This window comes from Nelumbo lutea, chromosome 1 (assembly GCF_056320005.1).
Source record: "Nelumbo lutea isolate HS-2025 chromosome 1, American lotus-T2T, whole genome shotgun sequence".
Classification (NCBI taxonomy): Eukaryota; Viridiplantae; Streptophyta; class Magnoliopsida; order Proteales; family Nelumbonaceae; genus Nelumbo; species Nelumbo lutea.
In genome coordinates, this window is record NC_142684.1 from 63165165 (window position 1) to 63309343 (window position 144179).

The following is a 144179-nucleotide window of genomic DNA, read 5'->3' on the forward strand; positions in this document are numbered from 1 at the left end:
CCAACTAAGCTCATCGTGAACTCCCCGCGTCGGTTTAGGACCCCTGCCGCCAGGAGTGGGGGCAATTGATGAGGAGTAATTTGGCATGACCTAGTATATAAATGTCACGTGGACACGATCTACACGTAGGATGACAAGTCAACAAGGGGAGCCTAGTCAGCGCTATGCGGAGCTCGGCGTGAAGTTACTTCGGCATAAAGTCACTTCGGCAACAACTCACCTCGGCGTATTGCCACCTCGGCTACTGAAGTGACACGTAAAAAATCCCAATAGACTTCGGATATTGCGGGATCATACCGCATAATGACAAGCCTTATCTTCTCCCCGTTCAAATCAGGCGGCGATAATGAAGTTCATTGACTAATACGTTACTCCCCAACTAAAGCGGGAACAGATCTTGCCCGTTCAGGCCACAGATCTCGAAACTGTTCCAGGAAACCCGCAATAACTCGGCTATATAAAGGCGTCAACCCCTCCATGGTCCAGGTACATGCGCGATTACTTGTATTGAAGCTCTCTAGCACTCAGATTCTATCTTGCAATCGCAACATGGTACTGACTTAAGCATCAGAGTGACTTTGCTGGGTTAACCACCCTGTGTGCTCTAATCCTCTATCTTGGAGCTTGGTCCAGCTCGCTACACGACTAAGGTTCAATTCATCCTCTAGCGAGGAGCTTCCAGATAGCGCACCATCACCTACCATCTAAATATAGAAATGGTTTCATTTTCAAATTGGTTTTAAATTTTGCACTTCATTTATATCATTGATAAAATAATTATTATTTTTCATACTTATTTTTGTTTATATTATTAGTATATAATATAATAGATGTGCCAAAAATTGTTTCATATTTTTTGTATTATTCTATTTAAAAAAATATTTTTAATTATACATCATGGGCTAACGTATTTGACCTAAGTGGTTGAACCACTAAACTACCCCCTATATAGGAAGATGGTTTAATTTCTCATCGGTTCTAAGTTGTATATTTGATGTCCACTAGAAATAAATCTATGTCTATTTTATCATACTTATTTTTTAATATGACAAATATATAACAATAGAAATGTGTCCAATTTTTTTCAAATTTTATTTTTTATATATATTTTTTGTATTTTTTATATTTCTAAAATTGTATTATTTATTTATCACCATGAAATTATCCATTTGACCCAAATGGTTGAAGTATTTATCCACGACTTAGATAGAAAATATGATTTCCTTTATAGGTTTATTTTAAAATATAAAATTTCATTCTATTAATAATTATTGTGTTTGGATTTATTAGTGGAATTTAATAATGATAAACAAAAGTATTTTTTATATTTTTAAATTTTTATTATTTATTTATGACAACATGAAATTATTCATTTGACCCAAATGGTTGAACTACTTACCCACCACCTAGGTGAAAAATATGATTTGATTTCTATGTTTATTTTAAAAACATAAAATTTCATTCCATTAATAATTATTGTGTATGAATTTATTAGTGGAATTTAATGATGGTAAACAAAAGTATTTTTTATATTTCTAAATTTGTATTATTTATTTATGACATCATGAATATCATTTATGAAATAATTATTGTTTATCAAACTTATTTTTATTTATATTATTAGTATATAATATTATATATGTGCCCAAAATTGTTTCATATTTTTTGTACTATTCTATTTTGAAATATATATATATATATATATATATATATATATATATATATACGTCATGGGCTAACCTATTTGACAAAAAAGGTTGAACCACTAACCCACCCCCTATATATTTCCCATTGGGTTTTAGTTGTGTATTTGATGTCCACCAATAATAAATTTATGTCTATTTTATCATACTTATTTTTTAATATGACAAACATACAACAATAGAAACCTATCTAATTTTTTTCCAAATTTTATTTTTTCTATATTTTTTGTTTTTTTTATATTTCTAAATTTGTATTATTTATTTATGACATCATGAAATTATCCATTTGGCCCAAATGGTTGAAGTGCTTACCCGTGACTTAAATGGAAAATATGATTTCATTTATAGGTTTATTTTAAAAATATCAATTTTTATTCTATTAATAATTATTGTGTTTGGATTTAATAGTGGAATTTAATAATGATAAACAAAAGTAATTTTTATATTTCTAAATTTGTATTATTTATTTATGACATCATGAAATTATCCATTTTACCTAAATGGTTGAACTACTTACCCACCACCTAAATGAAAAATATGATTTCATTTCTATGTTTATTTAAAAAAATATAAACTTTCATTCTATTAATAATTATTGTGTATGGATTTATTAGTGGAATTTAATGATGATAAACAAAAGTATAAATGTTGGATTCAATGAGAGAGAATGTGATTTATTTAATGACTTAAATATAAGAATTAATGAGTGGTAATTGAATGTACTTAATGGTATTCTTTTAATTACATTTTCTGCCATTTCAGTGGAGATGAACTAAATTCAAGATGAGGGGTATTTTAGTAAAGAAAATTCCAGAAGTCAATACCTCATCATTCTCACTTTTATAAGTAGTATAGATTATCCTATTGTTTTAAATAATTAATTATGCTTTTTATGCTTATGACCACTTTGAACCCCGTGTGGACCCCACCTATTAAGCCTGGGAGAGGGGTGCCTAACCCCTTTCCCTCTCCTATTTGAGACTTACCCATACTAGTTTGGCCGGTGCCTCGGGCTATTGGAGTCGCCATTAAAACAAAACGGTTTTGAAAATCTTTATTGAATGTCTCATAACCTCCATTTTTTTACTGATGGGTAGGGTTGCTCAAATTCGGTTGATGAACTAAAAACCGAACTGAACTAGACCAAATACAAGTTCAGTTCGATTAATTTGGATATCGATTTGGTTCATTTTTTGTTTTTTTTTTTTAAATCGATTTTTGGTTTCGGTTCAGTTTGGTTGATATTTTCAACTGAATCGAACTGAAAACCGAATTAGTGTTTATTTAATGAAGTATATTAAATTTTTAATGTGATCCATCTATTTAATACTTTATGCTAATTAATTATTATATTTCCCAATGACCAATTTGGCAATTTCTCATTAGGCTTTAATTGATTGTGAATAACTTTTAATTAATAATTGTTAATTATTAATTGTTTTTGAAAAATGCCTAATTCACCAATTCCCCATTGTCATAGGGCTTTGGGCACAACCCTAGTTCTGTTCAGTTGGGCATTGGGGCATTCTAGCTTTTAATTAATAATAACGGTCAATTAAAACCATTGGGTTATGGACTATTTTAACTTTTAATTAATAGCACTTATTAATTATAAATTATTTATTACTTGTTGATCAATGTTTTTCATTTATGTGGAATTAGGGCCTAACCAAACCAAATTGAACCAAATTTGGTTAGGGTCAGTTCAACTTTGAACTCTAGTTTTGCTTAGTTCGGTTTGAGAAAAATGGTCAAACCGAATAGTCGGTTAGGTCCTCGATTCTAACCAAATCAACCGGTTGTACACTCCTATTGGTGGGTGGCAACTCCAAATCCAACCCAAGTGAGCCATTTTTTGACATTCACAAATAGTCATCATGATTCATGACTAATCCACCTTGAGTTATGAAATGTATATTATTTATAAAAAAAGGAAAATAACACTTTGAGAGTTAGAAAGAAACATGGCCACATTCTTTACTTGAAGTTGAGTTTGGAATGATATTAGTCATGCCATAAGCCATTTGGATGAGAGAAAATGCAAGACAATCCTTAATCAGAAATCTATCAAGACATGATCTTAGGCTCCTTTTGAAGATCCTGCCATAATGGCCAATGCTGGTTAAGAAGTTGACCCCTTTTTAAAGCACTAGTAAGTATACATGTGGCAATTTTTAATGATGATGATAGTAAATAATATATTTCCAAAAGTTTTTATATTTTTTCATATTTCTATGTCTATAAAATTTATTATTATTTATCATGCTAATTTTTGTTTAATATTATTAATATATGATATTAGAGAATTGCCCAAATATTTTGTACATTTTTTTTGTATTTTGTATACGTTTGTGTGTTTTCATATTTTTTAATTGTTGTTGTTATTGTTTAAGTATGTCATTAATAGTTCATACATTTTGACCCAAAGGGTTGGATTATTGACTCACCACTAAATAGGAAAACAATTCCATTTTTAGATTGACTTTAAATTTGTATTTTATTTATATCAATACTAAAAACAATTATTCTTTGTCACACATTTTTCTTTGATATAGTTAATTATTAATATAAGATTCAATGAAGGAATGGGAGTTGATACACTAAATATAAGACTTAATAGATATAATTGAAATGTAGTTCAAATTATATTTGATGACCTCAAAATTAGAGAGTAAATTCAAAAAATAAGGACATTTTAATCAATAACAATATTTAATAAATGTTTATAATTATATTTCTATCCCTATAATTACAAAGATACCAAACTCAAAATTTGGGATATTTCAATGAAAAAAAGTTCGACACTCTTGTTCACCCTCTTGATAATAGTAATCTATTTTCATTTTTAATTAATTCCACAGTTTCAGGTTTGTTGGATTTATGATTGGACCGGTCTTCTCTCTTTACTTTTTTTACTTCTCTCATTGGTCAAAATAATTGGACCGGATGAACCGGATTCATCTACTTGGCGCATGCGCCTACAACCTGACCCGATCCACTTGGCGCATGTGCTTACAACCTGGATTTGCACGTACCACCGCCTCATTATTTACTTTAGAAGTTTCTTCACTGTTGGGGTTAATAACAGGCAACAGCTACGCGTCCTTGAAGGAAATACTTTTTTCATGAAACCGCTTTGACTTCAATCAATTAATTAATTAATTTATTTATACAGATAACAGATTCCTATATTATTGCTATATATAACTTGAATTCTATGACCTGTTTAATGTTTAAATTAATTATCATCATACTCTCGTTTTCTGTTCTTCGTGTTTGTTCACACTTTCCTCTGAGCATCTCATTTCATTCTTCAGAATGTCGTACGCATATCTCTTCAAATACATAATCATCGGAGACACAGGTGATTTGCTTCCATCAATTCCTATTTCCTTTTTTTTTTTCCATAAAGTAAACACGTTTGAATCATGATTTGTTCTGTTTTATGGGCATATGTTTGATTTCGGCGTGGAACATTGTTCGGGGTTTGGGAACGCCTTAATAAAAATATTTTATTCGTACTCCGTTTGTATGTTTTCTTGTATATGATAGAATTGGCCAGATTTATGAATCTATGATAATTTCATATTCAAAAAATATTTCATGGGTTTAAATGTTCTGTTTTTTTTTTCATGAAATTTAGGATCAGTTTTCTGTGTAATCCTAATTCGTGAAATGCTTGCAAGTTCCGTTCATAGTTGGGGATCTTTTTGTTTCAAATATAGAGAACTTTTTTAGTTTATTGTTGTCTTGTAAACCTGTCCGTTTTTAATTGAACGTTTTACGGGTTTATTTTGTTACTAGTTGTTTCTTTTCTGTCAATATTGTTAAGTATTGAACTCTGTAAATCTTTGGCACTTTGCACGTTTTCTTCTCAATTTTCTACTCCACTGTCTAGAAACCTTGGTCCTCTGCTTTAGCTTTACCCCTTGTTAATTTCCATAGCCAATTTCCCATACCCTACCATAAATTGGATCTTCTCTCAAAGTGTTCTCAATTTCTGAAACATTTGTTTCTAACTTTATCAGTTCAATTCAATGAAACCACACAAGAGGTACTGGTGTTCTTTTTAATCCACGATAAAATTGTATTCACGATCAAATGAAGATAGAAGTATAAGACTATCAAGTCAAAGAAATGGAGGCAGCGAAAGATCTTAGAAAGGCCAACAATTCAAGAGATGACCAACAAAGATAACCTGGTAAGAATGATCCTCAATCTGGCAACATTGTCAGCCATCAAGTTCGCTACTTGGGGATCAATCTGCGGCAGAAGTGTATTCTTGATGCCTAGGCTTTAGCTTTTCTAATAAGTTGTCTCAGACTCGAGGAATCCTGAAAGCCATGTAGCAATGAGCAAATCACAACCTGAAAGTTCACTTATACACCTTTAAAAACATAATGTATAAACAATAATTTCTAATAGCACCTAAAGCCAAATTGATGACTTCAGTTTCAGAAGTTGCTGTGTGCTAAAAAATTCTATTGTTCCTCTCGTTCCATATAGCCCACAGGATTGCCAAAGGAATGGAAGACCAGCAAACTTCCCCTTTCTTGGTTAATCCAGAAATGTGTCATTCCTCCAACAAAGCTTTCACTGAAACGGGTATGTATCAGCTCAGGTTTAGGACCTTCAAAAAGTGATTCCAAACTGATGTACTGAACTTGCAACGGAAGAATGGATGTCTTGAAGACTCGACCTCCACATTGCAAAGACAACATCTCATGTACCCTTCTTCAATAACATTTCTTTGGTAAGTCATCTCTCCCAAGTTGTCACCCAAACAAAAGACTTGACTTTTGAAGGAGCCACTGTCCCACTAGATAATTGTAAAAAAATTTAACAGAGAACTCTCCTGACTTATTCCACTTCCAAGTTCTTGCATCATGTTCTTTACCGAATCTCCCAATCATTAAAGCCCCTTCTAAAGGAAGGAGTCCTGCAAATACCGTCATCAGCCATCAAAAAAGAATTGGCTACCAAGGCTTCCTTGTCTACTACCACATTGAACAAGGCTGGAAACAAATCTTTAAGAGTGCTGTCACCAGTCCAAGGATCTAACCAGAATCTTAGCCTTCTACCATCTCCAATCTTGTAGCTTATTCCTCTGCTGAAATGTGTGAAAGCGTTATAGATTCCTTTCCAAACACCTCAGCCTTATGTCATTGGGGGAATTCTGGCATCCCAACCATTCTTCCTAGACCATATTTCTTGTCTATGATCTTCCTCCATAGGTTATCTGGTTCATCAGAAAACCTGCAGAGCCATCTTCCCAGTAGCCCAAAGTTGAAAATCTTTATATGTCTGATCCCCAAACCACCTTGGGACAGGGGGCTTATAATCCTGGTTCCAACTCACTTGATGGTACTTGGGAGAGTCTTTCCATCCCAACCATAGAAAATCTTCCATCTTCTTTTTCCATTTTATCTGCAACCTCTAAAAGAACTGGAAACAAGGACATGTAATAGCCCGGAAGGCTTGCCAAGACACTTTTGATGAGGGTTACCTTACCACCTTTAGGTACCTTGCTTTCCAAGTAGCCAGATTTTGGTCCATCCTTTCTAGGATTGGATTCCAAATGACTTTGGAAGTGCAAACCCAAACATTTGGAAGTCTTCCAACTTTGCATCCCAACAAATCAGCCAGCACCTGAATGTTGGGAACCTCCCCGACAATTATCATTTCACTCTTTGATTAGTTCACCTTCAAACCTGAGACTATCTCAAACCAAAAGAGAAGATATCTCAGGTTGAGAACTGTTTTCTTGGTAAAAAACACAGAAAGGATTCAGAGCATTGAGAGAAGAGAAGAGAGAAGAGATTTGAAGTCAAAACTGTCATTGGTGGTGCCAGTCTTTTTAGTATTTATATTAGGGCGACCCACTCTAATAATAAAAGGATAAAATTACATATGTGCCCCTTCAACACCAAAATAAAGAAAAAGCTGACAGATTCAACACTCCCCCTCAAGTTGGGACATAGATATCAATCATGCCCAACTTGTCACATAAGTCATTGTGCTGTAAGTGATGTAAGCCCTTTGTAAAAATGTTTGTGAGTTGCTCCTTAGAACTAACATATGGAGTACACACTTCCCCATTAACAATTTCCTCTCTAATAAAGTGTTTGTCTACCTCAATATGTTTAGTTCTATCACGAAGAACTGGGTTAGTTGCAATGTTGATGGCAACCTTGCTTTCACAATACAAGGACATGGGGCTATCAACTGGAAAACTCAGCTCGCTCAACAAGTTCTTTATCCATGTAGCTTCAGCCACTCCATGGGACATTGCTCTATACTCAGCTTTAGCACTAGACCTAGCCACAACACTTTGTTTCTTCTTGCTTCTCCATGTGACTAGGTTTCCTCCCATCAAAGTACAGTACCCACTAGTGAACTTTTTGTCATCAATTGATACGACCCAGTCAGCATTTGTATATACTTCAACCTTCAAATGCCCGTTCTTTTGAAATAGTAAACCAACTCCTGGAAACTTCTTTAGATACCCGAGGATTCTTTCAGCTGCCTCTAAGTGTGTGGTCTTAGGAGCATGCATGAATTGACTAAGTACACCCAAAGCATAAGCAATGTCTAGCTGGGTCATGGACAAATACAAGAGCCTGCCCACAAGTCTCTGGAATTGCTTTACATCCTTGATAATCTCACCACAACAATCGCCCAGTCTATAATTTGGATCCATAGGAGAGTCAGCTGGTTTAACTCCTAGTTTTCTTGAACCCTATAACAGATCTAGGATATATTCCCTTTGAGAAATGAAGATCCCCTTTTGTGAGCGGGCCACTTCAATTCCAAGGAAATACTACAAGGGACCTAGATCCTTCACCTCAAATTTAGTGGCCAAGAGGTCCTTTAGCCTTTGAATTTCAACTTTCCAATCACTTGTGATCACTATGTCATCAACATACATTATCAAGGTTGCAATCTTTCCTTCTCCTCTTTTCACAAATAATGTATAGTCAGTTTGACATTGTTTGTAGCCAATTTGCTGCATAGCCAGATGCAACTTGCTGAACCAAGTTCTTGGTGATTGTTTTAGTCCATACATGGGCTTTTTTAACTTGCACACTTTTTGTTCTTTGCCTTGGGCACTAAACCAGGGGTTGTACCATGTACACCTCTTCTTCAAGGCAACCATTCAAGAAGGCGTTTTTAATATCTAGCTGATGAAGATCCCAATCAAGATTTGTAGCAAGAGAGAAAAGAACTCTGATGGAATTCATCTTAACTATTGGAACAAAAGTCTTTGCATAATCTACTCCATACACCTAAGTAAACCCTTTTGCCACCAACCCGATCTTGTATCTTTCTACTCTACCATTAGGCCTATGCTTCACTATGAACACCCACTTACACCCTATCGGTTCCTTACCCTCAGGAAGATCCACTAACTCCTATGTACCATTTTTATGTAAGGCATTCATCTCTTCTGTCATTGCATCTATCCATTTAGGTACTGAGAGGGCCTCTGCCACTTTTTTAGGGATAGGGACACTATCAATGGAAGAAAGGAAAGCACGAGAAGAGGATGAGATGTTCTCATAGAAGATAAAATGGGAGATAGGATGCTTGGTGATACAAGACCTAACTCCCTTCCTTTGAGCAATAGGGATGTATAGGTCATTAGCAGATGAAGTATCAATAGCAAGAGGGTCATAAACATCAATAGGAATAAGAATACCTGGTTGGATAGGATTTGTCCCCGATGAGTCTGATGATGTTGGTGGTACAACTCAAGTTGCTCCACAGCTCTTGAACTTGGTTGGCCCTTGCGGTGATGAAGAAAACCACAGAATGGAGTAGGGTGGGGCAAAGGAGGAAGAACCTGGACTCCTTTCTCCTCCACCTTACTCTTCCCCTAAGGAGAAATAGGGAAAAAAGGATCACTCTCAAAGAAAGATACATCCATAGAAACATAATATTTTGTGGAAACGGGGCCAAAACACCATAACCCTTTTGAGAAGAGGGGTAATCCAAGAACACACAGGGGATAGTACGAGGATCAAGTTTACCACGAGTAACTCGCAAGATGGCATATGGTTGACAATTAAACACACATATAGGAATGGAGAAGAAGGGACTTTTAGGAAATAGGAGTTGATGAGGGTCCTTGTACCCTAACAAGCGAGATGGCATACGGTTGATAAGGTAGGTAGCATATAACACAGAGTCTAGTAAAAAATGTTTAGGAACATTCATGTGTATGAGTAACCCACGAGCAACTTCAAGGAGATGGTTGTTTTTTCTTTTGACAACACCATTCTACTGGGGGGTTATAGCATAGGAGCTATGATGGATGGATCCACATGAAGCAAAAAACTTCGTGAGATTACTATGAAAATACTCTTTGGCATTATTTGATTGGAAAATTTGGATCTTTGTTTGAAATTGAGTAAATATCAAGCGTTGGAAATTTTTAATAATTTTGGATACTTCATCTCTAGACCGCATAAGATACACCCATGTATATCTTGAGTAGTCATCAATAAGTGTAATGAAATATTTATAGCTAGTCTCAAATGGTAAAGTAATAGGACCCCAAACATCAAAATAAACAATACGGAAAGGAAAAATCAAATTTATTATTCCTCGAAGCGAAATGATTTCTACAATGTTTGCTCAACTGACAAGTTTGACATGTGAGTTCAGACACTAACACTGACTTAAACAAGTCTGGAAACAAAACTTTTAACGACTTAAAAGATAAATGGCCTAAAAGACTATGCCATTAATAGACTTGACTCTTACTAGATGGACTCTTGGACTCAATAACCGTAATACTAGCTTTATTCTCCAGCATGTAGAGACTATCCACCATACAACCTCTACCAATCATCTTCCCCGAGGTCAAATCCTGTATCACACAAGAATAAGGGGAAAAGGTTACTGAACAGTTTAACGAATTTGTTATACTACTGATAGAGAACAAATTTATAGGTAGTTTTAGAACATGTACATTAGAAAGGGTGAGTCCAAGAGGAAGGGAGATGGTTCCTTTTTTTTTATCAGCAAAAGAGAATTTTATTTGAACTTAGGGTTAAAATAAGGTTTTACAACTGAAGGGAGATGGTTCCTTGACCAGCAATGGTGGAGAAAGAGCCATCAACTAGTCTCACCTTGTCCCTACCAGATAAAAGATGACAAGTTTGAAAACAAATTGACTTACCAATCATATGGTTCGAGGCTCTAAAATCTATTATCCAAGGGGAGTTTGAGGGATGAGAGGACACATGGAAAGCTGCGGTAGAATTACCACTGATGTAGACATAAAGGAAGTCGAGGGGGGAGGAGTTGAGTCCACTTGGTGGATTGCTCTCCCATACAGTTCCAAGTGGTCATGGGAAGAGTTAATGATATCTTCCTTGGGATCAGTCATGGAAGGGAGGTCCTAGCTCAAGGTAGTGGTAGATGATTGAAACTCCTAAGAGGCCAAGTTTGCTGCATTAAACTTCTTCTGACCTTGCTGTCTTGGTTTCATATTTTGGTATGATTTTTTACTCAGCTCCTGGGCCCACTTTGGCTTCCCATGAAGTTCCCAACATGTATCCCGAGTGTGTCTAGACTTCTGAAAATGAGTTCACCATAGTTTATCCTTGTCATCAGCTTTCTTCTGGAAATCACTCTTTTAAAGGAATTACCACCTCCTGTAACTATACTCCCTTTAGCTACTAATGAAATCTGCTCCCCCTTAGAATTATTCATCACATTTCGTTTGCTCTCTTCTGATTGTACTAGGGCATACACTTCTTTTACTGATGGGAGATCTTTACTCCCCAATATTTGGACCCTGATAGACTCATATGTAGATTTCAGCCCCAAGAGGAAGGCAAAAACCCATTGTTGGGAAACCAGAGACTTGTAGGCTTTAGCATCTGCATCTAGGGGTTTCCATGAAAAACCGAAAAGCCGAACCGAACTGGAAAATGCGGTTAACCGAACCAATCGATTTGGTTTCAGTTTGGTATTTTTGAAAAACTGAAGGACCAGTTCGGTTTTCGGTTAACCTACAAAAAACCAGCCTTTAGCTGAACCGACCGGTATATATATTTACATGTATATTTTATATATATTTTTAGTATGACACATATTTTTTATACATTATATATAAATATATATTCATTATATAATTTATCAAAAAATAATCTATTTATAAATATATTATATATAATATATATCATTTATTATTTATAAGATAATATTATACATATGTTTATATAATATGTATTATAAATATAAAAAAACCGAACCAATCAAAAACCAAAACCGGTGGAGCGGTTAATCAGTGGTACCGTTTTGGTTTCGGTTTGGAGAAATGGAAAAACCGGTGATACCGGTTCGGTTTGCAAAAAGTGCCCATGGTTCGGTTAAATGGAAAAACCGGTGGAGCTGAATATGTAGATTTAGCCTGCTCCCAAATCTCATGAGCTGCTTCTGCCCACATGAAGGTCTTTCTCACTTGTGGCAGCATGGACAATAACAGCCATGACATCACCATGCTGTTTTCCTGGTCCCACCTATCATGTTCTACACCTCCAAACTAAGGTTCTTTGGCTTTACCATTAATATACCCCACTTTTCCCCTTGGAGTTATGTAAAGCTTGATTCCCCTTGACCATTCTAGGTAATTAAGACCATCAAAGGGGATCACAGCCAGGGGAAAACTCAAGTCAAATCCTCCATTCATTCCACTTTGACTAGAGGTCACACTAGAATCCTCAGAAGACCTGGTATTTGCTCTCAGTTCAGTCACAATTCAGTCAAGGTACTTGTTCTCAGTTCAGTCACAGTCTCACAGTTCAGCCAATATACTTATTCTTAGTTCAGTCACAGTTCTTAGTCCAGTAACAGTTTAGGCACAAATCAGTTCTTGTTCTCACACAGCAGAGTTATCTCTGACCACACAACAGTACTTTTTCTCAGACTACCACCACACTACAGAACCAGTTTCAGAGGCAAAACAGATCAAGTTTAGGTCTGAACAGTCCAGTCCCTACAAGTAACGATTCACCAGATTTTTTGACAGATTTTTACCACACAATTCACCAGATTTTTTGCCACACAACTACTGCAGTTTTAAAAAATAACAATGAAAAAAAAAACTGCTGTCACAGCAGTTACCAAGCATTCATACCTCAACAGCGCACCTTTCGGGGCACAAAGAAGGATCACTTGATCCACACAGGCTGAGAAAACACAACCTCACAGCAGCCACTGGTCATCAGACCTACATATCACACTTACCTGGGTACGGAAGGATCATTTGATCCACAAAGATGAGAGAAAAAGCAGGGGACCACCTTCACAGCATTTGGCTTCCCTCCCTTTGGTGTTTTCTTGGCACATGACCAAGAGGAAAAGGGAATAAATACACGAAAAGGCTTCTTAGGTCAACCCGTTGCACCCTTTCTTGGATTTGATCCACAGTAGACAGAAAAAAAATCTGGAGAGAAAAAAGCTGATCGCACTGCTCCTAATCACAGATCTGTCACTCTGATACCACGTTTTCTTGGTAAAAAAGTAAAAAACACAGAAAGGATTCAGAGCAGTGAGAGGAGAGAAGAGAGAAGAGATTTAAAGTCAAAACTTCACTGGCAGTGCCAGTCTTTTTAGTATTTATATTAGGGCGACCCACTCTAATAATAAAAGGATAAAATTACATATGTGCCCCTGCGGCACTAAAATAAGGATAAAGCTGACAGATTCAACAAGAACCTGGTCTGCCGAGGCATTATAGAAGAAGAGGGTATCATTTGCAAACTGCAAGATAGAACCCTTGTGCTGTTAGTGCTTACTTTAAAACCTCCCAAACATTCCAAATCTGAGGCCCTTGCTACCATTTTACTAAGACCGTCCATCACAATTAGAATGAGCAAGGGTGATAGAGGGTTCCCTTGCCTCAAGCCTCTTGAACTTTTGAAATTGCCTCTTGCTGGCCCATTAAATAAGATCGAGAATCTTGGGGTGGTTATGTAGACTTTCATCCAACTTCTCCATTTTGATCTGAAATGCTTTCTTTCCAACATGTAGTGCAGAAAAGCCCAATTAACATGGTCATAGGCCTTTACTGGGTCTATTTTACACACAAGCCCATTCCTCCCACTTCTCCTTCTTGAGTCAATAAGCTCATTGGCTATAAGAACACCATCATGGATGTGTTTGTTGTGGATGAAAGCTCCTTGATATATAGAGATCAGTGGGTCCAACACATTCCTTGGTCTTGTAGCCAGAATTTTAGCCAAGATTTTGTAGACACTACCAATCAAATTGATTAGCCTAAAGTCCTTCAACTCTGTAGTTCCAATCTTCTTGGGAATGAGTGAGATTAAAGTTGCATTCAGACTTCTTTCCAGGGCTACAAAGTTATGAAATTCCTCAAGCACTTTTAACAGATCATCTTTGATTAACTCCCAAAATTTCTTGTAAAATAAGATGGTAAAACCATCAGGGCCTAGGGCCTTTTTCTGTTCCACATCATCTCAAGCCTTCTTTACCTCTTCCTTAGAAAAAGGGTTATTCTAAACTTGTTGCTTGCTGCTCAGAGAGGAACCCAAATTGTAACCCATCCAAATTTGGTCTTTGCTTGTAGGGGTCACTAAAAAGCTGTTTATAAATACTTATGAAAGTATCTGCTATTTCCTTTTCTTGCTCCACTATCTACTATCCATCCTCCATTTTCCATCTTCTTTATGGAATTGACCCTTCTTGCATTAGTTAGCTTGTGGAAGAAAGTAGTATTATTTTCTTCTGCTTTCTGCCACATTGCTATTGATTTGTGTCTCCATTAGCTAGCTTGTGAAAGGAAGTTCCCTTTTATCTGAATTAGTTAAAGCCTAAGGAGAAAATGGAAACTTGAAGTAAGGTCATAACTTTCAAGAAGTCAATGTCATCAATACCATTGCTGGAAAATGCTACAAGTGTTAGACAATGTATGCCTTCAACTCCAACCAGGTTGATGTAATATGATATTTATTATTGAATGAAATCAAAGCATTGCTATTTCATGTGTGTTTCTGTGTTATACCCCTTAAGCTAGACATTTATGAGACTCATGTTAACTTAAAATTTTCTTTGTCATTTGATAAGCTCTCCAAGTTTATCATGTCAAGGCTGACACTTACTACTGAAATGGTTGAGCAGTTTGTCTCAACTGCTAGGGTTAGACTTAAGGTACAATGAGTGGGTGTTTAGTGAAACATTAAACAGGGACCATTTCCAGTTACGCCCTGGACTTTGGCAAAACTGGAAAGTTGCATTTAATCCCAAACTTGATAGTGATACTTCACTAAATGTTGGATTGAGCTGCTTTTGATATGACAACCAATGAGATCACTTAGGGTCAAATACTTGGGGTATGCTGGAGTAGTTTAGAATAGCATTTGAGTGGGTTATCATTTGATAGGATTAGCCACTTTGTCAGACAAAGAGAATATATTGGTTTACACCCTCTCTAATGGAAACCTAAAACTGCTGACAATGGATTTCAACTTGTTTTGAAATTAGTTTGCAAAATGTCTTTGTATCTATAAATAGTTATTTTATTAAATGTTTGTAAAAAGTTTTAATCCTAGGATCCATCTAACCAGAGGGTGTGACACTACATCTTCCAGTTAGGGAAGAGGTCCTTCCTTGTGGGCAGTGTACTGATATTATGGGCTGAGAGGTTGAGAGCAAGTGTCTACTTGGGTTAAAACCTGATGGGCACTTTTCTCAGCATTTCCCCTTCCCATCAATGCCAATGCTGGAAAATGCTACAATGACATTGCCCTTTTCTTTAACCCACACCAGAAGTCCTTAGGGTTATTAACAAACATCCATCAAATTTGAGCTCACTGGTCCCTTGTGTTAGAAGGGATCAGTTCTGTACAGGACACTACCTCCTGTAATGATGTTTATGGATTTGTCTATTTTAAGATCTAAAAGGCTACTCTAATCATGACAAGATTAATAGTTTTCTATGAATACTATACTCCATTGGAGAAAATTTGAGAACTTCTTTCCTCCCAAATGCTCCAAAAAGTAGTATCACCATGTTCTCTTCTAGTGTGAGGTGATACAAGACCATGCCAGAATTGGCTGGGGTTATTTGCATGGAGTTTCCACCATGAGTGAGCTGATTTAAGGTATGATATTAACTTCTGGTAGTGAATTCACTGTGAATACTGAGGTGATTTAATTGACTCCCTATTTTCTTGCACAAAATGCTAATATGAGAGATGATTTTGAAGTTTTTTATTTATGCTAGTGTGCACCACTTCTCAACATGAAGCTATATTTGTTGGAACTCTGGGGCTTGAGTTGCTTGACCAAATAGCTTCTACCCATTCTTTTTAAGAGCAAGAAGTATAAGGTTCTTAGAGCCTTAGGTGCATAGTGTAAGGTGAGCCACGCACCTAAATGAAGTGAGCTTCCACTTTGAAAAAAGAACAGAAAACTTAAAATACAAGAAAATATGAAATCTAAAATTTCAAAGGATTAAAATATTTCAAAAATCTTAGTTGCTCAATTGGTTAGTGTATCATCTCATTAAAATGAAAGTTCTAACCTTGTACATTCAAGTCCTACATAGGAGAAACTGTTTAAACTCTGTAAATCATAGGTAGTTAAGTACACCCTGCAAGCTACAGTATACTAAATTATGGTTCCAACATTGACTTCAAGGTTAGTTCATCTAAATGTAGCAACAAGTTAGGTAAGGTGCACACTATAAGATATAGGCCTTGATTGTGAGCCTGGGTGCACCCAAGGGACACCCTTTTGAAACACTGCTTCTACCAAACACAGAGGGCATGGAGAACCTAGAAGAAAGAGGAGAAATATAGGAAACTTTTAGGTTTAGGAGACAGTGGGACATTTTTTAGCTCACTGGGTGGAATTGGAACAAAGTTGTCTTGGTTTGGACAATACAGTGGCAGGGGTTTTCAGCTAAAATTTATGTCATGCATAAAAGCTGATGGAATGAAGAGTTTGGACTGACAACTGAAGTGCCATGTTTAAGATTATTAGGTCAAATTTGTATTATAAATATTAAACAATAAACCTCTACCCTTAGAAGTGGTAAGATGCTGGAAGTGGTGCAGATTCTTCATCAGAAGGGACTATCTGGGTTGGCCATGTTACCTTCACATGCCATGTCAACCCATACCCAACATTGTATTTGAGCTTTCCTCTAGTGATATTAGTGGTCCAAATGTAATTGGTAATTAAAAATACCAGAAAAAGGTCAAAGTTTTTAGGATTTTAATACATGAAAACCAAATAGAAGGGTTTTTATGTTGGACAAGTGTCAAGGACTTGCAGGCTGAAACTTGCCCCCAGAGTGGGTGATGGAGAGTGCAGACAAGCAGGGGTGATAAATCATGCTGCCACATGGAGTACTCCTGTATTTTTATACATTTATCTGCTCTCTCTCATTTATATGGAAATTTTCTAGTTGAATTGTTTAGGGAACTCCAAAGGGCTCCAAATTCTTTGTTTTGCTGCCCTTTATTCATGGGGAAAATTTATGCTCCAAAGCACTTCCCATGTGTTCATGCTAGGTCCTTGTTGGGCAAGTTTTGCATTATAAATATTACTACTTTGAATGGCTAATATTTATTAAGGAACTACTAATATAAGTTGGGGTATGGTGCTGATGTGGACCAGAGGACTGGACACTTCCAATCCGGAGGATACCTTACCTATTGGACAGTTATGATCTGCCACACCATTTCTCCTAATGGCAGCAATAGGGTAGGTCAGAGGGAAACTCCCTAGTTGACCTGATTAAGGAGTTGTTTTCACATGTACATAGTTGTTGCATGGTTAATAAGTCATAGTTGTCTCTGTTATTATGTATAACATTCGGTCAACTTCTCAGTTTTGCATTCTCTATGCATTCCTTCTATTCTCGCTTTGGCTTCTGGGTTCCATTTTAATCCTGCTGTCATGTTATTTTTCTTTCCTTTTATTATATACTAGAGAATGACCCCTGTACCAAGTACGGGGTAACTAAATGTGTGTATAATTTAGTTTGAAGTTTACTATTTAGTTATAACAAATTAAACTAAAAAAACTAATATGGGTCTTACATCTTTGTAATTAACAATTTATTCTGACCTATTTTATTTGAAACCCACTATTAATTAATGTTTTTTTTTATTTGATTTAAGATATTAAATGAGATCTTATTGGTAAACAATAATAACCCACTTTATTTGGTATTTACTATTTATCTAATAGATGTATTTTGAGTTATTTATTTTTAAAAGTTAAATTAGGTTGCCTCCTAAAAGTTAAATCAAGTTTGTAATTAATAAAGTATTTTCTTTTTGAAAAAAAAAACATTTAAAAACAAATGTGGGTTTATGGTAATCTTTTAATGGGTCCTTGCATTTGTATTTAATAGACTATGGATAAACATGTGTTAAGCTAATAAATAATTGTCTACGTGAAACTACCCACTTTTTGAATCCTATTTCTTGAATTAATAGGATGCCATGCGTCTGAATGGTGGTAGTGGGTTGTGGGCTTTAGCAGCAATTTCTCAGAAAATGCCATGTGTCTAGCTTTCTAGAAAAATGAGGTCACATGTCTTAATGGTGGGGGGCTGTAGCCTGGTAGTGGGCCGTGGGCTTTAGCAGGAATTTCTCAGAAATTGCCACGTGTCTAGCTTTCCATAAAATGAGAAGGCCACTTATCTGAATGGTGGTAGTGGGTTGTGGGGCACCCCAACAAAAACATATCCCAAACTTAATTTCTCTTTCTCCAGGCTGTTATGTTAGTGTCTGGACTTGTACTATCTACCTAAGCATTATCTCAAGCTGTCTTTTTAATGTGTTTATTGTTCATCTTAGATTAGGAATTTATTTGTTTAAGTTATGATGAGAGGAAGAGGCAGTTCATTTGTATAGGTTTTTGTAGAGATAATGGGTCGAATGGGACTTAGTTTCTTTGTTTTTCTGTAAGTTAGGTTTATGACTTGTGTTAGTAGGTAGTGGGCCTTAGTTATGGGTCTGTTATCTCTTTTATTATTGTTTTTTATTGCTTTCTTTAGTGATGGACGCCCTACTAAGTGCATTCATGTAATTGTCCTTATTTTTAACAACAAAAGAATAAACGAGATCATTGGGGGTTGAAGAGAGCTTTTGAACTACTCTCTTCTTCCTTTTCTTCCATCTTCTTCATCCATCACTTCTCTCTCTTCAATCTCCTTCTTTTCTCCTGTTTCTTTTCTTTTAATTCAAATTATTGCAGGTGTGATTTACAACTGTTTTCTTTTCTTTTTGTTTTACAGGAGTTGGCAAATCATGTCTTCTTTTACAGTTCACAGACAAGCGGTTCCAACCAGTGCATGATTTAACTATTGGGGTTGAATTTGGTGCTAGAATGATCACAATTGATAATAAGCCAATAAAGCTGCAAATATGGGACACGGTTTGTTTTCTTGTTTCTTTTTTTTGGCCTTTTTACATACAGAAGCTAGTTGGACTCAGACTGATATGTTGAGATGAATTTGTTCATATTGCTAGTTCAATGGTTATTAACTTAAAGCAACACTAACGGGATGGCTGAAGGAACCTGAAACTGTAATTGGAAATACAAAGAATATATGAAAAGATTTAAGTGGCTGGTCAGAGATATGACAATTTCAGTCCAATGGGAAAGGCGGCCAGCTAACGGGATGGTTGATTTCTTTGCAAAACAGTGGGTGCATAAGTCTGAATTATTCTGGGTTCAGTTGTAATCTGTTTATATGGCCGGGGCTGCATCTTGCACTTCTGCTGGATGTACTCTGTAATCATGTGATACTTAATTATGCTCTAATAAAATTTCTATCATTTATTAAAAAAAAACTTAAAGCAACACTAATGTTGGCTGTTGCTTCTCACAATTGATTTTGAGTTTCGCCCTTTTAGTAGAATGTTTTCTTTTCTGCAAGTCTGTAATCTCTAGATATTGGTGCTCTTCATTACGATTATATTTTTGCATCACCATACCACCATCATCATACTCTTCATTCTGTATTTGGCTATACCTAATACTTTATCTGTCTGAATTTGTTCTAATTTGGTCCTCAAGATGTTTTAATTATTTAGGTTCTGATGACAAAAGTTTGATTGACATGACACTATAGTTATTTCTCAATAATTCGTGAATCATATTTAGTCACTTGACAGGCAAACGCTTATTTTGGTTTGCTTAAAGGGCCACATAAATTGATGAAATCTAAAGTGCTTATTTCACCTTCATCATTTTTTATGCATGCGATATCTCTTGGTCAACATTCTTAGTTGAGTGTTGAGCCTCTTCTAGGGATCCTCTGCTCCTACTACTAAATACTAATATGCTTGGTTGATTCTTCATGAACTAACATTAAGTCAATAGGCTTTGGTAAGGCAGCCATTATTTGGCATGAAATATTATATTTTATAAAGAGCAGTCAGAGTAATAGTATTTTTCCAGAGCTTGCATTGATAGTTTTGTTGCTTGATAACATGGGGTTTTCATGTAATAAAAGTACTGCATTAGAGCATGTGATAATGATATCCTCAGAAAATAATACTCTATAAGAAAACAAATTAATTTTCTATCTTCTTGGTGTTTCTTCTTAATTTGAAAGGCAAACCTGGATGGTTGAGATTTGAGAAATATATAGGTGTTGCTAGATACTGTTAGGAAAATGACATGTGGAAAATAATAAGGAATTCTGTTTTTCCTACAAATACCATGCACTTCTTGGAGAAAGTTTGTTTTCCATGGTCATTTTATATCCAGCCAGGCATGTTAAAATAGCATTTTCTGCAGAAATGATTTATTTAGCTCCATATTACATGCAACCAAATGGAGCCTGAATGGAAAATCCAAAAGATATTCAATATTGTATTGTTTCTTTCTTTCTTTTTTGAAAAGGTAATGTATTGAAGATTGTATGGATTATTTAAAACCTTATTTCTTTGGTCGATAAGGCAAATGATAATGATGGTTGCTCTTCCTTCCATTATTTCTCCAAATCAAGGTGCTCTTGTAAGAGGTAGACAAATAATTGATCAAATCCTAATTGCCAATGAGTTCGTGGGGGACTTCAAGAGAAAAGGAAAGGAAGGCTTTGTGTGTTAACTGGATTTGGAAAAAGCTTATGATATGGTGGACTATTCTTTCTTGTTGGAAGTTTTGAGGAGCTTTGGGTTTAGGGAGAGATGGTGCAAGTGGATAAAGCTGTGTTTTAAAAGAGGAACGTGCAAAGCGATGCATGCGCCTTTTTGAAGTAAGGTGCAAAAATACAAAAAAAGGAGCTAAAAAAAGTCAGAAAAGGAGGCAAAAAAAAAAATGCAAACAAAATATTAAACATAGTGTTAATAAAAAAATATAAACTTAAAATTTTAAAATAAATGTTTTAAAAAACCTATTATCTAAACATTTAAATAATAGTGGTACTGGTAGGCATTCATGGGCTTGCAGCTGACAATTGGGATGTTGGAGTATTGACTAGGGCTATTGGCCTCCCCTTGGAAGGACATCCATGCTATCCTTCCCTCTTTCTTGCCTTTGTTAGGGATGCAAACAAATCGGATCGGATTCAAATAGGGTATATCCGAATTCGATCCAACATTGTTCATGTTAGATCCGATTTGATCCAAATATCCGATTGGATCTGATAGTAAGGTTGCAACTTTGGCTGGGTTGGCCCGAACCCAACCCAAAAAAGTCGGGTTGGGTTGGGTTAGGTCAATGCTCGGGTTAGGGTTAGGGTTGAAATTCATGAACCTGACTTTACTTTGGGTTGTGTTAGGGTTAACCCCTTGGGCAACCTGACTTAGCCTGAACCCCACTCTATAGTACATGTCATATATAAATATATGTTATATGTAATATATCATACATTGATTTGTTTAGATGCATAATAGTTGTATAGCCCCCACCACATAGTATCATGTATTGCTTTTACAATAATCACTTCACTTAATCCTAATCGGAAAGGCTAAAACCTTATTAACATATTTTATGTTTTTTGAATATTTTATTTGCCACCCATAAAAGATCTTTCATAAGTCATTGCTCATAATAAACTATAGTAATTTTAAACACTTATTTTTCTGAATTTTGTACCAAAAGAACCATTAAAAATGTCAACAAACAAATACTAATGAAACATAGGATTAATATATGTAGTGAAAGTTGAGTTAAGATCTGACATTGAAAAGTTCTACGAGGTTTTAAGGGATTGGAAGAAGGTTGGATTGGGCCCAACCCAAGCCCAGCCCAAACCGAGACTTCGAGTTGGGTTAGGGTTGAAGGAATTTAGTTCGGGTTAGGATTAGGTCTGGTAGGTCGGGTTGGCCTTAACCTGACCTAACAAGTTAAAAGTCAATTCCTCCTATATGTCTTGCTCTGAAGATGAGATTAGAATTTTTTAGTCTGTAGGAGTTTTGGGGGAGGGGGGGAGAGGCTTTTTCTCCATCAATAAACCTCACTATGGGAAGCCAAATGTATATTTTCAAGGTCAACCTAATAAACTTATATCACCTTGTTTGAGTATCTGTAATTGGATTGCATTGTATTAACATTGTTAATCATAATTGAGTATCTGTTGGGTATGTAACTAAAAACTGAAGTATTCAACATGATACAACACCCTTGGACAGAGTTTATCTTTGCTCTTTGAATGATGGATGCAAGCATCCTTCTGTGCATTTTACTGACACACAAGTATTCAGGTTGAACATCAGCCTGAAAAAAAAAAAAAACCCTTAGTTCAATGCTGGTTAACCTGTCCACTTAGCTGCTCAGAAAGACACTTGCGTCCTTCATTCAAGGAGCAATTTTTTTTTATTGTACAGGTATCTGGGTATGATAGGTTGTGACAATGTAATTGTGCTTCTAGAATTGCATAAAACCTTGGTACAATAATTCTGAACTGAGGTTAATTTGTTTCTTATCCACCAAAATTAGAATTTTATGAATGCTGAAGTTCCTATGAATATATCAGGCTGGTCAAGAATCTTTCAGATCAATTACAAGGTCATATTACAGAGGGGCTGCAGGTGCTTTGCTAGTCTACGATATAACCAGGTAACTTTCCTACTTGAATTGTGAGACTATGTCATAGGAGCATCCTATCCTTTGGAAACACAGTTGATGTGCTTGGATGAATCAAATGGGAAACCAATTGTCTAAGTATTTGTTGTCAGTCAAACTTGTATTGATTGGTCCATTTATCTACTAGCTATTCTATAAGTGGGAGTTCCATCCCCTTCTCATCAACTTTCTCCCTTCTTTATTCCTTTTTTGCTCCAACACTTTTTTTTTGGGATTATAGCTGATAAGGGCAACTTTTAGGCCCTAATATCAATAAAAGTAATTCTTTTAATATGATTTCTAAAATAAATTAACTTTTTAAAAAATATATCAAATAAGGGCAGAAACACTGCTCATCTTCTTCTTCCTCCAAACCACTTCCATCGCAGCCCCATGAACCTCAATGACCACCATCCATCAGCGCCGCCAGCGCCTTTGGCATCCTCCGGCAATGCCTCCGCCTGTACCCACCTCCACCTCTTCCCACCTCTGCTCCAGCCCTACAAATCTCAATGACTATCATCCACCAGCACCGCCGCCGCCGCCTCTGCCCACCTCTGCCCCAGCCCTGCAAATCTCAATGACTACCATCCAGTGCCGCTGCCACCACTTCCTTCTCCGCCCACCTCTGGCAACACCAATCTGATGACATGAGGTGGGCGGTGGTGGCCGGAGGTGGGCGGAGGCATTGCCGGAGGTTTCCAGAGGCGGCGCTGGTGGATGGTGGTCATTGAGGTTTGCAGGGCTGGGCTGGGGCGGAAGTGGTTTGGAAGAGGAAGAAGATGAACAGTATTTTTTGCTCCTATTTGATATATTTTTTAAAGAGTTAACCTATTTTAGAAATTATATTAAAAGGGTTTCTTTTATTGATATTAGGGCCTAAAAGTTGCCCTTATCAGTTATAATCCCCCTTCTTTTTCCTCCAGTTAGTCCACATTCCACATTAATTTTGAATTCCAGATCCCAATCTTCTACTTTCTATTACCTGTTGTAAAGGGGACAAATATGGGTTCTCCCCAATTTACACCTGCAATGCATGTGGCATGTTGGCTACTCAATCTAATTATAGAAACCAATATTTTTTTTTTAAATTTCAAATAGCTAGGATAATAAGATAATTTTAATTTAAAATTTCTAGTTCTGCAGTCTGCAGAATTGTCCTATTGGTAAAATATGGCATGAAAGGAGAGCTGGTTTTGCTCCAAAGACATGCATGGGATATGATTAAATTAAATAGGTGTAGATTACGTCCTGATCGTGCCTTAATATTATATATTCTTTAGTGTATATTTTTCTAGTTATATGTATTTTATTTATTGCTCATATTTTTCCAGGAGGGAAACTTTTAATCATTTGGCTAGCTGGCTTGAAGATGCAAGGCAGCATGCAAATGCAAACATGACAATTATGCTTATTGGTAACAAGTGTGACCTTGCTCATAGAAGGGCAGTGAGTACAGAAGAAGGTGAACAATTTGCCAAGGAGAATGGGTTGATATTCATGGAAGCCTCTGCAAAAACTGCTCAGAATGTTGAAGAGGTAGTGGACCTTACTACTTACTGTGAGAGCTACCAGAAGCTTGGTGGTTTTATAATGGTCATTGTAATTTGAGGTTTGCTATCTATTTTCCTTATTTCTGAAGCTGGCAAGTAATTCATTTCAGGCGTTCATAAGCACAGCTGCTACAATTTATAAGAAGATTCAGGAAGGGGTCTTTGATGTTTCAAATGAGGTTTGCTTCCTTAAATCTTTTCAAGTTACAATATAGAATAGAAAGATATGATTGAATATTATAGCAGCTTGATGGAAGATGGACCTTCTGATGATCTGGTTGCCCTTTTTCTCTGCAGTCTTATGGAATAAAAGTTGGATATGGAGGAATCCCTGGCCCATCAGGAGGCAGAGATGGCTCTGCTTCTCAAGCAGGAGGCTGTTGCAGTTGAGATTTGAAAACACACTTACCAAGTCAGATAGCTCTTACTTTTTCCATTCTGATAGTATATTCTCTGTTTGTTGAATCTTATTAGTTGTTTCGACTATAGGAACCAAACCAACGAATTAATCCAATATGGAAATGTGATATAGTTGTATAATTCCCTTTGGTTTGTTCTTGTTAATTGTTACTTGGCTTGTAAATCTGGTATTCCATTTAGTGATATTGTGAAGTTTGTTCTTGTTAGTGAAGTTGCATCTTAATGTCAACGGAACTTGATTTTGATGCACACTCCGTTTAATTTGAACCATGAACCTACTTGCTTATGCGGGACAGATTGTGAAGCAAAGAGTCCTGGTTAGTGGTTATAATACCATTTATACAGTGCACTCCATTCCAATCTTGATCTATAAGTGGAGCAAATCTCTTGTAGGTTATAGGACCATCGATTCTAATCGAGGCCAAAGTCAGAATGGCTATGAATCAACTGCCAGCTTATAATCTTTGACTTGGGTTCTTGGGTAGACACCCAGTTCCAGTTCAGCCAAGTTCATTCAAGGAGCCCACAAACCTGCAATAAATGAAACATGATAAAATAACTAAGACGAATGCAGTGCAAGCCATGCTTGTTGGTCAAACCCGTTTTTGGTGCTTGGTGCTTGAAAACAGTGGATCGTAGTATTGAAACAAGTGTAAGATGGGTTGGATTCATGTACTCAATCCTATATTCAAAAGTGGTTTTGATTAACATGTGTGGCTAGGGGTCATTGCATCAGTAATAGCAAATAATTTTTCAGAATAGGAATCATAACCATTTCTTTGGTTACAGTGGTAGAACAAATCCTTGGGTTAGGTTCAAATCCACTCCTTACCTGAGACTACCCACTCGAGTCCTTTGTGTTTGGTTGGGATCGTCGGGTGAAAAGTTCTATTTTGTGCCACGTTGAAACGGACGTATATCAGTTTCCCTGTCTAAGGTCTAAAGTCTAAAATCAAAAGTTGCCACCATCTCCAAAAACAAGTAAAGGAATTGAAGCAAGCTCGTTGCATCAAAAGAATACATATCTAAAGTTTTACAAAACCCAGATGGCTCAATGCCTCAATCCATTGAGAGCATCAAATGCTGAGTCGAAGGAGTGAAATGCCGCAAGCTTGACCACCTTCTCGAACCGATTTAGAATTTTAGATCCACGACAAAACTCAAAATTGCTTCAGTGTATCATCTCATCAAATGCTGTGTGCCAAGAGTAATTGTAAGGAAATTAGGTTGTGTTTGGCTTATGGGTTGGAAAGGAAAAAAAATGAATATTCTCAAATATTCTTCTTTTTATATGTTTGCTTTGCAGGATATAGGATTGCAGTTTTCAAATTCTGGAAGTGGAATGACATCATTTTTTTAGTGTGAAAAAAGAGTGGGAAGCTTGTTTAACATAACAAAAAAGTACTTTATGGTATTTTTAATTCCAATCCAAAATGGAACCACAATTCTGTTCAGGTGGGTCATTAGCTCAACCATTTGGGTCAAATGGATTAATCTGTGATGTCATAAATAAGTAAGAAAATATATAATTAATAAATAAATAAAATACAAACAAAATTTATAGGGAAACACAAAATATTGTGGCAAAATTTAGCATATATTTGATAGTATATTAATATGTATCCACTATATTAGACAAAAACAAGTATGATGAATAAGAAATAAGAGTTAATATTAGACCTATGACCTATAAATAAAATGAGTAGTCATTTAACAAAATTTAATAATTAGTAAATAGAGTAATAATTAATTAACAAAATATTAAATAATAATAATAATCACTGTTAATTAATTAATTAATTAATTGATTAATGATTGTTATTGGGCTGCTGTTCCCACTATTTTTTCATTTGCAATCAAATAATGGAATGCGAAAATTTTCCTCCAATTTTCCCTTTTTCATCTCACCCCATCCCATCCCACCAAAATATTTTCCCTTGGGGGTGTCCGGGTCTTGATGTTTGTTTCAGGGGTCTTAATAAAATCATCTTAAATTCTTAATTAACTACAAAAAATTACAAAGTATAATTTGAAGTTTCATAATATTTGCTAGTAATCTCCAAGACCAGCACTTTTAGAAGGCTCTTTGGCTGTATTTGTTTTAAGAAATGCCACAAAATTACCTAAGCATAAGGCCATTGTCACAATGAGCAAAAGTGAAGAGCTCAAGAGGAAAATGGAAGATGAGCTATTCTTTTTTTCATGAAACCCTACGTAGCAAGTTTGTAAACATGAAATTGCTCCTCCACGATGATCATAGTTCAAAACAACAGTGTGTGAAATGACTTATAGATCCCTATTTTTTTTGGGTATTTTTCTTAATCTATAAAATACATCCAGCTAGTTGTTAAATATATAAATATTGCATGATTTTGAATCAAGAGGACCAACATTTATTTGGAAATAACATATTAAAAATTAGGGCAAATAGCTAAAACTTTCCCCAAAGTTTTTTATTGTTTCTGAAACCTCTCTTGAAGTTAATTGCAATTACCTCCCCTCAACTTTTTGACACAGTTGCAACTAGACATTCTCAATTAGAATCCATTAACAAGAGGCACACAAATGTCCAAAGTACCCATGCATTTTAATTTTGACGAAAATGTTTATTTTTCGAAATTTCTCTTCATATCAATTGCCTACCCCAAGTCCTTACAATATCTTCTACAAAATTAATTTGTTTTTCAAATTTGCCCTTTATATCAATCACTTAAAGGTAAAACTGCAGCTTTAAAAACTATTTTTCTTTTGTTGCTCATAAAGTATGTATTATTTTCTCTATATAAAGTAGAGACCAACCTTAATGGAAGATGCATAGGATAACAAAAGAGATCTACTTGCAATTGCGTTAGAAAGTTTAGTGGGGAGGTGATTGCAATTACCAAGCTTTGGGAGAGGGTTCAGCAATGGTGAGACCTCAGTGGAGGTTTCAACAATTTACCCTAAAAATTATATGGAATGTAACATTAATACTTACTTTCCTTTGAAAATGTTCAGGCCATGTTTGGTTCACTGTTATGTGTCTCATTCTTTTAATTCTTATTCATTTTGGGTAAGAATGAGCAATAATGAATAACATTAGAGTGTTTGGTTACAAAATTCTTGCCATGGACTACATTCCTTTTAGAATGAAAAATGTACCCATAGCACAGCAGTTGAGATAGCCTACAACATGAAAAATAATCATGCTTTGCTCATTTTCATTTTTTGAGGAAACTCTACCTACAAAACTTTTGCCATAGATGTTTACTAGTGGGCTACTGTGAAAGTACTTTTGCGAAAACACTTTTATAAACATATTTTTACATGAAAGCACTTTTCTCATTCTGCCTATTTTTACCTATTCTTATCTATTTTAGAATTTTATCTTTGATAAAAATGAGAATTGAACCAAACATGGCCTCACTTCCTACGAGCAATTTACAAGCAAAGAAACATTGTGAAGTAATAATATTTAGGAAAACTTTTGTTTGTTTGTTGTTTTTTTTTTCCCCATATTACACACAAGACATTACAGCTAGACATTTAGAACATTCCACCATGAATAACAACAAAAAAAAGTACAGTAAATGTTTGTGATGTGTAACTGTAAGGTCTTGTTGTCAACAGACTTAAATTCAACAAATGGAACCCTCTCAAAGAAGGATGTGGGATTTAAGAAAGGAAAGAATTATGAGAAACATCCACAGTAGTGCAATTATTACTTTTTTGGTATTTGAGTTAGTGGGGCATTGGACAACATGATTAGTTTTGATTTTGAAAAACAAAAAACAACTGATACATTAACAAAATTATATTATTTTTATTGACCATTTATAAAATAAACCAACAGTTTTATCTAACACCCCCATTACTACCAAGGAGTAGCCCTTGCGTCCGTGCATTGGGAACATCTTTTATTTATGGGGAGAAGATATTTGAATGCATAGCTGTAAGGACTGTGAGAATGGTGTGAAGACGAAATCCCAATTACATAACAAGTGGATTAGTGGAATTAATTGGTCACCTCTTTTATGATACCTATTGATTGATTATAAGTTTATTTTTTCTAGTATCATATGTTTTTCCGGTATCATAGTCCAACCCTTGAATTATATGGGAAAAGAAATAATTAACGACAAATGATCTACCCATCATCACATCTTTTGCCAAGTGGCCCACATCAAAGGTGCATGATGGGGGGAGCCATAAGCATTCTTGATCTTGATGGATATCATTCTATCGTTTACACGCTTACATGGGCCCTGCACGTGCAATGCTCATCCTAAAACAAAAAGCTGAAAAAAGGAAAAAACTTGCCATTCGTCTAGATTATAGGGCCACCAAAAGATAGATGGGCTCAAAAGCAATGCCCAAATCAGATGAAATACTACCCTTATTAAACATGGGCCATGTGGAGTGTGGACGTGTTGGGTTTGTGTCACAGGGGGCCTCAAATTCAATCCTCTTCACGGGTTTTGCGGTTTCAGATCCAACACACTGCTTTTTGCTTCCTGAATTTGTCAAGTTCTTATTTTTATAATAGTTTGTTTGACCACTCCATTCAATCATTCATCGCCAATAGCAATTAAACCGGATTTTTGGGTTGGATAAAGGAAAAAACTTAAATCGGGTTCGTGGCTTCTTTAGATTAGTGCTGTATCCTGTACTAATGGCAATCAGAATATTGAACATGGGATGGACCTTGAGTAGGGCATTTTTGTTATTTAAATCACAACTTAGGGTATTAATTAAATTGCCACTCCCTACTCTTTCGTCCCGATTTCCAGCATTTCTCCTCCTCCTCCTCCTCCTTCTCCTTCTCCTTCATTCTTCACTCAAAGTAGATCAGGCCTTAGCGTGCGCTTTGATGCTTAAAATTTACCAGATCTCCACCTGCATACCACCGGCACACGATTACGTCTTGTTCTTCTGACCTTTCATCCCTCCCTTCGATGGCTTCCTCCGGGAATCCAAATCAATCCGCACCCTTCGATATGCACAAGTTCTTCAAACCCTCCTCAAACCCTACACCAGCAAACCCCAACACCTCAACTCCCCCACCGTTCCCTCCGTCTTCTTACCCTGCACCTTCTTCATCCTATCCTCTGCCCACCGGCACATTCTCGTACCCACCCCCAACTCCTCCATTTCAGCACCATTACCTCCACTACCCACAAGACCAGCTCTCTAACGTGCACCACCAGAGGCCTATCTCTTATCCCACACCCCCTCTACAGCCTCCTCATCTCCCTTCCCCAAACCCTAACCCTGGAGCCAGACTCATGGCCCTACTGGGCACTAATCCATCCAGCAACATCGAATTGCCGCCTCCGGCGGTACCTTCTCCCTCGGCGGCATTGCCGTCTTCGGGCATTTCCGAATTTCCAATGTCCATGAATCCGCCAATCTTGCCTGTGATTCCCTCAGCGCCACCCTTGAATCCGGCGATGCCCCCACCGACGCCTATGCGGTTGCCGAGCAGCAAGCTCCCAAAGGGGCGTCATTTAATTGGCGACCATGTGGTGTATGACGTGGACGTTAGGTTGCAGGGCGAGGTTCAGCCTCAGCTCGAAGTTACACCAATCACCAAGTATGTTTCTGATCCGGGACTTGTTGTGGGTCGTCAGATTGCGGTTAATAGGACTTATATATGTTATGGGTTGAAGTTGGGGGCGATTCGGGTCCTTAACATCAATACTGCATTGAGATCTTTGCTTCGAGGTCACACTCAGGTTTGGTTCTTGTTAAGAATTTCTCAAGCCCTATCTTTCGTGGGTTGAATGCATTTCTAAAGGCTAGTTTGGATTATCTTGCGTTTTAATTAAGTTACTTATATTTAATGGTGGGTTATGTGCTTTTATGGCTGTGCTACTATTGTCTTGCATAGTTAGTCTGCTACGTGATGATGTTGCATTTGTTGCCATGTAGTTTAAGATGCGAACTTGTGGTCTCACACTGCTGAGGTAATAAGCATTAAAATTGAAAACCTGCCACCTGTGATAACTTAAGAGTCCATAAACACATGTCCCGCCTAAGTAAGGAAGAACAGAAATTACTTTTGGACTCACTGAGCACAAATGAGAAGTTAATTTTATCTTATGGAGAGGAGTGAGATAAAATATGATAGCTCATATTGATACTTGTACAACATCTGACTTTCATTTAGAGCAGGCATTTTCTTTCCCTTTTTTCCCTCATATGTAGTTGTTAGATGCATTATTTAGAATCTTAGATGCAGAAATGAGGAGGCTCAAACACTTGAGATGCAACTGAGTTTCATTTTGGAATGAAAAGAAGGATCATATGTCAGCAATACTGTACCATGTTTATATGCTTGTTCATGGTGTCGGTGTGTATGAAAACACAGGTTTGTGCTTGTTAAATTTTACTGTTGTAAGGTGAATATAATTGATCAAATTGAACGTTAACATTATTGCTGAATACTTCACACTCTTACTTCTGAACATCACTTGGACTGATTTATACAAAGTGATTGCTGATTCTCTTACTCCTGATTGCTCTTCATTTTAATTTCTTTGTCTTTGTAAATACTTGGGTGTCAGTTGGTTCGCCCATCTCAAATATATAATGTGGCATACTATCATGGTCAAGTTTCACATGTTGGCAATTCAGTAGATTTTTGGGGAGCAACTGATTAAGGACATTAAGGAGAACCTGGAAGGAAGTCTTGCTGCACTGTGTCACTGGCAGAAGCTAATGGGGGTTTATGTGTTCAGAAAGTGGAGCTGATGGATATTAAACCTCTTGTCAAGAAGGATTTTGACAAAAAGGATGAGGTGAGCTTGTGTAGAGATGGCTTGCCAAAGGTTTACTGGTGTGCAGGGGTGGGTGGTGTTGAAGGCGGCGAATCTTCATAAGCTTTACTGCTTCAGTTGATGGTCTGGGAGGTGATTTGGTCTGATTGTTGCCCATGTTGGCATGGATTCATTGGATGCCCACACTAAATTGGTGGAGCAGACCTCCAGTGCTCATGATGGATCTGGTGAGTTGTGAAAGGAAGTGGAGGGTTTGATGTGAGATTCAGTGGTCGACTCTGGTGAGAAGGGTGGTATATAGGAAACAAAATTGTTTATAGGAGATATTGGTTTGGGAGTCTTGTCCAATGTTTTAAAAGACATTTGAGGCATACACCTCCAAGTGAGGCACACTTAAAATGCTCTGAGGCTATATGCCTTCTCATCCTCTTCTGAGGTTTATGCCTCTTATGTTCTTAACTATGCCTCATGCCTTTGGGTAGTGGAATGCCTCTGCATTTTAAAGAATTTGTCTGGCTCTTGGGGAACAAATTCATCAAAGAACAAAGAGTTGATAATGGTGAGGGGATAGCTTTGGACGATGATACATGTGTTGTATACAGGGGAAGTTAGTCATGAACCAGAAAAGTATGCTTGGATTTGTTTGTAAAATTGAGAAAAGTTCCCCTTTTGTTGGTTTTTAGTGCAAGTTTTCAAGCCTACAAAAATTTTAGAAGTTTGGATGAAAGCAACTGAATCCTTAAGGTGGTTGGATTGCCTGTGGAGGGTGGACTTTGTAGGGCTAAGGTAGATTGGGGTAGATGACGTGCATCTTGATGTAAGGGTAGGGTTTGGAGAAGGATGACTCAACTCAATATCTTTCCGTTGCATTGATTGGTTTTGCCTTGATGGATGTGGGTCAGTGATGGTGTTTCACATATGTCTTTTGTTTTAACAATTCAGTGGAATTTTTTGGATCCCTTCTTGGATGTCTGGTTGTGTTGGAATCGGTGTCTATGTCCTTTCATTTTTGTATTTTCCTTTAGTTTATTTTGTGAGGTTACCAACTATTTGTCTTTTACATTCCTCATATGCCCTGTTAACTTTCTTCTCCATTAATATATTTAATTTCATTGAGAATGTTTATATTGAACTCATCCTTGTGATTAGGTGGACAATTGCTATGACATCACCTTATTTTTCTGGTGTGTTCTAGGATTTTTTTTTTCTCATCATTAATTCTGTTTGAAGTGTAGTTATTTATGCCATTTGTGACCTATAGGATTCTACTGCAACAGTTACATCCACCTGGTTCTCTGGTTCTTCATGTTAAAGTTTGTAACTGTTTGGTTTCATGTTACTGCTCCTACTTCTTGGATGGATTTGTCAAATAAAACCTGGATCCCGTGTATAAAAAAGATCCTTTTTTTTGTGGAATTTTCTATGTTGCCTATATAATGCTAACATTTCTGATTCTTTAAGTTGGTTAAGGGTTCATTTTTTTCTCTGCTGAGTTAAACCCGGTGGTATCGTTGATTGGAAGTGGTTCATTTTTTTTTGGCACGATATTTGCTAATTCACAAAGCAATGCTCTCATTTCCCTTGCTTGCCTTCAATGTGATTGATTTATTTAATTCTTTCTGGGCAATTTCCCATATGTGTGAAATCGTTTTTTTCCTGAATTCATGTGAAGTAATGTGTGCACTTTATGTCCTGCACTTTCTTTAAAAATGCTTTTTTTTTCCTATCTTTTTTTCCAAGACCCTATTTTCCTGAACCTTCTCATGGATGAATTTTGTATTGTCCTTTCTATCAGAGGGTCACGGACATGGCTTTCTTTGCTGAGGATGTTCATCTTTTGGCCAGGTTACTCCTTGTTTGTACTCTTTAATCTCCTTGATCTGGTTATTATTACAGATATTCTTACTTGCTTTTCTGCAGTGCGAGCATAGATGGCAGAGTTTTTGTGTGGAAGATTAATGAAGGTCCAGATGAAGAAGATAAGCCACAAATTACAGGGAAAATTATTGTTGCAATTCAGATAGTTGGGGAGGGGGAACCAGTACATCCACGAATCTGTTGGCACTGTCACAAACAGGTAAGAATGGGCTCTTAGTATGAACTTTTGAGAAAGAGATTTATAATTTACTATTGGGATTTCCTTTCAAGGCTTGAAATGGCTGATGTTGTATTATCTCTTGATAATAAACTTTCATACTTCATTGAGCTGCTAGTGAACTTATGGAATCTCCTAACATATTATCTACAAACTATGTTTGCAGGAAGTATTGGTAGTTGGTATTGGAAAACGTGTGCTGAGAATTGATACAACAAAAGTTGGAAAAGGAGAAGTGTTCTCTGCGGAGGAACCTCTTAGATGTCCTGTTGATAAGCTGATTGATGGAGTCCAGTTGGTTGGTAAACATGATGGAGAGGTTACCGAGTTATCGATGTGCCAATGGATGACCACCCGTTTAGCTTCAGCATCAACAGATGGCACGGTCTGTATACATTGCTCTTGATACTTACTAGTTGCTTTTTGTGGTATGCTTTCGGTTTCTTCCTAGAGCAGTAGCCTGTATTGAGTTGCAAGCTGTATTTACTTCTAATTTAGAAATCATGTTAATCAACATCTGATTGATAGAATGGCTTAACTGTTAGGCATATTCTATTTGAAAATCTTGTATCATTTTTTGACCAGGGATGAGGTGAGAAAAGTTATAGAAGGATGTGATAAAATCTGGTTTTGTGAAAATTTCTGTGGGAGGTCTATCATTAGTTTTTGCCATTAATTAAGTTTTGGCATGGGCTATGTCAGTGATTTAATAGGCATCCCTCAAGTGTGCCTTAGCATACAGACGAGGTGCATTTTAGGGTCTGTGCCTTGCTGAGATCCTAGGTGCAGCACTTTCAAAAGGTGTGCACCCGGTGTGTCTGGTGCGCCTTGCCCATCAGCTCAGATGCGTGCCTTTTGAAAACCCGTGCAAATTTTTTTTTCTGTTTTTTTTTTTTTTGTGCTTAGCAGTTGAGCCCCCGAACCCCCGACCGCTGGACAACAGAGAACCCCATATTTGTTAATGTTGCTAATCCATTCATCCTAATAAGAGATATTTTTAGAAGACACTTCAAATTATAAAACCTTTTTTTATAGGGGTTAAGAATTTAAGACCTTGATATGGACTTGTTTGGCCTTGCCTTGGGGGACTTGTACGTTTTTTTTTTTTTAATTTTCATTTTGAGTATGTTTTACATGTTTATGCATTTTAGTTCGAGATAATAGTTTTTTCATATTTATTTTGAAATTTAAGCTTGTATTTTTAATTAATAATGCATTTAATATTTTTAATATTTTGCATTTTGAAAAATTTTGTTTTTTTTTTTTGAAAATTTAGCATTTTTGTGCCTTGCTTCAAAAGACATGTAGTTCGCCTTGTGTCTCATGTCTCCTGCAAAATGGCCCTTTTGCTGTTTTTGCACCTTGTGCTTTTAGAACACTGGGTATCTTAACGATTGTATTTGAGTTGTAAGCTATTGCTTGAATAATGTTGGATACAAATGAAATGGTGAATTCCATAATGGCAGGTTTTTGCTTTTCTGTTTTTTTCTTTTTTTTTTTGTGCACCACCCGTAATCTTTGTTAATCTACTAGTAAGGTTGCACGTGTTTTGATGTTGATAGTAAATAATATGTTTCCAAAATTTTCTACAAATTTTTTATATTTCTATAACTATAATAACTATTCTTATTTGTCACACCCATTTTTGTTTAATATGATGAATAGATATTAGAGATGCACCCAACCCAAATGTTTTCTATATATATCTTTTTTTGTGTTTTTTACACTTTTGTGTGTTTTCATCTTCTTTTTTTTTTTTTTTTTTTTTTTTAACTTTAGTTATTAACTATGGCATCAAGGGTTGACATGTTTTGACCCAAAGGATTGAATTGTTGACTTGCTATCAAACAGGAAAATAATTCCAATTTTGGGTTGGTTTTAAATTTGTATTTTATTTCTGTTATCTATTATTAATAAAAAATTCTGTCACACTTATTTTTCTTTAATATGGTTATTTAATATATATGATTCAATGAAAGAATTGGAGTTGATAAAACCTAAATATAAGATTTAATGAATGGGAATTGAATGAAGAGAAACGTAGTAGTTCAAATTACACTTTGTGCTGCCCTCACAATTAGGGAAAGACCAAATTCAAAAACAGGACTTAGGATTAACGAGAGTTAAAAATTCAAAAACAGGGGTATTAGTGAGAGTTAATGCCTTAGATATAAGACTTAGGCCAAGTTTGAGAGTGCTTATTTGAAAGTAAGTGCTTAAAAACAAATGTTTATTCTAACAAGCACTTACGAGTGTTTGGTGAAAAAGTAGTTATTTTAATTTATAAAAAAAGTCCTTATTTTAAATAGGGATAGTAAAGGTATTTTTAAGATGACATGGTGGGCCAAGATAGGCCAAAAAAGAAATAAGCACTTAAAAATAGCCCAAAATTTGGGCTTTTTAAATGAGTGCTTATTTTCACTTATTTCGGGCTTATTTTCCAAACACAAATAAGTGCTTATTGGTGCGGTTCTGGCCCAAAATAAGTGCTTATTCAAATAAGCACTTGTTTTTAAGCACTTCCAAACTTAGCCTTAATGAGAGGAATTTGAATGAGGAGAAAGGTGGTTGTTCAAATTGCATTTTTGTCCTTACAATTAGAGTGGGACCAAATTTAAAAGTTGGGGTATTTTAGTCAAACAAAAGTTCCACTCTCATTTACACTTTTAATAGTAGTATTTATTGATAGATATCAAGGGGTTGTATTGGCTGCATTTAAATATGAAAGTTTGAATGAAGCTGTGAAGCAATGCTGGCCAGAAAATTTCTGTTGTGTCCATTGAAAATATTTAAGAATATGTTCTTTTAATCTAATATAGATGCTCAACTAACTTTTACTTTTTGGGGAAAGTTAGCCTGGAATTTCTGGTACTGTTGTTGAGAAATGCAGTCTTCCTTGGCTTACAGAAGCTTGTCCTGCTAAAAGAAATGTTAAGATTTCTTTATTGGTATTGATAAATTATCTTCTTGACATTTTTTTTTTCTTTTAAAGCTTTCCATTTATTTCTTTTTTATTTCCTGTGTTTCAGAACCATACAAGTTCTTGATTTTTTTTTTTTTGCCTTGTGATACCTATCTTGTGTAACAGGTAAAGATATGGGAAGACCGTAAGACATTACCCCTTGTGGTACTAAGGCCACATGATGGGCAACCAGTTAACTCGGTTACATTTGTAACTGCCCCTCACCGGCCAGATCACATTATTCTCATCACAGCGGTACATTCTCATTTCATCTTTTTATTTGTTAATGTAATTCTTAATATTAAGTTTCATACTTTACACTTTGCCTAATTAATATTGATTCACAAACTTTTTTTTTTCTATCTTGTTTTTTGCAGGGACCACAGAACCGGGAAGTCAAGATGTGGGCATCAGCAAGTGAAGAAGGCTGGCTGTTGCCTAGTGATTCTGAATCATGGAAGTGTACTCAGACTCTTGACTTAAAGAGTTCTGACGAACCTAGACTTGAGGAGGCATTCTTTAATCAAGTAGTAGCATTGCCGCGTGCAGGGCTTCTTTTACTTGCAAATGCTAAGAAGAATGCTATATATGCTGTACACATAGAATATGGTCCATGCCCTTCAGCTTCCCGCATGGATTATATTGCTGAGTTTACTGTCACCATGCCTATTCTCAGTCTTACTGGAACAAGTGATTGCTTACCTGATGGAGAACAAGTTGTTCAGGTTTACTGTGTTCAAACGCAGGCTATTCAACAGTATGCTCTGGACTTGTCCCAGTGCTTACCACCACCATTGGAGAATATTGGGTTAGAAAAGACAGATTCAGGTGTTTCTCGTGCTCTAGAAGCACCTGCTTCAGATGGGTTCACACTGGAGCCATCGCTTGGGAGTACATCTGTTGAATCAACTGTAGAAGGAAGCACAGGACCCAAACCTGCCTCACTGGTAAGCTGTACTGAGAGTGCACCTGCTTCTAAGTATCCTGTGACTCCAGATTCTACTGAAGTTCATAGCTTGCATGAACTGGCTACTCCGAGTATGGAATCTAAGCCAACTTCCTTACTGGCAGCAACTTCTGATGCTGATCACATCCGTGTTGCCTCACCACCACTTCCTTTGAGTCCTAGGCTGTCTGGAAAACTGTCTGGTTTTAGAGGTCCATCTAATAACTATGAGCCTGGTCCCTCTCTTGGTGATCGTAGTGGAGACCAGTCAGTTCTTGATTATTCAGTTGATAGGAGAGTGGATAATGTTCTTTCAAGTTTGGCCGATGTTCCTTCCTTGGATGACACTACCAGGAAGGACGCAAATAAAGTTGCACAAAATGATATTTCTATGGTACCTAATCCTCCAATGATGTTCAAACATCCTACCCATTTGATTACTCCTTCTGAGATTCTATCAATGGCTGTTTCATCTTCTGAGAGTACACAGGTCAGTCAAGGCATGAAAAGGGGAGAGTCAAAGGTTCAAGACGTGGTTGTCAACAATGATGTGGAGAGTGTTGAGGTGGAGGTTAAAGTTGTTGGTGAAACTGGACCTAGTCAGAATGACGATTTTAACCCTCAGAGAGAAACCCACATTATTGTTTTAGAGAAAAGGGAGAAATCCTTTTGCTCCCAGGCTTCTGATCTTGGTGTTGAAATGGCTAGAGAGTGTCATGCTTTGTCCACTGAAACTTTTAACTTGGAGGAAACTCGACAAGTTGATGATGCTAGTGTTACTGAAGCCTTGGACCAAAGTTCAAATGCTGGTGAGGAAGAGGCCCAAGATTCCACAAAGGATGTCCATGGAAAAGTTGCTGAATCGGCTGCAGCTACAATCGTTCCACAGTCCCCAGCACCGGCTACAAAAGGGAAAAAACAGAAGGGAAAAAGCTCTCAAGTTTCTGGTCCATCTTCCCCATCTCCAAGTCCTTTCAATTCTACAGATTCTTCTAATGAACCTGGTAGCAGTTCAAGTGTTCCTTCTACAGAGGCTGCCTTTTCTCAGATTCTGGCTATGCAGGATATGCTGAACCAGGTGATTGTTTTGATGTTTCCTTGTGTATTTTGTTCTGCATGCATTATTTTCTAGAAGATTGCATTGCCAAGACTTGTGAAAGCAAATGTTTCTTAAAATTTTCATGGCAAGGACTCTGGTCATCCTGTTAAGTAATGAAGTGATACTTGGTGTACTTGCAGTATGCAAAGCATTGTTTCCCATGTTCGATTTGTATTATTTAATGGGGATTTTTAATGCATTCCATCTTTTCCTTCTGCTGTTAACTCTTTACTTTGTTTTTCGTTCACAGCTAATGGCCATGCAGAAGGAAATGCAGAAACAGCTCCCGGTGGTGGTGGCTGTGCCAATTACTAAAGAAGGCAGAAGACTTGAGGCAGCCCTTGGCAGGAGTTTGGAGAAAGTTATTAAAGCCAACACTGATGCTCTATGGGCTCGTTTCCAGGAGGAGAATGCAAAACATGAGAAGCTAGAACGGGAGCGTCTACAGCAGATAACCAGTTTGATCACCAACTCTATGAACAAAGATTTACCAGTTCTTCTAGAAAGAACATTGAAGAAGGAAATAACTTCAATAGGACCAGCTGTAGCTCGTGCTATTACCCCAGTTGTGGAGAAAGCAATTTCTTCAGCTATAACCGAGTCATTCCAGGTTATTACTCTTGAAAGAAATAGTTTTTTTACCCAGTCCATTGAAAGCCTTAGAGCAGTGGTCCTGGCTGGTTTCTTAGGTGCTTGCAATGTGGGTCATTAGGAGGCTGGATATTAGGAATTTACTTTGACTCAAAACAAAGTCTATAGTAGTTAAACTTTACTTGCTGCATTAGCTATTTTTTTATCAGAAACTTAAAATTTATTTATACTGTTTAAGAAAATACACAGATGTGCTACAGAGTGAGTCCCAGTGCAGTACATCCCTTGGATCCTAAACCTAGCTATGGAGTAAGCAATCTGATTGGATGTGATCTTCTAATCCATTGGAATAGGTAGCTGTTATCTGATTGTGCTTCCCTTAGGGACGCCTTTATCTCTGTGGACCTTCATCATATCCCCAAAGGTAACTACTGACACCAAATTTGCCCAGGTTACCATAACAACCATCAAAGTTTCATTTGATGTTCCTGGAAAGGGAGTCCATTGCTGTATTGGAGTGTCCAATTGTTCCAATGATGATGCAACCATCACCCAATTCCTTACTATATCATCAGTGAATAATCTGAGTTCCCTTCTTTGTGCATACCCAGTGAGCTACTCAAACTTTGACAAAGTCAATCAATGTTTCACTGTCTATTGATTTTCAGAAAAAATTTGGTATTTCATTCTTCCCAAGTAGTGCACTACACCCTTGCCATCTAGCACCTCCATAATATCTTACCCAAGCCAATTTGAATAAAATGATCCAGAAACATCTTGTGGTAAGGTACACCCATCTCCAAATAATTGCACATATTTTGCATCTAATATTATATGATGACTTGATCCATGCAATAATTATACCCTACAAAGTAAAAATAGTTTGAAAATACTATGATTAGAATATATATGTATTATGTAGGTTTGTATGCTGTGCCTGTGTGAATCCATAAGCTTATGTAGGTTTGTATGGGAAAACCATAACAAACTACTTGGTTTCCAGATTTCCCACCTTGACAGCTTTGGTTTTAGGGCCTGGGCTCCGTATCCTAGGTGCTAGGTACTATGTGTTTTATGATCACCCTTTTACTTCTCTCTCTCTCTCTCCATCTAGTTCTCCATGCATGTTTATGTGTGGTTTTAGTTGGTCGTGTCTGTCTTGAATCTGATAATTGCTCGTTGTTGTGCAGAGAGGGGTAGGAGACAAGGCAGTGAATCAGCTAGAAAAGTCATTTAGTTCAAAACTTGAAGCTACATTGGCCAGACAGATCCAATCACAATTTCAAACTTCGGGCAAGCAAGCTCTTCAGGTAGGTGAAAGTTCACATGGATGAAGTATTTTCTTTGATTGTACTGGTATACAACAAGTACCATTTTAGGTTCTTGAATGCAGTTTTTAACGTCAGCTTTTTGAATGATAAAATAGTCAGTAGCATTCTATGCACCTAGAGAAAGAGTAAACTGCTATTCTATTTAATTATTTTTACTAGGTCTTAGTCCTTTCTTGTTATTCTGCAGGATGCATTAAGGTCTAATTTGGAAACTTCAGTTATTCCAGCTTTTGAGATGTCTTGCAAAGCCATGTTTGAGCAAGTTGATGCTGCATTCCAGAAAGGAATGGGTGAACATACAACTGCAGCTCAAAAGCAGTTCGAGTCTGCACATTCCTCATTGGCACTTACTTTGAGGGTATGTCGTACTGTACAATTTCATGTCTGTTCTATACAACATATTAATATATCATAGATATTTTTCAAATCTAACCTTGTTCTTTCTAGGAGGCTATTAATCTTTTCATAGATTTTTTTCCCCTTGAAACTGATAATGCTTCTTTGTCATGGCTGAAAGCTTCCATGAAAAATTATGGATATTGCAAGAAAGTGAAATTGTAGGTGTATAAAAATAAGAAATATCTTTCCTAGCATATTTTCTAACAGTATCATTAACCGTGTACTATGCTAGAGAACCGGCTTCTCGCCTTGTCTAATTGCCAAACAGTTTTATAATTGTGTTATAAAATACTTCTATAATCTTAATTTTGTTGAGATTATAGTTATAAAATAGACATTATTAAACTAAAATATTCATTTTGTGTGTTTATATACTAATTTCTTTTTATTATTTTCTTGTTTGTTAATGTTTAATTAACACATACATTGCTAAATGCTGTATTGAGCCCTCAAAGACTTCAAAACCTGAACCAGCACGAGCATTTTGTCTAATCAACATATTTTCTTCTTCCACATCTTCTTCTTCTTCTTCCACCTTTTCTTTTCTTCTTTTCCTATAACAAAAATAGGGGTTCAACCCCCATATTTTTTGAATTTTCTTTTCTTTCTTTCTTTCTTCTTCTCATGAATATGTTGATTTTCTACACTTAAACATGAAGTTTATACTTTTCTTATGAAAATTATGGATAATTATTAAGGAAATATGAAACACGGAGAAATTCCATAAATATATTAATAATACCAAAATTAAAATCAAATAACCACAAATAATGTATAAATACCTAGTAAATGTATATTTTAATGGTATGTATGAAAAAAATATATTACAATTAATATGTCAAGATGCATAAATATCATACAGTTTTATAGATAATGCATCAATCAAGAGTTCAAGACACATAAAATATGTACATATTTTATTATTTTTTTATATCAATTATTTTCTATTTTACTATTTGTTACTTTTTACATTAAAAAAAGTCAACCAAATATTAAATTCTCAAATGTAAATTAAAATATCAATTAATAATTTATAAAAATATATATTCTCAATTTAAAATATTAAATATATCAAATTTGTTAAAATTTCTAAGATATATATAGCACTTAAAAATTAAAAATTATATATTATATATAAGTTGCAAATTCTTAATTGCTAATATAATTATTACATTATTAGTATTTTTGTTTTATAGTTTTTCTAAAATTAAAAACCACATTTGGTATAAATTTTAATTGGTATAATTGATAAATTCTATTTAAATATTATATTCGCAAAAGTTTTGTAAACATTTTTTTTTTGTAAAAATTTAATGTTGTTATTTAATGTGAGGTAAATTAAAATATTAATTAATAATTTATATAAATGTTAATTTTAAGTATTAAAATAATTATTCTATTATTAATAATTTTATTTGCATACGTTTCTTGAGATCAAAATCATTTCTTGATTTTATTGTGAAATTGCTAGTTTATTTATTTGGTTATTGCATTAGTTTATAAAATAACAAATTTTAATATTATTCTTTTAATTTTTAGTAGGAATTGTTAAACATAAATATGTGTTATTTAATAGGATTACATGTAGTATGTACATGCAGTATTTAATAAAATTAATTGTATTTCAATAAATAACTTGAGAGCCAAGTTGGACTAATGGTTTAGGGGTGAATTAGAATTGCATAACGTGCAGGGAGACTCAGGTTCGAATCGCCCCTTCCTAAGGTTCAAAGTATCGATATGCCCCTGTGTATCGATAGGGGTGTATACTAAAAACTAACTGCTTAATGTGTTTTTAGTTTTTTTTTCAAAACTTGATTTTTGGAAATGTTTTTTAAGTCTTTTTATTGAAATAAATGGGGGTCCCAAAAACCTGTAAATAGGTGTATCGAGACCAAAATATACAATACGATATGCTCGTATCGGGGTGTATCATATCGATACTTTAAACCCTGGCTTCCTCAAAATCTGTTTTTAATAAAAAGGCACGGCTGTGTGGCGTATCGGTTCGTATTGCATTGTATCGGACCGATACACATCGATATGGGCTGATATGCACCTTATTGACTCGATACGCATGACCGGAGGAATACACTTACAGTTGTGACATACCGGGTAGGGTCGATAGCGATAAGATACGCCTCATATCGGGCGTATTAGATCGATATTTAAATCCTTTGTCCATTCATTTTGGGCTTGTTTGTAATTGCTTTTTCTATTATTATGCTTATCCTTGGGAAGGGTTAAGAGAGTTTACCCCTTCCCTAGGAGGCTGTAATTGATGTACTTTGTTTCATTAATAAAATTTCTGTTACTGATCAAGGAAAAAAGTCCAGTGCCTAGACAACTAGGTGACAAGGCACTCCCTTGTCGCGTAGCCTCACCTTGGTGTCTTGAAAACTATGCCTATGAACATATAAATTAATCAATTTTAGGGTTATACAAACTCTGGTTCTAGATGGGAAAATTGAGTAAAGGTGTGCTTGTATGGTACTAAGGAATGGTGTGGCAAGTAGGAGTTTCGCTAGTTCAAGGGATGAATGTCACAAAGGGCCATGTCTGATGATTTGTTGGAGGGTTTCATGGTGGGGGAATGGACATAATCTTGGGAAAGTAGCACTGCACCAATATGCTGATGACACATCTTTTTTGTTGCAATGCAAGCAAAGAGCAACTGGCATACCATCAATCATGAAATGGTTCAAGGTGGTGTTAGGTCTTCACCCAAATACTAATAAATCTGAGGCCATGGCAGTGGGGTCCAAAATACTTGGGAATGTGGCATATGACCAAAATACTAATAAATCTGAGGCCATGGCCATGGCAGTGGGGTCCAAAAGATTTGAATCAATGGGCTGAAGAATGCGGTATATGACCAAAATACTTGGGAATGCCTTTGGGGTCCAAGTGCTACAGCAAGTCTTTTTGGGATCCAGTGGGAGAGTGTATGGAAAAGAAACTAGAAGCATGGTAATCAAGATATTTGTATAAAGGGGGAAGCTAGCTTTGGTGAAATAATCTTTGTCTTATCTGCCAATGTATCTTCTCTCTATCATATTCCACAAAAATGGCATATGTGACGGAAAGAACAATTAGGGATTTAAAATTGGGCCTTCGTATTGATTTGATTTTTTGGCACAGGTTCCATCGTTTTATCATCTAAACAATTTTTTTTTCCAGAAACAAATGACTTTATAGTAATTTTATATCTTTACTGTTAACTTGCATTTAGTCCTGGTTTATTTGAAAAGTCTTCTTTCACTAAAATATGGCATCTGGAAAGTTTATATCTGATTAATAGATTTTCTACGTTTGCTTTTTCTACTACTTTCAGCAAACCCTTGCTTTGCATAAAAGTGGGCTACTGTACAACATCAAATTCAATGATTTTAATACTTTTTTGAGATTGCTTTCAATTGACAGAATTCCATAAACTTGATTTCACATATGCCAAGTGATTTAGATAGGCTCCTGGGTAATTCGATTGGCCCTTTGTATTCATATGTTTTTTCTTGGCACAAGTTCCATTATTTTACCACCCTCTAAACATGTTTTCTTTCTTTTGTTTTTTCTAAAAACATTCCTTATAGTAATTTTGTATCTTTACTGTTTTAGGGTCCTAGTTTGATCAAGAAGTGTCCTTTCATTAAAATATGGCATCTTGGAAAGTTAAGTCTGATTAAGTGATCTACTATTTTTAGTAAATCTACTATTTTCAGCAAAGCCTTGCTTTGCATAAAAATGGATCACTGTACAATATCAAATTCAATGAATTGAATACAGTTTTCTTTGGATTTCATTACCTTCTCTATGAGAATATTTTGGCAAGAGGACAGTGATCTTTCATTGTCTCCTTGTATTACTTGCACCAAAGGGCAATTATCAGATATTATCTTGTGAATTCTTCAAAAGGCTCAGTGCTACTTTAACTATCCAGTCAATATAAAGAACATCTTTCTTAACCATAAGGGCCGAAATCAAGGAAGACTGTAAGGGCCACCTGTAATTACCTTAACCATGGTTGTGTAGATTTGCAATGACCTTAAGAAATAACCAAAAAAAGAGACAAGAATATGGGGAGTTGCAATCAAATCCCAAATCTTCTAACAGACTGTGCTTAATGGACATGTGCTTTAGTGCTACTTAGACATCTGCTGAGTGATTTAGTAGCCAGCCCTTGGAGTATTTGAGTTGCAGGTTTGGATTCATTTGCATTTTTTCAGGCCAAAATGTCATTTTCTCGGAAGTCACTTTTCATTGAAATATCATGCTCTAGATAGTTTAAGAAGAATAAAGATGCATAACATTAGTTGAAGGGGGGGGGGTCTTGTCGAAAAGGGGGCGAAGCCCCCCAGCCGAAGGGGTAGGGGGCAAACCACTTTCTTTCCCCTTATCTATTCTTCCCTTCCCTTCCCTTCCCTTTTCTTTTCTTTCCTTTTCTCTTTTTTTCTTCTTTCTTTTTCTTTCCCTTCCCTTTCTTTTCCTTTCCTTTCCTTTCCTTTTTCTTCTTTGTTCTTTTTTTTTTGTCTTTTTATATAAGATGTGCATGAGGCGCATAAGGCATACGCCTCTAGCATGCCTCATGAAAAAAGTGCATGAGGCGTGCACCTCTTGCACCTGAGGCATATTGCCTCAGAGGCATAGTTGTCAAGGCGACAAGGCGCCCTTGGAGGCTCGCCTTGCCCAGTCACCTAGCAGTTTTGTGTATTGTCTTATAATATACTTTTATATTGTTACTTCTTTGAGATTATAACTTTAAAATAGACATTATTAAACAAAAATTTTCATTTTTTGTGTTTATAAATTAATTTCTTTTTATTATTTTCTTATTTGTTAGGGTTTAATCAACACAAGCATTGTTAACTGCTGTATTGAACCCTCAAAGACTTCAGAATTTGAACCAATAAGTAAGGGAAAGACTTAAAAAGTATTGTCTAATCAACACATTTCTTCCTCCACATCTTCTTCTTCCACCTTTTCTTTTCTTCTTTTCCTATAACAGAAATAGGGGTTCAGTCCCCATATTTTTTGAAATTTCTTTTCTTTCTTCTTTTTCTTATAAATATGTTGATTTTCTAGACATAAACATGAAGTTTATAATTTTCTTATGAAAATTATAGATAGTTATTAAGGAAAGATGGTTATGGAACCTAGGGAACTACTTAGGATATGTATTTTTCACTTGAAAAAATCCATCGCTGTCACCTAGGCGCCCACCTAGGTGACTAGGTGACAAGGCACCCCCTGTCGCCTAGCCTTGCCTTGGCGCCTTGAAAACTATGCTCAGAGGTGTCAGTGCCTCTGGCATACGCCTCAGGGCATTTTGGGAGCGCGTCACCTGGAGGTGTGCCTCCAGGTGTATGCCTCCCACGCCTTTTAAAACACTGCTTATAACCAACCAAACAAAGAGAAATCAAATAAAACCACTGATTAACATTCTCAATAACTACACACACTGAAACAACCTTTTAAACAAAAAGGCCAAATAAAACAACACAAGTAGGATGCAGAGTACTTGATAATGTACAAAAGATCCCTTAAAAAGGCTCCTTTTATTGACTTATTCGTGCTGTTTGATGAGAAACCAATGGCTGGCTAGGCTCCATTGGACCTCAATATGGCGGGTTCAGTATCCATGGTGAAGATTTGACATTTCTCAATCCTATCCTGATTATTCTCATACCATACCCTTCCCAATAGGGGCAGCACGGGAGACCTGATTAGCCCACCTTATTGGACTTCCTTAGTGCCTCTATCAAAATTTAACTGGAATTAGAGAGTAAGAAATGAGTACCCGAGGAGCTCCCACAACACTGAATTGATGGAGCAAGGTCCTGCAAGTCCATTTACTAAAGTTAACTTTTCAAATAATCTATGAGAGGCTTCTACCTATTAACAACACTATAAGAGGACCGTATTTTTGGACTTAAAATTGGGGTCCGGACCTAAACTTAGGCTCATAAGTTGTTCCCAAGCAACTGTAAATTACGAAATAAGTCTAATTTATTAACCAAAAAAATAAATTACGAAATAAGTATAGGACAAAAAGCTGACTCAAACTATACTAACCAAATATTATGAATCTGCCACTGACTTGGAATAAATGGGCATAATTTGTTTCTTCTCTCAAGTTCTCTTTCCCTTTCTTCACATCTGCATTGGTGTACCTTATTATCTGAATGGTTCTCTGGCCTATCTTATAAAGGGCTATTACCCTATGTTGGTCCCAGCTATCTGGGGTAGTGGTAGTGGGAGTGGTGGACTGGATATAAACCTAACCCCTGAGTCCCTGACATATTTTTTTGGAGCAAAGTGGTTGGTTTTAGACTCAAACCTGCATTCTCATGCTTGTCAGCCCTAGATTCTTCCATCATATGAAACAATGGTAGGTTCTGCTTATAGATTTACCTAAAATCAAGCTGTTGGTCACTTCCTTATGATAGGTTCTGTTTGTTTGTATGTTTTGTTTTGGAGGTGCCAGGGTCGTTTGATGTGTGTAATGGTGCATTAACTTCATCTTGTATTGTTGATGGTGTTTTGCAGGATGCTATTAATTCAGCTTCATCAATCACCCAAACCCTAAGTGGGGAATTTGCTGATGGCCAGCGCAAGCTTTTAGCTCTTGCAGCTGCGGGGGCTAACTCAAAAGCTGTAAATCCTTTGGTTACGCAATTAAGCAATGGACCTTTGGGTGGTCTGCACGAGATGGTATTTTACTATTTTGGTCTATCAAATAGATGCCTACTTGTAGAATTTTGTAAGATTCTGGAAAGCCATCTTATGGCATTTCTGACTTGAACATGCAATGCCTGTGCAACAGGTTGAAGTGCCATTGGATCCAACCAAAGAACTCTCAAGGTTGCTATCTGAGCGCAAATATGAGGAAGCTTTCACTGCGGCACTGCAAAGAAGTGACGTCTCTATAGTGTCCTGGTTATGTTCTCAGGTATGCTTTATATCCACAAACATATTGCATGCACATTTCTTTATAAATTATCCATTTATGCATGCGAAGGATGAGCTAAAAAGCTATTGAGGATGGGGTCAGAAATGAAGACATTAGCAGGAACCTAGGAGTAGCATGTGTTTTCATTTATGCATGAGAAGGATGAGTTGAAATACTACAAATGATAGGGTCAGAAATGAAGTCATTTGGAGGAATCTATGAATGACTCCAATGGGTGATAAAATGAGAGGAAGTAGACTGAGATGGTTTGATCATGTATGTGGATATAAAGGACCATTGAGAGCACCTATAAGAAGTGATTTGTTGCAAGTAAGAAATGATTGAAAATTTAAATGCTCATAATGCAAGGTGTCAACCAGCTGGGTTGGTAAGGTCTCCTGCTGGTCGTAGTGGAGACTTGGGATTGAATCCTGCCTGCACCTGGGTTGGGGGATGGGCTACCCTCCGTTGTATAGCCCTTCAGAAGATATCAAAAAAAATTTAAATGCTCATAATTTAACAATGGATATGGAATCAAAACAGAGTGGAATGGTGAAACAGGATTCATGGAACCTACCCATATGGTTGGGATAAGGCTTGGATGATAATGATGATCCATTTATGCATGAGTTCATGTACACATGCATACAGATCCTAACTGTATTACCACCATGATTTCTTCTATAGATTTGTTGATATAAGATGCTAAGATGAAAGAAGGAAATTTTCAAATGGTCATGGAACCTTGAACAGAATGAACTTTTTGGTGGGTCAGTCGAGGATTTGTTAAATCTCCATGGTAGCAGGTAGTGGCGTGTAGCAACATGGCTCTTACCACAACCTTGTTACATTACTTTTCATGTGCATACCTGTAAATTACCTTTAATTTCCTTTGCACGTGTATTAATATCTGTATGTCCCAGTTGCTAAGGCATCTAGGCAGGCAACGGTGGAGTTTCTAGTCATCTAGGTGCCTAGGTGGGCACCTAGGTCATAAAAGTTTATAAAGAAAAAACTGGGTGTTGAGTTAGTTCCCTAATTTCGCATACCAATGAAAAAGTGGTAATGCTATTTCTAATAAGATTAGTTTTCCTCTCAAAACAAAACAAATCGTTTTATCTTAGAGACTGGCATTGTAATGTAGGAGAGAGCAAACTTCTATGTTTTATTTTAAAATTCTTAAATAAAGCATAAATAATAATTTAGCCATTTATCTGTCTGCATTGTCTCCATGTTTATAACCTCACTGAACAGCTTGGCTGTTTAATAATGCACTCTCCACAGCATCTCCAATCCTAAAGCCCTACGTGCCTCCATCTTTTCTTAAGCCTCTTTTTAATCAGTAACTGGACTCCTTGATACTTGCATCCGCTCCTGCACTCACAGCATCTCCAAACCTTGATACTTTCTTTTGGATAACACTATGACTTGGCATCAATGAGATGACACTAATAACCATCTCTCAACATTTTTTTGTTAGGGTTTCTTTTAATTTTAACAATCAGATTCAGATATACCTGATTGCCTTTTCTAATAAATAAACTAACTCATGGACAAGCTATAGATGTCAAGGTATCCCCTAGGTGATAAAAATGCACAGGGTGGGCTGATGGGCTCCTTTATTTATTTATTTCTTTTGAAGGGCTACACAACAGGGCTTAGCCCATCCCAAAACCCAGGTGCAGGCGGGATTCAATCCCAAGCCTCCGCTATGCCCAGCAGGAGACCTTACAAATCATGTAAATTTTTGGGAGGTCTATCTGATGAATTGTCGTCAAAGGGAAAAACTTGTGATTTGTATTCTAGAGGAAGTCAGATTGGTATTTGCTTGACATTGCTGATAAGATCTAAATATATAATCATGAGCATCGTTCATATTTTGAGAGTTTCAAGTTTATCTTTTTTGAATGGTATATTTTTAGATCCCTTGCATGTAATCTCACTTCAGAGGAATATAAAGTTGTAGAGTAATAGAGGGATGTATAATTTCAAGACAAGGTGGAAAAGTCATTTGGAATATATTTTAGGCAAAGACAGAAGTAAAAAGGGAAAGGGAGGGAGGGGGCGTGAGATTCATGGTCAGGAAGTTCCTTGTAAGGACCTTTTTGCTCTATTGTCTGAGCACAACAGAACTTCTTATCAAATTAACTGAGGTAATGCTTTATACAAAAGTTGTAGAGCAGTTGCAATTTAACATAAGAAGCCTTGGATGGAGGGGAATGACAAAATGAACTGTGTTACTGTTCGGACAGTTCTCGAATATCTTTTTTCAGCATTTTCATTTATTTAGTTTCTTACAGATCAAAAGATGTCTATTAATATGACTCCCACCACTTAACCATGAGCTTCCTTGATAAACATTTTAAATTACTTTTAACCACCGAAGTCCATGCTGCGTGAATAGTTGGTCAAAACAATGCTGCTTTTGATGCCTTCCTCGTTACAGTGTTTTTCATTTTTTTTTAATTTTTATTTCAGAATTGTCTATTATAGCATTCATCTATTTTAACGATCTCTGTGTTGTCAGGTTGATTTTAAGAGTATATTGTCGATTGTGCCTCGTCCTTTGAGCCAAGGAGTTCTGCTTTCTCTTGTTCAGCAGTTGGCCTGTGATATCAGCAAAGAAACCCCTCGGAAGCTGACATGGATGACGGATGCGGTTATTGCCATCAACCCAACGGATTCAATGATCGCAATGCATGTAAGGCCCATCTTCGAGCAGGTCTATCAGATACTAGCCCATCACTGCACCATGCCCACTGTAAATGCTGCCGATGCTGCAAGCATTAGAGTTGTCATGCACGTCATCAACTCCATGTTGATGAGCTGTAAATGATCGGTTTTCTTTCTCGGCGTCATTACTCGTACAACGTTGGTTGTGTAGTGGCCTAGTGGGGGGGACCGTAAGAGGGTTGTATAGACACTATAGAGAAGTAGGAATTTCTGAATGGGATAATTTTTACTGCATAGGATTATAAATGTGATTATGTAAAGTAGATTAGTTTAAGATGTGCGTCTCATCTTTTCCTTTTTTCCCCTCTTTTCTTTTGTTTTTTCCTTTTTTTTCTGTCCGATGTTTGTATTACTTTTCCTATTGAAAGAAATGAATTCCACCAGAACTGGGATTTCTCTCCCCATCTCTTGTTAATGGTGTCTTTTCTCTTTCTTTCCTAGTTTATGAATATCCGTAGAATAAGATGATTCAATTCATTTGCAGACTTGGTCTGTCACTATTTTAATTTTGATGAACAAATTAATCAGTTGTAGAAGTTTTCATAAACCTTCATCTGTGAGTGTTATGGGTTATTGTCAAATAGGAATGACCAACGGGGCAGGGCCTGGTTTTGCCTGCTCCATCCCGCCCTGCCCCGTCCCTGCTCTAAACCCGACTGGGGTTAGAAATTCTAGCCCCATCTCTAATCCCGTGGGGAATGGGGATTCTCAAATTTTCCCCACCTTTCCCCGGTAATTCCTACTGTATACTTCAATTCTTTTTTTTTTAATTTTTTTAAACCTATCTGAATTATTTCTCCCATCCATGTCAGATGCCACATCATTCAAAAATAATCGAAATTGGCCTGAAGAAAATCATCAAATTTGCTGATGTCTATTTTTAACTCGACTTTAGTAATCGTTTTCTAACTAATTTGAAAAATCTACCAACCAAACACTAAAATAACCAACAACTTTTGAATCATAAAAACAATTGCTGGCATGGCTATGATGTGGTGTCAATTTTTGAATTACATTGGTCCTGTACTGGTCCTAATTTGAAGGGAAAACTCCTGATCAATGCCCAGTATTTTGGCTCGAGTGAATTTGGTTTCTGAACTTTTAAAATATGACAATCCAGTACTTGAATTTTCAAAATATGATAATTCAATACCTGATATTAGTAAATCCGTTTACCAACCGTTAAGTGATATTTGAAAAGTCAAAAATATGCTTTGAGTGTCATCTAATTCTCTTTATCAATCATTTGAACATTAACAATAGAATAAACAGTCACAGCTTCTAGATTATTCCAAATAGTCACCAACTATTTTGAATAAAAGATAAGAGGCTAGGATTTGGGACTGTTCAGAACATTTAAATGGTTGATATAAAAAATTAGATGGCATTGAAGGGACATTTTTGACTTTTCAAATATTACTTAATGATTGATTAACGGGCTTATTAACAGTAGGTTTGGATTGTTCATTTTAAAAATTCAAATACTGGATTCTCACATTTTAAAAATTCAAGTATTGAATTATTGCATTTTAAATTTCGAGAACCAAATTATCACTCGAGTCAAAGTATAGGATACTAATCAAGAATTTTCCCTTATTTGAAGTATTGTTTTAAGAAAAAGGAGTAATGTTAATTTTCTGGTTTTGAAGCCAAGTTTAATGTACAAAAATTTGTCAATTTTCCAAGTGTGGTTGGCAAGACTGTTAATAATAATATATTTGTACAATAAAATGTAGGGACTAGGGATATGCATGCATACACGACCACGTGAGCTCACGTGGCTTGGACCAGGGCCAGGGGTACAAGTGAAAGTAACTACCAGCACTGATCGGTTTCCCACCTTCTTGTGGTGGACATGGTCCGCCCACGCCCACTACCTAAAACACAGGCGGCCTTATACCGTCGTCCTTTCGTTATTGTGAGATCGTAGCAAGCCCTAGTCATGGGATCCGACAACGTGGCGTAGGCGTTTTGAATCTCCATAAAACCCCTTCCCTCGTCGTCGTCGTCGGATCCCGACATCACGTCCGGGTGATACTGCTTTGCTAACCTACGGTACGCGGCCTTGATCTCAACCAGCGATGCGGTTTCCTTGACACGCAGTATCTGGTACAGGTTGACCGCATCTACCGTTCTTGTCCTTGTGGTGGTGTGCTGCGCCAGGGCACGAATCGGACGATGCTGACATCTGATTCGGAGAACGGTGCCGGCGGTAAAAGTTAGGGCTCCGGACATCGATTCTATATGGAAAAAGATATTAGTTTTCTTCTAGGGTTGGTAGGGATAGGGAAGGAGATTAGGATTGAAGAAATGGAAGGGAAGACGGGGTTGTAAGAAAGAGGAAGCGGAGAGTCACGAAATTTATAATGAAGAGTGTGGAGAGAGGAGAAAGGAGTGAGACTTTGCCCGCTGATCGTAGACTGGAGGGCGATGAGAGAGAGAGAAGTGATAGCTGTCGTTGAAGAAGTAGAATCGTTGGGTAATGGCTAATTAATGGGCCTTCTAGAAGCATTTGTCCAATAGACTGGCCAAAGGATTCATGTAGCCCATTTACTTTTAGTTGTGATAAGGCATGTATGATGATGATGATGGCGAAAATTTGTTTGGATTAATACATAATTTATTATTTTTCAGTAATTATAAAGACCCTTTATAGTTAGCGACCTCTTAACCTTCATTTGCGAAAAGACCCTCGTAACTTTTTTTTTGCAATAAATAATTCATGGCTGTTAAGCTGGAATGCGTTAAATTATCAAAATAATTTAACTTTTCTTATTTTCTTTTCATTTTCATAGTTTGGAAAAGAACACATATAAATATGTATAGTATAAATACATACAAAATCAATACAAAGTATAAGGTTTTACATTCTATATATTTGCATTTGTACTTTTTTAAAATCGAGTCTTTAGGAAAATTTTCCATTAATACCGTGCTGTACTTTGGGCCTAGTGTCGCTTTTGTCTTTGACCTTTAAAACGCAATAATTCAATATCCGAATTTTCAAAATGTGTTAAATTAGTATCTACTGTTAATCAACCGTTAACCAATCGTTAAGTGACATTTGAAAAGACATCTTTCGATTGTCATCTAATTTTCTTTATCAACCATCTAAACGTTGACAAAAGATGAATAATATCAAATCCTTGTCTCTTTTATTCATGAAAGTTGGGGTCACCAGAATGTCCACTAAGATGTGACTCAAATTTTCTTAAATAAAAGAGAAAAAGATTGGGATTGTTCATTTTTTGTCAACGCTTGGATGATTGATAAAGAAAATTAGATGACACTTAAAGGGCATTTGTGTTTTTTCAAATGCTACTTAATAGTTGGTTAACGACTAGTTTGAAAGTTTGGATACTGAATTGTCGTGTTTTAAAGTTCAGTGACCAAAGCAGCACTAGGTCCAAAGTGCAGGGTACTAATTGACCCAAAACTACTTCCATTGTGAAACCAACTAAAATAACAAGAATCATTTCATTGGCATAGAAAAACATGTTTCTTTAAATTCTTCTTTGGTTTCACTCATATGAATGTCTCTTCATCTTAGAATATAAAAACTATCCACTCCTTTGTCCAATAAATTGAGAAAAACCAAACTAAACCTTATATTTATATCTATTAATAGGGGCCGATTCAAGCTGAGCTGAGTTGAATATTTGGTTATTTGAGCTTTGCTCGCTAATAAACTATTAGGTTCGAGCTCACTTTAAGCTAGAGACTTGAGCTTGAGCTTAGCTCTAGTCAAAAGCTTAGAAGTTCGAGCTCGACTCGGCTGCCTTTGATTGCAAGTCTCCCTTAGTTGTTGAGGTCTTCCTCAACTCTTGAGGTTATGAGCCGAGGCCTCACTCAACTGCTGAGGTGCCAAGCCAAGGTCCCCCTTAGCAGTTGAGGTGTTGAGTCGAGGTTATTGGGGAAGATGGGGTCATTGTAACTTTGGAGGAGAAGCTCTGAGGCGCATATGAAGACACTGTCTTTAGAACGTTATTTGCCCCCACTCAGTTTTACTGAGTTTGCTGTTGGGTTACAGGCAAATTTGTTCACAGGATACAACAGAGCCTTGGGCGAGAATCTGCAACCAGCAAAGTTGAAGAGTCTCCAAAGAAACCTTCTGTGAGACTGTAGCAGACCGGATTGAGAGAGAGAAAGAGATAGTGAATTTTGAAATTGTGTGTTTTGGAGTCTGATTCATGCTCCTTAAATAATTTGTGAAGAGGTATGGGGAAAAGGTAGGTGCTGGTTTAGAGAAGGCACTTTGAATAGTCACAATTTCAACCATTGTGACTGTTTAAAAAGTTGTTAACAATTGGTGATTGTTAATTTTGAATTGTGCCTCTTGATCACACCCAATCGAATCGTGACCGTTGATCTCATCAACGGTGATCAATGCACCAAAACCAGAGTAGCCCATCGCGAGTCACGCGGGTGCGAGCAAAGTGTGCCTCATTGCGCCACACACACGCGCGCGTGTGCGCGCGTTGCGTGGTATCGAATCCCCATACTCTCCTCTACTAATTCTAAGGAGTGTAAATCAGCTCCTATTGAAATACTGAAAACAATCCTTGTAATTATCCAATGTGGGACAAGTTCAAATCTGGGTTTTTTTTTTTTTTTTGTAAGAGAAAAACTGATTTTTCAACCAAGTGTGCAGGTGCAATTTCTCATGTAATTGACCAATCAAACCCATTGGATTTAATCTCTTATGAGATTAAAATCCAACAATCCCCCACATTGATTGATCAATTACATAGTTCTCTCTCAATCCAAACTACTATGATACAATTATGCATACAAAAGATGCTTATCAACTTAAACCTCTTGTTAGTATAGTTATCTCAGAGCCTTGTCAAAGTTATTGGTGGTAAGACTTTAAACCAACTACTCTTAAGACAGATCGGAGACACCTATACACATAAAAATGTTCAATCTCTACAAGAGTTTCAAATTTTGCTCAGCACTGTTATGGCCATGTGCTTCTTTCCTGGTTTCATGAACAATCCCGAGAACAAACCCAAACCCTCATGAGAAGCGGCACCACTTCTATGTTCACATAGGTGAAGTTCCACTATGTGCTCCGTTATTTGACACATTTCAGAACTTCATTAAGAGTTTATCTCAACCTCTCATCATAACAGACAACACTGTTTATGTTGTGATGGGAAATTTCTCAATGTAAGTGCTAACAGTCACATTGTTGTAACTTGTTGTTACCCATTAAACCCAATACTGATGGCTTTTCAGTTCAGGTTGGGTTACCATTACAGGTGACTAAGTAAAGGGTTTTAATCCCATCTCTTTGGTTGTCATTCTTACAATTCTCTGGCTAAACCCTTGGTAAGAGGATCAACTAAGTTTTACTTGACCTCACATAGGTTATAGTGATGACTCCATCTTGAATCAGTTGCCTAACAAATTCATGCTTCAGACTTATATGTTTGGACTTACCATTGTAGGTACCACTGTAGGCCCTTGACAGAGTTGTCTCACTATCATAGTAAATGGAAATCGGAAGCATAGGACTAGGCCAAAGTTTTATATCCAATAATAAATTCCTAATCCATTCAACCTCTTTTCCATCAGCTGCTAAGGCTATGAATTCGGATTCCATGGTCGAGTGAGATATACAAGTTTGTCTCTTGGATGCCCAAGAGATCGCACCCCCACCAAGGACAAAAATCCATCCTGATGTTGACTTGTTATCTCCATTACCAGTAATCCAACTTGCATCAGTGTACCATTCTAGTACAACTGAATAATCACAATAAAACAAGCCAAGTTCCATGGTTCTCTTGAGATACCCAAGAACTCTCCCAACTGCCTTCCAGTGCTCTGCACCGGGATTACTTGTAAACCGACTGAGTTTACTTACTGCAAATGCAATATCAGGTCTGGTACAAAGCATAACATACATCAAGCTCCCTACTGCACTAGCATACTCAAGTTGTGCAATTGCTCTACCAGTATTTTATACTAGCTTTATACTAGAATCATATGGCGTGCTATATTCTTTAAACCCTAAATGCTTAAATTTCTCAAGTACTTTCTCAATATAATGTGATTGGCTTAATGCATAGCCCCTACTCTACTTTTTAACTTTTATTCCCAAGATAGTATCTACTTCTCCTAAATCTTTCATCTTGAAAATAGAGGATAAATAGTTTTTAGTTTCATTTATGCCAACCATATTTGTACCCACAATAAGCATATCATCCACATAAAGACACACAATTACTCCATAATTTTCAGTGATTTTTGAGTAGATGCATCTATCAGCACTATTATGTTTAAAACCAAAAGCTAGAATGCAATAATCAAATTTCTCATGCCACTGTTTAGGTGCTTATTTTAATCCATATAGTGATTTAACTAGTTTACAAACTTTCTTCACATTTCCAGGAAGAACAAATCCTTCTGGTCGTTCCATGTAAACCTTTTCATTTAAATCACCATTTAAGAAAGCAGTTTTAACATCCATTTGGTGAACAGATAAATGATAAATGGATGCTAATGCTATAAATGTTCTAATAGAAGTTGTTCTAGTCACTGGTGCATATGTGTCAAAGTAATCAATCCCTTCCTTTTGACTAAATCCTTTGGCTACCAATCTAGCCTTAAAAGTTTGCACCGTTCCATCAGTGTTGTATTTTCTTCTAAACACCCATTTACATTTTATTGGTTTTGATCCTAGAGGCAGATCTATTAGTACCCATGTGTTATTTGACATTATTGAATCAATTTCATCATTTATAGCTTTCTTCCAAAAGGCAGCATCTCTAGAGATCATGGCCTCACTATAGGTTTTTGGATCATTTTCAATGTTTAGGACAATGGGTATTTTATTTAAAATTTTCTCTCTATCAGCCTCAACCAAAAATACAATTGACTGAGTAGAGATAAAATCTGAACCTAAGTGTTTCTCTGTTCTTTGTCTTTGACTTCTTCTAAGTCCTATTGTAGGTGTTATAGTTGTGTCATTTCTTATTTCAATCTTATTATTATCAACAGGTATTGAGATCTGAGTTTCTCTATCATTTTCTGTGGGTTCATTTTCTACAGGTTAAGAACACAATTTATTTTCAAAGAATTCAATATCTCTAATTTCAATCATTATGTTGGACTCTAAGTCTAGAAGCCTATAGGCCATGCTATGTTCTGCATATCCAACAAACATACTTTTCTTAGCTCTGAGTCCTAATTTGGTTCTTTTAGGATCTGGAACTCTATAATATGCTAAGCACCCCCACACTTTTAGATATGCTAAATTAGGTTTTCTTCCTATTCATAATTCATATGGGCATTTGTTATTAACTGTAGAAACAATTCTGTTATGTAAATGGCAGGCTGTTAGGAGTGCCTCCCCCCATCGATTTAAGGGTGCATTAGCTTTTAACAACATGTAGTTTATCATTTCTGTAAGTGTTCTATTTTTTCTTTCAGCTAGGCCATTCTGCTGAGGGGTATAGGGATCAGAACACTGATGTATTATTCCAAATTCTTCACAGAAAGAGTTAAACTCATTTTTAAAGTATTCAACACCCCTATCATTTCTAAGGATTTAATTTTCTTTTCTAGTTGATTTTCAACTTCAGTCTTATATAGTTTAAACATGTCAAATGTTTCATCCTTATTTCTCATAAGGTAGACATAGGTGTACCTAGAAAAGTCATCTATAAATGTTATGAAGTATCTCTTGTCTCCTCTAGTTAATACACCATTGAGTTCACAGATGTCAGAATAGATTAATTCTAAAAATTGAGAATTTCTCTCAAGACTAGGGAAAGGTTTCCTAGCCATTTTAGATTTTACACATATTTCACATTTTTCAGTTGATTCATTACTATAAGTAATTATACCTAGTTTGCTCATGTTCTTTATGGATTTAAAATTCAAGTGTGCTAATCTATCATGCCATAAAGAGAAAGAATCAACAATATAAGCAGAAACTTTTCCTTCATTAATACTTAATTTGAACATACCATTACAACTATATCCCTTTCTAACAAACATCCCATTCTTGAATATGATTAGTTTGTCGGATTCAAAGACAACTTTGAATCCCCTCTTACAAATAATATTTACTGAGACCAAGTTCTTTCTAATGTCAGGAACATGAAGAACATTCAAGAGAGTCAGTGTCTTTCCGGAGGTGAAGTTCAACTCTACGTTGCCTCTTCCAACAACTTTGGCACATGTTTAGTTTCCCATCTGTACATCAGTCACTTCTTCATATGTTTTGAATAAGGACTTGTTCTTACAAACATGGACTGTGGCGCCTGAATCAAACCACCATCCAGAAGACGATTCTACCATGTTGACTTCAGTAATCATGGCCACGAGATTGTCTTCTACCATGTTTGTAGACTTGGTTTCGCCTTTTCGATGTCGGCAGACTCGGGCATAATGCCCATTCTTTCCACAAACATAGCAAGATCATTTCTTATTGTTGCTCTTTTTGAAGTTTCCATCTTTCTTCTTTACTTGTAATGCATGGTTAGTCTTCTTTGATCCGTTTTCCACAAAATTTACCTTAGAGTTCAGCATATCGGTCAGGGTCTTATCCCTACTGTCTCTAATTCGAGACTCTTCTTCAATACGAAGGTGTTGTTGAATTTGCTCCAAGGTAAGTTCTTCAGCCTTGTGCAGAAGTTTCTTCCTGTAATCCTTCCAAGAGGGTGAAAGTTTGGCAATGATTGCTCCCACTTGGAAAGATTCAGGAAGGATGATGTTAAGGGATCGAATTTTATTGACTATCATCTGTAGTTCATGAACTTGCTCTAATATGGGTTTATGGTCGTTCATGGTGAAGTCAAAGTATTTTGCAATAAGATACTTATTCGTACCTGCTTCTTGCACTTTGTATTTGAATTTCAGGGCCTTCCAAATTTCTTTTGGAGATGTAAATTCCTTGTAGAAGTTGTAGAGCCGGTCTGATAAAGCATTTAGTATGTGTCATCGGCACAGAAGTGAGTCTTCTTCTCATTTTGCTCTTCCATTCTTTAGTTTCTTTGAGTCTTTGTTAGTGGGTTCAGGAAGTGATTATAGATTCGAATCTAGCAGATAGTATAGTTTCAGTGTGGTTAGAAAGAAGATCATCTTTTATTGTCATCGGCTGAAATTTGCTCCATCGAACTAGTATAGTCGAACAAGATCTCGGTTCATCATCTTGATTGAAGTCATGCTTGCTTCCGCCTCCATTGAGAATAACGTTTTAAAAATTGTTGGAGAAGATGGGGTCACTGTAACTTTGGAGGAGAAGCTCTGAGGCGCATCTGAAGACACTGTCTTTAGAACGTTATTTGCCCCCACTCAGTTTTACTGAGTTTGCTGTTGGGTTACAGGCAAATTCGTTCACAGGATACAACAGAGCCTTGGGCGAGAATCTGCAACCAGAAAAGTTGAAGAGTCTCCAAAAAAACCTTCTATGAGACTGTAGCAGACCAGACAGAGAGAGAGATAGTGAATTTCGAAATTGTGCGTTTTGGAGTTTGATTCATGCTCCTTAAATAATTTGTGAAGAGGTATGAGGAAAATGTAGGTACTGGTTTAGAAAAGACACATTGAACAGTCACAATTTCAACCATTGTGACTGTTTAAAAAGTTGTTAACAATTGGTGATTGTTAACTTTGAATTTTGCCTCTTGATCACACCCGATCGAATCGTGACCATTGATCTCATCAACGGTGATCAATGGTGATCAATGCATCAAAACCAGAGTCGCCCATCGCGAGCAAAGTTCGCCTCATTGCGCCACACACACGCGCGCACACGCGTGCACGCGTGTTGCGTGGTATCGAATCCCCATACTCTCCTCTACTAATTCTAAGGAGTGTAAATCAACTCATATTGAAATACTGAAAACAATCCTTGTAATTATCCAATGTGGGACAAGTTCAAAACTGGGTTTGTTTTTTTTGTAAGAGAAAAACTGATTTTTCAACCAAGTGTGCAGGTGCAATTTCTCATGTAATTGACCAATCAAACCCATTGGATTTAATATCTTATGAGATTAAAATCCAACAGAGTTGACACCCTATGTACATATATACATATGTAAAAACTTGATTAAGCTCGCGAGCCTCACAAGCTGAGCTTTGTTAGGTTCGATATTGGCTCGATGAGCAAACAAACCTATATCTTAGTCTTGAATTCGGCTTGAAACTTAATTTAGACTGAACTAAGCCTGAAAATCTCATAAAAAGCTCAGCTTATGGTCGCCCCTATTTTAGAAAGAAGCCTATGCCATTTCATTTGAATATTGAATCCAAATAGGAATTTACATAAATCTATTAGAGAAATCAAATAAGTAAAAAAATGGTAATTTAAAGATTTTATAAAAATTAAACAGGTGAATGAATATATATATATATATATATATTTTAAAGTCAACTGACGAGGTCAAGTTGTCGGGTCCATACTACAAAATATCTTTGTAATTTATCAATTAGTTTTTACAAGGATTGTCTTTGTCTTTGTTGCGTGTACTGCAGTCGACATAGACGGAGAAGAAAGGTTAGCGCGTGGGATGGCTTCTAGAAAACTAGAACAAATAGCAAACCCATGTATTAGCTGTGGGATGGCTTCTAGAAGACTTAGAACAAACGACAAACCCATGTATTGACAGTTAGCTACACTTGAGAGAATTTAATGCTCTTTTAATTTATTTATTTATGAAAACTGAAAACAGGCGCATGTGGCATGCCTTACCTCAATTTTGAACACCAACAAAAATCAGAAACGAGAAACCTTTTACATATGACATCACCAAAATCTTAAAATCACAATTCCCACTAGTTTGAGGTCCCATTTGGTTTGCAGGATTAAGGGTTCAGAATCGGATTCCAACAGATTGGTTGGGTGGAATCGGAATTTAATTTTCATTCCTGGTGGAATCACATTCCCTTATTTGAAAGAATGGTCATTCTCTCTCTTTCTATGAGATTGAAATTCTATCTTATTGATTTTAATTTTAATTTTCATTCTGCCTAAGACTATGAACCAAACAGACTATGGGAATAAATCATTCTAATTTCAACTATAAACCAAACGAACCACTAGACTTTTCCAAATATTGTATTATTTATATTTTTCTAATAATCTCTAGTCCAATTGATTGATTTCTTAACAACCCTATAACCTTTATTTCCATTGATTAATTCACATATGGAACCCAATTAGCAATTAGACGACACATGGTATCATGGGGTCCAAACCATGTCCTTTTGCTACTTCCAGTCTTACCCAGCGTGTCCAAAACAAGTGGACAAACTGGGAGGAAGACAACAAGTCATTGCGAGAGGTCTAAAATCTATGAATAGGGATTTATTTTCTCTTCAGAGCGCTTTCACACCAACCTTCCATTACATCCCACCCTATATTAAGAACATCTCTATATGAATAACAACAAATAAAGACGAGAAAGATTTCCAATGTACTGTTGGGATATGCTGTGAGATTGGTGTAAGGAGCGCTAGTTATACGAAGAATAGATTGGTACTCAAAGTCTAAATTCTTCAACCTTGGCCTGAGGGAAGTGAAAGTTTCAAACACATCCTTACATTAATTAAGGGGCTAGGCTCAAAAGCAGGCTAATAGTTCGTATGGACATGAAAGTACATATAATGGGGTGAATGGGTTTGAATCAGCTACCTAAACATCGTTCCAACAACGTCCCAATCAGCAATTACAACCGTATATATCTAGAATCATCTCCCATGATGATAAGCAATTACTACAGTGGTCCATTGGTACAGTGTTGTGAGTGTTTTATAGTAGTAGACCCCTACTTGGGTGGATGGGTCTGGTGGACTAACCTAACCTAGCCTAGAATTGGAAGGGTCTTATGCACCACCCCAACGGCCCATCCATGATGCATCATATTATCAATTCAACATTTCAACATCTACCTTCGGTCTCACGTCTTTCAATTTGCACGTCCCACCCAACTAATCTAGAGAAAAAAGCCTAATGGACCCAATTCAAATTTCTATTCAAATCAATTTAGTCTAACCAATATTTTAAAAAACAACTCGGAGGTCAAACCGTTTTTGCCTCTAGGTTGCATGTCACCTGTTTAATCGAATAGGTCGGACAGGTTAGACTGTGCTAAATCAACCATTTGGAAATTCATATACATATTTATTTATGTATATATGTATATGTATGCATATATATATATATATATATATATATATATAAATAATGTATAATTATATTTTACATGTAATATATGAAATATGTTATATTTAATTTATGCTTTTAATTCAGTTTTAAATTTTTTATTTGTAAAAAATTATTAAAATTTGTAAATTGAGGCTAAAAAAGTTTTTTTTTTGAAAAAAAAAAGGATCAAGATGCCTATGGTGTCTTGGGACACAGGTCTTAAATAGTTATCAAAAAAAAAAAAAAAATGGAACATCTCAATCTAACATCAGAGTACAAAGTTATGGCCTCATGAACTTTGCATACATAGTTAGTATGCAACTTGCGACTCGATCGCTGGGTTGAATGGGTTAATTGTCTAACCATCCAGGTCAAACGGTTTTTGACCAAGTCAACAGTCTTTTAACATTCTCTAGGTTTTACTCAAATTGGACCCAAAATCTTAACTAAACGGTAGTTCTAACGATTCAACTGATCGGATCAATGTTGGGTTGAAAACACTGGGTCTAACTATACCAAGCCCAATATCATATTTATTGCCTATCCCTGATATGTTCCGAAGGCAAGAATTCATTTATAAATAGGATTGCAAATAAGTCGGGTCAGATTCGATTGAAATCCGAATCTGATCTGATAAGAGTTAGATTTGGATACCTCCCTTTATCCTAATAAATTGGATCCAATTGAAAAATGTTGATCTGTTTAGTTAATGGATTGAATTCAGAAATACCCCAATCTGATCCGTCACGACCCGATTCAATCTGTTAATTATGAAATATTATATATTATATATGTATGTATATATAATTTTTATTCCAATTCTAATTGAATCGGATATCCGATAAGATATTCAAATTCGAATTCGAATCATACTCTTAAAAATTCGATGAATTCTTATCGAATCCGGATATATTGGATTTCTTATTGAATCGGATCAGATATACCTTCTATCGATCCTCAAATTACATTGTCATAATAGAACAAATATAAAAAAAGTGAAAAATACAGCTTAAAAATTAGACTAATCTTTTGTTTTTGGTCCATGAGGCTAGACAATGGGATAGTCCATCCCTATCCCCAACCCTGGTGTAGGTGCAGGTGGGATTTGATCACAAGCCTCCCCAACAACCAGCGGAAGGCCTTACCAACCAACCAGTTGATACCTTCCAAAAATTTAATTAAACTTATTTTGACCCCAAAGACACGTAAATTGACATGAACAAACTATCATAAGAAACTTCTGCAAATGACTCAAAATCATAAAATGCAGAAAAAAAAAGGAGTGCATTGCCTCCATCAGAAATCATTCAGAATGACATCCAAACAAAACCTTCAAAAAGGGGTTAAACAGAATGCAATATTGCCGAGTGGACGACACCGGATGTGGGAATGGGATCTGATCCTCACACATGGGCGCCTCACAAACACACCCACCATGCATTGAGAACATTTTCCATGAATAATAACTTATAAGCATGGTTTTTAAAACTGATTCGGACACCAAACCGGTCAGGTGTCCGATTACTGGGTCAAATGGTTTGACCATTTGAACCGAACAGTCAGCCTGTTCTAACAAAAAAACTAAAAAATTTAAAAACATAAAAAACGATCAAAACCGTTAGGACGGTTAACTGCTCAGGTCAGTGATTTGCTTACTAAAATCAATGGTTTTGGGGAAAAACGAAATTGGTCATTTGACTAATTCTCTGTTTTTCTGGTCTAACTGTCTGATCCAATCCAATTTTAAAAACCATGCTTAGATGTGCATGTGAAGTCGGTGTGAGGCGCCATAAGTGAGGAGGAGATCCGGTCTCCCAGATGTGATGAGGGAATAGCAATGGGACAAAAAGCATGATTGTCAATATATAGCTGTCGCCAAAACATCCTTTGGCTGCTGCCAAAATGGCAGAATAACATTCCAATTTTTTTTTATCTGCTAGAATAACATTTTAGTTTATTTTTTCACCTACCAGAACTTGGACTTTGTTCCAAATAACCTGAAGTTTCTTTCAAATAAATTGTTTTCCCTTCCATCATCTAAATCAAAGCACTTCATTTACAAAAAAAAAAAAAAAAAAACTTCTGCTTGTTGCAGTGACCAGTCAATGGTTTGAATCTGTTTGGTATTCATATGGAATTTGATTATTTTATTGAAGCATGGAGATTCAATTGGTTGATCGTTTAGAGAAGAAAAGGGAGTAAGAGAGAAACAAGAAAAAAAAACCAAATATAGAAATATTTGTAAGATGAAAATATAGAAATATCCATGACAATTAGAATAACTATGGGGGTGTTTTATAGTGTGGAGAAGAAATTGATGGGTGTGGACTAGTCAATACTATACCTTGTGGTAGGGACAAATCCACATTATACCATAGCTTATAGTTGTTCTGAATTGTGGACAAATTGTGTAGATTGGACCAATCTGCACCCATAGTGGCATTCTATAGGCATGGTGTGGATCATTCCACACCATACTTTTTGATTCCATGTATTTTATATACATTTATGAATGATGTACACCAACATTTTAAAAAATGACTTAGAAATGGAACTGTTTTGGCCACCGGTTTCCGGGTTGACAGTCCGACCGTCCAATTCAAATAGATGGCTCATTCTGACAAATAGATTAAAAAAAGCGATCTGACCGTCCGAGTCAACAACGATTCGAAAACCTTGATCTACATAGTTAATCATAAATATATAATTTTTTTCATTTTATATGATAAATATATTAAAAAATGCATCAATGAATTAATATTAACCAATAAATATTAAATTTTTATAAAAACAATAGTAAAATAATTAAAAATTTTAAAAATATATTTTGAATATTTAAAGTATAATTTTATTGATAAAATAATAAAAATTTAAAAAAATTAAGTAAAATAATTAATATTTTATTGACAAAAAGATTAAAATGTGAAACAAACAATAGGGTAGCCTTTCAAGGATAGTGTGGAGTAGGGGGTAAAAAATCAAGTATGGACGGTCCCCAACCACGAGATTTTATCGTGGATGAGAAATTGGGGTGTGGATGGGACCAGTCCTATCCACACCCAGCTGAGCGCAACCAAATCCCATGGACGGGACTGAAACGGTCCTGTACACGAGATTTATGCGATTCCGAACACTGCCTACATTACCCCTATCGGTGATGGAAATAATTTTTCTCAACAGGTAGAATGATTAAATATAAGGCCCTGTTTGCTGTTTGATAAGTTACCTAGGTAAATGCACTAATAACCCGGGTATATGTTTCCTGGGAAAGACTTACCTGGGTAAGTGTATTTACCCATGTTCATTTATTTTCCATGTAAATAAGGCAATGACCACTTTAGCCATAAAAATCAATTCTTAAAAGGGGCAATTTTATTCCATTCAAATGTTGACAACTTTCTCCCCAAGTGAGAAAGTTATATATCCATTTAGAAAGGTAAGTGATACCCAAGAAAATAAACTTTCGATGATCCACACATAAATTAAAAAAAAAACATGGAATTCTTAGTCAATAAAAATCAAAATTCCATTGACCAACTTTCCCCTTCTCAAAATCCAGAAAAAACGCCCTCTAATTAGAAAATACAGTTTCTCAACATGATGCCCTGCATAGCTTCCTTTGGCTCGTCAAAGTCAATTGGACACCATTGATATCATTAATTAAAATAATATTTATTCATTCTGATTTTTCAATACATCTTTACGTTCCCTTGACTTTTAATTAGATATTGATAAATGCATATTCGGTTATGTGATCAAACAAAAGTACATGGTTATGTATGTTATGCTTACATAGACCTTAAATCACAAAAGAGGAACATTTAACACCTTTTAATTAACTCATACTATTTGCATGAAAACCCATATTAATTACCATTTTAATCTTGTGATTTAAAGGCTATGGTGGACAAGGCCCATGGTATTATAGCATCGTTTTACTAAAAAATATTTTGTTCATACTACCTCTTATGGAAAATTCTGTTTTCCAATGTCCATGAGAAAACTTGCTGATGTTTCCATGTCAGCTAGATATTCTTTAGGAATTGTGTCAAAAAGTTTCTAGGGAGATTGGTTCTCATAAGCAATATATTTAGAAGGGGAAATTATAGGCAGCCACCCTGATATATATTTTTTTTTGACAAAACCCCCTTGAACTTTTGAATTTCAACACTTTGGCTAAATCATTGGCATTCTATCCGATGGTGTGAAGGTCAAGAGAGAGAGAGTGAGAGAGGATGAAGAGGAAGAAATGATAAAAAAAGAAGAGCAAAAGAAGGAAAATCCTAGTTTTCACGCTTCTTGCATAGTGGCAGTCAATCTAATCTTTAGAGGCGGTTTTAAATTACTACAACTAAAGACTAATATTTCTAGGGGCAACCACCTATGTGCCAATTAAAAAAATGTCATTCAAGGTTTTAAAATTGAATCGGACAACAAATTGGTTAGGGGTCTGGTTCCCAGGTCGAACGGTCTGATTGTTCAAACCGAATGGATGGCCTATTCTAATAAAAAAAATAAAAAATAAAAAATAAAAAATAAAAAATGACCAAAATTGTTGGATGATTTGAACAATTCGACTGCCCAGGTCAGCAATTTATAGACCAAATCAATGGTTTTTGGCGAAATAACGGTCCGGTTTTGAAAACCATGCTGTCACTAATGGGTTTGGCGATGTTGACCTGCTCACAATACCTATATGTGGGGAGCAATGGATTCATCTATTCTCTTGGGGCCCAATCATGCATCATGCTATCATTTGTCGTGATGAATCCTGCTCACAATACTTGTATTGTGAGAGGCCGGATCTCCTGCCCATGGGAACCCTGTCCATGTTTATCACAGTCACACATGGAGAACATCAAATCCTCTACATAGTATTATGCAGGGGGAGATGGCTGCGATAAACGTGGGCAGGAGATATGGCCTTAATGTGAGTTTGGATCTCCTGTCCACAAGAACCTTGCCCACGTCTACCCACAACACACTACCCCCCATGAATAAGGAACATCTCCCCCTGTATAATACTATGTAGAGGATGAGATGTTCTCCATGTGTGGCTGCGATAAACATGGGCAGGAGATCTGACCTCAATGCGAGTTCGGATCTCCTGCCCATGAGAACCCTGCCCTCAAGATTCTTAGATTTCTAGTTTATAAAACCAAAATTTGGCACCCATAACTTACACTCCACACTCTAGTCACTTAAAATAAGAAATTATTCTTCCAATATAAAATTTTCACAATATATTACAAATTAGAATTGAGTTCCGATAAAAAAATGTCATAAAACGATAGATTTACGATAGCCCAAAGTTGGTTGTCAAATAGCATTCCCAGAATTTTCCAAATATTATGTTCACAAACTCGACATCCTAGATTCTTAACTTCCAGATCAATTATCTGTTTTTCAAGTGTGACCTATCATCATGAAGATCTCACAACATATTACAGCTTAGACACAAACTTCTGACGGCCTGCCCCGCATCTTGATCGGGTTTGAACATGTAGTTAGGCTCGTGGGCTTGACCTCGGGCTCAAAACATCAAGCCTGACTGTATTTTGGGCTGATTTGGGATTTGTCAAAAAAGCCCAGCCTGGCCCGACTAGTTTATATAAATATTTATTATAATATACATACACACATACATATATATATTAATAATTTAATATATATAATTTTTATTTTTTCTTTATAATCTCTCTCTCTCTCTCTCTCTCTCTCTCTCTTTGTCTCTCTCTGTTCAGCCAGCCACTTCAGCGATATCAGCGGCATGAACTTTAGACTTCAGGCTCGGGCCCGGGCCTAGGCTTCGGGCTTTTTATGAGGGTCAGGTTTGGGCCCAAATTATAGGTCCAATGGTCGAATCGGGCTCGTGCTCGGGCCTTAAACAATCTGTTAATTAAGAGTAAAAACCCGGCCCATAAACATGTCTACTCTTTTATGATGGCTTAAAATTGGTTGATCGCTAAATTTTTTTACATTGGATTTAATATATTTGAAATAACTTGTAAAAATCATAACTTTTAGTCCAAAAGTCCAAATGAGTAATTCTACCTATCGTTTTGAACATCTCATTAAGAATTATAACTTACAACAAAAAACAGGACAAAAAAGTTTCTATGAGGCCAATTTCCAATGGCCTAAAGTTGTTGATTTTATATGTCATAATCTAAAATTTATCCTCACACTCTACCATGATCTGTCAAATGTGAATTTCTTGGGTACTCAGACACCCAAAAAGGCTATTGTTGCTCACAATTTTCCAATGGGGTTATATATGTTCTTCTCTCCACATGTTCAATTTGATAAAACTTGCTTTCCATTCTCTAAAGCTACTACTCATCAACCGATCACTTTGCTTGGCCCACCATTGCTCGTCTCATCTCCTTTTAATTACCCAATAAGTGCCACGACACCAATAGTTGCAATTGTTCAGGTCTTCTCTGATGCCGATTAGGCTGGTTGTCCAGATGAGCGTAAGCCATAAAGGGCTTTCTATATATTTCTTGGGCCTCCCGCAAGCAAAAACACTGTGTCTCAGTCCAGCACCGAGTCAGAGTACAGGAGCAGGAGCATTGCTTGTGTCGCCTCTGAAGTACTTTGCCTATGCTCTCTTCTTCTTGAACTTGGTTTTGCCCCCACTCTTCCATTCTTGGATGAAACATATTGCCATTGACTTTCATTTTGTTCATGAACTGGTTACCAAATAGAACTCTTCACATCAGCTTCATTTTCTCTAGAGATCAGCTAGTTGATGCATTAACCAAGCCACAGAGGGACTACCTCATTTTTCTCTTCTCTACAACAAGTTGTGATTATGGTTGCTCACCATTCACTTGAGGAGGTGTTAAGGATAAAGACTTTAAGACAAAGTCATCAGGGCCTCAACAACATGATACACATCCAATCTAGAAACAATTCTTAGGCTGCATTTCGAAATGATGCAAATGAAGTGTAAATCCCGGTTCAGGGTAAATTTGCACTTTGGTTCACTTTTGCTTGTGTTTGGTAACATTACATTTATGCATTGACAAATGATAGACCAATGCATATTTACATTGATAATAAGATTTAAAAGTACATCAATAAAAAAGAAGTAAATTTGCATTCAAGTGGGTTTTCGATAAAAAAAAAAAATGCATATGCTTTATTGGAATTCATGCTTACATCCATTATAGCTAAAAAATCTATTTGGTAAGAAGGTAAATTTATCGGTGCAAAAATAACCCAATTTTACAATTTATATAAATCGTTTTATTCTCTACGTATTTATATTGTTTCCAAACACAGCCTAAGGAATCATCAATGTAGACGGCACATTTCAATGAATCCTTTACCGACATAAAGGACTAAGTACTATGGAACAATTTGTGAAGTGAATTAGGATTTATAAACAAAGACTAGGTATTATAATTTAGAAACACTAGATTTTCCTCTTTAACAATTTAAAAATAATTGGTTCTAGCCTTGGATTGGAGGAGATTATGTCATTATGAAGTCAAAGATAACTATAGGAAACAACGTGGGGGTGTAGCTCATATGGTAGAGCGCTCGCTTCGCATGCGAGAGGCACGGGGTTCGATTCCCCGCACCTCCAATCTTTATTTTTCTTGAAATTTAATGATTTTCAAACAAAAACCAAGTGACCAGCCCGACTCCGACACCCAATCAATCAAGCAGAAGAAATAACCCGCCATGCCGGCCCTAAACCAAACCGAACCAAAAAAACTAGGCTCTGTTTGGTACGACTTTCTGCGCGGTCTGCTGGCTATTTATAAGCCTGGCAGACCATAATTCAGTCTTTTCTCATTTGATTCGCGGTAGATTTAGCTGCTAAAGGCAGATGCATCGAAAAGATGCAAAAAACCTAAAACAGGTGATTTCCGGAAAGTTTCAAATGAAGTTTTCTTGAAATTTAATGATTTTCAAACAAAAACCAAGTGACCAGCCCGACTCCGACACCCAATCAATCAAGCAGAAGAAATAACCCGCCATGCCGGCCCTAAACCAAACTGAACAAAAAAATTTAGGCTCTGTTTGGTATGACTTCTGTGCGGTCTGCTGGCTATTTATAAGCCTGACAGACCATAATTCAGTCTTTTCTCATTTGATTCGCGGTAGATTTAGCTGCTAAAAGTTGATGCATCGAAAAGATGCAAAAAACCTAAAACAGGTGATTTTTGAAAAGTTTCAAATGAAGATTTTTTTTTTTCATTTGTCTTCGTGTAGAAAAATGCACGGAAAGACATGTCTTAACTAAACGAGCTTCAGGCTGCTCAGATCTTAATGCAAAAGTTCAATGCATATTTTGACTATCAGAGCTACCAAAAGATTTTTCCAAAAAGATTTGCCAAATGACCCCCTAGTTAATCTAATTGATCCAAAAAACTTAATTGAACCGATCGGCATACCACACGAGCTTTGTTTAAACAATTTCAAGCAATAGAGCTAGGAAAGAAGTTGGGTGTATCTAATTTAAACCCGACCCGGTTCAATCAAAGCTTTTGCATAGGTTGGGTTTGAGTTTTTGAAATTTATCACAAAAATAAAATAAATATAAATTTTAGTATATATAAATATATAATAAATATAGGCAGATTTTAAAATTATTATTAATAAATATCAATTTTCTGAAAGCTATTTTCTAGAATTATTAATTGATATAAGTGAAATAATGTTTTTTATTATTAGTACGTTAACAATTACAATTATATTATATTTTTTTATATTTTTATTATTTATTAAAAACATTTTTTTTGAAATTTATTACCTATTTTTATTATTTGAAAGCTTCAATACGTCGAAATTATTTAATCTATTTTTAATTATTTCAGTAGTATTTAAAAATTTTGAATTTATTTATATTTCATATTCTTATTATCAAATATTATTAAATCTATTATAATTATTTTGCATTTCTGATAGAATTTTTAAGGTTATTACATAATTTATTTATTTTTAAATAACATTTAAAAATATGATTTAGTTATTAATTTTTTATTATTTAAAATTAGTTATTTACAATATTATTTATCTATTTATTGAATTTCATAATCCATAAAACTATAAGTTATACTATTATTACATAATTTCGTTATTAATTTTATAAAATATAAAATTAATATTAATTCAAATATTATGAAATCTATTATAATAATTTCTTACTTTTAATAAAATTTTTAAGTTTATTATGTATTTTCGTTATTTTAACAATTTAAAATTTAGTTATGTTAAATATTTTTTTATTTAAAATACTCAGTTATTTAAATATTTAAATAAAATGTAATCTCAAATAAAATACTCAGTTATATATATATATATATATATATATATATATATATATATATATATATATATATATTATATTTTAAATATCATTTTTTACAATAAAGTGGGAAAATTCCCATATTTCTTAGTCTAAAATATTTTATATCATAACTTTAATTTTTAAGTTTTAATCTTTTGAACAAACAAACCAAATCGAAAATAGGCCCAAACTGATACAACCCGAGTTGATAGGTTTTCACTAATGGTCTATCGGTTTCGGGTGACAAACTCCCGACCTGACCCATCCTACAACCGAACTAAACCAATCCTTGAACACTCCTAATTTCAGCTAAGTTAATTGTCCAATCTCTAATTAATAACAATAGTTTAATCTCCAATAATTATTGAAAATTTATAGCAAAAACACACAATTATTAAAATTAAATTTATAATGAAAATATAATAGATATCTAATAAAAATACAACAATTGTAAAAGTACAATAAATACTGAAAACATATTAAATTAGTTAATAAATAGTGTAATCTCAAATGATAGTTTAATCTCTTATAAATATTAATCAATAAATTATAAAAAAATACATAATTACTAAAAATAAATTTATAACAAAAATACAATAAATTAAATTTCAAAAGTTAAATAATAGTTTTTAATCTCCAATAACTATTGATAATTTTGTGTTAAATAACAAAATAAAAATAGATTTATGAATAATTGTTGAAAACATATTTATCAAAAAATATAAAAAATAATTATTAAAAATACAATAAATATTAATTTTATTATATATATAATATAATGAAAGTATTACTAATAAATATTATTTTTTTGAAAGTTATTTTCTATAATTATTAATTGATATAACTTAAATTAGTTATTTACAATATTATTTAGTTATTTAAAATTTTAAAATATTAATTATTTATTCAATTTATTAATCCATAAAATTATAATTGGTACTATTATTACATAATTCGTTGTTAATTTTGTAAACTATTAAATTATTATTGATATGAATACTATGATATTCATTATAAATATTTTTCTACTTTTAAGAAGTTTTTTAAATTTATTACATAATTTCGTTATTTTAACTATTTAAAGGTTAGTCATGTTAAACATTTCATTATTTAAATATTTAAATAATATGTAAAATATTCAAAAGTTTTCATTATTTGAGTTTTATTTATTTTAAAGTTATTACATAGTATTAAATATTTTTTGATATAATTATTTAAATATTTTTAATGTTTTGTTATTTATGATATTTAGTTTTTGAAATATTTAAATTGTTTAATTTTTAATTTTTATTATTTGAATATAATTTAAATTGAATAGATCATAAAATTATAATATATATTGTTATGATATAATTCCATGATGAATTTTAGGAATTAGGGAGAGGATAAATAGGGATTAGGGATAGTTTAGGAGAGAATCTCTCTACTAATTTAGAAATAATTTAAGAGAAAAATACGAGTTAGACATAATTTAGGAGATAAATAGGAATTAGAGACAATTTAGAATAAAGTGGGGGAAATTGGTGCATGGCTAAACATTAGAAACTCAAAACCCACTTTCTTTATGTTTTTTAGAAATAGTTAAGCCTATATTATTACCTTATTGCTTTAATGGGTAATTATGTAGAATTAAAAGATAAAAATTCAAAAAATCACGAAATTAGGAATGAGGGTTTGGAGCAAGGAGAGGCATGCATGTGTGGACTGTTTATCTATCTGCCTATATATATATATATATATATATATATATATATATATATATATATATATATACATACTAGAAAGCCCCCCTGTGATGCACCGGATGGTGCACTCCTCCCTGTCCCTTGCACCTATAGTCAAGACACTCTACACCATCCCCGCCCATCCTCGGTGGTGGGGCGGGTTCAAGGCGAGGCACCCATTCCCTATTAGTGATGGGGAATCCCCAAATTTTCCCCACCCCGAGGCAACCACAAAAAAAATAATCTAATTTGTGAATATTTTACAAATATGATTATGAGAATTTGGGTGTATTTTAGGAATTGGATTATGACAATTTGGGGGTATTATATAAATGGAATTGTGAGACCTTAGGATTACAAGAATATGAGGAAAACTTAGAGATATTTTAAAATCAATATTAAATCTATTGATATTTTACTAATTTACCATCGGGTTTGGGGAATTCTATGCAAACCCCGTCCCTGATTTGGAGAAAAAATATTTTCGTTGTCTCCACCTAGTCTCTTCACCATCCCTATTTAAAATTTGAGAAAACTTGCCTCGTTCGGGGTGGGGCAAGATAAGGCCCTAGTTTTACAAGGAAAATTGCCATCCCTACAATTATAATAATTTTTTATAACTAATTAACTAACAATAAATTACAATATTTTATGATAAATATTTCCAAAAATTAATAAAGTTGTTGTTGATTACTTGATTGGAAAAAACATAAATTAATGCGAAGTAAATTATTTACAACAAACTAACACTAAATTAATGCGAATTAATGCAAATTATTTACTTTTTAAGCCTAAATTATTTACTATTAATCAATGTGATGTAATCATAGTAAATTAATGTAATCATGGTAAATTACATTAATTTTAATTATAAGTAAATAATTTGTTGTTAATTAATGTAAAACCAAGAGTAGTTGAAGTCAACCAAGTGGTCTAGACCAGTGTGGATAGATTTAATAATTTTCCTTAATTATTTCACAATTATTTATTAAAATAATAATAATGGATTTTTATTGAAATAAGTATGAAACAATTTCTGATAGATTAATTTCCTAATTTAATTTTCAATTTTTTAATAATTATTTAGTTGAATAATAATAAGTGACTATTATTTAAATAGTTCTGGAGAATATTTGTTTGTAAATTAATTTCCTAATTTTTTAATTATTATTTGTTTAAAAAATTATGGATTATTATTGAACGAGTTTCCTTGAATTATTTGATAATTGTAATTATTGATTTTATAGAAATTAGAAAATTACACCAATTAGTAATATCTTTTATGAATAAATAATTGTTGTAAAAATTTAATGAGAAGTTATTATATTACAACAATTTATATAAATTACGCTAAACATTAAAAATTTTAACATTTATTAATTAGCCAATGATTAGTTTCACTAATGGTTGGTCGGTTTCGAGTGACCAAATCCCTAACCCGACTAGATCAGTTTGGCAAGCCAAACAATCTCCAACTCAACTGATTTGCTTAGTGAACACTCCTAATTTCAAATAAATTAATAGTCTAATCTCTAACAAATAACAATAGTTTAATTTCTAGTAATTATTGAAAATTTATAGCGAAAATACACAATTGCTTACAATATATTTATAACGAAAATACAATAAATAACTAATAAAAATCTTTAATACCTCTCAATTATTTAATCTACTTCCACTATTTCAACAATATTTATTTTTTCATTTTTTATATTTTATATTCTTATTAAAGTTACTATAGAATTTCGTTATTGAATATTTTTTTTTTGTTTTTTAAACAAAGTTTAAAATATGATTTAACATTCATTTTTTTTATGTAAAAAACATTTAAAGTTTATTTAAAAATAGTACATAAAACATAAATAATTATTAAAAAATAGTATATGAAACATAAATAATACCCTACCCACCTCAAACGGGACAAGTTTTCTCGAATCTTAAATAGGGACGGGGAAAATATTTTTTCTCCAAATCAGTGATTGGGAAGGGACGGGGTTTGCATATAATTCCCCAAACCTGGTGGTAAATTAGTAAAATATCAATAAATTTAATATTGACTTTTAAAATATCTCTAAGTTTTTCTCATATTCTTATAATCTTATGATTCCTTAATTCTATTTATAAAATACCCCCAATTTGTCATAGTCCAATTCCTAAAATACCCCAAATTCCCATAATCCTATTTATAAAATATCCACAAATTAGATTATTTTTAGGTGGTTGCCTCGGGAAGGGGAAAACAACCAAGTTCACAGTAGTCTAGACCCAAGCAAGTGAGCTACCTCGAAGACAATTCACCCCGAGTAAGATTCACCTCGGCATACCACCAGCGACTCGACGCAAGTAACTCGCCACAAGGTAGCTCGCTACAGGGTTCGTTATTAGGTAGCCTTAAGTCCTGTGAGAAGCTTCCTATTTGACAACTGCACCTATCAATCCCGAAAGCTGCACCCACGTCCCTTGTTTGGTGCCGCAGTGTCACGGGGGTAATCTTTGGGGCCCCGTGCGGCACTCGAAATGGGCGAGTAATCCTACGAAACAAAGCAAACACACACAGAAAGGCAACAAGAAGGCACACTAATTAGCAAAAGGCTACTTGTATTGCATTAATCAGTGGTAAGCACAAGCACACAGTACAGTGTCGAGGGGATCTCGTGCTTAACCTTTACACGCTTATGAGCTCACTCGACTACCTACCTCCCCTCAAAGAGTACGTTAAGCTTTTGGGGGAGTGACAATATGGAACATCGAAATAATGGAAAAGCATACTAAGTAATTACAATTACGCCATTGGCGGTCCCCCTTACAAAATACAAGCAAAGCCCACCCATGACACACATGTAGGCACCATGAAAGCACGTGGCTGGCACTCGGATGGCTCACTGTAGGTGCTTGATGGCGCGATGAAGGGGTCACCCGTGACATTCTCCCCCACTCAATTCGATCTACGTCCTCGGAGATCGGCTTCGGCTGGTCGCTTAGAGTCATTGTTGCGGAAGGAGGGTTCTTCTGCTGCTCCCCGAACCGGCTGTCGTCCAAGGCCGAGGTGTATATTTTGGTGGCATGGTCGGGTTGGCTCATTCTGTTGGGGTTTCCTATGGCTAAGTCCTTTCCTGGCAGCCTCAAGGTATGATAGTGGCTGGTCCTGTTTGGCTAAGGGGTAGGTTTGGGCCAGGGAATGATCAAAATGGTGTTTTGGACTATTAAGGTGTGGATTCCCATGCATTTTTCCCCAAGGGTATCTCACAGGGCTACTACAGGAACTAGCCTTAGGGATAGTGTGATTGTGGTCCCTAGATGGCTTGGGTGGCACTCGCTCTCCCCGGTGGTCGTGGTAGTAGGTGTGGGAAACGTTTGACACGGCCTTGGGTCTTCTTCTGTTGGGCCCACTAGTTGCGGGCACTTGCGACTTCTGCTGGGAAGTCGACTTCTGCTGATGTGGTTGGCGTTGAAGCTGATGTTGCTGCTGGTGTTGACTTGGGCGCTGACGTTGGTGTTGACGCTGAAAATGGAACTGTCTCGGAGGTGGCTTCTTCCTGGTGACGACTTCCCAACCAGTTCCAGTGTCGATGTGAGGTACTTGACAGGGGTTCTTCCTTGTTGACGCAGAACTGTCTTCGTGAAAAAGTTGTAGTGCAGAAACTCGCTTCCCATGAACTTTAGTGGAAGTCGTAACTGGTACCATGCAAGGGGAGCGCTCGTCCAAGATGCACAAAGAGTTGATGTGAGGTAGGAGTGCTGCTTCTGCTTGTCTCATGAAGTCCATTCCCAAGACAACTCGAAAATCATCTAGGGGTACCACTGAAAGATTAACCTTGCTTGTCCACGGTCCAACTTGGAGGTCAACCCCACGAGCCATGCCTTCAATCGCCTTTGCCCCGGAGTTCACGGCCTTGACCCACCCTGTCTCTTTCACAGCGTTCAGATTGAGTCGCTTGGCCTCGGCAACTGAAATGAAGTTGTGGGAGGCCCCTGTATCAACAAGGGCTTGGGTCGGCTTCCCGCCGAGGAGGATGTCTACGTACTTCAGCCCCCTTTGGGCATTCTTTGGCCTTCCATGATTGGCCTCTTTCTTCACCATGGCGTTGAAGAGTTGAAGGGCGCCCACTCTAGGCGCCTGCACAGATTTTTCCTCATCGCTTTGCTCATCATCACTGAGCTTGGCGACGAGGGCATTGATCTTCCTTTTGGTTGGGCAGTTGCGAACCAAGTGATTTCCCCCACAAAGGAAGCAAGAAATTGGGGACCCAGCGGTTCTGGGCTTGTAACGGTGCTGAGGGCCTTGTTCTCCTTGTGGTTTCTTCCCATAGTCTTGTCTTGCTGGCTTGTTGAAGCGGGAGTTGTCGTACGGAGGGCGTGAGGGACCTGCTCCCCCACTCAAATTAGGGGAACGCGGGCTTTCTGGCTCAGGGGCTTCTTCGTCTGATGAGTTAGTCTCATTGAGTTGCTCCGCCACTGCCATTGCCGTGGCGAGGTCCTGTACGTTGCGGCGTTGGAGTTCTAATTCGGCCCAGGGCTTCAGTCCGTCCAGGAAGTTGAACAATAGATCCTTGTCAGACATGTCCGTGATCTCCAAGGTAAGGGCTGAAAACTCTTTAACATAATCGTGGAGTGAGTCCTGATGCTTGAGTGATTTCAACTTCTTCCGCGCCAGGTACTCCACGTTCTCTGGGTAGAATTGCCGCTTTAGTTCTCGCTTGAAATCAGCCCATGTCTCGATGGTGCACGTACCCCGTTCAATGTCTTGGCATCGCCTGCGCCACCATAGCATAGCAATGTCAGTCAAATACATAATCACTGTACGAATTTGCGTTAGGTCATCATCAATGCCAACAGCATGGAAATATTGTTCCATTTGCCACAAGAAGTTGTCAAGTTCTCTGGCATCTCGGGAGCCAGCATAAGGTGTGGGCTCCCGAATCTTCGCACGAGCAGGGGCCAATGTTGTGGAGGGGTTTGGAGCGCTGGCCACTAGTCTCTTGAGGAGCGTCATGTCTCCTCTTAGATCATCCAATTGAGTCTGGAGGTCGGAGGGAGAGGCCATGGCTACTTTCATGGCCCCCCATTCAGCTCTCATCTCATCCACCTGGTCTTGGATGTCGGATCGAGATGAGCTCCCTTCTTGTCGGGATTTTGTTCCAAGGACTTCCTTGAGGGTTCTATTCAGGACATCTTGGACCTCATTGACAACGCCATTCAGACGGGCTTCTAACTCCACCACGGAGCTCTCAATTGTTTCCACATTCAAGTGGATTTCTTCTACTCGGTCCCGCATCTCCCCAACAGTCACTTCACAGCGAAGGATGCGCGTGTCGAAGGCAGCAAGCGTGTCAGCTAACTTGTCAGGCTTGCTTGTCTTGGATGTGCGACCCCTTGGGGCCTTCTCTATGGTGGCTTCATCGCCTAGAGACTCATCAGTCTCCCTCGCATGGGCAAGGCCATGCCCAATCTCGTCGGTGAGTTCCTTGTTGTGCTTCATTGCGCCACCACTAGTGTTGCTATGGAAGGGTCACGAGCGTTGAGGAGAAACCCGCTCTGATACCAACTGTCACGGGGGTAATCTTTGGGGCCCCGTGCGGCACTCGAAATGGGCGAGTAAGCCTACGAAACAAAGCAAACACACACAGAAAGGCAACAAGAAGGCACACTAATTAGCAAAAGGCTACTTGTATTGCATTAATCAGTGGTAAGCACAAGCACACAGTACAGTGTCGAGGGGATCTCGTGCTTAACCTTTACACGCTTATGAGCTCACTCGACTACCTACCTCCCCTCAAAGAGTACGTTAAGCTTTTGGGGGAGTGACAATATGGAACATCGAAATAATGGAAAAGCATACTAAGTAATTACAATTACGCCATTGGCGGTCCCCCTTACAAAATACAAGCAAAGCCCACCCATGACACACATGTAGGCACCATGAAAGCACGTGGCTGGCACTCGGATGGCTCACTGTAGGTGCTTGATGGCGCGATGAAGGGGTCACCCGTGACAGCAGTGTCTGCTAACTCTGAGAACCGCATTCATTGTCTCTCACCTGGCAGCGTCGTGTTTGCCCACCCTGGAGGTTGTCCCTTGCCTGGCGGGACTGTACCCTACAACAGTCACATGAGCCCACATACTCCCCAGTTCCGACAAATGATGGCCAATCACTCCGAACTGTTATCTGACAACAGATCGCCACGACAGAGATTTGGGAACAGCCCCTCCGAACCTACTAGAGTGTTAGTATATAAAGACTTCAACCCCCAGGGGTCAAGGTATCACATATTCACCACTCTCTAGCTTTTTCTTCTTCTTGCAAACTTATTCTCTTCCAGCTCACCGTTGAATACTAACTTAAGCATCGGAGTGTTCTCACCGGGTGAGCAACCCCGGGTTCCTTCATCCCTCTTCACGCAGGTATCTCTCGCCCGTCGCCAGCTAGGAGCTCAGCCACGTCCAACTAGGAGTGGCCGGATTATGCATCATCAATTGGTGCCATCTGTGGAAAACTGTTTCAAAAAGCTTTCTCTACCAAACTTTCACCAGCGTTAATGGCATATTCTAGCAACGCCGGGCAGAACAGCGGAACGAACACTTCTGGGGGGCACCTTCAGGCCCCCGTTGTGCATATTGGCCAGTTTACTGTACCTCTCAGCGCCTTTGGGGTCCCCACACTAGAGCTACCCCAAGTCGCTGAGGCGGTGAACACCCCGTTCCCTCTTGCGATGAACACCACCTTCACTAAACCCTTCATGGTTCCTCCCGCCGTGGGGCAAAACCAGCTGGGTGACCTAGTGCAGTGCGTGCGGGCCATCTAGGCTCAGATGTAGCAAGTCCAACAACTTCAACACTACCAACAGCAAGTCCTGTGTCGTTTCTATCAGTAGTAGTTCCCAACGTTCCAGCAAAGCTGACAACTAGCCCAGTCACGGTGCCCGATAACGCCGCAGAACTAGCAGCCGCTCAGACACCGCCAAAGCAACCACCCTCACCGAGGGGAAACCTCCCAAGCCTCATCCCGTAGCAGGAGAGAGCCAGTAGCTTCCACCGCCTCGTAGCTACAAGGAAGGTCAGAAAGCGCTCGCCCCACCAAGGCCGGTCCATCCCAACACGAGCAATTGGGAGCCTCACTGGTGGGCAACCGATTCGAAGTCTTGGCCGCGAGCTCTGAACAAGACCCTTCGGTCCACGGAAGCCAGTACTAGCTTGATTCTCACCAGGCCAAGACTCGGCCTGATAGCACTGAAGCAAGTAGCACCAACGCAGAGTCCACCAAGAAGCAACGAAGGCGGTGTCCCAACGCTCGCCGCGCGATATTCCTGAACAGCTCGCGAAGCCTAGTCAACCCAAGCAACCCAAAGGTAAGAAGGAGTGAGCCCGGGGGTTACGAGGGCCACCCCTCTTCTCTCGGTGTCATCTCCCCTCTCTCCTGATCTCCTAGCAGCTCCCTTGCCAAAAGACTTCAAGGTGCCTCCCCTAGACAAGTACGACAGATCGTTTGACCCGAGTGACCACATAGACTCCTTCCAGTCCTAGATGCACCTTGTCAGGGCCAATGAAGCCTGCATGTGCGTCGCCTTCTCCACAACCTTTAGAGGAGTGGTGCGCATGTGGTATAGAAACCTCCCATCCGGAGCAATCCAGAGCTAGGCGCAGTTTGTATGAGCATTCACCTCACACTTCGTTGCCAACAAAAAAATGCCCGAGGTCGCAGGAAAGCCTTCTCGGCATAGTCTAGAAAGAGGGAGAATCCATCTTGAACTATATCAAGCGCTTCAATGACACCTGCCTTTTGATCATGAACTTGGACCCCACGGTAAGACTCGCTGTAGCAAAGAGAGGAGCCACTCACCGAGAGTTCAAGTGGTATGTGGCGATGAACAAGCCCAAGGATATCACTGCCTTCCTCAAGCTCGCTGACCAATTCATCGAGACTGAAGAGGAAGTGAACCAAAAGGTCGGAGCCCCAACAGAGAAGAGGAGAGACGATGACAAGATGCACCACGGAAGCGGTAAGAGGAAGAAGAGCAAGTCCCCGACCAGAGGAGATGGCTGGTCGGTATGGCACCCCCGATCTCCTACAGAGGAAAGGATGAGCTACACCCCCCTTCAACGCGAGGCGAGGGGAAATTTTGATGACGATTAAAGATGCTCCTTTTGTAAGGTGGCCACCCCGGATAAAGGGGGACACCGCCACTAGGAATAAGAATTTGTATTGTCATTTCCATAGAGATCATAGTCACAGTACCGAGATTGAGGAACTTATCCGTCGTGGATACTTGAAAACTTTGTACAAAAAAGTAATAAGAATCAGGTAGATTGACAAGGGGAGCAGAGGAGAGATGCTCCCAAGTCAAGTAATATGCAGAACGGGCAGAGACCACCACCCGAAGAAAGGCTTGTCTGTGGAGTGATCAACATGATCACTGGCAGATCCATTGTCGCGGGCTGCACCTCAGCAGCTAGTAAGACCTCGGCCCGTGAACTGGAGCGTGAAGAGCAGAATCCGCCAAAGCGCCCATGACTTGCGGACCCCATATCTGTTACCAAGGACAATGCGTGAGGGAAAGCCAAGGCAACAGACGACCTCGAGTTGGAGCGACCTACGGAATACCATGAGGAGCGAGCTTCACCAATAGAAGAGACGATTCCTATACCCGTTTCAGTAGAAGATCTAGTGAGGACTCTCCAAATCGGTGTGACGATTGAGGAGCCTCTACATTCTCAGCTGGTAACCTTCTTACTTCAAAATTTAAATGAATTTCCATGGTCCGCGGCAGAGATGCCCGGCATAGACCCTAGAATAATCACTCACAAACTGAACACTGATCCTGTAGTTAGGTCCGTTATACAAAAGAAACGCAACCTAGCCCCGCAGCATTGGAGACCAGTTGATGAGGAAGTCGGGAAACTTCTTGCAGCCGATTTCATCAGGGAGGTCCATTACCCGAGCTGGGTGGCTAACCCCGTTCTGGTAAAAAAGGCCAACAAAAAGTGGTGCATGTGCATCGACTATACCAACCTGAATCGAGCTTGCCTGAAGGACTGCTTCCCACTTCCCAAGGTCGACCATTTGGTGGACGCGACCTCAGGGCATGAGTTGCTGAGCTTCTTGGATGCTTATTTGGGCTATAACCAGATCAGGATGCAAGCCTAAATCAGTAGATCGCTGCCTATCTTTCCTCAAGGCAATTAAAAGGAATAAAGACTTTGAGTGGATCGAAGAATGCTAACTCGCCTTCGACGAGCTCAAAAGGTATTTGACCAGTATCCTGGTTCTAACCCGACCCGAGGAGGGAGATATTTTGAAATTGTACCTCTTTGCAAGTGATGAGGTGGTAAACTCGGTACTGATAAAAGAGTAGATCGGGTTCAACAACCCATCTACTATGTTAGTAAAGTTTAGCAGGACACAGAGATGAGATATCCAGAAATCGAAAAGATGGCATACGCGCTAGTCGCCGCAGCTCGGAAGCTTCGACCGTACTTCCAATCTCATACCGTCATCCTCCTCACCAACAGACCCCTGAGGCAAGTCTTACTCAAGCCTAAGGTCTCCGATAGGTTGATGAAGTGGGCCATTGAACTCAACGAGTACGACATCCAGTACGAGCCTCAGACAGCAATCAAGGCCCAAGTCTTGGCTGACTTCGTCGTAGAATGTACCTTCAGCACTGCAGTTCTAGAACCGATTGAGCTCGAGCACAGAGGAGAAGCTTAACCAGTGCGGTACCTCCCCCGGTCAGAGCAACACCAACCTGGGAGGAGGAGCCTTGGATCCTCCATGTGGACGGTTCATCAAATCAGCAAGGTAGCGGAGCGGGTATCATTCTGTACGGGCCAAGTGGGGTGAAGCTGGAGCATGCGCTTCGCTTCGAGTTCATCGTGTCCAACAATGAGACGGAGTATGAGGCATTGATAGTTGGGATTTCCCTAGCGAACAAAGTAAGAGCCAAGCATATTGTCATCTACAGCGACTCCCAGCTCGTGGTCAACCAGGTCACCGGTGAGTACGAAACTCACGAGCCAACCATGGTCACCTACTTAGCTAAAGTTAGAGAGGCTCTACGCGATTTCCAGTCGTACTTCATCAGACAGATCTCGAGATCCGAGAACGCAGAGGTCGATGCCTTGTCCCGGTTAGCCAACATAAGCGACAACACCATGAGGACCATGTACATAGAGAACCTGCCTCGGCCTAGCATTCTCAGGGGGGGGGGCAGAAGAGGTTGCTCTTGTTACACAAGCAAAGCCGATCTGGATTGATCCGCTCGCGAGCTACCTGCTCCACGGGACCCTCCCTGCAGATCATAACGCAGCTAAAAGGGTAGAGCGATAGGCAGCCAAGTATGTCATAATAGACGGATGACTGTACCGAAGATTCTACACGCTCCCCTACCTACGCTGCTTGCGACCCTCAGAAGCTGAACTCATTTTCCATGATACTCTTGAAGGTCTGTGTGGCGGATACTTGTGGGGCAGGGCTCTCGCCCAAAAAGCACTTCGACAAGGTTACTACTGGCCAACGATGAAGACAGATGCACTAGAACTCGTCAAAAGATGCGACAAGTGTTAGAGGCACGCCAATGTCCACCACCAGCCTCTTGCTGACCTGAAGTATCTCACTAGCCCATGGCCCTTCGTGCAGTGGGGAATCGACATCTTTGGACCATTCCCGCCAGCAACAGGATAGAGGAGATTCTTAGTGGTAGTAGTAGACCATTTCACAAAGTGGGTGGAGGCCGAACCACTGGCGACGATCACAGCATGAAGCGTCCAAAACTTCTTCTGGAGAAGCATAGTGTGTCGCTTCGGACTACTCTAAGTGCTTATCTCCGATCGGCAAACAATTTGAAGACATCAAGTTTTAGAATTTCTGCAACCAAATGGGGATACAACAAAACTTCACCTCGGTGGAAGCACGCCTAGCCCGAGCTAAAGGACTATGGTAGATGAGCTGCCCTGTGTATTGTGGGCCTATCGAACCACTGTGAAGACCGCCACGGGTGAAACCCCTTTCAACCTCACCTACGGCATGGAGGCAATCATCCCAGCCGAGATCGAGGTGCCCACGCTACGCCTGGAGGCATACGACGAAGAGACAAATGACAATGAGCTACACACCAACCTCGACCTAGTTGAAGAGGTACGGGATCTCGCATACATCCAGACTGCGGCCTACCAACAGAGAGTGGCTCGGTACTATAACGCCAGAGTCATGAAGTGGAACTTTTGCATTGGAGACCTGGTGCTTCGTAAAACCATGGTGCCTGAGCCTGGTGTTGGTAAGCTTGGACTGAATTGGGAAGGACCCTACCGAGTAAAGCGGGTGCTCAGGGAAGGTACATACGAGCTCGAAACCCTAGAAGGGAAACAGGTGCCCCAGGTGTGGAACGCCAGCAACCTGAGGCGGTACTATTTGTAATCGTCTAATTGGAGAGCGGATTGCAAGTCACTCCCAGAAGTCTAAGGACTAAAAGTGCCAAACTAGTAAAAGACCTCGGCATTGTATAAACCCCAGTCGCCTCTTCGGCATGGGTAGAATCAAGAAGGGTGGACAATAAGTTGCCCCCCAAGGCCTAAGGGCTAAGGTACCGAATAGACGGATTCGTCATTATATAAGTCCCAATCGCCTCTTCGGCATGGGCACCCAAAACCCAGTCGCCTCCTCGGCATGGGTATATAAGTCCTAGTCGCCTCTTCGGCATAGGCAAAATGCCTCTAAATGCCTAAGGCATAGACAGCTTGGGTGTAAGCCCTACGATGTCTAGCCCACTTCGACGTAAAACAACTGGTTGGACCCGTTAGGGACAACCGACATTTAAATGAGTAGCACGTGTGCGAGTTACTCATACTTGTTTGGGCAGGTAGTTCAGAGTAATCCACACTTAGAAAATTCTTATGGTTGGTTATCCTTATCGTCCAGTTCGGTAGCTCGGCAATTCGGGTAACCTATGCATTTGCTGCCCAGATCGGAAGTCACTCACACTTAGAATATTTCTATGCAGAGATTAGACAAAAAGATGTATTTCATCAACAAAATGATTGTAAGTACAGAAAACTTCATTTGTGACATGAGCTCAATAGCTTCGGGGTGTACATTCATGATTAGAAGGAAAACATAAAAGAAGAGAAGATTCTCAAACAGGAGGACTGCCAGCCACGTCCGAGGGGCCCACTACTTCGACCTCGTCATCGCTCTCCTCCTCGGACGAGTCAGGCTCCTCGTTCGCTGCCATAACCACTTTTGGAGCTAAGTCCACCGTTGTGATGGCCCTAAGGTCGAGATCAGGAAACTTTTTCCGGACTAGATACCTGCATAGTTTGAATCCAGAGCGGTAGGAGTTTGAACCGTATTCGACCTGAAGAGCACGGAATTCCGAGGACTCCTTGAAGCGTTCAATGGCCTTAGTTCTCTCTTTTGACTGCGCCTCCTCGATGGTGGTCTCGAAGATCTGAGTTTGCTCTTGGACCATTGCTTCAAGGTTCTCGATCTCTCGTTGAAACCGCGTCCTCTCCTCGGTCAGCTCCTCTTCCTTCGTAGCCATCGTAGAAATCTGCTCCTTGTGCTTGGTATTCTCCTCGGTCAGTGAGAGGATCTGCCCCTCCTGATCCAGAATTAGCTCCTTTTGGCACTCAGCTCATTTCTTTACCCGAAGTACCTCACCCCGGGCTAGATCCAGGTCGTGATGGAGCTTTCACACCTCCACCTTGGCGTCCCGAGCCTGCTTTGACTGGATCGCAGACTGGCAAGCCAATGCGTGAAGGGCGGTGTTAACCTATCAAAAGAAAATCGAGGTCAATATAAAAAAAAGGGGGAAGAGAGAGAAGCCGAAGGCAGAATGCTTACCACCATTCAATGACTAGTAGCTAGTCCTAGAAGCCGTTTCGAGAGCATCTGAGCCCATCGCTTGACCTCCTTCGGAAAGACAACATCCCGACTTTTTCACATCGTGAACACATGGTTCGTATTACTCTCCTCCTCGTCAGCAGGAGCTAGCTCCGGTTCGGCAGTAGGCACTTCTGGTGCAGATGCATCCTCTGGTTCCTGAGGCTAGACTTCCTCCTTGTAGTCCTCCATCGCAACAACCTCGGGTACCGTGGGTTCGACCTCCTCCCTTGGGAGTTTGGTGGAGATTGGTTCAGCAACATGGGCCTCGATTTCCCCTTCTAAGAGCTCATCAGAAGGCTTCCTGCATCAACCTCTGGCATCATAGCTGCAGAAAACAAACAGTTAGTCAAAAAGCATAAAGGGTGTTTTAAGCAATGTATCTGAAAGGAAACCTACCAGGAGGGCTCAAACTAGCTTGCAGCAGCGCCTCCTCGGCCAACAAGCTCTTCATCTCAAGGCCGAGGTCCCTCCAAGAGTCAGGAAAGATCACCCAGGGTCCTAGGTAGCCACCCTCCAGTGAGTTGGGAAAGACCACCCCTCCGGGATATGGGCGATGAGGTACCCTCTTTTCTAGGCCGGAACCTTGTTCGGGTAGCCGGACAGGATCTTGAATCCAGGCCTGGGGGAGATGTAATAGCTCTGTCATATGTCCCTGTGCAAACAAGCTGAGTTTCGCTTGATCACACAGATCGAGGTAAAGATATCAAGGGATAAAGGTCGGTTATAGGCGTGGAACAAAGAGATGGTGCCAACTATGTTCCGAATAGAGTTCAGATGAAGCTGGTCGATAGTGATGTTGTAAAACCTAACAACCTCTATCAGAAAGGGGTGAAGAGGGAAGCACAGTCTTGCCGTGAGCTGCTCCTCAAAAACAGCGAGCTTGCTGTGGTTGTGATCCTAAGGATACTGACCTAGTGGAAGACTGAAGATTAGGTTGTCAGGAAAGCGATACCGAGACGCCAGGACTGACTTCCCCAACAAGATGGCCCAACTTTGGGGTCAGAGGATCCCTCTATAGACTGATGAGGGGAGGCACCCTGCCGTTGACTGACTTCCCCAGCAAGAACAGCGGCGCCTCCTTGCTAACGCTATCTACAATTCTATCTATGCTAGAGCTCGACATAATTGGAAACAGGAAAAATCTAAGAGACTCACCGAAATCAAGGAACGAAGTGGGAAGCAGAAAGAAAACCGAGCTGGAAGACTCTGACGCGACCTCGGGAGAGCTCAATTGCAGAATTTGTGGCGAGGAATGAGTCGCGGACCCTTCTATTTATAGCCGCTATATCCGAGAACTAACGATCAAGATTCAAGCAATTCTACGGCTCCTAGGAAAACCGACTGCACGACCCCCATGGGTAAATTCAGTTTAGCGTGTTTTTTTACGTCCGCGGAGTTTATAATTCGTGTGACGTCCGCATAAACCAGAGAGGACTTGCATTTTCTTAGTTGAGTCGGGTGGCCGAACAAGTCCAACCCGTGAGTCATCTGACTAACTGCTCGGTCCTCAGACCAAAGCCACTTGGCTCGTCATGAACTCCCCGCACCAAGTCAGGACCCTTGGCCTGGGGAGTGGGAGGCAATTGGTGTAGGGTGATTTGGCCCAACCTAATAATAGAGGGACACATGGACACGACCTAGCCGACTGGGCGACAACTCATCCCGACGTACCCAAGTTTGCGACGGGCCAAACTCGGATATCCGAACCACCTCGTGATAGGCCCACCTCGAAAGCGAATCCACCTCGGGACAAGTTCACTTCGGGGCACGATTGCATTAATGTCACCTCGGTTACCAGGCACCTCGGTGTTCGTAACAGGTCAGACCCGAGGGCATCAGTTCGAATAATATTGACTGGCCTCCACATGATAACCCCGAAGATTTCATTACTGGATTCCATGTTTCACAGGATCATGCCTCGTGACAAGTAGCCTTATCTCCTCCGACCGATTCGGACATGCCACATCACGACGAGAATCCCGGAACCACTCCGAAAATCCTGCGAGGACTCCAGTATATAAAGACCCCAACCCCTCGGGGGCAAATGTACACGTAATCACTGCTCACTAGCTCTCTAGCTTTCTAAATTACCTCCAACTCGTAAGTTACTGACTTAAGCATCGGAGCGACCTCGTCGGGTAACCACCCTCGGGTTCCTTGATTCTTTTTTTTGCAAATCCACCACATCTGGAAGCCAAATCACCTCCTGGTAGGAACATCCAAATTGAGCAGCATCAGATTTGATTTGTGGTTTTCCAAAAATCCGAAAGGATCGGTTTGATTTGAAGAAACGGCCCACGGTCCAGTCCATAAACACCCTTTAGTACTTGGCTACCGGATCCCGAATTGTAGCAGCTTTACCTTTACGAAAACCAATTTTGGAGTTAAACTTGATTGGGTGGATTCAAGTCATAATTTTGATATCCTTCCAGAATTATCAGGTTACCCTTTAACCCAGTCAATAAATATCCAATGAAAATTTAATTTATACCAAACTTTTTAAAACTATATTCTACCAAAAAACAGAAAAAAGATAGAAGAGAATAAGTCCAGTAGTCATTCCACTGCTACAAGTGAAGCATGTTTATAGAAAAGATACCAAGCCAATCACAATGTGCCATGTCAGCTTGGTACATGGGCCCCACGTACACGGTGGGTGCTCACACGATAGACCTATACATGCTTAGCTCTTGCTCAATCTCCATGTGCAACTCAAGATCAACTATGTACGATGTGACAAAACGCAAGGTCCAGAACCAGAAACACTAGGCAGTAGCAAACTGCGCGTCTGAGTGGGGACTCGCTTTAGTCCAGTGGCCACATTAAAACCGGCAGACGTTGCCGAGCATATGGAGAAGGGAGTGGCAATAGCTGAACTGTGCTCTTAAAACTTGACTTTTAACATTTCATCTGAAGAACTGGAGTATGTCACCCAGAATAAATCACACGAGTATAATTCAAAAGTTCTATTATATCTCTGTTGAGGCAGGTTCGTTGATCAACCAATAGAATAAAATCCAAGCATTTTGGCTGCCACTGCACATGTCAAGTGCAACAACAAACGGGGATCATCAATAAAATCCAAGATCTCATTCTTTTTAGATTACTAACCATGAAAAGATATGTCGAGTTAACAATGTAAAAGTAGATCTCATTCTAATGGTGTCGCAGAGAGTCTCAAGTACCAAAGTATAAGAGCTACATTCTGAGTAATTGGAATAGAACAGAAAGTTGCAATATCAATCCCACATTTTTATATGCTCCAGAGTCCCAGACACACATCTCCATAAATTCTCCCTCCGCCAGCACACTATTTGTACATAAGCAGATGCTGCAAAAATTCGAAAGAGTGCAACAGGACTAGCGGCCACGACCACGTCCACGCCCACGGCCCCGGCCACGACCACGTCCCACAGGCCTCCCTGGTTAACAAAATAGAAGCCACAACATCATTAGTAAACCTGGCAAAGAACCGAGGAAAAGATTCAAGGAAAGGAAGCACGGCGGAATGAATAAAACACGACAGGAAAAAAAAGCAAAACATGCACAATACCAGCAGTAGGTTTCTTGGGCTTGACCCTAGGTGTCTCTTCCACCAACAACGTCTCAAGGTTCAAGCTATCAGGAAGGATATAATACCGGATGTTGTTACCCCTAACACTAAGATGATCAAGAGTAACCGGGTTTTTCCCCTTCAATGTCAATTTCACCGTCTTCAAATGTGTATTCATGCTAATATCCACTCCTGCAATAGTCCAGGCAAGGCCAATGTTATATTCAGATGTGTGCTGGTAGATTTTTCTACTCACCTCAGCAGTGGCAGCACAACATAAGAATAAACCACTATATGATAAGTTATTATAGTCAAACTATCATCTTTGTTTGCATATACACATCCTCATAAACCAAAAAGAAACAAAGAAACAAGATCAGAATACCAAGCACATGAAACTTTGGATTCTTTATAAAGGAAATTTGGACTAAATCAGCATTTGCATGTAAAGTTTGGATATGTTGAGTTCCCAGATCCATGGAAACAAACCCAACAGGTCATCATCATCATGCCTTATCCCAACTATATGGGGCCAGCTACACGAATCCTGTTTTGCCAATCTGTTCTATTTAAAGTCATATCTATTGTTAAATTATTAGTGCATAAATCATATCTTATTACTTCTACCCAAGTCCTTTTTGGTCTATCCCTATACCTTCTAGCCCCTTCAACTTGTAATAAATCACTTCTTCTAACTAGTGTTGTTCATGGTTTTCTATGCACATGACCAAACCATCTTAGTCTTTCTCTTATTTTATCACCTATTGCCTATTGGAGAACTCCTAGGTTCTTATGGATGACACAATTCCTGATCCTATCCTCTCTAATTTTTTTCTTCATCCATCTTACCCTTTGCATTTCTGCCACTCATTTTCTGGACATATTTCTTGATTGCCCAAGACTCTGCTCCCTACAACATGGTTGGCCTTACAACTGTTTTATAGAATTTTCCTTTTAGTCTAAGTGGTATTCTCCTATCACATAAAAGTCCAAATGCACCCTTCCATTTTGCCCATCTTGCTCTAATTCTTTATCTCTTCCCTTTACAATCCTAAGGACAAATTGCAGGTGAATATATGAAATTAAATGCAAAACTTTCACCACTAAAATGAGGGGAAATTGCAGTATAGAATACATTACCCTATGTTAAAACATTTGTTAAATATATAACATTGGCACATCAAATTCCAGTGCCAAAGATCATATTGAGTTCCATGCAACAGCAGCAGCAACAACAACACCACACACGCGCACACACACACACACACACGTGTATGGACAAACACATGCACACTCAGTCTCAAAAAAGGATTAGATCTATAATTTAGTGCTAGCCTAACATTCTCAGTTTGGTGAACTTGGCAAGAGTCAAGACTTAAACATCACCTACAAAGCACTAAAGATCCAGTAACCTAGATACTCTAAGGTACAATTAATTTGTCTTTGATCGCCTGAACAATGTTTCTATTAAAAAAATCATTATTGAATAAACCATGGATTATGGTCTCAAATGATCCAGTAACCATCATTTATTGAACAAACTCCAGAGAAGCACATTGATCACATTTTCATGGAAGTTCATTAACCACACAAAGTTCCATAAAAGAAAAGATAGGGAAAAAGCATATATTTCTAAAAAGATATAATACAGATAGTTTTTTTTTTTTTGCAGTTATGAACTAGAACAAATGCTTGGGACCTTTAACAGGAAAACCTTCTTTGTATATATACTTGGTACATGCAAGAATTGCATGCATGATAGATACTTAGGACCTAAAAAATAGGACCTTTCAAGAAACTGCATGTAACAAATAAAACTCTTTTTTAGGGGAAGAAATGCACCAGTGAATACTTTGGACATGGTCCCTTAGTAACCGATTCATCTAGAACCAAGAAATATTCATTCTAGAACCCATACTAAATGTCTGTCTAACATTACTGAAACAAAAATGAAAAAGAGAAAGTGAATGTGGAAGTAATGTATAAGATATGGCATCCATGAATGAGGCAATCCATCATATACACCACTTCTGCTGTCATACAAGTGATGCAAATATATCCTAAGTCCATGTATATCAAAATTGCCCATAATGTACCCTCCGTATGCAAATATATCCTAAGTCCATGTATCCTAAGTCCATGCAAATATATCCACCATATCCTCTTCTCCCCTTCTGCAATAGAAAAAAATAAATTCCCTCAACTCAACCCAATTCAACACAAATAAACCTTATCCCAACTATATGGGGTCGGCTACTTCAATCCTGTTCCACTATTCCACTATGTTCAGTTGCATCTTCATTGTTAAAATGTGGGCTATCAAATCATTTCTCACTACTACATACTTCAACCCATATCCTTTTTTGCCTGCCCTAGCTCTTCAAGAGCCTTTAACTTGTAACAGACAACTTCTCGTTGGTGTTTTAGATGGATTTTTTTTCTTTTTTGCAAGTGACAAAACCATCTTAGTTTACATTTACCTATTTTGGCTACTTCTAGGTTCCCAAGTAAAGGTAAAAGTTCCAAGAAGATTGGCATGTTCCCAATTCCTCATGTGGGTCTTTCAATGTTCCCATTACATGTAGGCTTGCCCCGTTCCTGCGTTGCAGAACCCAAAAGGTCCCATTAATATCGACGATAATAAAAACTCAGTTCCATTTCAACGCTCTAAATTCTTATCCTGCATTGTACACTATGGTGCTAAAATGAGAAATAGAGATCCTCCTTTCCTCGAAAAAAAAATAAAAAAGAAAAAGAAAGAAATAGAGACCCTCCAGTCTCAGTTAAACTAATATCCTACTTTTCAACAACCCCAGCAGCAAAATAAATAAATAAATAAACGAAAGAAAGAAAGAAAGTTAAAAAAATGAAGAGAAATGAACGAAATCATACTACGCGAACAGGGCATTTACAACGCTCCTGAAAATCTCAAATAAATTCTATTGGTAAACCAACAAAAATATAGGAAAGCTCTAAATTGTCCAATTTGATTCAGTAGCAAAGAGTGCAGAACATCGCCCCAACAGAGAGGGTTAGACGAACACTCTCCCGCCACTGTTCTCTATCAAGAGCATAAGATGAGAATATAAATAAAAATAAAAGGGAAACCCTAGGATTTAGCAAAACCCTAACAAATAGAACAAAAATCTGCAAAATCCAGCGGAACTCAAGAAACCAGAAAGAAACAGAACCTGCAAGCTTCAAGAGGTAAAGTTAAGAATAGAGTGAGGTAGAGAGAGGAACCTGTAATGGTGCCATGAACAACAGTCCCGTTCTTGAGTTCGATTGACACTGTCTCGTTGTTCAACTTCATCAAAAACCTGTTTTTTAGATCCCAATCAAAAACCCAAAACAAAAGGGGTCAGAAGAGTTCTACTCAAGAACACTAAAACCACAAAAAAAAATAAAAAAAATAAAGATGGAATACCTAACAAGCTTCATCTTGGCGAGTAATGGAAACTAGGGCAGCAGGCAAAGCCAGTAAAGAAGCGGGAGGCGAGACCTGGTTTTGAAGCGACAAGGGTTTAGTAAGGGCTGGGCTCCGACACCACGAGATTACGAGGCCCAGGCCCCTTATGCGTGCTTTGAATACAAGAAACATTCTGTTTTTCATCTTCCATCACTTACAATTGCATCGTATACCGTAGATCTGGAATTTTTAGCAGTTTAGTAGCTATTCGATCATACACCTCACATTTGGAATTTTGGAATATGTTGTATACATGTTGAATTATTTAGAGTGGCGTACGATAAATTTAAATTTTGAACTATGATCTGAAAAGTCAAAATTATTTGAGTCTTAAATCTGGAAAAAATCATTTTATGCATTTGGGTATAGTGTTACTTTATTCCCCAAATTTTAAAATGCCACAATGGACTAATTCATTGAATGTACCAACGTTAATAAGGTCTTAAGTGACATTTGAAAAGATGTAAATGTCTTTTAAGTGTTATTTAATTTTTTTTATTAATTATGTTAACATTGATAAAAAAATGAACAGTCCTTTATCAATCCAAGCGTTGATAAAAAAAATGAGCAATTTTAAATTTTTGACTTTTCTATTCAAGAAAGTTAGAGTCATAAGAATGTCCATTGAAACATAACCCCAACTTCTAGAAATAAAAGATTCAAGGATCTGAGACTATTCAATTTTTGTCAATTTTTTGATAAAGAAAATTAAATGACACTTGAAAGGGCATATATGTCTTTTCAAATGCCACTTAAGGAGTTGATTAAACAACTAGTAAACGATAAATATTGGATTGGTACATTTTGAAAGTTCGCTGAATTGTCGCGTTTTAAAGTTTGGGGACGAAAGTGGCACTAGGCCCAAAGTACAAGGTACTAATTGGAAATTTTTCATAATAATAATAATAATAACAATAAACAAAAAAACAAAATCGTTTGAGTTGGAGTAATCCTCTAACGTCTAAAATTGTGAAATTTACTATTTTACCCTGAGAACAATATCATTCGATAATATTAAAATTAATAAAAATAATATTAAATAATATAATATCATTTTATTTTTATTTTTACTACTACTACTACTACTATTATTATTATTATTATTATTATGCACCTCTAAAATGTGGTATGCAAGACCATGTCAAACGCTTCCAAGGGTTAGGCCCAATAACAGAGCAAATTTCTTAAACTATTCTTATGGTTTAGCTAATTGATTAATTTTATCTTTATTATTTACATATTGTCTCAAAGTACCCCTAAATTTTCCGATAATTGGCTAGTTCTACCCTTGTTGTTAGCCTCCATGATCCGTCAAAATCCATAAACATGTGACACAAGATGGGTTATAAAATTAAAAATCCAATATTACCCTCCATCCCTCTTTTGTTGGGTATTCTCCTCCACTACCTTCACGTTCACAATGTTCATCGTCCTTTTGCACAGTTCTTAATCAGAGCTAGGCTTTTCTCTAAAGGCCATGAAGCAGTGGGGAGATTCGGCAGAATCGGAGGGATCAGTGAAACTATTGAGTTTCGATCTTTCTCGCTCTCTCTCACACTCGTAAACGGGATAAGCCTCCAGCCTCCTCTGTGTTGGGAGGTAGAGACCAAGAGAGCAGAGAGTGTCTCCATCCGCGAAGCAACGAAAATAAAAAGAGATAGAATGCAATTTTTTTGTGTGGATTTTAGCATTTACGGTGAACCCCACCTCTGAAAACCCTAAACTTTCTCTGTTTCAAATTTACCTACCAAATTCTTTGCTGAGAAATCTTGTTTAATGGTGGTCATTTCAAGCTCTTTGATTCCGACAGATGTTGAGGATCAACTGGCCTTGAATTGTGTGTGCGTGTGAGAGAGAGAGAAAGAACGGATCTCCCCCTCCATGACCACACCCCATTCTCTACGCATCCTCAAATCACCCCCATAGCTATAGCATCACCTTCTATTTATTAGCCCATTCCACTGCGGGCTTCTCCATTTGGATGATTGAGTAAAGGAAGAAGTATGAATTGGACAATTAGTTCACTACACTCCATCAACCAAAAATGCTGTCTAGGAACCTCCACACCATTTCCAATGACCAACTGACTTGTATTTTGAATCCTGCCGTTGTCTCCTCTCTACAGGATACGTAAAGAAAGACACAAGGGATCCGATCCATCATCTTCCAAGCGCATTCGCCTTTTGCTAAAGAGATTCACATAATATCACTTCATCCTTAGCCAATCAATCTGAATTATGTTTTCCCAGTTGGTTCAATCTCTCGGAAGCAAAACCAGTGTCCTAAGGGCTCATTAGAGGTAGGTTCTCTATCTCATTTCATGTCTACAATTCCCATATCAAGATCATTGTTGGGTACGTGATGCTGAAATATGTTCGTTGTCCTTCATTTTTTTTTTAACACGAGTTCAGACTTAATCTCCGTTCCTATGCATGAATTGATGGTGAATTAGATCCCCAAATGCTCTTCAATTTGAACCAATTTGCTTTGCATTAAGTTATTGCATGTATTTTTGTGTCTTCAAGATGTCTGCGTTATTTTATTAATTTTTCTTCAAGTTGTGTCATCATTTTTTCAGAGCAGCTGCCAGTTTCCTATTTGACAGCCTAATGAGAAAGGTAATTGGGAGTTGGAGAGAGGGGTGAGAGTGTGAGATGAACCTCAATATCAGCACCACCTGCGTCGTTGTTGGGTTCTGGTTCAAGGTTCAGGCCAAGTTAGTTTGCTTCTATTTCACAGTTTTCTATGCTGCTGCCTTTGTAAATGAGTACAGACCCGAGAGCACGCGTGCTGCCTGCATATTTGGGCTACCACTAGCCATATCTGTAGATAGCAAGAAGCAATTGGCTCTTGCTTTTGTCTTGACTAATGCTAGAGTTGCTGCTTTCCTTATGTCTTGCTTTCTGGGTTTGTATTTGGTTCAAGTGGTGGGGAGGAAGGCAGCTTATTTGAAGGAGAGTAGCTATTGCGACCCAATATTCAAGATCAGGGAGCTTGAGTGGTTGCACCGACTTGAAAATTTTCATCTCATGGATTTTATTTTGGAAGTTTGAACAACAATGAAGGTTAAAATTGACATTTTATTTTTCGTTACTATTTAACAGTGATGTCAATTATCAAAAAATTTTGGGGTATTTTAAGACAATATATAAAGAGTAAAGGTACAATTTATTCAATTAACTAAACAATAATGATACTTTAAGAAATTTGCCCTAATAGGTATTGATGAAGGAAGATTTGGCTTGACCTCATAGTTACGTAACATGTGGCAAAGGCAATAGTTCGGCACAAAAGCACGCCTAAGGCGTGAGCACCAAGGGGAGAAACCAACGAACCAAACTCTCCTACCAGCGGTCCGAACTCCCTACTAGGAGCCCGAACTCTCCTTTAGGCCCCAAGCCACTCAAACAGTAACCCGAACTGTCCTGCCATATAGCAGTTCGGGACACACATTGCCAAACTGGCCCGCCTGCAGTTCGGGACACACCTCACTGAACTGGCCTGCCTTATAGCAGTTTGGGACACACCTCGCCGAACTGGCCTGCCTTATAGCAGTTCGGGACTCACCTCACCGAACTAGTCTGCACTATGGCAATATAGGACATACCTCCGAACTCAAGACTTCATCTCGCTCACCACTCCAGCACTTTGCCTCCAGGACGCCAAACCGAACAAACTATACCATGCCTAACACCGAGGAAGTTCGTACCCAGGGGTGGCACACCTGACTGACATGGGATATGACGCTTGACGGCCGCACTTCAAACGGCCACCTGCCACGGCCACCTGACACCGCCATCTCTAGTTACAGAGACGGCTCCGACAAGGAGCAGTGGCGGTTATGTCCCAGCAGAAAGGACGACACCCGAACTGGCAAAAACAAAGGTAATCATACCCGACTTGACAGGGGCTTCGAAGTGAGTACGCGAAGTGGTTATAAAAGACCCCCTACCCCTGACAACAAGGTATGTGAACTTTGCGCCATCTGGTCTTTACTTTGCCTTTGAGAGAATACTAACTTGAACTTCGGAGTTATCTCACCGGGTTCCCCCCCGGAGTTTCCTCATCTTCTCCATTTTAGGTTCCCCGTCGCTCCAGTCAGAGGCAAAATCGTTGACAGCTAAGACCGGCCGGATTGCGCTCCATCAATTGGCGCCGTCTGTGGGAAGGCTTCTAAAAGTCTCCCTCTAGATCTTTCTTACCTCTCTTACCTCTCTTACCTCTCTTACCTATCATTCTTTCAAGAACTCCAACACCCATGGCCTCCTCCAACAGTGTCGGACGTGGAACAGAAACGACCACCACCGGAGAGCAACTCCAAGTTCCCGTGGTGTGCATTGGGCAGTTCACCATCCCTCTTTCAGTGGATGGGATCCCCAATTTGAATGTGCCACAAGCAGTGGCGCCCCTGAACCCTCCTTCGTTGAACACCCCTCTTCCACTCCCTATTAAAACAAACTTCGCTGAACCAACTACTGTCCCACTGGCAACCCGCCAGAACCAACTGGATGACTTAATGCAATGCATGCGGGCAATGCAAGCCCAAATGCAACAATTCCAGCAGCACCAACTCCAGCAACACCAGGTACTGCACCACCTCTCCCAACACCATTATCAGCAGCAGTTCCCTCAGCTACCCCTAAACTAGTCACTGCTCCCCCCCCCAGCACCCTGTTTCGAAGCCGGTTAAGGCCTCCCCTCAAGGTGGACGACCTCACCAAGGAGAAGCTTCCCAACCCCAGAACCCCCCTAATAGCCAAGCCTCATCCCCAGGCCAAAAGCAAAGAAAAATCACCCCCGCCTCGCAGCTCGCAGGTGGGTCAGGAACCTCACACACAAAGTCACCTCGGCGCTCCAAGCCCGAGTTCCCACTCACGGAGAACTGGTTCAGTGCCCTAGCAGCAGGCCAACATTTCGAGCCCATCGAGCTCGGCAACACGGATGCCAGCAACGACAACACCAGACCCGCTCAAAGAAAGCGCCGACGAAGTCGCCGAACTGCTACCCGTGTCCTACCCGAGCTCAGAGGCAAGGAAAAGACGAGATCGGACGAGGTAAAAACCATCCCAATTCTCTTAATTCCTTCCCCCCTTGCATCAGAACTTCTGGCAGTCCCCATGCCTAGAGACTTCAAACTTCCATCTCTAGACAAGTATGATGGGTCCTCTGACCCCAACAACCACGTCGACGCATTCCAGTCACAAATGCACCTCGCTAGGGCCAGTGAGTCATGCATGTGCATGACCTTCACCACCACCTTCACGGGGTGGCCCGCACCTGGTACCGGAACCTAACTCCCGGGTCAATAAGAAGTTGAGCCTAGTTCGTGCAGATCTTCACCGCACACTTTGTTACCAGCAAGCGGTGCCCCAGAACCGAGGAAAGTATCTTCGGGGTAATCCAGAGGGAAGGAGAACCCATTTGGAGCTACATCAAGCGGTTCAATGAAGCATGCTTGCAGATACCACGGTTAGACCTCGCGGTATAGGTCATAGCGGCCAAAAGAGGGGTAACGCACCAAGAATTCAAATGACACATGGTGGCCAGCTAGCCAACAACCGTGGCCTATTTCCTCAAGCTTGCGGACAAGTTCATGAGAACAGAGGAAGAAATCAACCAAAGAACCGAAGGCGGGGTCTAAAAAAGAAAAAGAGAAGGCGAGCCCTCCAACCGAGGTGACAGAAGAAGCCAGGCTCGAGAGGCAAAGCCAAGCCAGCTGTCCCGAGCTCCCTTAGTAGTTCGGACGGATTACACGCCGTTGAACACAAGGCGGACCGAGATCTTGATGACGATCAAGGACGCCCCCTACATAAAGTGGCCACCTCGCCTAAAGAGTAATCCAAACGAGAGAAAAAAAAATCTATACTGTAGTTTTCATAAGGATCACGGTCATAGTACCGAACAATGTAATAATCTCCGGGATGAGATAGAGGGATTCATCCATCGCGGATACTTGAGAAATTTCATACATAATGACAATAATAATAAAGCAGGTCGGTAAGAGAAACACGGAAAGGATGCCCCCGAGTCGAGCAGCAGACCGACCGAAGCCTTGCAGCGACCTACTCCAAGAGAGGCCAGTTCGGGGAAACATTCACATGATAGTGGGCGGTTCAGTGGTAGCAGGTTGCACTTCGGAAGCAGCACGGACGTCAGTTTGTAAGGCGGCTCGAGAGGAGCAGAACCCTCCAAAGAGGCCGAAGACGAAAGAACCAATCTTTTTCACAAAAGACGACGCGCGAGGTGTTCACTATCCCCACGACGACGCGCTCGTCATAAAACTAAGGATCAACGACTTCGAAGTCCACCGCGTACTTGTGGACTCAGGTAGTTCGGCGGACATCCTCTTCAAATCGACGTTCGACCAATTACAGTTGCAGAGAAGCGAGTTGAAGCCCGCGCACACTCCTCTGGTGGGCTTCAGCGAAGAGGAAGTTAGGCCCCTGGGGAAGATAACAGTACCTGTGGAAGTCAGCACATGGCCGTGCGCGGTAAGACTCAACCATGATTTCCTGGTGGTCGCGACCCCCTCCCCATACAACACCATAATAGGGCGACCAATTACGCATATTCTACGGGCAGTGGTCTCCACCTACTATCTGACAATGTAGTTTCCCGCGGGGCGACCAACTTGAGTCCCGCAAATGCTATGTTGCCGCCCTAAAGGGAAAAACCAAGGCAGTCGACGACCTCGAACTGGAGCGGCCTACGGAGCAGGGCAAGGAACGAGCTTCACCCACTGAGGAAACAGTCGCAGTCCTGACCTCGGCTACAGATCCGGCGCAAACGCTATAGATTGGTGCTTCCGTCAAGGAGCCTCTACGAACTGAACTGGTGAGTTTCTTACTTCAAAATTTAGATATTTTTGCATGGTCCACGGCGGATATGCCCGGTATTGACCATGGCCTTATAACTCACAAACTTAACACTAACCCTGTAGTCAGACCCATTAGACAGAAGAAACGCAACTTAGCCCCGGAGCGCTAGAGGGCGATCGACAAAAAACGCAAACGGCAAGTGGCGCATGTGCGTCGACTACACCGACCTGAACCGAACTTGCCCAAAGGACTGCTTCCCCCTACCACAAATTAACCGCCTAGTGGACGCGACCTCGGGACATGAGCTGCTAAGCTTCCTGGACGCCTACTCAGGCTACAACCAAATCAAGATGAACCAGTCCGACGAGGAAAAAACTAGCTTCATAACCGAGTTCAGCCTGTATTGTTACAAGGTCATGCCCTTCGGACTAAAGAATGCTGGGGCGACCTTCCAAAGACTTGTAAATAATCTTTTTCATCCCTTAATTGGTACGAAAATAGAATGTTATGTAGACGACATGGTTGTCAAGACACAGTTCTCACAGGAATTAATAAAAGACTTAAATTCTGTCTTCTAAATTTTGTGCCAGTATAAAATGAGACTGAACCCAAACAAGTGTGTCTTCGATGTCACCTCGGGTAAGTTCCTAGGGTACATTGTCAACCGGCACGGTATTGAGGCCAACCCGGACAAAATAAAGGCCATCCTAGACATGAGACCACCCCGAAAAGTAAAAGAGGTTCAGAGGCTAAACGGCCGCATAGCCACTCTGAGCCGCTTCATGTCCAAATCGGCAGACCACTGCCTACCTTTCTTTAAGGCAATCAAAGGCAAAGGGTTCGAATGGACCCAAGATTGCCAGCTCGCGTTCGACGAGCTAAAAACCTACCTCGCCACTGTGCCAACCTTAGCCAGACCCAAGGAGGGCGAGGTCTTAGAACTATACCTCTCGGTGAGCGACGAGATGGTAAGTTCGGTACTAATAAAGGAAGTAGATCGGGTCCAGCGGCCCGTCTATTACGTTAGTAAAATTCTGCAGGGAGCAGAGATGAGATACCCGCAGATAGAAAAACTAGCGTACGCACTGGTGATTTCAGCTCGAAAACTTCGCCCGTATTTCCAGGCTCAAACCGTCGTCGTCTTGATTGACAAACCTCTGAGACAAGTCTTGCTCAAGCTCGAAGTTTTCGGTCGGCTGACGAAGTTGGCCATCGAACTCAGCGAGTACGATCTCCAGTACAAACCACGAACCGCCATTAAGGCCCAAACCTTAGCAGATTTTATCACCGAGTGCACATTCAGCCTCAAAGCCCATGAGCAGGTTGAGCCCGAGATCCCTAGTTCGGGTGAACCCGGAGCTCCCAAGCCAATAGAGTCTGAACCCCATGAAGTAGCAGCCAGTGTGGCATCTCTCCTGGTTAGGCCGAGCACGAACTGGGATGAGGAGCCCTGGATCCTTCACGTAGATGGCTCCTCGAACCAGCAAGGCAGCGGGGCTGGAATAGTCTTATGTGGCCCGGGTGGCACAAAATTGGAATACGCACTACGCTTTGAGTTCGCGGCATCCAACAACGAGGCAGAGTATGAAGCACTGATAGCCGGGCTGAACCTAGTGCAAAAGGTAAGAGCAAAGCACATAGTCATCTGTAGCGGTTTCCAACTCGTGGTTAACCAGGTTACGGGAGAGTACGAAGCATGCGAGCTCTCCATGATCGCATACTTAGCGAAAGTAAAAGAGGCCCTGCTCAACTTCCAATCACACTTCATCAGGCAAATCCCAAGGTCAGAGAACACTGAGGCCGACGCTTTGTCCCAGTTAGTCAGTACGAGTCACAACAACATGAGAACCGTGTACATAGAGGACTTACCTTGGCCTAGTATTCTCAGTGGGGCAGAGGAGGTCGCTCCCGTCCTTGAAGCAGAGCCGAGATGGATTGACCCACTCGCGAGCTTCTTGCTAGATGGAACCCTCCCTGCGGACCGCAATGCGGCTAAGAGGGTGCAGCGCTAGGCAGCCAAATACGTCATAATTGACAAACGGTTGTACCGACGGTCCTATACGCTCCCCTACTTGCGTTGCCTGCGACCTGCCGAAGCCGAGCTCGTACTCCGCAACACTCATGAATGTCTGTGCGGCGGACACCTGGGGGCACTGCACTCGCCCAAAAAGCACTTCGACAAGGATACTACTGGCCAACGATGAATGCAGAAGTCGTCGAGCTCGTCAGAAAATGCGAAAGGTGTTAGAAGCACGCCAATATCCACCATCAGCACACTTCTGACCTCAAATACCTCGCCAGCCCATGGCCCTTTGCACAATGGGGCATCGACCTCCTGGGGCATTTCCGCCAGCAACAGGTGGGAGAAAGTTCCTAGTGGTGGCAGTAGATTACTTCACAAAGTGGATAGAAGCCGAACCTCTGGCAACAGTTACAGCTTGAAACATACATAACTTCTTTTGGAAGAACATAGTATGTCGCTTCGAGTTACTTCGGGTACTGATCTCCGACAATGGCAAGCAGTTCGAGGATATCAAGTTCCAAGAATGGTGCCAGAGTATGGGAATTCGACAGAACTTCACATCGGTCGCGCACCCACAGGCAAACGGTCAGACAAAAGTAATGAACAGAGCCATCCTGTGCGGACTGAAAGCATGTCTAGACCGAGCTAAAGGGTTGTGGGCGGAAGAGCTCTCAAGTGTTCTATGAGATCACTGAACTACAGAAAAAACCGCCACAGGAGAGACCCCCTTCAACCTCAACTACGGCACTGAAGCGGTAATCCCAGCTGAAATTGAAGTATCTACACTGCAACTAGAAACATATGACGATTAGACGAATAGAGACGAGTTACGTATCAACCTCGACCTACTGGACGAGGTAAGAGACCTCGTGCACATCCGGATAGTGGCCTATAAGCAGCAGGTAGCTCTGTACTACAACGCCAGAGAGTCGGTGACTTGGTTCTTCGTAAGATTATGGTGCCCGAACCCGGCATGGGCAAACTTGGACCAAATTGGGAAGGGCCCTATAGAGTAAAGAGAGCGCTCGGGGGGGGGGGGCATACAAGCTCGAAACCTTAGAAGGCAAACAAGTACCCCGAGCGTGGAACATCGTTAACTTAAGGCGATACTACCCATAGACCGCCAAGCGAAGTGGACGAAATCTCTACAAGAGCCCAATGGCTAGGATGTCGAGCTAACAAGAGGAACCTCGGCATAGGCAAGCAAAGAAAAGACGGGCATATTATCAGTTCGGCAAAATATCAGTCAAAAGACTAAAGCGAAGCAGATACCAAGTATTAAACACTGAAATAGGTCGCGCGAGTGCAATAACCCAGGCAAGATACAGATCGGGCATATTATCAGTTCGGCAAATTATCAGTTCGAAAAAAAGAACAACACTTAACCAAAAAGATTGTCTATTTCATTGCAAGAAAAAAAATTACAAGCCCAGAGCTACTTCTTCCCCATCAGAAGGCACTTCAACGACTCCCGAAGGCCCTATCTCGCCCTCGGAATCCGGCTCGCCATCAGTAGCGTTGGCCATCTCCTAGGTTATACACGAAGTGGATATGGCGCTAATATCGAGGTTGGGGTACATGTTTTGAATCATCCACCGGCTTAGTTTGAATACCCTTCTGTAAGAATCCACCATCAGATCGTCAAAACGCGACGAGGCGATGTAGTCCTCAACGGCCTTCTTGTTGGCATATTCGATACCTTGGGAAAAGATTTGTGTTTTTTCCCTGATGTCCTCCTGAAGATATTCGACCTGATGCTACAGGTTCAACCTCAAATCTGCCATATGCTTCACGACTACCCCCATGGCCTCGGCATCCCGTTGAGACATCGCCTGCCTGGCCATAGCAACGCGAGCAACCTCTTTGGCAGCATGAGTGGCCGCCTCAACAGCTCGGGTATTCACCTCAGCAGCTCGGGTATTCACCTCGGCAGCACGAAAAGCCTCTTCGGCAGCTCGCGCCTGCCTCGAGCTCCTCTCCACCTGGGCCGCTAAGGCGTGAATAGAAGAGTTCACCTACGAAAAGGAACAAAGGATAGGATTAACAACAGCAAGAAGGATAGAAAACAAAGAGGGCAGACGAAATTTGACTCACCACCATAGCATGAGTTATGGCATGACAGACAATATGGTTCAAGGGAAGATCAGTCCATGCCGCGATCTTCTCGGGGAAAGTGGCCTCCCTACTCTTCTGAAGAGCGTAGTTCTGCGACAACATGCTCTTGAACTCCCCTTGATCTCCCGAGCCCGAGGGCCCAGCTCGCGTATGAGCGGACCCAAAATAAGCGGGAGCACTAGAGTAGGCGGGAGCACCTGTGTGAGTGGTTTCGGCGTAAGGGGCACATGCCACTTCCTGCATTGAGGGAGCCACCTCGAGCTCCCTGGGCAGATCCTCCGACGTATGGTCTAGAACTTGTGGCTCCTCCTGGGGCAGTTCGGTATGAGTTTGCTTGGCGACTCACTTCCTCCTCTTCATGCCTTGGAACAGATGCCCCCCACGAGTACTCTCTGAGTCCACATCTACAGAAAAGAGTTCGACATCAGAAAAAACGAAGGAACAAAGTGAACAAGAAACCTCTGAGCAAGAAACCTACCTAAACTCAGGCCGGCCGCAATAAGCTTGGCCTCCAATAGGTACTAATGACACTGTAACCCTTGTTATGCCCATTGCCGGAGGCCCTTCACCATCTTTTTATCGAGAGTGACACCAGAATCAGGAGCAGCCTCCCCCCACCTGGTCTGAAAAGGCCACCCTTGTGCACTTCGCACCCCGGAGTAGTCTCGCTTCCACGCCGAAACCTTGTTGGGAAGTTCGTGCAAAAGCTTAAAACCCGGGCGAGGAGACAGGTAATACGCCCGTCTTCCCCCGGGAAGAGAACCTGCTTGTTTCTTGAGCATTAAAATAGAGGAGAATATCTCCAAGTCTAAAGGGAAGCCTTGTTTGCAAAAAAGGGAGGTTGTCCCCACCAAGTTCCAAATAGAGTTCGGATGAAGTTGGCCAATGATAACACCAAAGTGGTTTATGACCTCGACGAGAAGGGGGTGGAAAGGTAATCGTAGCCCCATAGCGAGCTGCTCCCGAAATATCACGATCTCATCAGGACCGTATTCCCAAGGAAAGCTACCCGAAGGAATGAAATAGGGGTACTCGTCAAGCAAATGGTAAGAAATAATAAGAGATTGGAGCTCCCGGGCGTCATGGTCGAAGGACCAAACCTATCTAGCATCCGACCTCGACAAGAGGTAGACTCCAAATTGCCTGAAACGACTCGGCCTACTGGTTCGAAGTCATCCTCAAGTTCCACCTCATGATCACTCGAAGAATCGTCTGAGCTATCCAAGCTAGACATCAAGGAGAAAAGGTGGATTCAATAAAGTACTCACCCGAAAAAATGTTTCGAAGGCTTCGGAAATTGAAACAAGCAAGAAGACCTTGGAGGCGAAATAACAAGTCTAGACGCGAACTGAAAGGCCTGGGCGCGAGCTGAAAATTTGGATGCGAGCTCAAGAAGCAAACCGCAAAAGTGACAAATAAAGTGGGGTCCCCTACTATTTATAGCTACAGTAACCAAGAACCAACAGTGCAGATCAAAGCCAATCTGACAGCCCGCATTCGCGCTGACTGCACGTCCCCTGAGACCGAGACGTGATTGGCGCACGTTTCTCTGAAATGGATGAAACGTCAGTGCACGTCTTTCTGAAACCGATGATGTGCCAGCACACGTCTTTCTGCAACTGACAACTGCCAGCGCACGTCTCCTCAAAACGGCAATGGCGTGCTTTTTTCAAAATCAAAAGACCCGCCGTCACGTTCCTAGCGGCGCGATTTTTTGAAATTTAAAATAAACGCGCGCTGCCACGTCTGTCAACATTTGTAAGCAGGTAGGCACGTCTCCCGCCTTTTTGGACACTCCAGAAAACCGAAGAACCCTGACAAAGCACCTCGCGCTATCAAGATTTGAAGAACGGGGAAAATCCACCTACCACCTCGCAAACTCCCCGCGCCAGGGCAAGATCCTTAGCGCGAGGAGTGGGGGGCAATTGATGAAGGAAGATTTGGCCCGACCTCATAGTTACGTAACACGTGGCAAAGGCAATAGCTCGACACAAAAACACGCCTAAGGCGCGAACACCAAGGGGAGAAACCAGCAGACCGAACTCCCTACTAGGAGCCCGAACTCTCCCTTAGGCCCCAAGCCACTCAGACAATAACCCGAACTGTCCCGCCATATAGTAGTTCGGAACACACCTCGCCGAACTGGCCCGCCTACAGTGTGGGACACACCTCACTGAACTGGCCTGTCTTATAGTAGTTCAGGACACACCTCGCCGAACTGGCCTGCCTTATAGTAGTTCGGGACTCACCTCACCGAACTAGTCTGCACTATGGCAATACAGGACATACCTCCGAACTCAAGACTTCACCTCGCTCACCACTCCAGCACTTTGCCTCCAGAATGCCAAACCGAACAAACCGTACCATGCCTGACACCAAGGAAATTCGTACCCAGGGGCAGCGCACCTGACTGACTTGGGATCTGATGCTTGACGGCTACACTTCAAACGATCACCTGCCACCGCCATCTCCTGTTACAGAGATGGCTCCGACAAGGAGCAGTGGCGGTTTTGTCCCAGCAGAAAGGACGACACCCGAACTGGCAGAAACAAAGGTAATCATACCCGACCTGACAGGGGCTTCGGAGTGAGTACGCGAAGTGGTTAAAAAAGGCCCCCTACCCCTGACAATAAGGTATGTGAACTTTGCGCCATCTGGTCTTTACTTTGCCTTTGAGAGAATACTAATTTGAGCTTCGGAGTTATCTCACCGGGTTCCCCTCGGAGTTCCCTCATCTTCTCCGTTTCAGGTTCTCCGTCGCTCCAGTTAGAGGCAAAATCGTTGACAGCTAAGACCGGTCGGATTGTACTCCATCAGGTCTGAATGAGCAAGCCCACCAATTTGGGCTCTCAATGGGTTATACTAATGAGTGGGCCCCATAAGCAGGGGATGGGTTATGGGATCCACCCAATATAGGGTAAATTGTTATATATGGGTATTTATGTATTTTAAACTTGCATATCTTAATAGTGAGCCTCATTGATTGGTAACAAGCAGAACCCACTATGTTAATTTAAAAGTGGGCATGGTCTATTTTAATATTTTAAACTTAAATATTTTAACACTAGTAGGGGTGCAAGTCGGGCGGGTTGGGTCAAGTTTATGATCAATCCAGGCCCAATCCTAAAATTTGGCCTTAAGGCCCAAACCTAGCCAGAGCCCGACTTTCCAACCCGCCCTATAATTTGATGCACTCAGGTTGGGCTTACGCCCGGGCTGGGCTCAGGTTGGTCAATGAACTTACTCTAAAATTATATATATATATGTATTTATGCAAATATATATACATATATTTATATGTATGTAAATATGTATGCAAAATATCTATACAAATGTTATATATACAAATATATATGTATATATATGTAAATATTATGCAACATTTACATATATACACATATAGATGTATAAATGTATATAATTGAGCCTGGCTCGGGCTACCTAAGGGCTAGGATCGAGCTCGGCTCAAAAAATAAAATCTGAATTCTTGGGCCCAAGTCCAGTCTGAGGATCAAAAATCCAAGTTCAGCTTGTGTAAAATTTCGGGTTGAGTTGGTTTGGGCTCAGGCTGGGCCCACCCAAGTTGCACCTCTAAACACTAGGCCCTATTGATAAGTGGGACCCACTATGCTGATTTAACAATGGGCATAGTCCATTTTAATATTTCAAACTTAAATATTTTAACAATAGTCCCCAGTGATAAGTGGAACCCACTATACTGATTTGATACTAGGTAAGACCCACTTTAATACTTTAAACTTAAATATTTTAATGGTGGGCTCCACTGATAAGTGGAACCAGCTATGCTGATTTGATAGTGGGCATGGCCCGCTAATAAATGGGACCCATTATACTAAATGAGTCCCACCAAATTAGATTACTTAAAATTGGTTATGGTAGCGGGTATGGCCCACTAAAGCATTGAACTATGATCATTAAACTCTATTTTTGTTTATGGTGGTTAGCACCTACCAAATCAAAATAATTTACACCTATGATCTTTATTTTGAGGTGGATAAAATCCATTGAATATGATAGTGGACCCCAAAAAATATCATTAACTTTTGATCATTAGATCTTGTTTTTTGTTTATGGTGGATTAGACATGTTTATGGGCTGAGTAGCCCGACAATTGTACATATTATTAGGCCCATAGGCTCGGACTTGGGCCCAATTATCTAAGGCTGACTTAGTTTCGGGCTAGGCTTAGAAATTCACAAAAAGCCCGACCCACCAATATTTTATATAATAAAAATATTAATAATATATTATTAAAAATATAATATTATATATTTTTCCTAACCCTAATTCATTTTTTTCATTCAAATCGATAGTCTTCCTCGTCTCATCCCATGTTTTATTCGAACAACGACAGCCGGCGGTAGCGCTAGTATCTGGACTGACAAGTCTGCAATGTATTCAGACTTAAAAATGAATTTTGAACCCAGAAATGTATTCAGATTTCGGGCTGGACAAGTCTACAATGGACAATTATGCAATTTTTGATGTCCTGATCAAAGTGGCCAATTGGCCATCTTAAATTCTTAAATTTTCTTCTTTTAAGTCTTACATTTACATGTAAAGAGAACTGGAAACTTTGTCAACTTTCTTGCTCTAAATGCGTAGAAGAAACTAGAATTTTTGCATGTTCTTTAGTTCTGGTTGATACTTGGATTACTTCTGTCTTTAGCATTGTGGTTAAATAAGGGGAAGATTAGATACCTGTTATTTACTTTAATAGTCATGGATTGTTATGGAAATGAAAAGAAGAATCATTAAGGTAGCTGCTTGGCTGTTTGTATATCCAAATATGAATCAAGTATAATAGTTTCACTTATCCTTACACTGTATAATGCTGATAGCTTGATACTTTTCTTGGCTTTGCAACCATGCCATCATTCAAAATTTTTAGTACATTTATTTTCTTATCAACACTAGAAATGGAAAATATTAATTCAGAAAAGGCACAACGCAATCACTGTAGGATCTTAAAAGCTAAATAAAGTAATGAAACCATTCACTTAAAACATCATTTAACATATTGCCCTAGATGTATATGATTTGTGACACTTAGTAGTATAAGGTAACCACATAATCAAACAATGATGGGAGTACATCTTTTAAAAATTATGAATTGACCAAGAAGTCTTGTAGGGCACTTTCTATTTTTCTTGATGTGGAGAAAACCCTTTTACCATTGCTGAAGTACTTGGTTTTAGATTTTTTATATAATCTATAAACCTTGAGTTTAAAAGTGTGATCAAGCTAGAAGAGATATCATGTCTAATTATGTGAAAGAGAGAAAAGGTGTGAACAAGGATCTAAGTATCGGTATCGAGTATCGTATCAAGCAGTTTGGATATGGATATGGATACGCTTTAGAAATGCATGGATACGAACAAAAGATATGAAAACACACGGATATGCTAGGAAAATGATACAATATTCATAAATACATCAATTACACTAATTTTAAAAGTCAAAATAACCATAAATAAAGCATAAATACATAAAAGAATATATTACTAATTGTGAGCGTCAGAAAAACCGGCTCACTTGCCACTTGGGATGGAAATGGAGTCAACACCCATCAGATTAAGAAATGGAGATGATTAGACATCTAAGAATGATTTGAAATGATTTGTTCTAATAGTGACTCGAAAACCCAAGGCACCGATCCAAACCAATCCAGGTAAGACTCCGAAAGGAGAGGGAAGGGGTTAGACACCCCACCCCTCTCCTGGGTCCAATAAGTGGGGCCCACATGGTGTACTAACAAACATTTATCTAATTGATTAAAGCATAATAGGAAAATTAAACTTCCAGGTCCTCCTTTCCATTCCAAGAAACCAACTTTAGTGATCATTCAACGCGATTTACAAAACTGAATAGAACATTTGGAGTACTCAGCTCAAGAAAAGTTAAGGAAATCATAACGATATTAAATCCAATCCTAAGCATGCAAGCATTTAATAGAAATCCAATCTGGATTCAGAGTTTCCCACTCTTCTATTTACGTAGAACAGAATATACACAGAACATAATATGTTGAGCACAAGCATTAGCGGTAGCAACAATAGATGAAAAAAATTATAATCAATGAAATGAAATACACGATCAATAGTTCATTAAAACTCATGGTAAATAGGATAGAAAAACAAAACACAGGAAGCAACCTAATAACAAAGAAATATACCACTAGAGTGGGATTACCAGGGTTGTATGTCAGCCTAAACTCGACGATGTATGAATAGGGGAATCGGCTAAACTGACAAATGCGCATCACTGGTCTTCAGACTTCAAGGAGTTAGATCAGGGGATCAAAAGCAGATTCGAGAGTGAACTTTATTGATTGGGAAAATGGTGATGCCAAAGGGACAGGTTGTGACCGAAAGATTTGCACTATCGATCTCGGGCTGAGATCTACCACTACTGTGGTTCGGTTCCAATGGTGGACAGTTTGATTTTGAATCTAACGATCAGGGGGATTTCATCCGATGGAAGGGAGAAAGAGATGGAAAAGAGAAATGAGAAAGAGAGAGGGGGACGAAGAGATCCAATGGGATTCGTCGCCGCTTCTGGTTCGGTGGTGGGTTCAACGGTGATAGGGGGCGGCAACTGGTTCGGTGCAGAAATAGAAAAAAAATGAATAATTAAAGAAAAAAAGGAGAGAGGGAGAGGGGCCGGTGGTGGAATGGGAGATTGCTGAGTTGGAATTTGCCGCTGCAACCAGTTGCAGTAGCGGAATGAAACAGAGAAAGGAAAGAGGGGGAAGAAGAAGAAGAAGAAGAGGAGGAGGAGGAGGAGGAGGAGGAGAGGAAGAGATTGGATTGGGAGGGGGTGTTGCCGCCGCTGCAACTTTATTCGAACGCTCGAAGGGGAGAGACGATGGATGGTCGATCCTTCTAAGTCTCGGATTTTTGGATTAGGGCAAATGAAAGCTTAGGTTAAATTTATATGGGAGACTTCCATTATTAACATTTTTATTTTCTATAGTTTTTTCTGGAATAAAAAATCATTTTTTATTTAAATTTAAATTAGTGGATTTGATAAATTCAATTTAATATTATATTCTTGAATATTTTGTAAACAAAATTGTTTTATTTTTGTAAATAATAAATATGTTATTTTTAGTCTAAATTAAAATATCAATGAATAATTTATAAACAAATATTAAAATTTGAATACATATAATGTAGAAATTTATGAAATTTAAGTACTTAAATAATTATCTATTATTAATATTTTTATTTGTACAAATTTATTAAGAGTAAAAAACATTTTTTGATATAAATATAAATTTGATAGATTATTTAATTTATTAATGTTTCTAAAATAGTAATTTTTAATATTATTATTTTTTATTTTAAGTTAGAATTATTGAACCTAAACATATAGTATTTGTCTAGGTTCATGTTAATGATAAAGTTAATAAACTTTATTTTATTTCACTTAATATCACAAATTGAATGATGGTATAATGGCTTAGAATGTTAGCTCAAGTGGCATTTGTGCCAAGACTTAAGTTCAAATCTTTGTAAGAGTGCTTTTTAAACATGACAAGAGATGCATACATATTAACGTGTATCAGAATGTATCAGTCGATGCACAATTGGACAATGCAAGTTATAATAATGTGATGGATTGTTGTATCCATATTTTGAATCTTATTGTGGAAGCTGGTTTGAGACTTGATGATGTTCTTGCTAAAAGTCATAATAGTGTGAAATTTATAAAGAAATCGGTTGCTCGAAAGAATAAATTTAATGAAATTGATTAAAAAAGTTTTCATTTGAACACAACCAAAAGATTGAGGATAGATATGTATGTAAGATGAACTTATTTGATGCTTGACCATGCCATTTATAATAAGCAATTTTTACAGCATTAGGGGCAAAGGAATAATATTTTTAAAATGTTTATGCTTTTAGAAGAAAAGTGGGAAAATGTGGATAGAGTTCGGAAATTCTTGAAGATATTTTATTATGTTACTTGCATGATTTCTGATACCAAGCACCCTACTTCACACATTTATTTTAAGGGAGTGTGGATGGTTCATAGACATTTGTTGGAAGTGAGTAAGGAACCTAGTAATTTTATGTTTGACATGGTTAGAGATATGAAAGAAAATTTTGATAAATATGGGTTGAATATAATATGATTTTTTCTTTGCTGCGGTGTTGGATTCCTGTTGCAAAATAATGTTAGTGGAGTATTGTTTTAATAAGCTTTATGGGGAGGAGCGTGATAATTTTATTTCAAATACTCCTCATGCATTGTTTATTGAATATAAGGAAAAATTTTCCTCCACCTCCATGGTTGGATCTTCTAGTCAAATTAACATGAGGCAAATGATAATGGCGATGGATTTGAAGATTATTAAAAGTTTTTAAGTTCAAAAAAAGTCTCAGAATGATAAAACTCAATTAGATCTTTACTCGATGGAGAAAAACCTTGATATAAAGGCAGATGTTGATGCTTGTTATATTGGAGTAAGAGTTCACTTAGATATCCTAAGTTGGCATCAATGACTTGAGACATTTTAGCTATTCCTCTTTCCATAGTTGCATTTGAAATGACATTCAGCACTAGAAAGAAGGTAATCAATCAATTTGAATCTGTAGCCACTTGGTATTGAAAATCCTCCCTTCTTAATTACGTCTTTTCCGAAAAGATCTTAACCTATTGCCTTACTAATCTTCTTCTTGTTTCTTCATTCTTTGGTTATTGACTTTTCACTGCTCTGTTACCTCCCATTTCTCTCCTCCTGTGTTCTTCATTGATGATCTAGATGCCCTGAATGCAGTGTTCCAGCCTATGCTCCATACTAACAATATTCCAAGTATTGAACTTATAGACATCCACCCTCATATACCTGAAAGTCTCCAAAATGATTGGGCCTTTTCTTTCATCTGTCGATTATTTTCGTGTCTCACAGATCAATTTGATGAACTAGAGCAAGGTTTTTACTCTCTCTGGAATTTAAACCATGAACGTTTGTTTACGCCACCTTTCCTATATGGTCACTTTCGTCTTCGTTTTCGTTATGAAGACGATTATGTTAGAATTTGTGACAATGGCCCCTGGATGTTAAATGGGCAGTGGATTGTTTTAAAACCCTAGATGCTGGGTCGACCTCAATATGAGTGGAAACTCAACTATATTGACGTTTGAATCCAATTCCATGATCTTCCCTATGAGATTTTTTCAATAGAAATAGTGCTGCCAATTTTTGAAAGCATAGGACCTACCCATCATATTTCGGTTATCCAAAATTATATTCGTGCAAAAGTTACAATCACCATTGATCAACCTCTTAAACTAGGTTGCTTTCTCAATGTCATGAATTGGGTTACTTATCGTTATGAAGATCTTCCTTCAACTTGTTATGTTTATGGACGTGTTGGAGATTTGTTTCGTCATTGCTCTTAACCTATTCCCCAAGTTTTTGGACAATCTTTCGAACAATTTTTTAACCAAAGATCCATGCACCATCCTAGACCTTGGTTAAGAGCAGAAACTCCTATGAGACGCAACTGGAAACGTCCTTCATTTTGTGAGTAATTATTCCTCCCTTTACCCCTTCACCTTCTTTTACTCCTCTATAGCCACAACCTTCCACTTTTCCAATTGATACTACTCTAACTAGAGTGACCTCTTCTAGTTCTACTTTAGTTCCTTCAATGAGTAACCCTCCTACTGTGAGAGTCACCCCGGAAACCTTCTGTCTAACACAACAAACTCAAGCTGTCCAATCTTTTCTCTTCCGGTCCTTCTAATCCATCATCTTCTAGAGGTAATTGACCCCGCATTGATCTACTTCATCATTTGGAGGTTGAAGATTCAACCAACCTTCCTATTTATGATTGACCTGAATCTTCTTCTCGTAGTGACCAAACAAAAGGAATTTTGTCCATTGCTCCTTCTAACTTAAATGATGACACAATTTTGATCAGTCAGAACCAAACTTTATTGACCGAGAGAATATCCGTGCAGATATAGCTAATCTGGTTAGTTTCTTGTTTACTTTTTTTTATTCATTAAAAAGGGTGGTGGTGGTTGGCCCCCAACAACCACAAAGTCGCTAATGTTGATTATTAGTTGGAATTGTCGTGGGGCAGAACACCCTAAGACAGTTCAAGGACTAGGGGTTTTGTTAAAAAACCATAACCCATGCTTTATTTTTCTATGCGAAACCAAAATTCCTTCTGACAAAATAATTTTGTTAGCACATTGATTTCATTATCCTAATTTCTTTTTTCTACCACCTGAAGGATGAGCTGGAGGATTTGGAAAAAAACCATAACCCATACTTTATTTTTCTATGCGAAACCAAAATTCCTTCTGACAAAATAATTTTGTTAGCACATCGATTTTATTATCCTAATTTCTTTTTTCTACCACCTGAATGATGAGTTAGAGGATTAGCGTTGTTTTGGAAAAATGGTATTAATGCCTCTGTCTTTTTGAGCCATCCAATGTATGCCCTTTTTATAGTTTCTTCTCCCCCATTTCTTGATGACTGGCTTTTAGGCTTTATCTATGGACCTTCAATTAAAGTCCATCGTAGTAATTTTTGGATTCATTTAAATCAAAATCCCCAATACACTAACCTGTCTTTCTTGTTAATTGGAGACTTTAATGAGGTGGACAATATTACTATTCAAGACCCTTCCACATCTGGCAACCCATACTGCCTTTCTTCTACTCAATACCACAATCTAATTTTTTTATCATAATCTCATAGAATTATACATTCAAGGTGATAAACTTATTTGGTCTAACAAGTGTTCCATTGGTCTCATTAGTAGAACTTTGGATAGAGTTTTAGCTTCTCTTGAATGGATCTCAGTATTTCCTCATGCCACTCTTATTCTTTCTGCAAGATGGGGATCTGACCATCATCCCCTAGTTCTTGATATGTCTCCTCTTAAAAACCAACACCCAAAACCATTTAAATTCTTTGAAATGTGGTTATCAGATGATTCTTGCAGACAAAAAAAATTCTAAATGGTTGGAACTCTCGAACTAATGGGTATGCTACTTTCAGAATTTCCTCAAAGACTGATAAAATTAAGCATAATCTAATTAATTGGAGGAAATCTAAGTTCACCAATCCCTATCATAAGTTAAAGGATATTGAAACTCAAATTATCTAGGTGAAACAATCTACTCCTTGGGATCATCCAAATATCATGGCTTTATATAAAAAGTTTGATGAGACTTAATTACAAATTGAAGGTTTTTGGAGACAAAGATCAAGACAACTCTGGCTGAATGTAAGAGACAGAAACACTAATTATTTTCATAAAAGTACAATATGTCGCTAGAGAATAAATGAAATACAGGGAGTCAAAAATCATCAAGGTACTTGGATGACTAACCATAAAGACATTGGAGCAATTTTTAGTGAGCACTTCTCAGATCTTTTTTCCCAAAACCCATCTTCTGATATGTCCTTTATTGATAATCTTTTTTCCCCTATCATTATTGAAAAAGATACTGAATGGCTAACGGCTATCCCCTTTGATGAAGAAGTTAAATCAGCCCTCTTTAGTATAGGTAGTCTTAAATCCCTAGGACCTGATTGTATTCCTACTTTAGTTTATAAAGAGTTATGGGGTCTGATGGGTTTTGAAATTATTGAATTTGCCAATGAGTTTTTCCAAAATAAGAAATTACTGAAATGTCTCAATCATACTTTTATTTGTCTCATTCCAAAATAGGAAAATTGTATTACAGTCACATATTAACGTCCTATCAGTATTTGTAATGTCTTGTATAAAATTATCTCCAAAATTTTAACTTTCTAAAACACCATAAACGAGGCACTAGTTTTGTGGCTATTAAATTGGACATGGCTAAAGCCTATGATCACCTAGAGTGACCTTTCCTCCTCGAAATCCTCAAAGCTCTAGGGTTTAACCAAGACTTTTGTCAAATCATCTCTGAATGTATTTCTACTATTTTCTATTCTATTCTCATTAATGGTACCCCAGAAGGAAAAATTTTGCCTACCAAAGGGATTAGACAAGGAGATTCTTTATCTCATCACTTATTCATTATGGCTATGGAATGCCTAAACAAAATGACTATTAAAGCTGAAATTGATAACCAACTTCAAGGTGTACAACTTTCAAGGTAAGCTCCTACTAGTTTTCATTTACTTTTTGCAGATGATATTTTATTATTTCTAAGAAGTCATAGAGATGAATTAGATACTCTTAAGACTCTTCTGCAATAATTTCAGGATGCTTTAGGACAACTCATAAACTTAGTAAAATCAGGAATTTACTTTAGAAAAAATACTCATCCTACACATCAACGAATGATTAGGCGAGAACTTTAGATGAAAAATCTTCCTAAAAATTCTAAGTACCTTGGTCTTCCTTTAATCTAGGATAGAAATAAACACTCACAACTTTCCTTTATCCCGGATAACTTAAAGAGTAAACTTAACAATTGGAAAGCCTCTTCTATGAATCAAGTAGGAAAAATAGTTCTTATCCAATCTGTTCTTCAATCTATTCCTTCTCATGCTATGATTGTAGACCAATTACCCCAAAAAACAATCTACAACGTTGATCAAATTATAAATTTTTTTTGGTGGGATAAATCTGATACAAATCCTTATCCCTATCACTAGGGACCTTCGCATAAATTAACCCTTCCCAAATCTTTTGGTGGCTTAGGATTTCGACAAACAAAATTGGTCAATGTAAATTTCCTAAAAAAACTGGCTGGGAGATTCCTCAATGAACCTCAGAAATGGTGGCCTCAAATTTGGAAATCTAAATATTTACCTCATAATACTTCTTTTCCTTGTTTCATTCTTAAAACCAGTTCTTTCTTTTGGAAATCTACTAACCCAAACTTCAAAAGCTTTCCCAAGAATTAGGCTATTTGGTTTTCAACAACTCTACTGAAAATATTACTCAGTTTCCATGGATCCAAAATGAAGGTCGCTTTTTGATGATATATCGGTCTATTTCTCCTCATTTAATAAATATCACCTTTGTTGATCTTATCAATTATGGACATTGGCATATACCTGCCATACAGGCTGCTTTTGATCCTACTCAATTTTCCTAAATTCTTAATACTCCTATTCTTCCTAATAATATTACTATCTAATGGATTTGGACCAAATACTGTTCAGGTAGGTTCAAAACTTCTTTAGCCCATAAAGATCTAATTCAGGAATACATCCCTCAAGTATCTCCCCAATTGAATTGTTGTAACAAATGGATTTGGTGCTTTTTCTGTCCTCCTCAGTATAAACTTCTTTTTTGGAGAGTTATTCATAATTTCATCCCGATCAAAGAAAAGATTTTTTCCAATCATCAAGACAGATCTTGTGTTTTCTGTCAAAATGGCTCTGAATCCTTGAACCATTTATTTCTTAATTGCCCTTTCACAAAATTTGTTCTCTTTGCCTCTTCCTGGAATATAAACTCTTCTGACACTTCTTATGACTCTTGGATTAATTATATTTTTGGACTTGATCATAAGATTTCAGATAAATATTTTTTAAGGCAAATTCTTTCTTGGTATGCTATCTCATTATACTATCTTTGGTTTGCACGAAATGAAAGTTTTTAGAGATAACACTATTTCAAATATTTGGATCATTTGAAAAACTAATATTATTTTTCAAGGTATTTTGTCTTCTCATTTTGCTACAGACACAACTGCAGAACCACCTCTGCAATTATGCCTACAAGTTAAAGAAGACACTGATTGCATTATCTTCACTGATGCAGGGAAAATTAACCAAATCTCATTTACTTATGGGGTTATTCTTTTGAATATTCAACCAGAATGTCTTCAAATTACAGGAGGAAGGAAAATATTAAGATTGGTAGAGGAAGCATAAATTTTTTCCATCTATCAAGGGATCTCTATTGTTCAAGAACTGGGGAAATCTCATCTTTTGATATGCTCAGATTCCCAATCTGTGATTCAAGAACTCCCAGATCTCTCTTCTTTGCATTGGTCCAATCTAGGACTTTTAACTGAAACAAAGAACCTATTATCTTTATTTAGGTCTTTTAATCTCTTATATATTAAAAAGAGGTACAATATTCCTGCACACCAAATAGCTAACTTGAGCAAACAAAGTTTGCAAGAATCTTTTGTATTATCTTAGTACCCTTTTTATCCTATTGTACAAAACTTTATATTTTGCTCTTTTTGTTAATATAATCTCTTTACCTTTCAAAAAAAAATTGGGTTGATTTAATAATGGGCATGACATATTTTAATATTTCAAACTTATATATTTTAGCAGTGAGCCACATTGATAATTAGGACCCACTATACTGATTTGGTAGTAGGCATGACCCACTTTGATATTTTTAAGTTCAATGTTTTAACAATAGGCCCCGCTAATAAGGGGCCTATTATTAGGGGTATTGACCAACTATGTTTTAACTTAAATATTTTATTAGGGGTATTGACCAACTTTGATATTTTAAATTTAAATATTTTTATAATAAATCCATTAAAAAGTGGGACCCATTATACTAATTTAATAGTGGGCATGACCCACTTTGATATTTTAACTTAAATATTTTATTAGGGGCCCACTATGATGAATGGGTCCCACCAAATCAGATTACTTAAAACCGGTTATGGGAGTGGGTATGGTCCACTGGGGCATTGAATTCTGATCATTAAACTCTGTTTCTGTTTATAGTGGATGGGACCCACCAAATCAAAATAATTTACTCGTATCACTGTGGGTGATCCACTACTAATCTTATTTCGAGTTTTTAGTTTTTCTCTCTCTTTTTATGTTTTTAAGATGGGGAAGCCTAAAGCCACAAGACTTATCAATATTTCAAATACTAAACATTTCCCAATAAATGCTTCCACGTAAAGGGCATACCTTTTTTTGATAAGCTTGCCCATACTTGGTTCAATCTACTTACTAAATCATTTTTATCATGGGGTTTGGTCCAAATGCCAGCTTTTACATTAGATTTAGGTGATGTTTGACAAGTCTTTCTGTATATTTTTTTAGGCTTTAGAAAGTTTGAAAGATAAAAAATCGGTCTATTCCCATTTGGTAACTAAAAATTGGAAAGATAAGGAGACGTATGCATAAAAAGACCCAAAAAGACCAAATACGCTGAATTTTGGAAAGCTTCAAATAAAGTTTTCTAGTCTTTTTGCATGACAGATAGCCTTTAAATGCATTTTTAAAAGCTCGTACACTGAGCCACTTACTAAATGGTTTTTGTCTTTAAAGACAAGACTTCAAAAGCTCAATATACCTTTTGGTCATTTGGATTGTTAAAAGATCTTTCTAAAAGGACTTGCCAAATGGCACCTTAGAATTTTTAGATGATCTGATGAACTTTAACTATTCTAGTCAAAGATTAGATTTGTTCATTACATCTCTTCCTTTTAGGCCCCATTCGTATATCTCTTGAAGGGTAAATTGGTTAATCAGGTAATTTACCATGATCCCTGTGTTCATATGATGTTATATTGGGTTCTACGGTAATCCATTTTTTGGAGAGTTTTAATTACTTGAGTAACCAACCCTCCTTGAGGGTGGATAAATTACATATCCATGCGCTGATAAGGGTCTCTCCCTCCCACCACTCCCTTTACTTGTGTAACTTGTTGAGGCCAAGAACACTTGAAACCAAACTTGGGAAACACTTGTTTGAGTAAATTCATGTACCCAAATAAGTGAAAACAAACGAGACCTTATATATATGCTCGATTAGGCTTTATCATGCGCTTAGCCAGGATGGATTTTTCTAGATTTTAAACAGTATTTTGATACTTCAGCTGTTCATCTTTGGTTCATTGGTTCAGCCTACAACTCTGGCCCTGATAATACTTGGCCGGGCCTGGTTCTATGCGGGTCGGGTTGGGAATCTAGGCTTGTCTTTATAAACTAATGAAACTATTTTTTAAAGTTAAATTTTAAGTTTATATTCATTTTGAAAAGCAAATAAAATTATAATATACATATATTATTAATTTATATATTATAATATATACATATATTATTAGGTAAACTATAGATAGGTACCTCAAACTTTCGGATGCAAGACTTGGGTACCCTGAACTTTCAAAAATAGACACCTGCGTTCATTTCCATAAACTCATGTTACATTGTATTACAAAATTATCGAAATGGCCTTATATATTTTAAAATCATAAAATTTAGAAAGACCAAAATAACCTGATTAAAAGTTCTATTCGGTCTGGGCATCACTGTTGCTCATCGTAGGGAAAAGAAACCATTGCTGCTGCCATGGGCAGAAAAAACCTTTGTCGCTGCGCCTGAGAAGAGAAGAAGATCAACCACGCACTGTTGTCACATGAGAAAAAGAAAGAAGCACCAACCATTGCTAGCTGCCGCTTGAGAAGAAATCAAGGTACTACCCGTCCCCCCTTTTGTGTTTCCCCTTTTCGTGTTGTCTGGGAAGAAAGAAAACAACATCGTTTGAAGTTCTGCCTCCGTATCGTATTGCAGGAAACCCCCTTCCTAATTTTCTTCTTTTTTTATTCCACGTAATTGTGATTAAACCCAATGAAAGGCGAGAGACATTTGAACTTCCAAGACGTCTTCTGCCCCCCTTATTAATTCGTTTAACAAGTTGGAATGCCAGACGTTTGGAAGTGCCAATCCTTCTTCCAATTCCAATTCTTTATTTTGATTTTGTTATTTTCATTTCCTGAATTCATTTGGATTTTGCAAATAGATTGGGTTTTATTAGCCATTCTCCAAGATAGAGGCTCTAGCTCAAAGCTTTGATTTCACTATCAAAGCTCCAGTCGTTCTTCAAGATAGGCAAAGTACAAACCTTTTCCTCTGTTATGTATATGAGGAACTACACATCTTGGATATAGAGGTACAAGAAACATACACAAAGACTGCGTTCAGGTTTGAAGTCTTTCTTTTGGATACCAAAACAGGGGCTCCGCCCCATTGTCCCTTTCAAACTATCCTTGAATGACGAAGATCTTTTAATGTTTTACATGAACAGGTTATTCAAGTGGTAGTAACAACTCAATTCATGTACCATAACACAAACCTTCGTTTCAGGTAAACTCTCTGTTGGAAAATCACATTTTAGATGGCAAAACAGGGCTCCGCCCCATTCTCCCTCCACCTATCCAAGAAATATCATTTCTTATTTTAATGTTTGAGAAACCATCTCAGACAGTTCATCTATTTCTTCTAATACCCTTTTTAGGTTTTTACCTCTATTTTATGCATTGCATTCTTCATATGAACAGTTCACTGTTTTTGTTTGAGAAACCAAGTCTCTTCATTTGAAGCCAGACCCAGTTTCGTGCTATGCATTATTCTTTTCTTTAGTTTAGTAGTAGTTCAAATCTTTATTCTCTATTTTTCTAAGTGGAAGTCGAATGTAACATACAGTATATATCTGCTGCAATTGTAGATTTTAGAAGCACAACACCATCAAGGCCTCTAAGAGGATTGGGAGCTTTGTCTTTGGTCACCTGGCAATGATACCAGAACAACTATCGACATCGATAGAAGAGCCCAGGCATGGGAAGATAAATAGACCCCCACAACGACTTACCTGAGTTGGAGAGACGAAGATGAAAATTTCCCTGCAAATGTAACCTGACACAACCTGTCCACGATGGATGAATAGATCGTAATGAAGACTTGAGGATAGCCTACTGCCTACCCAATTGGAGATGAATAGATTGTAATCGGTGTTGGTAGTTCCATTAGAGAACCATAGAGATGAGTTTCTAGATATATATATATCCACCTGTTACTGTCAGGATTTTTGCTTAGACAAAGTAGGAGTTTCTACTTTCCTTTTTAACGTCCCCTTTCTCACTTCTCAATTTTCTTCTTCGGTCCTTTACAAGCCAACCAATGACTGGAACAACTAGATTTCTTCAGAATGGCCACTGGCCATTTTCCGTTTAATTGGGGTTGGGCAATTGGAAGTAATTGATTGCGCGTATAGATCATTTATACATTCGGGTAAGGACGACAAAGTAAACATGTATTGTTCATCCCTTGTCAATCCATGTAAATGGGTTAATAACTTTCTATTGGATAGACCGGTCCGTACTTCGATCTAAACCGTTTTTCAAATCCATGCTCCATGTTTGAGTCAATTAAACAAAATTTTAAGGTTCTTAGATAAAAAAATTATGGTTTTAAAATTCATTGTTACATATAAAATTAATTTTCATTAGAATCAATGCAATTTATTTAATAAAAATGTTTTTATTAATAAAAGTTAGTACGTCAAAAAATCTAACTTCATAATTAATATACTTACAAGAACTAATAAAATTAATAACATTTAATAAAAATTAATCAAGTAATATTTAATAAAACAAATTTTTTAATATATTACTAAATAAAGTTCAATGGCATTTATTAAACAAAAATAGTATTTAATAGAAAATAATAAAATGTCAATTTATTATTGTTCCAAAATAAAGCTAAAATTAAAATTATTATTAAAAATTATTAATAATTAAAATTATATATATAAATAGGTTTTTCCATGTGAGCATGTCTCTCCTTTGAGAGAAGCTATTTATCTCTTTTCTCTATTTTTTGTATTTTTTTCTTAATTTCTTTTGTTTTAATAATATAAAACAGTAATATAGATTAATAAAGCTATACCCTATTAGAGAGAGACCTTTGAATTTTCCAAGGCCTCTTATTTTAATGCATGTTATTATTACATTTAAAGAGAGAGAGAGAGAGAGAGAGTAGTAATAATAGTATAAATCAAGGTTTTTAAAACCGAACTAGACAACGAACCAGTTAGAGGTCCCATTCCTAGGTCAAATGGTCCGACTGTTCAAACTGAACGTATGACCCATTCTGACAAAAAAAAAAAAAAAACAGCCAAGATCGTTGGACGGTTCAAATGGTTTGACCGCCAAGGTCAGCGGTTTGCTAACCAAATCAATAGTTTTTGGTGAAATAATGGTTCTCGGGTAAAATGGAACCGATCACCTGACCGGTTCCCGATTTTTCCGATATGGTCCGGTTTTGAAAAACATGATATAAATCAAATAATATAAATATGTTGTACTTAAACAATCAAAAAATTATTAATTTAAAAATCCACTAAACTTTCACTAAAAATAAATATTAATAAAACTTAGTAAATAATAAAAATGTGTTTCAATTCCACTTAAAAATCCAACTTAATAAACGCTAATAAAAATAAGATTTAAATATAAAAGTATTAATTGATAGTTATAATAATATTATTAGATAACTTATGAGTTGAGACCTTAAAAATGCTAATAAAAATATTAATTGATAGTTTTAAAATACCAACAATTAATTAAAAATCAGAAAAATTCTGAAAACCTAACGTAATTAAAATACTAAAAATAATTAAAAAAATATTGAAAATTAACAATTTTATATTAATAAGGGTATTTACTTAAAATAATTAAAATACTAAAATACAATTAATAGTATTTTATTATTAAAAAATAACAAAAATTATTAAAGAATACCCAAGCCATAAATTATTGAAAAATAATGAAAATTAGTTGTATTTTTAATAACTATGGTATTTATTTAGTTATTTAATTATTTTTACCGAAAGCAAATGCAAATTAATTTTGTAGTGACTAATATGCAAAAATAAATGATTAAAATACTAGAAATTATTGAAAAATACCCATATGCAAAAAATACTGAATAATAATAAAAACACCAAAAATTAATTAAAAATCCAAAAATTATGAAAAACCTAAAACTTAATTAAAATACTAAAAATAATTAAAAAAATAAATTATTTGTATTTTATTACAAAAATACTGAATAATAATGCATTTCCATTATTAATGGTAATATAATTAACAACAATTATTTTTACACTGTAATTAGCAGTAATTATAATTTAAGCTATAAGTAGTAGAAATTACATTTAATAAGTTTTAGCTAAGAAATTAGCAATATTTCTAAAAATACGATAATTTCCATAAATTACTATATTTTAAATAGATACAGTAATTTAATAATTATAAAATTTTAACAGCTAACAATATTTTAATAATTAATAATAAAAAGTAAGAAATCGTTTATAACTTAACCTAACCCGATTAGGTCTATAAATTTGCAAGCTCAAGCAAATATTTTCTTTTGAATTAGGTGAGATATACACCATGCCCACACATTGTCACGGATAATTAGATCCAAAGTCTAATTGGGTATCCAACTTTTGTAGTCCAATGATATCTTTAGTGGATAGGGCCCAAGCTAAACAACCCCTAATAAGCTCAATTTGGAATTTCTATGCATATATGGTAAACATTTTTTATATATAATTTAAATAACAAATTTTATATTAATATATATAGAAATGTTATATATTTTTATACTAGATTAGAATTAAATAGAAAATTTAATTTGTAAAAAATCATAGTTTTATAATTAACAAGATCATCTTTATCAACAGAAAAATGTGCAAGCCCGAGCCCAACTTGATCATTGGCCCTAGATCTTGAGCCCGAGCCCAACCCTTGTATAAAGCCCGAAGCTCAAGCCCGAGCTTGAGCCCAAAGCCCGATCTGTATACAAAATGTCTTATTTTCAGTATACTTTTATAAACTAATATTATATTAATTTAGTAATAATTTAATAAATTAATAAACTAATTTATATTTCCTAATAGTAAATTGATATTTATTAATAATTTAAGAAATATATATTATATTTATTATATATAACATAAATACTTTTTTATATATATAATAGTATCGAGCTGGGCTTATTTGAGAAAGCTCAAGCTTGAACCCACAAGCCTAAAATTTTGTCCAAGCTTGAAAAATAGCGGGTTAGGCCGGGCCGGGCCATCGGACTACCTAGCCCATGAATAGGTCTAATTGTATATATAACCAATTGTATACATCAAAAATCATATGAAATAAAAATTTAAACATCTTTTTCATTTTTTTTTAAATGGACCTCTCATAGCTTGGCTCGATTTGTGGCCTGACTTGGCCCAAGACTCGGTCCAACATGACCCAATTTACACCTCTACTTGAACTTGCCCAATACTGGGGACAGGGTGGGGAAATTTGAGGATTCCCCATCCTTGATGAGGAAGGGGGTCCCTTGCCCCTAAACTTGCCCGACATTGAGGAATGGTTGCCTTGCCTTGAACCCGCTTGACATTGGGGACCGGGCGGGAATGGGGTTGAGTGTCTTGATGATGGGGCAAGGATAAGGATGTCGGTGCCCTGCCCTGAATCCACCCATTGTCATTCCTATATAATTGTTAATTATTAGTGAAATTAATAAAAATATTAGTTTTTGTAATTATTTTTATTTATTTAAAGTTAATCAAAATTTCATTTAAAAATAATAAAAATAATAACAATTATTAGAATTACTATAAATTATTAATAAAACTAAATTTATTAAAAATATTTATTCATATGAAATTACTAATAATTATTTTTTATTAATCAACATTAAATAAAAATACAATTATTAAAATTTTAGATATTAACAATAACTTTGAATAATTTTGGTTAATTAACAAAAAAAAATTAATTATTAATTTAATATTAAATAAAATTATTAAATCTTTTAAACTTTCTCGTACATCGCACGGGTCCTGCTAGTATTATATGTAATTTATTATATTATGTGGACTAGGCATTTTGGACCTAAGATTTTTAGTACTGGAAACGTCTGCGTTATGTGCGAGTTTGATGCAGGCTCGGTTCAGGCAATGTAGGCCCGGGCAGAAATGATCATTGATCATTCCTACGTTTGATAAATTATAATTATAACTCCTACCCGAGGCCCAATATGCAATACTAGGTCAGTAGGTCCAATACGCAATACTAGCGATGTGTGTGCGATTGATGCAATAAACACACAAATTAAACACGGTTGGGGATGGATTCTTATACCTAAAGCTGATTTTGACCCAGTTAACATCCGTGCGGGACCCATTGACTCGTGTGCACCGGTTCTCCAACGTATAACACGTGGCAAATACTGTCCCAGGAAGGAGGATGATGTACGAGACACGAGAGTTCAATTTCTATCCTTCCCCTGCATGACGCACCTCATCACTGATGGCCAACCAAATTTTCTAAAATCCCGAGTACGTGTCAGTCAGTGGAGTGTGCGTCATGCTTCATGCAATGAGGCTTTTATGTTTGCCACGTGGAAAACAGTGAACCGACGTACTGAAGTATCTGTCCACATAACATAAGCCAAGGTTTTATTATTAAAAGGAAGTGAACGAAAAAGCCGTTGGTTTCATGCATTTCTCCTTGCTGGTTGATGTATAAATAGAGACGAAGTTAGTGGAGCTAAAGCGAAAATGCAAAACAGAACGAAAGTAGAAAACTAGAAAGTAAGAGGAAGAAAGGAAGAAAAGATGGGTAAAGGCGTGATGAGAGTAATGGAGAGCGTGGGTCGTTAAGACGGTTTCGCTTGGGTTCGCGTGGCGTGCGAGCTAAGTCTAAGCTCTCAATCGATTATCCTTCTCTCGCCAGCGAATGGAAACGGTAATCATCAATTCATCATCACAAGTTTTCTTTTGCATTTTCACTTCAATTTTCCGGCATTAATTCGATTCCGCTTTCTGATCCGCCTCCCAATGCAAGCTTTTTCTTCTTAATGTGGTGTGTCTTTGTTCCTTCATTCTTTGACAGAGATTTCTCAGTTTATTTTCTTTTTCTTTGGAGGGTAAAGGCTTTTTCTGAAATGGAGCGCGACAGCAAGAAGAGAAGAAGAGACGACGACGACGAAGAGAAGACGGACTGGAATGTGTGCATGAAAAAGCAAGAGCATGTCGGCGTCGGCTTCGAAGACTCCGATATCTTCAAAGTATCAGATCCGTTTCGGCCATTTGGAGTGTTCGATTTCCCCTGGCTTAAAGACAATCTGGTGCTCGAATCGGAAGACTGGAAATTCGACGACGTCTTCTCTGCTTCTTTGGGCGACGTATCGGTCTCTGTTGGTGGGGGAGTCGATTTTGGGGGCCAGTGTTTGTGCCAGACTCCGGCGTTGGTTGAGATTCTTCCCGGCGATACGTTGGATGAAGAATCGTGGCCATGCGAGGGGGGCATGAATGATATCGACGGTGGTGATTGCATTTGGAGCTCCGTGCTGAGTCAGCCGCTTTCCACCGGTTTCAGCAAGGTTCCTAACGCGTGACCACTGATTATAAAAAGGGATTGAATTCGTTTATGATTCATCTTCTCTTTTCTTCCAATTTTTTTTGTTCTTTGTCTCTGAATTTGTTGACCATACGATTTTGATCCCTGAACGATTTGATTCAAGGATGGTGGATTAATGGGTCCTACATACGTGCGGTGGTGAACTGGTGATTGCTGCAACTAACAAACATTGTACCATCCCACGCATAGCTCTTCTGAGACTGTTTGGATTGGAATTGATGCGAGATCCAAATTGGGACCCACCGCTCATTTAGCATGGAAATGGAATGAATGCAAGAAAACAATGATGTCGTATGTTAAATGTAAACATGGGGATTTGGGCGTAGAACGTAGAAGTTCTGGGCTTTTCGGTTTTAGCTTAAAACTTAAAACCCATACTCCTGAGTCCTGACAATAAGAACTGTTTTTGTAAAATAGGAGTTAGATCAGGTTTAAATAATTGGCAGTGGGATATAATTTCAGTCAGTTTGGAAACACTACCTATTGAACTTAACTGACTTTAGAATAAGAAAACGCACCAATTATATGCACAAGAAGACAATAAATAAAAGGTTTCATGTAGCTCCGTTTGCTTTTTGGGTAAATGCAGTTAGCCGGTTACGTGGGTAAGTTCATTTATTCATGTCTTTTTTTTCTTTTTTTTTTTATTTTGGGAAATTGTCTGAGTTTTGAACATTTTCTTTAAACTCGCCACAATTTTTTTTAAATGTCTAACATATATATAGTTCAAAACTTACCTTCCGTTAGTGCACCAATGGTCTTAAGTTTTCAACTTTTTTTGTTTTTTTCTTACAATTTTAGTATTTTGTTATAATTTTCAATGTTTTTTATAATTTTTACTTTTTTATATTTTATATTTTCTACAATTTATAAATTTCCCTGTATTTTTTGTTATTTATTTATAATTTCTCTGTTTTTCTATAATTTTTATTTTTTGATTTTGTTTTTCAATTTTTATAGTTTTTATAATTTGAAAATAATTTTTTATTTTTTTTGCAATTTCTATAATTTTTATATTTTTTGTAATTTTAATGTATTTTATATTTGAAAAGTTTTTTGAAAAATTTCCTTTTTTCATGTCTAAATATTAAAATGGTAATATATTAATATCCGCTAATTTATTTTATATATATTTTATATTTTTCTATGAAAGTTAAAATGATAATATATTAACACCTATTAATCTGAAGTTAGTGACATGGTAAGTTTTAGACGTGGTGAGTTTAATGTGGTAAGTTTAAGAGAAATACCGAAAACTGATGGTGAGTTTTGGATAATTTTTCTTTTATTTTTTAATTTTAAAATTTTATTATTATTAAAAAGGATAATTTTGTCTCATTCAACTAAGGAAATTAAGGGTATTTTGGTTAATGGGGGTTTCGCTTTTCATTGACCAATTTTCTTCATTTCAAAATAAATAAAGAAAAAACAAATAGTCCTTAGGCTACGTTTGTTTTTGGTATAATTTTTGGTATAAATTCTATCCATGTAAAACTCAATTGATGGAGTTCAACATGGATGGGTTTAAAATTTTATGAACTATTGATAATTGATGCGATTATCAATGGAAAATTCAGTCAATAGGACACTGAAAATAAATACATGAAAATACAGATATGGGGCGGAGTATTACATCGGTTCGAATTTTTTGACTGATGGTGCACAATCTGGATGCTTTTAGCTGGAAGGTAGCTCGAACGTCAGTTCTGAAGTAGATCGGTCAAAATGCAAGATAAATAGATCAGAGAGCCTGGGGTGGCTAACCCAACGAGGTCGTTTCGATGCTCAAGTCAATATTGAATGTAAGTAACGAGCTGAAAGTAAGTAAACTTGAGAGCTAGAATGCATTGTATTGTGCGAACCATGTGTTACTGAGGTAGATGTTCTTATATAGGCGTTGTTTGGCATGGGTTTCACACATCATATCCGAGGTCTTCGGGAAGACATGCCTAGTCGGCCCGATGTCCTCAAAGGTAACTGTGCATGTAGACCGGTCTTCGCACCTTGTTCGGTTTCCTTTGGAACATTCGGTACGGGGGCCAACTTTCGAGAAACCCGGGAGTGTTGGGATATGCATGCCAAATTGGTCGGTGAACACGTCTTGCAAGTCGCCACCTGGACCTCAATCAGGTTGGCAAGCCCTCAAGAGAGGTTGATCCTCTTCGAGGTCACTTCGACTATACTAACGAGGTGCTACAAGCCACTCAAAGTTGTGGACAAGGTCGTTAGTTAGGTTTTCGCTAGGTCGGTGATGGTGGCAGGTCGCCAGGTCGGACTCCATCTCTTTGGCTAAGGCAAGTCATTGCCTAGGTGGTGCCGAGGTGTCATCCAGCTGTTCTGAGATGCCATGTGTCATGATGCCACTAGAGGGCCAAATCCGTCCTCATCAGTGACCTCATTTTTTCTGAAAATCTAGATATGTATTTTTTGAGAAGTTGTTGTTAAAACCCACAATTCATTGCCACCATTTAGACAAGTGGCATTCTCATTTTCTAGAAAGCTAGACACATGGCAATTTCTGAGAAATTCTTGTTAAAGTCTGCAACCCACTACTAGGGGTCCCCTACCTTTCAGACATGTGGCTTTCTCATTTTTCTTGAAAGTTATACACTTGGCATTTTCAGAGAAGTTGTTGCTAAATCCCACAACTCATTACCACCATTCACACACGTGGCATCCTATTAATTCAAGAAATAAGATTTAAAAAGTGGGTTGTTTCACTCCTAAACATTCCCAATAGAAAATTATTTATTAGCTTAGAATATGTTTATCCATAGTGTATTAAATACAAATGGTGGAACCCATTAAAAGATTAGCATAAACCCACTTTTGTTTTTAAATGATTTTTTTTTCAAAAAGAAAATACTTTATTAATTACAAACTTGATTTAACTTTTAGGAAGCAACCTAATATAATTTTTAAAACTAAATAACTCAAAATAGATTTATTAGATAAATAGTAAATACCAAATAAAGTGGGTTATTGTTTACCAATAAGATCTCATTTAATATCTTAAATCGAATAAAAAAAAACAGAAATTCTTAAGAATCGGAGTGTCTTCCTGGGTAAAACCTACCCAAGCACTCTAATTCTTCTCTCTTTATTGTCCTTCTCATGCTAGACTTACAGTTTACAACTTGGCAGTACATCTCAGCATCGCCAGATCAGAACTTGGTTTAGAGCCCAGTCACTAACACGGGGGAGTGAGCAAATAGTGCATCATCAATTGGCGTCGTCTGTGGGAAATGCAGCAAAAAGCTAGTGTTCCCTTCATTCATTTCTCTTATTCTTCTAAAAGAAATCCTTCAATGGCATCTTCCAACAACCCATCTACCAACAATGTCAACGACCAGATTCCTACTGTTATAATTGGCCAAATAGACGTTCTGTTACCACCAGTCGAAGCACAAGGCAACATGAATATATCGCCCCCAGTAGCTGACCATGCGGTACCTCCTGCAACAGTCAACGTAAAACAATTCAACAACCTAGTGCAGAGCGTGCACACCATGATCGAGTAGATTAGGTCATGGGAGAACATATTCATCTTCATTGTTGGACAATAGCAACAACAATTCCAACAGCAGCAGCAACAACGCCAACAACAACAGCATCCTGCAACACCCGATCAACCTATGTCATGAGATGGCCAGCAAGTACCGCATAACAGCCAGCAATGACCATTTAACAGCCAGCGAGTGCCAGCCAACGATTAGCAGGTCCCATACAACAACCAAGAAATTCTGAGAAGCAGCCAATGACTACCTCCACAGAACAATGGCCCGAATAATGAAGACCCACCTTGCCCACAAGTACGTAGTCAAATCTAGGTCCCAGACAGAGTGGACCCAGTAATCCGAAATGAGTAGGCCCTTGCAGAAAGCCAAGCTAAGGTTCTTGACAGGACCGATGTCGCAAGTTCCACTGAATGCACCAAGAAGAAGAGCAAGAAGTAACACACCGTGCAGGAAGAAAAGTACAGCTCGCCCGTGCGAGCAGCGAGGCCTAACCTGAAGAGAACAATGTAGCGACCAGTAGGATGGTATCCCTCTCAGAACCGCCTAGTTTGGCACGTGAAACCCCATTTGCACTAGAAATCCTTAATGTGCCGCGTCAAAAGAACTTCCGAGCCCTACAGGGGAAAGACAAACATGGTGGAGCATGTGAACAACTTTTAAGCCCTCATGTTCCTCCATGGAGAAAACGACTCTAGCTTGTGCATTGCATTCCCCACAACACTAAAGGAAGAAGCTTGGATTTGGTATTCTAGATTGACACTAGGATCCATAAAAAATTGGGATCAATTTGCCACCAGTAAGACATTCCAAATCAGCGCCATGCAGCTCATAGCAGCGAAGAAAGGTGTCAAGCACCGCAAAGTAAAATGGGAGCTCGAACTACATCCACTAGCTACCATGGAAAAATTCCTTGACGTACCTCACCCCTTCATCAAGGCGGAAGAAGCAGTAGGGATAGAGTCTGATACAACAAGAAAGAGAAAGTGTATTGAAGAAGAAGTGAGTACAAATACGACTGGGCGAAGGTGCAAGTTGCCGAAGAGAAGCAACTCACGAAGAAGAAAGCACAGCAGCTCGTCATGCCACAAGAGCAAGTCGCCAACCAAAAGATTAGATTGGCTTTCAGCGAGGCCACCAGCATACACAAGAGTGTTTACCTCGTTGAATGCTAAAAGAAAGGAGATCTTGATGCAAATCCAATCTAATGATTACGTGGAATGGCCACCAAAGATGAGGGGGGATCCTACTACTTGGAACCCAAATAAGTATTGCCATTTTCACAAAGGTGTTGGACATGATAATAAGCATTGCTGGAACTTAAAGAACAAATTTGAGGACCTCATCAAAAGAGGCTATCTGAGGCGCTTCATCAAAGATGAATGACAGTCTGAAGCAAGAACTAGCAGGGAGTTGCCCTAGAGTAGCAGGCATCAAGAGCAGGCTCTCAAAAACCAACAATCACAAGAGAGGTAAATCCGAGGGACCATAAATGTAATTACCGGAGGCTCGATAATAGCAAGTTGTACCGCATTACCAGGAAAGAATGTCATACGAGAACTAGAGCAAGAGGATAGTCGGCCATGCAAGCACCCTCGAAAGGAGGAAGTAATTTATTTTATAGAGGATGACATGTGTGGGGTCCAGTACCCCCATGACGATGCCCTAGTGGTAAAGCTACTAATCAATCATTTTAGAGTGAAGAGGATTCTAGTGGATTCAGGTAGCTCGGAAAACATTTTGTTCAAAGAAGCTTTCAAGAGGATGAAACTTAGTAAAACTGACCTGTAGCCCGCAGACATACCATTGGTGGGATTCAGCGGTGAGGTAGTTCGCCCGATTGATAGGATAAGGGTGCCAATTGAGGCGGGCTCACCGCCCCACACGGTGCGCTTCGAGCATGATTTTCTGGTGGTGGCCGCCTCATCGCCTTATAATGCAACCTTGGGATGACTGATCTTACATGCATTGCGGGCTGTGGTCTCAATGTACCGCCTTGCACTGAAATTCCAAATGGACACAGGTATAGGAGTGCTATGAGGGGACCAACTAGAATCCCGGAAGTGTTATGTAGCTTTGATGAAGGCCAAGGGCAAGATAATAGTTGATATTGACCTGAAACCACCGCCAGAGGACACAAAAGAAAGAGCTCTCCCAACTGAGGAAATCGTTGCAGTACATGTCTCTAGAACCGAACCTAAGAAAATGCTCTAGATTGGAGCTCGCTTGAAAGAACCCCTGCGATCCGAACCGGTAAGCTTCTTGTTAAATAATTTAGAGGTTTTCTCCTAGTCAGCAGCTAAGATGCCTGGTATAGGCCCTAGTTTAATAACTCATAAACTTAATGTTGACCCTACAGTTAAACCCGTCTGGAAGAGGAAGAGAAACCTCGCCCCAGAAAGGTGGCATGTAGTGGACGAGGAGGTGGGGAAGCTGCTAGGAGCAGACTTCATCAAAGAAGTCCAATACCCAAGCTAGATAACCAATCCAAGTGGCGGATGTGCATAGACTTTATGGACTTGAACCAAGCTTTCCCAAAGGACAACTTCCCCCTACCTAGCATAGATCGCATGGTGGATGCGACATCGGGATTTGAGCAACTCAGTTTCATGGATGCCTACTCAAGCTACAACCAAATCCTAATGGATCCGGAAGACCAAGTGAAGACCGCTTTTATCACTGAAACATGCTTGTACTACTACAAGGTCATGCCTTTTGGTTTAAAGAATGTTGGGGCGACCTTCTTGTGACTAGTCAACTCTGTTTTTTTCTGATTTAATCGGTAGTAAAGTGGATTGTTATGTAGATGATATGGTTGTAAAAACACTTTTTTCAAAGAATTTGATTTCTGATTTAAATCTTGTGTTCGATGTTTTGAGAAAACATAATTTAAAATTAAACCCAAACAAGTGTGTTTTCGCTATGACCTCAGGTAAGTTTCTAGGTTACATCGTTAGCCAGTGTTTTATAGAAGCCAACCCCGAAAAAATCTCGGCTATCCTAGACATGAGACCAACCAACTCAGTTAAGGAAACCCAAAGACTAACTGGACAAATAGCAGCTTTGAACCTATTTATGTCAAAATCGGTTGGGAAGCGTCTTCCCTTCTTCAAAGCTATAAAGAAAAACCAAGCTTTCGAGTGGATTGAGGAATGCCAGCTTGCCTTCGACGAGTTAAATCAGTACCTCAGCTCGCCACCCCTACTGACTAGGCTAGAGATTGGAGATGAGCTTAAAATCTACCTCTGCGAGTGATGAGGTGGTTAGCTCAGTCCTTATAAGAGAGGTATATAAAATGCAATGATTGGTGTACTACATAAGCAAGGTTCTCTACGCTGCTGAAACAAGGTACTCCAACATAGAAAAGCTCGCCTTTGCATTGGTGCTAGCCGCTCGAAAGCTAAGACCCTATTTCCAGGCCCACACCATTGTGGCACTAACCGATCGACCTTTGAAGCAAGTTCTTCAGAAACCAGAGGTCTCGAGGAGACTTACAAAATGAGCGATCGAGCTCAATGAATATGATATCTGGTATGAACCACACACAACGATAAAACCATAGGTCCTAGCAGACTTCATTGCCGAGTGTACCTTTAGCTCACCATCCCCAGAACTAATAGAGCTAGAAGCAGAAGCCTCATCCAACATGGCACCTCCCCCAGCTTGCGAGATAGCAGGTTGGGATGAGGAGCCCTGGATACTTCATGTGGATGGCTCATCCAATCAAGGTGGAAGCAGAGTTGGGTTAATGCTATTTCGAGCTTCGAATAATGAGGCCAAATACGAGGATCTACTAGTAGGCTTAGCACTAGCAAAAGAGGTGGGAGCTAAACACATAATTGTCTACAACAACTCACATCTCGTTGTGAATCAAATAAATGGGGACTATGAAGCCCGAGAACCCTCCATGGCCACATACCTGGCCAAAGTAAGAGAACTCCTTCCTAGTTTTGACTCTTGGTATCTCCATTAAATTCTGAGATTGGAAAACACAGAGGCAGATGCCCCTTTTAGACTAGCAAGCATGATTGACTCGACAAAGTGAACTATCTACATTGAAGAACTACCTCGCCCTTCAATAGAAAGAGGAGGTGAAGAGGTCGGCAACATAACTGACATGGAGCCAAGCTAGATTGACCCAATCTACAATTACCTGAAAAAAGGAATGCTACTGATAGAAAAGAACACAACTCGCCGAATAGAACTACAAGAAGCTCACTACGTGATAGTAGGCGAACTGCTATACTGGAGATCCTTCACACTACCTTACCTACGGTGCCTAAGGCGAGCTGAAACGAGCCAAGTTCAATAGGAGATCCACGAAGGCCTCTGCGGAGGACACATGGGGGGCAGAGCCCTTGCTCAGAAAGCTTTGCGACAAGGATACTCCTGGCCAACCATTAAAGTAGACGCAATCTAGCTAGTCCAACGATGTGACAAGTGTCAATGGCACGCGAAAATCCTACATCATCCCACTACCAATCTGAGATACTTGATCAACACATGGCCATTCGCGTAGATAGATTTGTTGAACCCTTTCCACCAACTAAAGGACAAAAAAGTTTTTTTGGTGGTAGCCGTGGATTACTTCACCAAATGGGTGGAAGCTGAACCTCTAGTGACAATAACAACTCACAATGTCCAGAACTTTTTTTTCTGGTGAAGCATAGTTTGTAGACTCGGCTTACCTAGAGTACTAATCTTAGACAACGGGAAGCAGTTTGAGGACATTGAATTTCATAATTGGTGAGCTCAAATGGAAATAAGGCAAAACTTCACCTCAGTGGCACACCCTCAAACTAACGGACAAGCTAAAGTCACCAACAAAACTATTCTACGAGGACTCAAAGCTCGACTTTCTCGAACTAAAGGTTTGTGGGTGGACGAGCTACCCAACGTGTTGTGGGTGTTAGACAGTGTATGCCCTTAGCTCCAATCAGAATAATGTACTTTATGACATTTATTGTAAATGAATAAAATACATATTTGATTCATGTTATTATGGTGTGTTTCTGTGTAATACCCTTAAACTTGACACATATGAGACTCGTGTTAGTTTTGAATCTTCACAGTCGTTGGATTGATCTAGCAAAATTTATTTTGCCAAGGCTAACACTGATGTGCCACCAAGTTGGTTGGGGTGGCTTGTCTCAGCTGCTAGGGTGATACTTGAGGTACATGTAGTGTGGGTTTTTCTTGAAACCTTGAACCGGACCAAAATTCCAGTATTGCCCTGGACCTTGGAGATAGATGGGCAAAACTAGAATGTTACATCTAGCCCCCTAGACTCGATTATGATACTGCACTAGGTACCGGATTGGGCTGTCTTTGATATGCCAATCAGTGAGATCCTTAGAGGGTGTCAAAACCTAGGTAAGTTGGGATAGTCCGAGAATTCATCTGAGTGGGTGATCATAGTGACAGGATCAACTCCTTTGGCGGACAAAGTGAATGATCGGGGATGCACTCTCTCTTATGGAAACCAAAGCTGCCGGTAGCCGATTTCAATCGTTGAAATTTGTTTTTGCAAAATATATTTATATAGAGAGTGCAGCACTGTTCCATATAGTCGAGGGAGCGGTCCTCTCTTGTTGGGCAGTGCTTGATCATTATGGGCTAAGAGGTTAAGTGTAAGGCCAATGAGGGTAATACCTGATGGGATAATCTTGCATCTGCCCACAGTCATTGGGTTTTTATAAGGTGGCTTAACCCATGGACCACTTAGTGTAAGTGTTGAGCCCATTAATAGCCCATGGTGATGGGATCAGGGGTTCACTGTTTCCTACAGTGAATTCGACCAGGCCTCGTAGTAGAGGCTGGGCTGAACCCATGTGGCTGATGTGTAGATCAATGTTTGGGTCCCACGCCATACAAGGATACCCAAATGGGTAGCAGTTTGGAGGATATGTGAGCACATGGACTTAATGGGCCTAAAGCCCAATTCGAACTAGTATAATATGATTATTTAAAGAGGGGCGGTTCTGGGATTTAGATCAGTAGATAGGATAGAGAGTTATCCCTATCCACTCAGAGAGTCCAGATCTAAATAAGATTTGTATTAAGAAACTCCTAATAAGATTAGGAGGGTTGATCTTTATCCGCAGATAAGATAAGGGTTTGTCCTTATCTCTTAAAGAGAGTCTAGATCCAAATAAGATTTGGATTAGGAAACTCCTAATGCGACTAGGAGAAGTTCTCTTTAAAGCTATAAATAGAGGAGGGCAAACCTAGTTCATCCTTCAAGATTACAGATTCAAGAGAGAAGACAACTCCAGTTAAACTGACGCGATCTTCTGCTCTTGCCTCCCTCTATTGCTGCCGCCATAGCCAGTTCGTTCTCCACCTGTAGGAGCGATCAAGAAGCGTTTTTTATATTAGTTTTTGGTGAAAAACTGATCTGAAGTCATGCTCACTCACCCTCCAACGAATTCTTGTTGAAGAGTTCGGTTCTTACTGAAGAACCACCTGCTGATTCTGCTCCACCCTACACTGTCTCATCTTCAGTGGGAGCAGTGGCATTTTCCTTGGGCGTGAACAGCTTCGTTGGGAGTTACTGTTACTCCATATCAGGTACATCCCTCTCCTACCTTTTGGTTTCAGATCTGGTACGGTTTAGGTTCAAGATTGATCCTTGAAAATGTAGTTTTCTAAAATAGGGAATGTGATTCCCATATGGGAGAAAGAGAAATTTTTAAAATTTTGCCCTACCTACCTGCAGGGTTCGGCTATCCATATGATGGATTTCTCATCCCTTTAGTGGGCATACAGGACCACTGTCCGGACATCAATAGGCGAGACATTGTTCAACCTGGCTTATGGGACTAAAGTAGTATACCAACTGAGATAGAGATTCCAACTCTACGATCTGAAGTATACGCCAAAGACTCAAATGTGGAAGAGTTGCGAGCTAACCTTGACTTGATAGGAGTTAGAGACCTCACCTACATTCGGACTGTAGCATACCAGCAACATGTAGCTCAATACTACAATGCTAGAATCAGGAATTGCAACTTCAGAGTTGGCGACTTGGTGCTCAGAAAAGTTATGATACCCGAGCCCGGTGTAGGGAAGCTCGGCCTGAATTGGGAAGGCCCTTATAGTGTTTCTAAAACCATAGGTGGGAACACGTAAGAGCTTGAGATGCTTGAGGGTAAGGTAGTACTCTGGGCATAGAATGTGGACAACTAGCGCCAATACTATGTTTAAGCAGTGTTTCAGGTAGCTTACCAACTGATAGCCCGCTTTGAAAGAATGGTAGGATCCATCTAATGGATGACATGAAGGGTGCGGAATGGGTGGGCGAATTTCAAAAATTTTCCTACCTTCTCCCAACTGGGAATCATATTCCCTAAATTTAGAATACAATATTCAATGATTCTACTTGAACCATAATCGAACTAGATCTGAACCAAAAGAGAAATGAAGGAATATACCTGATCCGGAGAAATAGTATCTCCCAAAGTTGGTGTTCACGCCCAAAGAAGAAACCAAGATCCGCTCCTGCTGAAGATGACACAACTGTGGATGGAACGGAACAGCAGGGTGCGTCCTACACACTAGATCCTTCGCAAAAATCCTCTGGAAACTCTGAACACCGAATCTTTTATAGTCTTTCCTGCAAGACTGATGTCAAGAACTGATTTCTTGACTTCCTATTGCTGCAAAGATCCAATCTTGCAAGAGGGAATGGCGGCGGCTGGAGGAGAACTCCAGGGACAAAGAGGGCTGAACTGTTTCTCTTCTCTCTGGAGTCTGTGTGTGATCAAATCTCAATTCGCAGGAGGTATATCTTGCATACCAACCCTGGTTCGAAATTTGATATATCTCTTAGGGTTTCTCCTCTTTCTTCTTAATTAAGAAACCTCCTAATTGGGAGTTATCCCAATCCAAATCAGTATTTGGATAGGGGATAATCTTAATCCTATCTGCAGGTTAAGTTAGCTTACTCCTGATCTTATCAGGAGGTTACCAGATTCAAATCTAATTTGAATTTGGTCTCCTAGAGTGGATAAGGTTAAAGGCCCAATCCTTTTACTAACATTAATCTCAGATTTACCCCATGAATAGGTGATCATATCAGCCTAGTTCAAAATGGGCTTTTGGCCCATTAAGTGTTCAGTGTTTAACTAGTTTCAAATATACTGCCCAGTTGGGCTCTTTTGTATGGCGCGGGACCCAAGCATTGATCTACACGCCAATCACATGGGTTTGGCCCAACCTTTATTACAAGGCCCATCCGAATTCACTGAAAAACTCAGTGACCCCCTTGAGCCCATCACATGGACCCTATGGGCCCAACAATTACATCCCTGTCCAAGCCATCTTATAAAAACCCAGGGACTGTGGGCAGGTGCAAGATTAGCCCATAAGGTATTTTCCTAAATGGTCTTACACTTAACCTCTCAGCCCTTAATGATCAAGCACTGCCCGACAAGAGAAGACCTCTCCCTCGGCTGCAAGGAACAGTGCCGCACTCTCTTCTCACATGGATCCCGGGAATTAAAACCTTTTGCAAATCTTTTGAAACCGTACATATACATATATATATATATATATATATATATATATATATATATATATTAATTTTGCAAAAACAAAATTCCAACAATTGAAATCAACTGCCGGCAGTTTGGTTTCCATCAAAGAGAGTGCATTCCCGATCATTACCATTGTCCGACAAAGGGGCTGATCCTGTCACTATGATCACTCACTCAGATGAATTCTCAAACTGTCCCAACATGTCTAGGTTTTGACCCCTACTAAGGATCTCACTGATTGACATATCAAAGATAGCCCGATCTGACACCTAGTGATGTGTCATAATCGAGTTCAGGGGTCAAGTGTAACTTTCTAGTTTTGCCCATATGTCTCCAAGGTCTAGGGCAATACTGGAAATCTGGTCCGGTTCAAGGGTTCAAGTAATCCCATACTGCATGTGCCTTGGGTCATACCCTGATGGCCGAAACAAGCCATCCCAACACTTGGTGGTACATCAGTATCAGCCTTGGCAGGATAAATCTCCCCAAACTTATCCAATGGCCGTGAACATTTAAAACTAACACAAGTTTCTATAAGTGTCCAATTTTAGAGTCTTACACAGAATTATACCAAACAACATGAATCAAACATGTACTTTATTTATTTACACTAAATGTCAAAAGTACATCAAAATGGATTGAAGCTAAGGGCATACAAAACTGTCTAACACACTCAACAATGATAAATCAATAGTCACATGTCGAGCTTGCTGGAGCCAGCTGACATCCCGTTTAGTGATGATAAAGAAAAGAAAAAGTAGCCCCAAAATGAAAGGCATCTGAACTACATTAAACAAGCAAGCATAAAGTACTGGAAGAGACAACTATTTCCGTTACCAAGAAGAGGAAGAGGGCCAAAATGACCTTACAAGAAGAAGGCCAAGTGGTCACTTAAAAAAAAAAGAAAAGAGAAAAAGGGAAAGTTTGAGCAGGTTCGAACAATACAGGGCACACAGGCCCCAAAATCTTATAGGAGCATGAAGCCTCCATAACAATAGAGAAAACCACCAACACCACCATAGAGCTGCTGGCCGAGATAGAGAGCAGGCTACTCGTCACCACTAGTATCATCCCAAGCCTCCTCGTTGCCTTCTCCTTCGACCCCCTCTTCGTCATACTCCTCCTCTTTTGGGGTCAAAGGTTCCTTGTCCACCTATGTGAAGATCTCATGCGGGACCTTCCATGAAGTGGTAGAGCTGATGTCAAGATTGGGAAATAGGGACTTGAGATAGCGGTGGCATAGTTTGAACCCCTTCTTCATCGAGGGGATACCATCTAACGACCACTGCTTTTCATATTCGGGAGACTCCAAGTAATAAGCGATGGCCTCCTCCCTAACTCGCTCAGCTCCCAGACATACTTTCTTGGCACGCTTCGACCTTGACTCCGTCAGCTCGCACTGCAGATTCAGATTTGCATTGTACAAGCATTAGCGCTCCACGCGCTCTTCCTCCAAATCCAGCCTAAGTTTTTGCACCTCAGCATTGAGTAAACCGACACTAGCCTGCAAGTTAGCCCTCTCCTTCTAGCTAGAATGAGCACGATCCAACAAGGCCTAGCCATAGTAGTTTGCCTACAAAATCGAAAACAAAAGTAAGGCACCTTGTAGAGAGAAACCAACAAAACCCATGGAGAAAAATACAACAAAACCTGAATAATGCATTGGGTCATCTGAGCCCCAGCTTCCGCAAGATCCATCTCGCTGATTCGATGCATATCCTCGAGAAGAAGTATGCCCCTACCAATTCGGAGTGCCACTCGATTGTCGCTTGACCAATCTATCACCTTCACGTCTGGAATGCAAGGAATGAAAGGGGGGATGTCAGAAACATAAGGGCCCCCCTCTCGTGCCTCCTCGGTGAGTAAGGGATCAAAAGAGCCCTGCTCAGTACTCATCGGGTCTCTCTCCCCCTCCAGGTCAATGATAGGAGGAGTCCCAAACGAAGAGACTCTCCCCCTGAACAACCTACGCTCAGCTCGACGCTTCTTACAAGAAGACCTCATCTCCTCCTCAGTAGACATGATAGAAGCCAAGCTTGCCATGCCTGTAGAAACAGAAACATCAGTTGTTGAGCTAGCAAAAAGGAAAAATGAGTAGATATGCAATCTGAACAAAACATGCAATGTGTGACCTGACAACCGACCCACCTATACAGCTTCGGCCCACCTGCACAAGCATCGGCTCGACTTAAAACTCCTTAATCCTAACACGTTCCTGGGTGAGCCGCTAAAAAATGGCCCATAGCTTGTCATCCTTGCATTCAACAACTTTATGAGGACTATTGTACTAGGTAGAATTGACATCCCAACTGGCTTTCTTCTCAAGAAAAAAGAACCTATGTCTTCAACCCCTAACCTTACTGGGGAAGTTAAAAATTTTCCTCCTGCTACGGAAAGGAAGGTAGAAACAGAATGGGCCAGAAACTCATTTCATTTGCACCAAAGTCAAGAAGGCCTCGATACCCACAGGGAAGCCACGGTGATGGAACAAGCTTATCAGCCCGACCAGCGTCGTAACCCCGTTAGGGGCGAGCTGACCCAGTGACACCTGGTAACATCTCAATACAACCATGATAAAAGGATGGAGGGGGAAGCAGAGGCCAACTGCCCAGGACTCCTCATAAACACATAGCCCCTCACTGCCATAGTCCCAACGATAAGGACTAGAGGGAGGTGCAATCCTTTGGTACTCATCAGGAATCTCGTATCTATGGCACAACCCAATTATCTCTTCCCCGGACAGTTGGGTTCGCCCAAACGAGCCTATCATAGCCTCTACCTCATCCCTTTTACCCACCATGGCCCCATCGAAAAAGAACTCCAAAGTATCTTTGCCGGAGGAACTAGACTCCTCTTCCGACCCACTACTGGAAACCCTATCATCGGTAGTGTTATGAAACATGACGAGGAGACAGTAGGAACACTCACCAAAAAATGCAAAAAGGGACCCGTAATGACAGCAACCGAACTCGAGAGAAGAAGGAAGAAGAGCTCACCAGTGAAAAATGGAGCTTGCTTTAGAAGACCAACACCAGAAACTCACTCGTAGATCACTCTCCTCTCTCCAAAAAAATCCAAAAACAGTGACAGAGTGGGGACCTCGAGGGGCCCCATATGTATAGCTCACGGATTAAAAAATCAACGGCCTAGATGTAGAGCTACAACTGGAAAGAGCACACTGTCAAGAATCCAACGGTGCTAGTGTGTGACAACCTGGCTGCAGTAGGAATTCGGCACACACGCCTAACCCATTAGCGCGCCCATTTAGAAAATTCAAAAAAAGGGGGGGGTGCCTTCAAAATTCAAAAATCCCACCATTCTGTTCGTGCGAAACCCCGTCATTTTCTTCAGAGCATTCCTGACCAAAACCGAACTGAACGAATTGAACCGGCGTCATAAGCAATCTAGTCTAGCGACAAGAGTAAACTGGACCAATAGCCAAAGTGAGCAGACCCAAAATGCCCCAAAAGGCTTATACTCTTTTCGTCTACTAGATAGTGGCTTGAGAGTGGGGGAAATTGATGAGGGGCATTTTGGTCACCCCATGCAACTACCGACATGTGGACGCTGCTGGCAACACAACGTCCAACTCAGAAACACAGCTCGACAAACTAGCACGTGGCAACCGACATCAAGCGTGCAGCCAAGCTGGGGCGACCATAGGAATAGCTCGCCAAACTGCCCTTCACAAGACTCGTGGGTGACCTGTAACTACCACACAAATCTAGCAACTAATTGTCCAACACGCCCCAAATTGTGGAAACAGCTCCACAGAAGACTTGGAGACGTTTCCCGATGGCACCTGAACCTCAGATAGCTATAAAATGACCCTAGGATTACTCTAAAAGGTATGTGCATAAAAGCTCTTGAACTCTCTCACGTATTCTCACTAAAATCTCCTTATTGACTTAAGCATCGGAGTGTCTTCCTAGGTAAAACCTACCCAGGCACTCTAATTCTTCTCTCTTTACAACCATTCTCAGCTCGAACTTATAGTTTACAGCTTGGCATTGCCAGATCAGAAATTGGTTTAGGCCCAGTCACTGACACGAGAGAGTGAGAAAATAGCGCATCATCAGGTTTCAAATAAAATAGATTATACTAGATTGTCAATTACAAAAATGCAAGACCCATATTAGTTTTTTTTTTTAATTTAATTATTGATAACTAAATAGTAAACTTCAAACTAAATTATACATACATTTAGTTACCTCCTCTAGTTTATACTGAAAATAAACCCAACCTTAAGCCTTTTCATTTTATTTTCCAAAACC

General features: G+C 38.6%; 6 protein-coding genes and 1 non-coding gene across 9 annotated transcripts; 5 read left to right on the forward strand and 2 right to left on the reverse strand.

Moving 5' to 3' along the window:
* Positions 1 to 4747: 4747 nt before the first annotated feature.
* Positions 4748 to 24954, forward strand: LOC148874897 (ras-related protein RABB1c). Its single transcript, XM_088963848.1, has 6 exons — positions 4748 to 5067; positions 18994 to 19133; positions 22687 to 22769; positions 24110 to 24314; positions 24439 to 24507; positions 24626 to 24954. Exons 1-6 carry the CDS (start codon positions 5022 to 5024, stop codon positions 24716 to 24718), a joined length of 636 nt encoding a protein of 211 aa, XP_088819974.1. The 5' UTR covers positions 4748 to 5021; the 3' UTR covers positions 24719 to 24954.
* A 4426-nt stretch (positions 24955 to 29380) lies between these two features.
* VCS (Transducin/WD40 repeat-like superfamily protein) lies at positions 29381 to 51010 on the forward strand. The gene is made up of 12 exons (XM_088963849.1): positions 29381 to 30462; positions 33302 to 33351; positions 33427 to 33583; positions 33768 to 33986; positions 36690 to 36818; positions 36941 to 38587; positions 38859 to 39218; positions 40390 to 40509; positions 40718 to 40888; positions 47473 to 47637; positions 47750 to 47875; positions 50403 to 51010. The coding sequence occupies exons 1-12, from the start codon at positions 29683 to 29685 to the stop codon at positions 50709 to 50711; spliced, it is 4233 nt and encodes a 1410-aa protein (XP_088819975.1). The 5' UTR covers positions 29381 to 29682; the 3' UTR covers positions 50712 to 51010.
* Positions 51011 to 52423: 1413 nt separating this feature from the next.
* LOC148874899 (Chaperone DnaJ-domain superfamily protein) lies at positions 52424 to 52843 on the reverse strand. Its single transcript, XM_088963003.1, has one exon. The coding sequence runs from the start codon at positions 52841 to 52843 to the stop codon at positions 52424 to 52426; it is 420 nt and encodes a 139-aa protein (XP_088819129.1).
* Positions 52844 to 70292: 17449 nt separating this feature from the next.
* TRNAA-CGC (transfer RNA alanine (anticodon CGC)) lies at positions 70293 to 70365 on the forward strand. Its single transcript has one exon. It is a non-coding gene; the product is annotated as a tRNA-Ala (tRNA).
* Positions 70366 to 84729: 14364 nt separating this feature from the next.
* Positions 84730 to 85209, forward strand: LOC148874901 (uncharacterized). Its single transcript, XM_088963016.1, has one exon. It carries the CDS (start codon positions 84730 to 84732, stop codon positions 85207 to 85209), a length of 480 nt encoding a protein of 159 aa, XP_088819142.1.
* Positions 85210 to 89751: 4542 nt separating this feature from the next.
* Positions 89752 to 111613, reverse strand: LOC148874902 (small nuclear ribonucleoprotein SmD1a-like). 2 transcript variants are annotated; one of them, XM_088963851.1, is made up of 5 exons: positions 110868 to 111613; positions 93657 to 93731; positions 93473 to 93549; positions 90230 to 90421; positions 89752 to 90098 (listed from the first exon to the last, which is right to left on the reverse strand). In XM_088963851.1, exons 2-5 carry the CDS (start codon positions 93668 to 93670, stop codon positions 90037 to 90039), a joined length of 345 nt encoding a protein of 114 aa, XP_088819977.1. In that variant the 5' UTR covers positions 93671 to 93731; positions 110868 to 111613; the 3' UTR covers positions 89752 to 90036. The 2 variants fall into 2 exon arrangements, with proteins under 2 accessions (XP_088819977.1, XP_088819976.1); XM_088963850.1 differs by having other exon boundaries at positions 93657 to 93878; positions 110868 to 111581.
* Positions 111614 to 126923: 15310 nt separating this feature from the next.
* On the forward strand, positions 126924 to 127978 carry LOC148874903 (DNA binding / transcription factor). 2 transcript variants are annotated; one of them, XM_088942302.1, is made up of 2 exons: positions 126924 to 127178; positions 127366 to 127978. In XM_088942302.1, exons 1-2 carry the CDS (start codon positions 127170 to 127172, stop codon positions 127828 to 127830), a joined length of 474 nt encoding a protein of 157 aa, XP_088798428.1. In that variant the 5' UTR covers positions 126924 to 127169; the 3' UTR covers positions 127831 to 127978. The 2 variants fall into 2 exon arrangements, 1 of the variants encoding a protein (XP_088798428.1); XR_016098471.1 differs by having other exon boundaries at positions 126983 to 127178; positions 127359 to 127978.
* Positions 127979 to 144179: the final 16201 nt, after the last annotated feature.

Coding starts and splice junctions, on each gene's coding strand:
- LOC148874897 (XM_088963848.1), top strand. CDS start 5,022: ATGTCGTACGCATATCTCTTCAAATACATAATCATCGGAGACACAG. Junction 22,770..24,109: donor CTAGTCTACGATATAACCAG/GTAACTTTCCTA, acceptor ATATTTTTCCAG/GAGGGAAACTTTTAATCATT. Junction 24,508..24,625: donor TCTTTGATGTTTCAAATGAG/GTTTGCTTCCTT, acceptor TTTTCTCTGCAG/TCTTATGGAATAAAAGTTGG.
- VCS (XM_088963849.1), top strand. CDS start 29,683: ATGGCTTCCTCCGGGAATCCAAATCAATCCGCACCCTTCGATATGCAC. Junction 33,987..36,689: donor CAGCATCAACAGATGGCACG/GTCTGTATACAT, acceptor CTTGTGTAACAG/GTAAAGATATGGGAAGACCG. Junction 39,219..40,389: donor CTATAACCGAGTCATTCCAG/GTTATTACTCTT, acceptor GTTGTTGTGCAG/AGAGGGGTAGGAGACAAGGC.
- LOC148874899 (XM_088963003.1), bottom strand. CDS start 52,843: ATGTCCGGAGCCCTAACTTTTACCGCCGGCACCGTTCTCCGAATCAGA.
- LOC148874901 (XM_088963016.1), top strand. CDS start 84,730: ATGGTAGATGAGCTGCCCTGTGTATTGTGGGCCTATCGAACCACTGTG.
- LOC148874902 (XM_088963851.1), bottom strand. Junction 90,422..93,472: donor TGTTCATGGCACCATTACAG/GTTCCTCTCTCT, acceptor GGACTATTGCAG/GAGTGGATATTAGCATGAAT. Junction 90,099..90,229: donor GCCCAAGAAACCTACTGCTG/GTATTGTGCATG, acceptor TTTGTTAACCAG/GGAGGCCTGTGGGACGTGGT.